We start from the raw sequence: 144179 nt of genomic DNA, 5'->3' as shown, positions 1-144179 counted from the left end.
GCTGATGAGAGCTAAATAGCTTGAAATAGATCTATACTAGTCTCCCTTTATTTATTTATCAGCATAAATATAACATATATATATTAGATTTTAATCTAATCTGGCCTAATAATGGCTAAAATGTCTGCCTAATATGTAATATAGCCCAGGTTCAAATCCTACATACATACATACATACATACATACATACATACATACTTACATACTTACATACATACTTACATACATACTTACATACATATATATGGAATTATAAATACTATCAACATAAAATGGAGCTTGCTCAGAAGCTGAAATACACCAAGTAAATGAGATGAAGAGTGGGAAGTAGAGGTAAGAGAAGAAGAGAGGGATAGGACAGAGGCGGGGGAAGAGGAGGAGAGAAAGGAGGAGTGGAAGGTGGAGAGAGGAGGAGGAGAGAGGAAGGAGAAGTAAGAGAAGAGAAGGATGACGGGGAAGAAAGGAGGTAGGGAGGGGGAGGAGAGAGGGAGGAGAAAGTGATGGATAAAGTACAAATAGGGTGTATGGAGAGCAGAAGAGCCAATAAATGGTTTCTGGGAGTTGATGGTAATATGAATTGATGTAAACATTTAATAATACAATATGATGTTGGCTATGTAATAGTATACATGTGATTATATGTTATGAAAATGAAAAAAAAAATAAAAACTTTATAAAAAAAAGATAACCCTCGAAGTCCCAGCACTTACATCTCTAGAAATGGACAGGTTGTTCTATCACTGTGATGGCAAACCTATGGCATGGGTGGCATAGGTGCCATGCAAAGCCCTCTCTGTGGGCACGCCAGCCATCACCCCAGCCCAGCTCTACCACACATGCACAAGCGTCTCCCGCCAGCCAGCTCATCTTTGGGTCTCTGCTGTTCATGCACGGGGGATGGGGTGCATGCCTGGGACACAAATGTGCATGCACGGGGGTGCTCACATTGCATTTTGGGGGCTTTCCCATGCACCATACCCCCACCGAATTTTGGCTTCAAGGTCGGTGCAGGCGGCTTTCCAAAACGGGGCATGGGGGATCACACGCACATGCGCTGGGGAGGGCATGGATGAGAGCAGGGCACAGGTTTTTTTCACATGCACATTGCATTATGGGTGCGGGCAGGTGTGTGTGTGTGTGCTGTCGCGCGTGCAAGGGCATGCTTTCGGCACACAATGATAAAAAGGTTAGCCATTACTGTTGTATAATCCTAGAGCAACATAAAAGTATATTATTCCTTCTTATCCAGAGAATCAGCACTATTGTATTTTGGTGTGACATATCAGAGTGATGTGCAAGACAGTGGAGCACGTGAAATCAACAGGTCCCTCTTCTCTCTTACTTGTCTCTTTCTCCAATCACCAGCTATTAAAGTGACGGTAACACTTCAAACAATTCTGCAATTTCAAGCAGAGTAAGGATTGGTATCTCAATGTGCCTGTTTTCCTTTTATTTGCTTTGCCTTTAATATGGTTTCAGTTGCCTCTTCATTTAGACTCAAAAACATTTGCTTTCTTTGAGCTGAATGCACTCTGGTAGTCCTTGATTTACAAGAGTAATTGAGTCTGGAATTATGGTCATAAGTGGTGCCGATCCTTAAACGGGTCATCACATAAACAACTTGATTTTACTTTTTTTTTTTGTTAAGGTACAGGTAAAGGTTCCCCTCGCACATACGTGCTAGTTATTCCCAACTCTAGGGGGAGGTGCTCATCTCCGTTTCAAAGCCCAAGAGCCAGCACTGTCCGAAGACGTCTCCGTGGTCATGTGGCCAGCATGACTAAACGCTAAGGGTGCATGGAATGCTGTTACCTTCCCACCAAGGTGGTCCCTATTTTTCTACTTGCCTTTTTACATGCTTTTGAACTGCTAGGTTGGCAGAAGCTGGGACAAGTAAAGGGAGCTCATTCTGTTACGTGGTGCTAGGGATTCGAACCGCTGAACTGCCGACCTTCTGATCGACAAACTCAGCATCTTAGCCACTGAGCCACCACTCACTAAGCCATTTAGAGCCTTTAAAATTAATATAGACACTTTGAATTGTGTAGGAAGGAGAATTTTGTATGACAGCATCTGGAGGTCCCCAGATTGAGAAAGGCTGGGTTATATGTTTACATAAACTTGCTCACGGATGGGAATCCAAATATCCCTTTGAATACAGCCATTGGTTTGCTATTTGTGATACAGTCCTTCACCGAAGCAGTTCCTTCCATATTGACTCCCACAAAAAGATAACAGGTGACTGAAATAGCAAATAATATGTTGCTCATCAAAAATATTTTCTTTCTCCTTAAATGCATGTCAGGATATGTTTTGTTCCTGGTTTGTACAGCCAAGATGGGCCTAGATGTTGTATTCTGCTCTAGTATTTAGCAGTTGACCCTTTAAATAAATATTCCTTCCACATACCAAAGGGATAAGCACATAATATCATATTGAATTAAAGTCTCTTATTATCTCTTCTCCACCCTTCTTAGTTATTTGAATCACTAGCTTAACAATAAAAATAATCACACAGGTTCAGAATTTCTCTTGAGAAAAATGAGCCATCCTCTGATGGTTTTTTTCTTTCTCTATCGCTCACTCTCTCGCAGATAGGGGAAAAGATTGTCCAGAACAAGCATAAAGAATAAACCATTTTTTTCTAAATATACAAGTTCATAAAGAAGGTCCCAAGATCAATATCCAGTAGATAGGCACCAAAATACCATGCTAATTGGTATTTTGTGGAATGATTAGCGTAGTAGAGAGTGGTAGTGTCAGACCTGCCCCAGTCTGATCCCTTAGGAAAGAAAAACCCTCTACTCCATTTGGTTGAAGTGAAAGGCACTTTTACTAAGAGTCAGTCAAGTGAGGCGGAAACTGAGTTCCTATGCAAAAAGACAAACACTATTCCCTTCAGTCCCATTCCTCTCCCCATGACCAGTCCAAACCCAGCCAATGCAATGTTGGATGTTATAGGAACTCAGGTGTTTCGGCTAGTAAATTTTCCACATCCAGGGCCTTGAAGATGCCTTGGTACGAACTGGTCTATTAGGAATATAATCTAATGGTTGATTGATTGATTGATTGATTTGGCTTGTATGCCGCCCTATTCCCGGAAGACTCAGGGTGGCTAACAATAAGAAGGGGAGGGGGTACAAAAATAAAAATAGAAAACAACAATTTAAAATACAACAACAGTCGTAACCTCAGATGGGGCTGGATAATTCAACAGCCCCAGGCCTGCCGGAACAGCCAGGTCTTAGTTGCTTTGCGGAAGGCTGGAAGGGTGGTAAGGGTCCGGATCTGAACAGGGAGATCGTTCCAGAGGGCCGGAGCAGCCACAGAGAAGGCCCTCCCCCGGGGAGTCGCCAGCCGACATTGGCCGGCAGATGGAATTCGGAGGAGGCCCAGTCTGTGGGATCTAATAGGTCTTTGGGAAGTGACTGGCAGGAGGCGGTCTCTCAAGTAACCAGGTCCGAACCAGGTTGGGTTGGCAATATATAAATCATATAGCAATGCTGTACCTGTTTCTTTAAATCATACTGTAAAATGTGATTGGTTGCTGTTTTCCTCAATCGGCCATAAGAAGGAGCCAGAATGACAGTTAGCTCTCTGTTTTGTTAGATGCTGGGCTGATCTGATCTGAGTGTTTTGGAAGCTGGCTGTTAGAAAGTGCCATGAGCTATTGTAAGTTTTGCAACTGCTAGCGAACTTTGAGTACCAGACTGTTTGTATGATTATGGACTATGTTATTTGGATTATCCCTTAACTGAAAGACGTTGATGACTGACTGTCTTATCCGTGTATGACTTGGACTGTTTGATGGATTCTGATACATCTATTTCCACAAAAGTAAAAGCCTATTTAAACTGCAGTGTCTCTGTATGCTGGTTTGTGTGTTCTCCAACACAACTCTCACAAGGCTTCTCTGAACGCACTCGCTCTCCCAACAGGGAGCTTACCTAACATGGTCCCAAGGAGATTCGCTTTTCTTCAGCTGCCATCCCTCTCCCCAGATTCCCACCAAAGGATACATAAAGGTTTATGGCTGCCCATTGGATTTCCCCCCTGCTTCTGTTGGAAGAAATGTCCTTCTGGGCTTAGCGCCAAGTGGGGAAAAAGACACTGGAAATATGGAGGCTGCTTGGAAAGGTGGTTTTTAATGGTGGACAGGATCACATGGCTTGAGCTCCTGAACAGAAAAGGGGGAATCACATGCTTCCAGATGTTGGGTGAAGAAGAAAAGAGAGAAGAAAGGGCTTGTTAGGTTTTTTTATACCCTCTGTTCGGCCCCACCTCTCTGCTTCCTGTTTCCTGTGTAAGAAATGTATTCTGATTGGTTGTCAGACTCCCATGGGGCCATGCAGGGGCAACTCTCTAGGCTGTGTTTTGAGTCCAGGTTTGGTTGAGCATTGCTTCTTCCCAGGTGTCCTGTGGTGAGATGGGTAAAGGGCTAATACTATCATGCCTTAATCCCATCACCCTGGAGCTGAAGGGGAGGGAACTTCGTTATGTAGAATAGACTGACCCAGGCTTTTTTAATGGCCCATTGAGAAAGGTGGGGGATATTAAGAGCGAGTCAGCTTCTTGCCTAAAAACATGTTTCTCCATTTCTGATCCAGGGAAATATAATATTCTGCCTTTCCCAGGATATTTCATTTTTCTACAAGAGGGGTGGGTTTTAACTTCCTACACTCCCCCCGTCTTTTGATGGCAGGATGCCAGCGCAGCACCAAGCCAAAGATGGTGGATCTGACAGTAGCTTGGATGGACAAGCAAACGTTATTCATCTAATGCCAATCCATATTATGACTTCGTTGGCTTAGGACAGGGCTGGGCTGCTGGGGGTTCACGGGGGTTCAGGAGAACCTCTAGCTAAGACTCTGTGCAGTTTGGAGAACCCCCAAATCCCACTCCTGGCTAGCCCTGCCCACTCCATGCCCTCCCAGGAGTTCCCACATGGGCCATATTGGATGCAGGTAAGCATAGGGGATGCACGGAGGCTTGGAGAGGGTGGAAAACGGGCCTACTGGAAGTTTGGGAAGGCTGGAAATGGGCCCGTTTCAGGCCTCCAGAGCCTGGGAAGGTCGTTTTCGCACGGAGTCCTCCGGGATGGGGCGGCATACAAATCTATTAAAATTGACAAATTGACAAATTTTCGCCCTTCCGGATGCTCGAGGAAATCCTTACAAGCCTGGGGAGGGCGAAAATGCCCCCCCCCTTTCGCCATGTTGCAGGAGGCTGCTCAGTGGGTGGGGCCCATTATGGCCCCACCCACTGAGCAACTGCATAGAAAACCCCTTGCTAAAATTTTGGAAGCCCCTCCCTGGTTAAGGCATAATATCTGAAGCCAATGTGTTGTAGCTAGCTTATGATGGTAAGCAAATTATGGCTTACTATGAATCCAAAGAATGATTTCATAGCAAAACAAATGACATTATAATAAAGTTCCTGCGTACATCATCCTGATTAATATCAGGGTCTCTCTCTCTCTCTCTCTCTCTCTCTCTCTCTCTCTCTCTCTCTCTCTCTCTCTCTCCCTCCCTCCCTCCCTCCCTCCCTCCCTCCCTCTCTCTCTCTCTCTCTCTCTCTCTCACATAATATCAGCATTTTAAAATTTCCATTTCAATTGTATCCAGTTCTTGGAGACTGCCTGAGCAAGTCCCTGCAGTTTCCTTGGCAAGTTTTTTCAGAAGTGATTTGCCATTGCCTCCTTCCTAGGGCCAAGTGAAAGTGACTGGCCCAGGTCACCCAATTGGCTGTTTGCGTAACGTGGGATTAGACTTCCAGATCAGCTTGTTTCTTGCCTGGTGCCTTAATTATCATGTAAAACTGCTCTAATAGGAGCATTAAAAGTTAGCAATTATACAAATATCCCTAAACCCATAAAATTGGATTTATCAAATCCGTAAATCTTGATGAATATATATTTTTTCTTTTTTCCTTTTTCTTTTTTCCCTTTTATGTACACTTGAGAGCATATGCATCACAGACAAATTCCTTGTGTGTCCTATCACACTTGGCCAATAAATAATTCTATTCTATTCTATTCTATTCTATTCTATTCTATTCTATTCTAAATGGATCAAAGTCAATGGGGAAAAATTGCACTGAACTCCATAACTGAACATGTCAACCTTTAGTGGATGGATTACTTGGTACTAATGCTGAGTCACGGGGACTAAAAGTGCTTGGAAATAAATTCCTAATGGGGAATCTATGGGTCTGTTTATTTTGTTTAGCCTTTTTGGCTAGATGTAGGAGTGTAGCTTTTGTGTTTTGTTACTCCCCTGTTCCCATGGAAATAAATACCTAACTAGGTTTGGGACGTGTAGAATATAAATAACAGATAACATGTTTTTGTTTTTTTGGTTTTAAGTACAGAAGCATTCAGTAACTGTTTCCACAGAAAATGCATATGGCATGATGAATCAGATGATGAAAGATTCAAAGGAAATGACCAGCATTTCCAAGCCTAAAATGGTAGTGTCATTTGTTTAACACGTCTGCCTAAAATGGTGGTACCATTTGTTTAACACCTTAGGCTAGGAGATATTTCAAGGAAATTAACTGATGTGGCATGTACATGCAAACCTTCTTTACTCTTCCTCTGATGGAAGAGTGAAAAAAAATAATGAAAAATTGGGCCCACTATTGACATTTTAAAATGGAACTTGTTAGAATTTGGATCTAGGACTGAATCTATGGTGAAAAAGATCCATAAAACAGGTTGAAAAATTGAAGCTAGAGGGGATAAAAGGTACTTCATGAATTAGTATTACACAGCAGAGGATCATCTCAAATTATCTGCAATATTAGGAGCGAAGTTAGAATGCTGGGCTGATGATTGGCAAACTTGCGTTCAAGGCCCATTGCTGCTATAGAGTGAGGCGAGCTCCTGTTAAATGCTCCAGCTCCTGTCAACCCAGCAGTTTGAAAGAAGGTGACTGCAAGTAGATAAATGGGTGCAACTTAGGTAGGCAACATCACGGGGCATGAAAGAAGCACCCATGTGGGCATCCCCGGGCAACAGTGATGTCACCAGCAAATACTTTCCCCACAGTTGTATTAGTATCTGCAATACTTTGTACCTGCTATCAACTTTATAGGTAAAGGTTCCCCTCGCACATATGTGCTAGTCATTCCCGACTCTAGGGGGCAGTGCTCATCTCCGTTTCAAAGCTGAAGAGCCAGCGCTATCCGAAGACGTCTCCGTGGTCATGTGGCCGGCATGACTAAATGCTAGATGTGCAGAGAACGCTGTTAACCTTCCCACCAAAGGTGGTCCCTATTTTTCTACTTGCATTTTTACATGCTTTAGAACTGCTAGATTGTCAGAAGCTGGGATAAGTAACAGGAGCTCACTCCATTATACAGTGCTAGGGATTTGAACCGTCAAACTGCCGACCTTTCTGATTGACATGCTCAGCATCTTAGCCACTCAGCCACCACAACTTTATAGATGTATCTAAAACTTTGGTGTTTATACCATAATAGGGTTGCATTCTTCTGGAATCAGACAACATCCCCTGTTCAGCAGTTGAGCTGAACTTCCTTTCCAGCTCTGTACTTAGCTATTATGAAGCTGGTTTATTTTTTGAGATAGTACAGTTCAAAATGTGTGGGTCATTACTCCATTGGTGGAAACTCTTGCTGTTTGTTGCCTTCTGTCTCTGGGCTTAGAAGATCTTTCAAGGGGAAAAGCAGCACGATGGTCTGACAGCTTTTTCAGCTTCTCATTCCAATTGCAATTTTGGGAATTTTTATAGTGAACCAAATTCATTATGAAGTAAGGAGATAGACGGGTGTGTGGTGTGTGTGTGTGTGTGTGTGTGTGTGTGTGCGCGCGCGCAAATAATTTATTTTGTTTCCCTTTAGTAGTATGGAGTGGAGATAAAAATGTTGTGGTGGTTGTTGAAAGACCAATGGCAATTTAGAACTGGACAGTAATTTTTCCTCACTTTTTCTCCTGTTCTCTAGAGTTAACAGCCATGAACACAGTTCCAGATCTTCTTGTTTTGATGAATTGAAATTTGCTGTTTTATCTGGTTTTAAATGTCTTGGAAACTGTGCAAAGTAATTTTGAATTGGGCAGCTGTAAAAAATGGAAGAAATAAATAAACAAAATTGTAAAGCAAAAACAGAAGTGAAAAAATATTTGCCCAATATCAGAAATTCTCCTATGACTTTTTCCGACAGAACTAAATCCTAATTACAACTGGAAAGCCAGGGCATTGATTGATTAATTATTATTAAGTGAATTTATGACCACCCAACTCACACATGGGAGACTGTATTCAAATTTCAAAAATCCACACTATGATTAAAAAATCAATTTTAAAAAATCTCACCCCACCTCCCATGGCAGCACAACAGAAATCAGTTTCTTGATCAGCTCCATCTCCGTTGGTAGTCCCCAGGCCTGCTGACAAAACCATGTTTTTAGGTCCTTTTGGAAATACCACAGGGTGGGAGCCAACCATTCCTCAGGGGGAGTGATGTTCCATTAAGAAGGGGCCACCACCAATAAGGCCTGTTCATGCTCCCGACAAGATGACAAACTCTAATCAATGGGACAATTATCAATTTATTGTCTCTTAATTAGGAACCACCAGATAATACATCATCATCATCTTTTAATGATCTCATATTCCCTTGTGGAGTCTGGGCAATGGTGCTGAATGTTTTCTGGCCAGATGCCCTTCCTGTTGCCAATGCGGAGTTATATTCAGCAGATATATTCTCATCGTGCCTAGAGAGAGAAATAACTGCCTCTACCTAGGATCAAACTCACAGGCTCTACATTGTGAAGTGAGAGCTAAGCCACTACAGGACTCAACTATCAGATAATATACGGAATCGATTAATTCATATTGGTAGGCATGGAAGATAACACTGGAAGCTTTCATGGGTATGTTTACAGATAAACCTCAATGAAGCAGTGGGAAGCACTGGCTGCCCTGACGGTGCTGGGAAAGAGGCTTAAGCAAGAAGATGGTTTTGCTAAGGAAAAGGCAAACAAATCATGGCTTCTTCATAAATATTATTAGGTTGATAATTTAAACCAGTGGCTCCCAGCCTTTTGGGTACCAGAGACTGTTGAGAGAGGTTTTTCTGTGGACTGGAGGGGATGTGGTTTCACACGCTGCCCGCATCCCATCTTCACCTGTTTTCATGGCCTGATTACTGGCATGGCGCAGCCAAGTGCTGGTTCGAACCCTTGGGTTAGGCTTCCATGAGAATCCCAGTTAAGATTGCAGCTTCCTATGATTAGTGCTAAAATCAAAGCATCCCTTCAATTTGAAAGGAAAAGAGGATTTAATCTTTCCGTCCAGGTTCTTAATTCTGCACATTGTGTCTCCATTGGGAAAAGCCAAAAGCCAAGTTGTTGTTGTTCTTAGTTGTGAGGTTTTGTCTGACCCATCGCGACTCCATGAACAATGTTCCTCCAGGCCTTCCTGTCCTCTACCACTCTCTGGAGTCCATTTAAGCGCACACCGACTGCTTCCGTGACTCCAGCCACCTTATTCTCTGTTGTCCCAATCTTCTTTTGCCCTCAATCTTTCCCAGCATTAGGCTCTTCTCCAGTGAGTTCTTCCTTCTCATTAGTTGGCCAAAGTATTTGAGTTTCATCTTCAGGATCTGGCCTTCTAAAGACCAGTCAGGGTTGATCTCCTCCAGGACTGGCCGGGTTGATCGCCTTGCAGTCCAAGGGACTCGCAGGAGTCTTCTCCAGCACCATAGTTCAAAGACCTCAATTCTTTAATTTCTTGGCTGTAGTCCCCATCTGTGGTGATCCTGGAGCCCAGGAAAATAAAATTGGTAACTACCTCCATTTCTTCCCCATCTATTTGCCAGGAACTGAGAGGGCTGGATGCCATGATCTTAGTTTTCTTAATGTTGAGTTTCAAGCCAACTTTTGCACTCTCTTCCTTCACCCGCATCAAGAGGCTGTTTAGTTCCTCTTCACTTTCTGCCATTAGAGTGGTATCATCTCCATATCTGAGGTTGTTGATATTTCTCCCGGCAATGTTAATTCCAGCTTGCATGCGCAGAAGCAAAAAATGATATGGTGGCAGAGAACCGGTTTGGGGGGCGTGGCAGGCCTGGGTTGCTGCCGGTTCCAGTGACCCAGGCCGCCAAACCACCAACGTTTCGGCCAACCCGGACTGACTCAGTAGGAACCCACTGCTGGTTCTGACCAACAAGGCTTCAATTTATGCACAAGTGGATTAAATGAGACCATTATATATCGTATAAAACTAATACAATAGGATTTCTGAAGCCTCCTATTATCCATTTCTAGGCTGAGTATAAACAACGAGAGAGGAATTTTAAACAACGCTGTTCTAAATTAGGACGTATGAAACAGAGAAGATTTAAGACTAAATTCTGGCATAACACAGGGTTAGATTTAAGGATGTTGTGCTTCTATTATTTCTAATATCTTTTTATGGACCAGAAGAGTTCCAGCCATTCCACAAGGATATGACTTCGCACCAGCTGCCATGATAAATAGCTCACGCAAAGGAAAACAGTCTTTCGATTTCAAAAAATGAAAAGAAAAGCACGTCCCTTAGCCGATTGTTGATACAACTTGACTGTCTTGTCAGTCAATCATAAATTAGAAATTCTGATATTGTGTCTGGGGAATACAAAATTATTCAATTGCAAGGGGCCTAGGCAGTGGTGGGTTCTGGCAGAGACTACTGCTGGTTCGCTCAGCGGTGTGCCACGTATGTGCGCGCTTGGCGCATTGCACACATGTACGCAGCACAACTAAAATTGCTCTGCGCATGTGCAGAAGCAAAAAACAAGATGGCATTGCCTAGGGCGCCACTGGGAGAACCGGTTTGGGGGCGTAGCAGGCATGGGTCACCCGCCAAGCAACTACCGGTTCAGCCGAACTGGGCCGAACCGGTTGTAACCCACCACTGGACCTAGGAGGTCTTCTAATCCAAACCGCTTCCCTCCCTCCCCTCCCTCCCCTTCCCTCTCCTTCCTTTCCCTCCCCTTCTCTCCCCTCCTTTCCCCTCCCTCTGCTCTGCTCCCCTTCTCCTTCTCCAGTAGACCTGATTTGCAGTTGTACCTGCTAAATTCCTAAATGTAAGGCAGGCAAATTCAACAAAGGACTAGGCCTCAGGCTCTTCAGTGAAAATATTTTAATGTTCTGGCGAGCCACGCATAGCTAGAAACTATTTTAAAGGAAAGATGTTCCAATCCAAACATAGATTATATACCGTATATAAAACACGATAACGTCTGTGGGCCTCTCCCAGTGACCTCTCCCTATTGATTCAAGGGATATTTCATACATCATATGAGTCGGCAGAAGCTAATCCTTAAGGGCTGTTTTAACAAAAATCGCTTTATATCAGTATGGTGTTCTTTTTGCTTAGTCACACAAACTTGTGGATCTGTGAACACATCACAGCCTACACCAGAGGTGGGTTCCTATCGGTTCGCACCAGTTTGGTAGAACCGGTTCGTCAAATCTACAGAACTGGTTAGAAGAGGTTCCACCAGTGGACCCGGAAAGCAGGCCACACCTACAGAAGAGGTTGCAGAAATTTTTGAAACCCACCACTGGCCTACACACAGTTGTATTTTGGACTAATTATACATCTCATTTCAATACAGATAGTCCTCGACTTTCAACAGTTCATTTAGTGACCGTTCAAAATTACGACGGCACTGAAAAAAGTAATGTAGGACTGCTTTCAACACTTAACGACCGTTGCAGCATCTCCGGGGTCAGGGGATCAAAATTCAGATGCTTGGCAACTGGCTCATGTTTATGGTCAGAGTGTCCCTGGGTCATGTGATCCCCTTTTGGCAAGCAAAGTCAATGGGGAAACTGGATTCACTTACCAACGGGGTTACTAATTTAACTGCTGCAGGGATCCACTTAGCAACTGTGGCATGAAAGGTCGTAAAATGGGGCAAAATTCACTTAGCAACTGTCTCACTTTAGCAACAGAAAATTTGGGCTAGTGGTCTTAAGATGAGGACTACCTTTTCATAGTGGCATATGGTGGTTTCCACTAAATCCATCATCCCTCACAATGCTCTGCATTATCATAAATGAATCCTTTTGATCCATCTTCTCATTCTATTTATTTGTAGCTTCCAAAAAAGACTAGCCGGTTAGGGTTCTGAGTAGGTCTTCCCCCTCCTTCCTTCCTTCCTTCCTTCCTTCCTTCCTTCCTTCCTTCCTTCCTTCCTTCCTTCCTTCCTTCCTTCCTTCTCCTTCTCCTTCTCCTTCTCCTTCTCCTTCTCTTCTCCTCCTTCTTTTTTGTGCAAAATTTGATGATGCTATAGGCAGCACATCAAAAGAAATACTAAAGAGATACTGTGTAGAAAATATCTTAAATATCTTAAATCTTTGGAACAGTCAATATTTTTTCAGGTCCTAGTAATAGGAAATATTTTAATTCTTTGACTTTCCTGGATGGTTCCTTCAAAACATTCCACCTTCCTCCCATCTGTTGCCAGTTACCTATGGTGCTAATTGTAACCAAGCTCAGCTAATAAGAAGGTTGTATATTCATCAGCATTCAAGGCCAGGGGCTGAGAAGCTGGATTCAAATCAGCACCTATCTAAAGTACACTAGGTTCAATCCCCCCACTTTCTGAAAACAGCTTTTGGATCTATTACTGGGTGGGATGTTTCAGAACTTGGCAGCCCAAGAGTCCAAGTGTTGTCCCAAGGTAATCCTTATTCTACAGGACATCAAGCCAAACTTTATGATTGGTTCCATAAAAAGATAACCCAAGCATGGATCTGGCTCCAGATGTTATCAGGATAGAGATGATGAGATTCCATCCATGAGATGATATACGAAGAGTGATCTGGAAATCTGATAACCCTTAGCATTCTATTTTTTATATTCAGTATTATTCCTTTGAACTCAAAACTGAATGCATAATGACTTTTGGGGGGGCGCGGGGCAGGTATTGACTAGTTCCAGACCTGTTAAATTTCAGCAAGATTAGCAGTTCATGGAGCACTATGAAATGTGGCTTGCCAAAATCCAGATTGCCACTCATTGGCAGGAAAGAGATACCGAAGTCTCTAACTCTTATCATCTGGCAATCATCTGGATTGGGTAGTCCTGATTCCATGCAATTTTAATCCAAGCAGGGAACTGCGCGAGCGATCGTGGGTGCACCTCGGTTCACCCATGTAACACCTATCCTCCGCGAGCTGCACTGGCTGCCTATTGGTCTCTGGATACGCTTCAAGGCGCTAGTCGTCACTTATAAAGCCCTTCATGGTATTGGACCTGGGTACTTGAGAGACCGCCTGCTGCCAATCACCTCCACTAGACCGATTAGATCCCACAGATTAGGCCTCCTCCGAATTCCATCCGCCGGCCAGTGTCGACTGGCGACTACCCGGAGGAGAGCCTTCTCTGTGGCTGCTCCGACCCTCTGGAACGAACTCCCCGTGGAGATTCGAACCCCCACCACCCTCCAGGCCTTCCGCAAAGCCCTTAAAACCTGGCTGTTCCGACAGGCCTGGGGCTAAAGAACTGTTGCCCCCGTCTCGAATGGTATGACTGTTGTGTGTTTTTAAATTATGCATTGTTATGTTTTGTTTTATTTTTTGTCTGTACCCCTCTTCCCTGATTTGAATTGTGAGCCGCCCTGAGTCCCCTTCAGGGGAAAAGGGCGGCATACAAATATAATCAATCAATCAATCAACCTCTGGCTTGCCAGCATAAATGTGACAAAGAGAAGGAGGTCAAACAGGAGGGTCATGCTTTGGGTGTCATCAAGTTAAAAACTGTCAGGTTATTGGGCTTCTATTGGTGACCCCATTCCTACTGATTCAAGGAATATTTCATACATATTATGAGTCTCTAGAAGCTAATCCTTATAGCTGTTAAAATAAAGGTTGCTTTAGAACATAGAATAATAGGGTTGTAAGGGAGCTTCGAGCTCAACCTCTGCCCATGGCAGGAGAGTCTCTACCTGGGATGGTGAACCGATGGGACGCATGCCACAGGTGGCACACGGAGCCATTTGTCAGGGCTAACTGACTTTAGCCTTTTTTTTTTTGAGGCCATTTTTCACTCTTCCCAGGCCCCAGAGGCTTTATAGGAGCCTGAAGATGGCGAAAACAGCCTCACCTGCCCCCTGGGAGGCCCTCTGGAGGCTTCAGGAGGTTCCCTGAAGTCTCTGGAGCACAAAAAAAAAATGGCCTTATGGGCAAACCGGAAGTTCGGGAGCGGACTTCCAGTTTGCTCGTAGGGCCGGTTTAAGCCCTCCGGAGCCTTCAGAGAAGCCTCTTGAAGGTCTCTGAAGGCTCCGGAGGACTAAAAACAGCCCTACGGACCAACCGGAAGTGCTTGTAGGGTCATTTTTCGCCCTCTGGACCCTTCAGAGAAGCCTCCGGAAGGCCCCTGAAGGCTTCGGAGAGCTTAAACTGGCCCTATGAGCAAACCAGATTTTGAAGATTGAAGGCGGACAGAAGACGCAAGAGCCAGGACTTCCAAGACAGCAAAGGTTTATTCGAAAAGAGCGAACAGATGACAGCGATTCAAAGGAGCAGAATCCGCGCCAAGGTATTTATATGCGGTTTGTAAAACAGGGAACCAATAGGGAGCTGAGTACTGTCCAGCAACTGCTGACGCAGTACCCCGGCCAATCAGAATGCGTTAGCTGGCTAGCAACAGGCTATGCTGCGTCCCAGCCAATCAGGGCGCAGCATAGGCTGTTGCTGGCCCTTTAGAAGTTTTATTAATACTCTACACCAGAAGTCCATTCCTGAAGTTCCAGTTTGCCCATAGGGCTGGTTTTTTGCACTTCGGAGGGCCTCAGGGGGGTGGGGGAGGCTGTTTTCGCCCTCCCCAGGCTCCTCGCGAAAAAAGCATGCAAAAAATGGGGGGGGGTGTTCGCAACTGTCATTCATGCATGCACACTGGAGGGTGCACATTGCATTATGGTTGTGGCACACCTGCGCACGACCCCTCTGAGTTCCCCTCACTTTTGGCACGCGAGCCAAACAGGTTCGCCATCGCTGGTCTATACCATTTTGGACTTTATTTGGGCTTGATAGGGTGGATACACATGATCGGAGGAAGAATAACAGAATAAGAGTTGCAAGGCACCGTAGAGTCCAATCCTCCAGCCCAATCCCCTGCCCAAGAAGGAGCCCCTGTACCATTTCAGACAAATGACTGTCCAATCTCTTCTTAAAAACCTCCAGTGATGGAGCATTCACAACTTCTGGAGGCAAGTTCATTCCATTGGTTAATTGTTCTCACTGTCAGGAATTTTCTCCTTAGTTCTAGGTTGCTTCTCTCCTTGGTTAGTTTCTTCTCCTGTCTTCAGATGCTTTGAAGAATAGATTGACCCTCTTTTCTTTGTGGCTGCCCCTTTAGATCAGCATGGTGTCTGTCCTGTACCCTAGTCTACCTAACAGATCTGACATTAACCATGACTTCTTGCATAAATCACTTATAAATTTTACATATGAAGAGCATTATAGGCAGAGGTGGATTGCTACCAGTTCGCACTGGTTTGGGCAAACTGATAGCGATATTTTGACCTGGGTCGCCTGAACCGGCAGCAACCCAGGCTGGCCATGCCCCTGAATTGGTTCCCCAGTATCTGCTGCCATTGCCGGCATGGTTTTTATTACTTTTTAATTGTCCTTGTGCATGCGCAGAACAATTTGCATTGAACTGTGCATGCTCGAGCAATGTGCGGCTGGCACACGCGCTACCGAAGCAAGCATGCAGCAACATCGGCAGCAACCCACCCCTGATTATAGGTGATAACCTGTGCCTTCAATTGTACCCAGAAGCCAAATGAATTGTACCTTTTCTGCCCCAGGACCTATCTATCCTTTGGAAAATCCCACTCTTCAAAATCAGACTGGCCTAACCTTGTTGTCGTATCAGGCTGTTTGTCAGAGCGTTTGTAGTGTGACTACTATTAGGAGACAAACCAGGAGCAAAACACAGCACACAGAGACTTAGACAATTGACAGTGGTTTATATACAAGACAGTGGTGGGTTTCAAATTTTTTTAGAACCTCTTCTGTAGGTGTGGCCTGCTTTGTGGGAGTGGCTTCCTGGCTATGTGACGGGGTGGAAGTGGCTTCCCGGCCATGTGACCAGGTTGGAGTGGCTTGCCAGCCTTGTGACCGAGTGGGTGTGGCTTGCCAGCCATGTGACTGGGTGGACGTGGCCAACTTGTAAAATGTGGTGAAACTCACTTAACAACGCTCTTGCTTAGCAATCAAAATGTTGGCTCAGAAACTCTGGCATTTGAAGCACACAAGTCTTAAAGCTGTCAGGTTACTAGACCCTTGCACCCCTAACCCTGTAGAAAGAAAAACCTCAGGGGTGTTCAAACTTGACCGCTTTAAGACTTGTGGACTTCAACTCCCAGAATTCCTCCTCTCGCTCTTCATCTTGATGATGTGTGGACGGGCGGATGGGCGGGAGCTGGAACTGGTTCTAAACGGCACTGTAGATTGTGGAACCTCTTCTATAGTTTCTGGCGTGCCACAGCCCGCTACCGGTTCATGGACCAGGAGTTGGGGATCCCTGCCTTAGAGATCTCGTGGTCCAACCTCCTGCTCAAGCAGGAGACCCTGTGCCAATTGTTGGAAGAAATATTCATCTAGTTCAGTTCCAAGCTGGGAGAAAGACCTTGGAAACATGGAGGCTGATTGGAAAGATGGTTTAATGATGAAGCAAAAGCACATGGGTGATGCTGGGCAGCTGACCACATGGAGTTGAGAGTGAAGGGCAGAGGAACAGGGGGAGCAATGTACAATGCGCGCATGCACAGAGCTGCCAGGGCTTTGAACTTCAGCTTCCTGTTCCTGTGCAAGAACATGTATTCTATTGACTGTTGTAGGGGTCATAGCTGGCTCTGTAGGTTGTCTGAGCCAAACTTGGTTGAAGCTTGGTCTGCTGATACAATGAAGGGGCTTGTTGGGCAATTCCTTTTGTAGCTGAGGTCTAATCCTACCTTTGCTCAGACCTTGCTGCAGGCAGGAATGGATTACCAAATCTGCATTTCTAAAGCTGCCCCAGCTCAGTATCTGGTTGGGGGGCAGTGGTGGTGGTGGGGCAGAGAGCTGAGGTTCTGAGTTTCTGTCTCCCTTAGATTTTTATTTCTCTTTTAGAAATATTTTAGCCTGCCTTTTTAAAACATTTCTCAAAATATTTCATTCCTTAGAGGGGTGGGTAGCTTCCAGAGGTGGGTTCCTACCAGTTCGCACCTATTTGGTAGAACCAGTTCATCAAATCTACCGAACCGGTAAGAAGAGGTTCCACCAGTGGACCCGGAAAGCAGGCCACACCTACAGAAGAGGTTCCAAAATTTTATGAAACCCACCACTGGTAGCTTCCCACACATTCTAGACCAGTGATGGCTAACCTTTTGTGACATCATGTGTCAAAAGCAGGGGAAGCACGGGGTGTGTGTGTCATGCGTGGACATGCCCACACCCATAAGTCTATGCCGTGTGAGCCCCGTACATGCACACACAACCCCCCCTTGTTGCATGTACATGCAAACCCTGCCCTTTCTAGGGCGAAAATGGCCTCCTCAGCCCCCGGAGGTCCTCCAGAGGCTTCAGAAGCCTTCCTTATAGCCTCTGGAGGGTGAAAAACGGCTGAAAATGAAGACTGAAGTCAGTTAGCCAGCACTTGCATGTGTGCTGGAACTGACAGGGCAATGCCTCGCATGCCCTAACAAATGGCTCTATGTGCCATCGGTTCGCCATCCTGGTTCTATGGACAAATTGGACAAATGGCTGTCCCAATTTCTTCTTAAAAACCTCCACAATTTCCAGAGGCAGGCCATTCACTGATTTAGTTGTCTCACTCTCAGGACATTTCCTCCTTAATTCAAAGATCAATTCAAAGTACTCTCCAGCTCTGTAAAAGGTTCACCTCTTTGCCCCAATGTGCTATAAAAAGCAAAATAAAGACACTTCAAGTCTAGCCTGACTCGGGGTTGTGGACTCCACACCACTTTCTTGGCAGCTGTATGGCTATGGTACGTTACTGCTGTCTTCTACTTTTTAAAAAATGACTTTTCTAGTCTAGCCAAAGCCCTGGACGCTAAACAGAACTGACTCTATTTGACTTCTGAGATCAGCCACGGATGGCACACATGCTGGTTTCTCCCCACTCCCAGTTCTCTACTACATGGAATAAGGATGTCAAGTAATGTTACAGCGCCATCTATTGGTGGAGAGAGCAGGTTCTGGGCCTCACAACAATCTTTGCAGATGGTTGTGGTTCTCACAAACCTCTGTATCAATAGAGGAGAATATTTGTAGTTCAGGGTTGAAACGAAGGCTCAACCTTGGTGCTCTCTGAGCTTGGTGGGTTTTTTTGCAGACGTTTTATTATCCAAACTGGTTGACTGTCAACTCGCAATGCATCCCTGGCCTGTTTTCGAGTTGTCATAGGAAAGGGGGGATGGGAAACTGATGAAATAGCATGGCAGCCAAAGACAGATGCACATTCCAGACTCAAGGCTGTATCCCAGGGATACTTACAGTGGCCGGAGGGGAGTGATCTCTACAACCTGTGAAATTTCCCCATTGTCAAATGAGATTGATGACACATACTGGGAGGAGGGGGGGAATAGGGTCATGATTGGGGCCATAAATTATGTGGGGTCAGAGCTGGCTTTACTTGGGAACAGACAGACATGAAGCTCCTAACAAACAATTGGATTTCTTTTGAAGCTTGGCTCGAGGCTCATGATTTAATTAGGGCATCCGTCGGAACCCTGACATTGACATCATCAATGCACTGATATTACTTTGTATGGGTAATATAACATCTGCAGGAATGTTATAATCAAACTTGAGAGAACACCACTACACCACTGAGAGACCGCCTGCTGCCAATTACCTCCCAAAGACCCATTAGATCGCACAGGGTCGGCCTCCTCCGGGTCCCGTCTACCAGCCAATGCCATTTGGCTATGACCCGAGGGAGGGCCTTCTCTGTTGCAAACTCCCCGCGGAGATTCGGACCCTCGCCTCTCTCCCGGCCTTCCGAAAAGCCGTTAAAACCTGGCTGTGTCGGCAGGCCTGGGGTTGATGAGCTCCCTTCCCCTCTCGACAGGTATGGTTGTTGGTTATTTTTAAATACTTGTCTTGTTTCTGTATGTTCCCTTCCCCGTTTGAGTTGTTCGCCGCCCTGAGTCCCTGCAGGGAATAGGGCGGCATATAAATAAAACAAAACTTCAAACTACTCTGTATCCCAGTTTGCCCCATGTTAGAATATAATGAACAGCTCATTGTATGTGATTCTATCCACTTTCCTATTAAAACTTAGAGCTGGGAAATGAACTTTCAGGCCATCTGGTCAACTTTTCAGTTGTTCTTTTAGGTGCACCAATGCCCAACCCCTTTCTCTCTTTTTCGTTGCGATATATTCTCTTGTACATAAAATGTTAATTGGAAGCTGCATCTGACATAGAATGTGCTAGTATGAAGGTATAGGAGCAGTTTGGTGCACTCATTTATCATGGCTACTTGTGAGTTGAAGTCCGTAAGTCTTAAAAGTTGCCAAGTTTGAAGACCTCTTGAGCTATACAAACGAGCACCTATTTAATCAGATGACTGGAGCAGGGGGTTGTTGGTATCTTGTCTTATTCTACTGCACCAAAAGGAATTGGAAGTCCTTTCTTTCTTTTGCACCTCTTTTATATCCTCTCCCCTTCCCTTTTCTTTCTATTATTTTCTTTTGTATTTTTGCATGTTATATTATGAACCAATTTTTTAAAAAAGGAAACCATCACCCATTCTCCTTCTGTGTGCATGCTTTGCCTTTGTGACCTGTTTCCTCGATTCTGGATTGTGCTGTGTTTGTGTTTAGACTTTGGATTTGTTCGTGGATTTTGGACTTCTTACCTTGGACTTCGTGGGCTTTTGCTTTTGGATTTGGTAACCTTGTGCAACGAGCGAGCAATGTTGGAGTCAATAGGACTTTGCAATGGGTGCAAGTAGAGACCTAGGGATGTGGTGGCTGACGCTGAACCTGTTGATCAGAAAGGTGGGCAGTTCAGCGGTTCGAATCCCTAGTGCCACGTAATGGAGTGAGCTCTCATTACTTGTCCCAGCTTCTGCCAACCTAGCAGTTCAAAAACTTGTAAAAAATGCAAGGAGAAAAGGTGGGAAGGTAACCGTGTTCCAGGAGCCTTCGGCATTTAATCATGCCGGCAACATGACCATGCAGACATCTTCAGACAGCGCTGGCTCTTCGACTTAGAAACGGAGATGAGCACCGCTCCTACAGCCGGAAACAACTAGCATGCAGGTGCGAGAGAACCTTTATCTTTACTTCAGAGACCTAGGTGATTAACATTAAGGGCTTTGAGTATCACTAAATCCTTAAAATCCTTGTGTGTGTGTGTGTGTGTGGTGCACGTGGACTGAAACAGGGCATTATTTGCTGTTCTATGTCTTTCTGAGCTACTCTGGATGTTAGGTGCTTGATCAATTTGAGGGATAAATTCCAATAAAAGTATAAAGGGAGTATAAAACAGCTGAGCTCAGATTTACGAGATTTTGAACTATTGCACACCTCCTTTGTTGTGATAACAACAATGGCAGTAGTAAGGCCTGCTGATGTTGTGGTCTGCTGGCAGCAGAGTCGGACAGTGAGGAGGTTGGGGAGGAACATGGGCCAATCCTGGAGTCTGGGGAAGGCTCAGACGAGGGCTCTGTATCGGAGCCAGAGAGGGGGCCAGGGCCATCTGGGACTTATGTGCTGCCTCCGGAGCCTCCAGAGTCGGACATCAGCGAGGCAGAGGAACAGGGGGAGCAATGTACAATGCGCGCATGCACAGAGCTGCCAGAAGGCAAGAACAGTTAAGACAAAAGGGGTAACTCGGGAGTAAGGCTTGGAAATGATTGGCCCCTCCCATAAGACATAAAGGAGGACCAAAGGCATGTGAGCCTTTTCAGGAAGCAACTTCGTTTGTTCTGGTCAGTTTAAATTCTGAAGCTCCGTTTTGACTCTGTGCTCCATGTGGCCTTGCAAAGCTAATTGGCAATTAGGTCTTTGGCAGCGTTTCAAGGAAGATAAAGGTGGGTGCTTATCAGCCTTATCCCAAAGGACTGTGACAGACTTCTCTCGGACTCTTTACAAACTATTTGAGACTCATTATGGGCTGTGAATGAACAAAATTCACAGCAGTTGAAATAAAAAGAGGGTTTTGGGAACTAAGCGTGTGCTTTTTACTGTCTCAGGAAGCCTAGGTCAGAACAGCTGAAGTGTTGTATGGCAAAAAATGCCCATCCAGCAGTTCTAACCTGTTTCTAACGAAACATGTTTTATTTTGCTTTGCAGACACAGTGCTCTTTTGACATTGGACATGAATTACACAATAGCTACAACTGTTAAATATATTCCCCTTTTAATAGCAGTCATATATTTGCAATAGGAAAAACAGCACATTAAAACCACTTTGTGACTTGAATTTGGACCAATCTTCCACAACCAGACTGCAAGCAACATGCACCCTATTAAATAATCTGATCTACCACTAAGTGCCCTTTCTCTGGTTCAAGTTTGATTTCTACCCCTGATAGCAACTTACAGTAACATCACACAAAACACGGGATATGGGAGGTATCAAGCAATAATCAAATTGTATGATCTTTTCCCCAGAACCTGAATTGTGAAAAACGAAACAGAGCATACAACTTCAAATACAAAATTGTGAAAGCTCTGAGGTTCAGAGGAAGCCAAGAAATGTCCAGAAGAATTAAGCGTAAACATTTTCATAAGCAGGAACAAATGCATTGGAGATATTCTAAAATATTAGTCGTTTTGCTAAAATAAAAAACAAGAAGCCTTTGGCTTCTACCTCTAAAGCTGATAAATAAATGAGTTTATATGATAAATTAGAAAATATGAGTTTAGAGTAAAAGACGAAGGGAGGGAGGAAGGAAAGGAAGGAAGGAGCAAGAGGGATGGAAGGAGTGGGGAAGGAAGGAAGGGTGGGAGGAGAGAGAGAAGGAAGACTCTTTAGCTTTCCAGATATAAAAATGGACTGCAGATTCTTAATATTTGTACAAGCAAAACTTCTATCAGGGAACTACACATAGGGTGGGTAGTCCATCTATTTTTTTTAAAATCTGCCCCACTAGCAAATTTTTAAATAAAAACTGCTATTGAAGAAAACATGTTTCCCTTGAATATAGGCACATAAACTTCAAACACATGATCACATTATTTCTCAGGTTTACACCACCAATGGAAAATGGATTATGACATTAGTTTGTCATTTCGCTCATGGGCATGATCCTGGATTTTTTTTTTTAAAGCCACAGCAATCTTTTATGAAAACATCTTTTTCTAGCAAAGGTACCACTAGATTCTGGTTAGGCAGAGCCTAAACATATGAAATATTTTCTCCTGCTACAAATTATTCTTTCAACATAGAGGCACAATGCAATATTTGTAAAAGGTTCCACTTCTGTCGATAGTTTAGGATCCACGCATGACCTGGCTTGTATGAGTATCAGAATAAAACTTGCAGGAGTATTAATCTATTGTGCAAAGCTAGTAAGATTTAACTTATCCAAACCATGAGAACTTTATCCAAATAGGAATTCTATTTAGGATTACCAGAAGTCTGGTAATCTCTCAATTCACAAGACTGCAATTCTTAAAAGATAAACATGTGCTAGGGCCAAAATTATAGGAAAGAATGGAAAACCCAAGAGAAACATCCTAGTTTATTTGCCTGAATTAGGAATTTTAGGAATTAAAAATAAATTGTGTGCATGTTTTCTTGTTTAAGAATAAAGAGTGAATATATTCCTTACACTTAAAAAATAATACTATTATAGTCCGGCCTAAGACTCAAAGGTTGCAATCTGATACTAGTGAATGGTTCTGAGAACTCAACTCACCATCTTTTGGGTCTAGGAAGGGACAATTAAATCCCGAAATTTGGCAGCCCATGTCAATCCTGGTGAAATTAAGACAGCTGGGCGTGGTGGACCGTAAAGCAGGTTTTAGCCAAAAGTACAGCAATATAAAGTACAGCCTGGGTTCAAGTCCCAAGTGCCACGCAATGGGGTGAGCTCCTGTTACTTGCTCCAGCTCCTTCAAAAGCATGCAAATGCAAGTAGATAAATAGTGGGAAAGTAAGAGAGTGCGCCTTTGGCGTATAGCCATGCTAGCTGCATGACCATGGAAATTGTCTTCGGGCAATGCTGGCTCCCTTGTCCAAGAAATGGAGATGAGCATCATGCCCTAGAGTTGGTCACAACTAACAGGGAAACCTTTACCTTTTACTGCAATATTAATCATGCCTAACGTTGTCTTTCTTGATCGCATGTATTCGATATATTGCACATTTGCTAAGAGCTTTTATTTCTCCTATAACCATCAAAGCACCAACATTCAATTGTCTGCTAAAGGTAATATTATAATACTGTGGGATGAGGGGGAGGCGGGTTGTAAGTGAATAGACACAATGTTCTTGGGAAGATCAACTTAGCAACTGAAAACATTGGCTGAGTGGAAATCGTCAGCACAATATTTTTCATGCACAGTTGACATATTTAAAACATTGCAACAGAGAAAAGAAGCTGGGGGGGAAAAGGAAGGAGAAAAATGTAGGATGAGTGGATGATATTTTAGGCATCTATTTAAACTCTCAATCAGAGGTGGTATTCAGCAGGTTCTGACCAGTTCTGGAGAACTGGTAGCGGAAATTTTCAGTAGTTCGGAGAACTAGCAAATACCACCTCTGTCTGGCTCTGTCCCCATCTATTCACTGCCTTGGCTGGGCCTTCTTCTGTTGCCCTGCACAGAACGGGGCTGGAAAGCAGATTAGTGGGGTGGGGGGAATGGGGATTTTATAGTATCCTTGCCCTGGAGTGGGGTGAAAATGTGGATTTGGAAATGGGGAAGGATACTTCAACTGCCACACCCACCAAGCCACACCCACAGAACCGGCAGTAAAAACAATTGAATCCCACCACTGCTCTTAATGCTTTTTGGTAGAGTGTTATTTCCGTGACCCGACAAAAGCGCGAATGTCATAAGTGCGCCGACAACACCGTGGTGCTAAAACCGTGATGTCAAGTGTGCCGACAACAGCGCGCCGACAACAGCGCGCCGACAGAAGCGCGATTTAATTTAAGGTTAGGTTTAGGGTTACGTTACAGCGCGCTTTTGTCGGCACGCTTTTGTCGGCGTGCTTTAGGGCTAATTAGTCGCTCATTCGTCGCGCGGTTTTGTCACCGCGCTTTAGACACCACGGTTTAGTCAGGCGCGCTTCTGTTGTGCGCGCATTTGTGGTGGAACCGTTATTTCAGAAGCACGGTGTGGGAAGAAAACAAAAGATTCCATCTGAAAACGAGGATGAAAGTTGTTGCTGTTTTAACAGAAATTTCTACCTTATTCTCACTGAAGAAAGAATATAAATATATATACACTATTGCTATGTCTGCCTCTTGTCAAGCTAGGAATTTTGTTGCATCCCAAACTGATAATAATCCCTTCTTTTCCTAAGACTTGGGTTCTTAATACTACGTCCACTTTTGGGAGACAAGGGAAATGGTGCTGCTGAACCGAGATAGCAGCTGCGATACAATCTCAACATAAACACCGATTTCTCCCACCACCACCACCCCTGAGAGTGTATATATACATATGGCATGAGTTGAGTATGTTCATCTCAGTGCTTTAGAAAACGACAGATGTCTTCCAAAACATTCTTTTGAACGCCACTCCTCTCGGATGGACAAGTTGGACTCTGTTTGAGATTTGAGCAGGTGTCAAAATCAGCTAGGATGTAGCGGAGCTGGTGGCCTCTTTCTGATGCTATAATTTCCATCTTCTTAAAGCCAGGGTGGTGCTGCACCCGTAGCACACCGTTGTTACAAAGGAAAAAATCTGGAGAGGGAAGAGGAGGCACGGGAGAAGAAATAAAAAGGAAAACGTGTGTCAAAGTTTGGCAGTTGCACTGGTCTTTAAGGTTTGTTTCCTAGATTGTTACTTTCACACAATAAACATTGCCCGTTGCACTTCTTGAAACATTCAGCGTTTCATTAACTTAATGTCTGCATTTGGCTTATTTCATAGGGGAGGGAGCACGCACACACATGAGTGAGGAATGATCTTTTGTTGTATGGTGGGAAAAAAACCCCAATACTGGGTATTTCTATGGGGATTCTCAGTCATCCAGGTCCCAAAGGTGCTTTTCCAAGAGGCAGCTGGCCTTTCTATTTTTTCTTTGAAGACTTTCGCTTCTCATCCAACAAGCTTTTTCAGCTCCATAGACATTGAGTTGTAAGTAGTTTTGGGGGTGGTCTTACACGTAAAAAGGTAAAGGTTCCCCTCGCATATATGTGCTAGTCATTCCCGACTCTAGAGGGCGATGCTCATCTCTGTTTCAAAGCCAAAGAGCTAGTGCTGTCCAAAGACGTCTCCGTGGTCATGTGGCTGGCATGACTAAACACTGAAGGCGCATGGAACGCTGTTACCTTCCCACCAAAGGTGGTTCTTATTTTTCTACTTGCATTCTTACATGCTTTCGAACTGCTAGGTTGGGACAAGTAATGCGAGCATTATGTGGCATTAGGGATTTGAACTGCCGACCTTTCTGATCAACAGCTCAGCATCTTAGCCACTGAGCCACCGTGTCCCTACAGGTAGTCCTGACTTAAGGACAGGTCTTGTCTTCAAAGTTACGATAGATGACTCCCAAATCTACCTACAACTCATTGTCTATGGAGTAGAAGAAGCTTCTTGGATGAGAAGCGAAATGTCTTCAAAAACAAAATCAGAAAGTCCAGTTGCCTCTTGAAAATGCACCTTTGGGGGAATACTGGGTTGGGGACGCTGATGACCATGAATACTTAAAAGAGAATGCAGTGCAGTGGTTGGAGCAGAAATTCTCAACCTTTAAGGTGCTAAGGAAGAGAAGGTGAAGAACAGGCTGTAGAGGCACTTTTGCAAAATGGCAGCCTAGAGGAGAAGGCCTACTCCATGGCAGATAGAGAGCTCACCACCTAGGCTCACACTGATGAGCCTTCTTTCTCTTTGGTAGTGCTGCTGTCACCTGCTGAGCTCCCCAAAGGTGGCAATAAGCAGAGTGGAGGAAGGGAGGAAGGGAGCGGAAGTGGAGGAAGGGAGCGGAGTCCAGATTGGGACGCAGAGTTTCGGTGCTGCCTGGGAAGAAGGATTAAAACAGCCCCAACCTCCTCATAGCTGGAGAGCCTGTCTCTCAAAAGGGAACTGAAAGGAAGTGTGGGTGTATCAAAAAGGTGGGCCGAGGTGGCGCAGTGGTTAAATGCAGCACTGCAGGCTACTTCAGCTGACTGCAGTTCTGCAGTTCGGCTGTTCAAATCTCACCGGCTCAAGGTTGACTCGGTCTTCCATCCTTCCGAGGTGGGTAAAATGAGGACCCGGATTGTTGTTGGGGGCAATATGCTGACTCTGTAAACCACTTAGAGAGGGCTGAAAGCCCTATGAAGCGGTATATAAGTCTAACTGCTATTGCTATTGCTATAAGGGAGTCAGGAAGGCAGTAGAGATGCCTCCAACCCAAAGAGAAGCAGTCTCCAGCAAGGAAGAGAAAACTGCAAGTCTTGGAGCTGCAAGACAGGCTGAGAAGCACAGCTGAGAACAGGGGAAGAAAAAAGGTTGACCACAGTCTGCAAGCCCGCTGCATGTAGCAGCTCAGATGCCGAACTCCAGAAACCAGTTCCAGAAAGAGGCCTGTTAGTGCTGGCACAGAGAGAAGTCTATTTGCCAGCCTACAGAGTGGTGATGGTGAACCTTTTCCGCCTTGGGTTCTGTTCCCAAACTTCTGGTTTGTTCGTTGGGCCGTTTTTCGCCCCCTGGAGACTTCAGGGAAGCCTGCTGAAGCCTCCGGCGAGTGAACAACAGCCCAAAATCAGCTGGCCAGTGCGCTCATGCGCGCTGGAGTTGACAGGGCAATGCCTCACGTGCCATAGGTTCGCCATCACGGTTATTGATGAGACAAAAGGGTTTTCATGTGCAGATAGACTGCGATGGGCTACAGGAGCAGAAGTCCCATCAAATGAGGGGTGGGCTGCTGGGGTTCGGGAGAACCTGCAGCTAAGATTCTTTGCAGTTTGGAGAATCCCCAAATCCCACTTCTGACTGGCCCCTCCCACCTCACCATGCCCCTCCCAGGAGTAACCACGTAGCCCGTTTCAGATGCAGATCAGTGCAAGGCATGCACGGAGACTCAGGGAGGGCACAAAATAGGCCTACTGGAAGTTCAGGCCCGTTTCTGGCCTCCAGAGGGCCTCCGGAGCTTGGGGAGGTCATTTTTGCCCTCCCGGAGGCTCGAAGACAGCCACTGGAGCCCAGGGAGGGCAAAAACACCCCCCCAGCCATGATGCAGGAGGCCAACTAGGCCACGCCCACCATGGCCATGCCCACCCAGCAGCCAAGCAGAGAACCCGTTGCTAAAATGTTTGAAGCCCACCCCTGCATCAAATGACTATTGTAATTCAGGCAGTCATTAAATGATTGGTCAGTGCAGTGGCCTAGAAGTGGAACTCTGGCCTCACAATCAGGAGGCTGTGAGTTCGATCCTAGGTAGAGGCAGATATTCCTGTCTCTGGGTACAATGAGAATATATCTGCTGAACCAATCTCCATATTGGCGTCAGGAAGGGCATCTCGCCAGTAAACTCTCTGCCAACTCCATTCAGTTGCCCAGACTCCATCCCGTTAAAAGAAGATGACAATTAAATGAATGGTCATCATTTGAGGACTAACTGTAGTTAGATTTGGCTGATCCCAGAACATCCCTGAGTGATACTCACCGCAGCTGCTATGCTTAAATTATATTCATGGCTATCTAGAAGTGCTCCATGGGTGACGTTGGGGGCGAAATTGGTCGTCTTAAGGGGGTGACTGTGCAAAGAGGTGGTTGCAGTTTGCAGTAAGAAGGTCCCAAAGTAGAAGACAAAGACGGCAGCGTGGTAAAGGAAATCCTGGGGGGTGGGTGGGGGGAAACAAAAATGCAAAAGTAAAAATTGAGAAGACCGAACGTTTGCAGGAATCAAAGGATTGGCTGTGCAAGATAGATTACGTCCCACGCCATCCCATTATTCTTATCTGTATAAAAGGGTTTTGAAATATTTCTAGCAGGATTACTAGATTCTGTAATAGCTTTGTTCCCTATGCCATCCATCTGGTAAACTCGCAAGATTAGTTTTTCTCACCATGTACATATATACAGCTGAACTAGACAATGTCATTTCTCTGTGCCATATAATAGATGTGGGTATATGCATAATTTTCTGTCTGTCTGTTGGTCTGTCTGTCTTCTATCTATCTATTTATCTATTTATCTATCTATCTATCATCTATCTATCTATCTATCTATCTATCTATCTATCTATCTATCTATCTATCTTTCTATCTATCTTTCTATCTATCTATCTTTCTATCTATCTATCTAATCATCTATCTAATCATCTATCTAATCATCTATCTATCTATCTATCTATCTATCTATCTATCTATCTATCATCTATCTATCATATATCATCTATCTATCATCTATCTGTCTATCATCTATCTATCATCTATCATCTATCAATCTATCTATCATCTATCTATCTATCTATCTATCATCTATCTATCTATCTATCTATCATCTATCTATCTATCTATCTATCTATCTATCTATCTATCTATCTATCTATCATCTATATATCATATATCATCTATCTATCATCTATCTCTATCTATCATCTATCTATCTATCTATCTATCTATCTATCTATCTATCTATCTATCTATCTATCTATCATATCTATCATATCTCTCTATCTATCTCTCTATCTATCTCTTTATCTATCATCTATCATCTATCTATCATCTATGTCTGTCTGTCTGTCTGCCTATCATCCATCTATCTATCCATCTATCCATCTATCCATCCATCCAATCTATCATCCATCCATCCATCCATCCATCCATCCATCCATCCATCCATCCATCCATCCATCCATCCATCTATCCTAGTCATATTTTATGCAGTTTAGCTGGAGGTGCTGACCAGTGGTGGGTCGCTGCGGGTACGGGCCTGTATGGCCGTGAGAAGCTGAGAGCGTACTGGTACAGTGGCTTGTTTTGCCCACCCGCCCTCTATAGGCTGTTTTTATGGCAAAAGGCACACTGTGCATGCGTGCGCCCTGGGTGTTGCAGAGGCGGTGGATTGCGCATGCGCACAGTGGACATCAGGCACATGCATGGACAGACCGCAATCAGCATACCAGTAGCAATTGTAAGAGCAACCCACCACAGGTGCTGACCCTTTGAGAGCTGTACGCAGCAACATTTCATTTTAATCTATGCAGATTAGTGCACATTCAAAGGGACAATAAAGTTATTCTAAGTCTAATCAACGGGACCCAGAGTGTGCCATTCGTGTCTGCTCTTACGGGATGGACAGAAGTCCATCAAGTATCGTACTTTTCGGAGTATAAGACGCACCAGAGTATAAGACGCACCAAGGTTTTGAAGAGGTAAATAAAAAAACAGTTTTTGCACTCTGCAAACCTCCCAAAAATGGCCCCTTTCCACCACCCCCCAAGTATGAATAGCCTTTAGGGGGCTTGCAGAGTGCTCCTGTGGAGGGGGGGGGGGAAACCAAGCAAAAAATGGGCCCGTTTTTTGTTAAAGAAAGGGCATGGATAGCCTTTAGGAGGCTTATAGAGTGCTGCTGGGGGTTGGGGGTGGTGGTAAAATTGAGCAAAAAACGGGCCATTCCCAGTCCCCAGGAGTTCTCTGAAAGCTTCCTAGAGGCTCTGCATGGCCATTTTGGTGAAGGGGGCAGGGTTTTGGGCGGCCAAAAATGCTGTATTCAGTGTATAAGATGCACCCAGATTTTCAGCCTCTTTTTTGAGGGAAAAAGGTACGTCTTATACTCCAAAAAATACGGTGGCTAGAATTAAAACAAGGACTCCAGCTTCTGTTAAAGATAGAATGAAGGACTGTGGAGATTCTCAAGGTCATGATTGCCCCAAATGCGCTTTGCAAAAGGCAAAGGTTTTTTCCCCTTGGAAAACGTTCCGCTTCTCATTCCAAGTAGCTTCTTCAATTCTTTTTGAGAAGAAACTTCTTAGATGAGAAGAGAACATTTTTGAGGGTGGAAAAAAATCCCATATACCTGTATACATCCGAACTACACTGTGTTGTTTCTCTGTGTCATATAATAGATGTGGGGTGTATGTATAATTTTGCATTAATTAATTATGCCATGTTTATGTAGTGTTTATTGGAGGTGGTGACCTTTTGAGAGCTGTATGCAATGAAATTTCATTTCAATGTATGCCGATTAGTGTACATTCAAAGTGACAATAAAGTTATTCTAAGTCTAAGTCAGAATTAATTGGCAGAATGTTTGTTTGTTTGTTTTTGGCCTCAGGGCTGGGATTACAACACGATACCCAGGCGTCTGTCATTCCTCTGGTCCTGCCACTGTGCAACTATTAACCAGGAACGATCCCGTGTTGCATTGGAGGCCAAAGGTGGGCAGAAGGGGACACATATTTTTTACTGAAAGGAATGCATGATGTAATATAGTGGTCATCAAGGAGAGAAGCAACTTGGAATTAAGGAGAAACTTCCAAATAAGGAGGACAACTAACTACTCGAACTGCTTTGCCTTCAGAAGTTGTGAGTGCTTCACCACTGGAGGTTTTTAAGAAGAGACAGTCACTTGTCTTAAATGGTATAGGCAGTGGTGGGCTTCTGCCGGTTTGGACTGGTTCAGGGGAACCGGTAATTGTGACCTGCGGATGGACCCACCCGGGGAACCAGTAATTGTGACCTGCGGATGGACCCACCCGGGCACAATCCCGTCCTATATGGCTGTGTTTTTGATGCTGCATACATGTGCGGAAGGCACACAGGCTTTCACATTTCCGGTGCTGAGTGAACCGGTTGCCATCACGGGTTTAGGGTCTCCTGCTTGAGCAGGGGGCTAGACTAGAAGACCTCCAAGGTCCCTTCCAGCTCTTATTTTATTCAGAATATGAGAGAAAATTATATCAGGAACAAATGCGTGCCAAATTTAGGGATTTTCAGGTGGGTTTGAAACAAAAAAACCAAAGCCAAAGTTGAGACGCTCATGACACAGCAGACCTGACCAGGGTTATTTTAAGTTTCAACGTTCACTTTAATACCGAGCAATGGAACTTTCCTTGTTTACTGTGCAAACAAAGGCAGAATCAAAGTTAACTCGTCTCGTGAGCTTGCAGCTTTCCAGAACAAAGGTGCCCTTGCAATCCTTCCACTCAATCCCAAAAAGAATAAACAGAAGAAAGCCAAAATCCACAACAAAGACATCAAGAGCACACACAAGTAAATCACCATGAACTTCCATCTTTCTAAGTTCATAAGCGTGCATAAACATTTTTTAAAAAATAACACAGTAGTAAGCCACAATTGCAATAATTGACTTGCTCATCCTGTGGATTTATAGCATGGGTAATTCTTTTGGATACTCAGCAATTCCTCAAGTAGCTCCTTAGAATTGCCATTCTTAAAAGCAGTCTCGGCTTCCTTCAGTACTTACTGGGGTCTCCTGTATACTCACACAAACGGTAATACAAGAAAACTTTCACTTTAGATAAAATGTACATGCAGAACATGCACAAACAAGCCATTCTCTCATTAACCATCTAGAGCAGTGTTTTTCAACCTTTTTTGTGCAAAGGCACACTTTTTTCATGAAAAAAATCACGAGGCACACCACCATTAGAAAATGTTAAAAAAATTTAACATTAGGTTGTAATTCCCCCACATTAGGTGCAGTATAGTTCCCCCACAGACATACAGCCTTCAGCCATACAGTGTATTACTGAAGGCTGTATGCCTGTGTACTGCCCCACTTCGGTGCTCGGAACACCGAAGGAGACGCGCCGCTGGTAACACTTACCAAGTTGACAGCACGCGTTCTCCTCGCTGCTCCGGTCCTCCGCGATTGTTGCTATGGGCGCACGCATGGGACGTCAGTGACGTCCCTGCGTGCGCTACCTCCCGGCGGTCCCCACGTTTTTAAAGTAAACGCGGGGCCACAGGGACTTAATAGAGGCATCCCTGTGTCCCGAAAGCAACTTTCGGGACACAGAGATGTCCCGAGGCAAAAACACCCAGCGGGTGTTTTTCCCACGGCACACCTTACACTATGTCACGGCACACTAGTGTGCTGCGGCACAGTGGTTGAAAAACACTGATCTAGATCAGTGATGGCTAACCTTTTTGCCATCTCGTGCTGAAAGCAAGCACATGCCTCACCTCCCGCGCTCCCGTTTTGGGCAGCAGGCCTCCATGAAGTCTCCTGGGGCCAAAAACGGGAATGCCACCCTGCCCCGCACTACCTCCTGTCCTCCATGCATGCATGCGCGACCCTCCCGCCCCCTGCAAATGCATGTGCTTCTCCCACATTCACCCCACCCCGCACGCATGCGCGGCAGAGACCCATTTCCTGCTTTCTAGCTAATCTAAATCGAGAGGCACAGCTGATTGTCGGAAATGCCATGGATTCTCCCCCCCCCCACTCTTCTACTTACCTTTGCAGGCGTGCTCAGTAGCAGGCTCCGCCCACCCGCCCGGATGTCGTTTTTGACACTCTGCGCATGCGTGTGCAGAGGTGGAACATGCAAGCGAAACAAGCACATGTACACACTCACATTTGGGAACCGGCAGCGAAAGTAAGTTGATTTCACCCCTGGTTGTAAGTTGAGGACTACCAAGATGCCGGAGCAAAATAAATCACTCTGTAGTTTTTGTGATAAGCATAAATTCATTCCTGGAAATGTCTCTTGACTTGTTCCCAGTTTTTTTTTTTTTTTTAACTCGCAGCCTTTTTTTTTTTTTTTTTGCATGCTTACCAAACGGTTCCAGTCGATGGCAATTCTCTCTCGGTAGCTGAAGAGAAAGACCGAAAGGAAGACGACGGAGGTGAAACAGGCCGTCACAGATACAAACATCACCCAGCCTTGTAGCAGAGGCAAAGGAACTTTTGTAGCGGCTACTAGTATCCACACAAGTGCTCCAAAAAGCTGTAAGATACAAACAGATAAAAGAAAAGTGTAAGGAAGGACACACGCACATAGGCCTATGACTCTATTCCTTTTCGCGACAGAATTATGCAGTGTATAGGGAAAAAATACTAAGCAAAAAAAAAAAAAAGTCAAAAGAGGGGGAAACAGGAATTGACTACATATAGCAGTGATGGCCAACTTTTTCCGGGCTGAATGCCCAAAGTGCCCACACAAATGCGCATGTGTGTGGCCAACCCCCCAACATGCAATGCGTGCAGGGGCACCTGTCTCACCCCCGTGCAGGGCCCCACAGTCCCCTGACCCCCGTACATGCACACATGCCCCCCTTCACATGCCACGCCCCCAACGCATGTGCAGCAGAGACCCGAAGACCAGCTGGTCAGCAAGAGGCATGTGTGCATGTACGGCGGAGTGGAACTAGGGCGACGGCCCACATGCCCACAGAGAGGGCACTGCGCGCCACCTCTGGCACACGTGTCATATGTTCACCATTGTGGACATATAGTATAGTTTAATACACCGACACAATTGATTATACCTCTGCCTGTCTGCAGCATTTTCTTGATTTCATCGTGTGCATATATCTCTTCATACATTTCTTTTTCATTCTTTAAATTTCTCATCTCTGTTTTTCAGGGACTTATCAATTTTGCCCAGCCATGACTTTTTCCCCTGTCATCTTCCTCTCAACCCATTCATATTGAAGCACTTAAAAAAAAATTAAGGCTAAAATACATAGACTCTAATAAGTTCTGTGCGCACCCTCTTAAATACAGCACTGTTCAGATTATGTTAAGTATGGAGTTACTTAATGAACCAATTCAGCTCCACAAAAAGCTGAATTCTGTTCTACTGCAATTACCATTAGGAGACTTGGCTGTAAACTTTGCCTTATAGCTTCTATTTATTGTTGATTTGCTTTTCTTGTACAAGCCCCTTTTATTTATTTTTTTACTGCATTGTATTTTTCTTCGGTCTATGATTATAAATTAGAGGACTTCCCTAATTTTCCAACTGAGCCAGGACTCTGTATTATCAAGGTTAATGATGATGATGATGATGATGATGATGATGATAATAATAATAATAATCTAAAATTGAATGGTGGAAATACAATCAAGGCCATAAATACCTGGGCAATACCAGTTATAAGATACACAGCTGGTATAGTTAACTGGACACAAGCTGATTTGGACATTTTGGACCGAAAAACCAGAAAACTAATGACAATGCACTACAGTTTACATCCACGTGGTGATATTGATAGATTATACCTGCCCCAAAAATCAGATGGCAGAGGAAGAGCCAAGGTGGCGCAGTGGTTAAATGCAGCACTGCAGGCTACTGCTAGATCAGCAGTTCAGTGGTTCAAATCTCACCGGCTCAGGGTTGACTCAGCCTTCCATCCTTCCGAGGTGGGTAAAATGAGGACCCAGATTGTTGGGGGCAATATGCTGACTCTCTGTAAACCGCTTAGAGAGGCCTGAAAGGCCTATGAAGCGGTATATAAGTCCACTGCTATTGCTATTATTACAAGTGAAGCAAACAGTTGAAGAAGAAAAACATGCACTGGCTGATTATTTAAAAGAAAGTCAAGAACATCTATTAATCGAAGTAAAGAACAAAAATCTACTGAAGGCCCAACAGACGAAACAAGAATACAGAAAAGATGTGATAAAATCAAGAATGGAGAGTTGGCAGAACAAAGCACTGCATGGCCAATTTCTGGAAAAAATAAAAGATAAAGTGGACAGTGAACAAACTTGGTTATGGTTAACAACAGGTACATTAAAGAAAGAAACAGAGTCACTAATCCTGGCTGCGCAAGAACAAGCTATCCGCACAAATGCCATTAAGGCCAAAATCGAAAAATCCACTGATGATGCCAAATGCAGACTTTGCAAAGAAGCTGATGAAACTGTTGATCACATACTCAGCTGCTGTAAAAAAATCGCACAGACTGATTATAAATTGCGGCACAATTCAGTAGCGCAAATGATCCATTGGAATTTGTGCAAAAATTTTAATATTAAAACAGCAACAAACTGGTGGGAACATCAGCCTGAGAAAGTCACCGAAAATCAGATGGTCAAGATCTTGTGGGATTTCCGTATACAAACGGACAAAATACTGGCGCATAATACATCAGATATCACACTGGTTGAGAAAAACAAGGTTACAATCATAGATATTGCAATACCAGGTGATAGCAGGGTCGCCGAGAAGGAACATGAAAAAATCGCAAAATACCAGGACTTAAAAATTGAAATTCAACGACTATGGCACAAACCAGCAGTGGTAATTCCAGTGGTAAATGGCACACTGGGTGCTAATCCAAAAGCACTGGAATTACATTTAAAACAGTTAAAAATTGACAAAATCACCATCAGTCAAATGCAAAAAGCTGCACTGCTTGGATCTGCACGCATATTACGAAAATACATTACGACGTCCTAGGCCCCTGAGTGGGGTCCGACTAATAACCAATGCCAAATCCGGCGAAACAACTGGCCGCTGTGATACAATTGTATAATAATAATATTGCAAGTGAAGCAAACAGTTGAAGAAGAAAAACATGCACTGGCTGATTATTTAAAAGAAAGTCAAGAACATCTATTAATTGAAGTAAAGAACAAAAAACTACTGAAGGCCCATCAGATGAAACAAGAATATAGAAAACATGTGATAAAATCAAGAATGGAGAGTTGGCAGAACAAAGCACTGCATGGCCAATTTCTGGAAAAAATAAAAGATAAAGTGGACAGTGAACAAACTTGGTTATGGTTAACAACAGGTACATTCAATTCAGTCAAATGCAAAACGCCGCACTGCTTGGATCTGCATGCATATTACAAAAATACGTTACGACGTCCTAGGCCCCTGGGTGGGGCCCGACTAGTAACCAATGCCAAATCCGGCGAAACAACTGGCCGCTGTGATACAATTGTGTAATAATAATAATAATAATAATAATAATAATAATAATAATAATAACAACTCCGCCGTTGCCGGTCCCAAGCCCGGATGAGAAAGGAGGAAGGTTGGGATCAGGTTGGCATCTGGTCCCGTAAAAAAAAAACCCCGCCAACCCATACAATATGGTGAAAAAAACAAATAAGAATTCCATACCGCATCGGTCGTCGCGCGGGTTAACAAGGGCCGCGGCGGATGTTGGGGTCCCTGGACATCCGTCGACAAGTGGGCTACAAGTGGACCAGCCAACAAAACGACAAAAATATAGTGCAGATGAAAACCGTGCCATAATGGCCTGTTACTACAACTCAGAGCCAGAAAAAAGAGGCTATTTAAAGCGAATGTATGAATTATGGAAACAACAATATCCAGATTCAAATGTTAGTGAACAACGACTAGCAGATCAAAGGCGATTTATTATACGGAATAAAGTGTTTAGTGAAGTTGAACATGAGGAAATTCAGGCAAATTGCAAAACCCAAAAAACAATATCACAAGCGGAAATAACTGATATTCAAGACACAACTAAAGACATTATAGTAGAACTCCCAGAAGAAGCTCTTGGGGAGGAAATAACACCACCACCAATAGAAGCAGTTATCACTGAACCAAATGATGAACTAACTCAAAAACAAAAAGAATTGAAGGATAAGATCATGGAGCATTTTCTGCTTAATGAGGAAAGGCAACGTTTACCATCACTAAAAACTGTGCCTAAGAAAATTTTGGCCCCTATCATGAAAATGGTTAATGCAGTGTTTTCAACAATTGAACCGGGATCCATCTTGGAAACAAACCAGTTAATGTACAGCGCAGCTGTAATAGTCACTAATGAACTAGGCATTAAAATTAAAGTACCTAGTCATACAACAGAAAAAGCATCAAAGCCAAAGTGGAAAATCCGTTTAGAACAAAAAATCAAAAAATTAAGGGCAGATGCTAGTAACTTAAAGAACATGCATGAGCAACGGCTTAAAAACAACAAAATCATAGATCGGCTAATCAGGAGATATAGATTGGATACAAGAAACATCAATGAAGCTGTAGAGATTGTAAAACAGCAGATAACAGCAACAGCTGGAAAAATTGAAAGATATGAGGCACGAATCATCCAATATAAACAAAATCAGCAATTTCGATCAGACCAACGGCGTTTTTATCAAAGTCTTAATGTAAATGGTGACACCAAAAGTGAAAAACCAGAAAAACAGGCCACAGTTGAATTCTGGAAAGAATTGTGGGAAAATGCAAAGGACTACAACAAGGAAGCAAAGTGGATACATGACTTTGAGAAAAGCATTGGCAACAAACAAATGCAAGTATTAGAAATAACAACTGAGATGGTCAAAAATCGAGTTAAAAAGGTAAAGAATTGGACATCACCTGGAAAGGACCAATTACATGGTTTCTGGCTCAAATATCTGACCAGTTTACATGCAATATTGGCCAGGCAACTGAATGAAATTTTACAAAAGGGCCAAATTGATGAATGGTTGACAACTGGAAAAACATACTTGATTCAGAAAGATGCAACTAAAGGAACAACACCTGAAAACTACAGACCAATAACATGCTTGCCAACAACCTTCAAATTACTCACAGGGATTATTGCAGATAACATGATGGATTATTTGGAAACAAACAACATCTTGCCAGTAGAGCAAAAAGGCAACAAAAGAAGGAGCAGGGGCACAAAAGATCAGCTTCTAATTGATAAAATGATATTAGAAAATTGTAAGAACAGAAAAACGAACTTGAATATGGTCTGGATTGATTACAAAAAGGCATTTGACTCACTGCCACATAGTTGGATCATAAAATGCTTAGAAACAACTGGCATTAGCAAAAATATTACATCCTTTACTGAAAAGGCGATGAAACAATGGAGAACTGAGTTGGCAGTAGGGAATGAGATCTATGGAATGGTTAATATCAAGCGAGGAATTTTCCAGGGTGATTCACTTTCACCTCTTCTCTTCATCATCGCAATGATCCCACTATCAGTAATCTTAAAAAAAATGAAATTAGGCTACCAAACAGCCAAAGAAGCTGAAAAAATTTCACATTTACTATATATGGATGATTTGAAACTCTATGGAAAGTCAGAAATAGAAATCCAATCATTGACAAATACAGTCCGAGTATTCAGCACCGATATTTCAATGCAGTTTGGCATGGAAAAATGCGCCACTGTATCCATAAAAAGGGGCAAAATCACTGCATGTGAGGGAATTGAAATGCCCAATGGCCAATTAATTAAATGCAAAGAAAATGAAGCCTACAAATACTTAGGCATTCTGCAGTTGGATAACATCAAGCATGGAGAAGTAAAAACTATTGTCAGGCGAGAGTACACCAACAGAGTTAGGAAAATTTTAAAATCTAAATTGAATGGTGGAAATACAATCAAGGCCATAAATACCTGGGCAATACCAGTTATAAGATACACAGCTGGTATAGTTAACTGGACACAAGCTGATTTGGACCTTTTGGACCGAAAAAACCAGGAAACTAATGACAATGCACTACAGTTTACATCCACGTGGTGATACTGATAGACTATATCTGCCCCGAAAATCAGGTGGCAGAGGATTATTACAAGTGAAGCAAACAGTTGAAGAAGAAAAACATGGACTGGCTGATTATTTAAAAGAAAGTCAAGAACATCTATTAATCGAAGTAAAGAACAAAAATCTACTGAAGGCCCAACAGACGAAACAAGAATACAGAAAAGATGTGATAAAATCAAGAATGGAGAGTTGGCAGAACAAAGCACTGCATGGCCAATTTCTGGAAAAAATAAAAGATAAAGTGGACAGTGAACAAACTTGGTTATGGTTAACAACAGGTACATTAAAGAAAGAAACAGAGTCACTAATCCTGGCTGCGCAAGAACAAGCTATCCGCACAAATGCCATTAAGGCCAAAATCGAAAAATCCTCTGATGATGCCAAATGCAGACTTTGCAAAGAAGCTGATGAAACTGTTGATCACATACTCAGCTGCTGTAAAAAAATCACGCAGACTGATTATAAATTGCGGCACAATTCAGTAGCACAAATGATCCATTGGAATTTGTGCAAAAATTATAATATTAAAACAGCAACAAACTGGTGGGAACATCAGCCTGAAAAAGTCACCGAAAATCAGATGGTCAAGATCTTGTGGGATTTCCGTATACAAACCGACAAAATACTGGCGCATAATACACCAGACATCACACTGGTTGAGAAAAATAAGGTCACAATCATAGACATTGCAATACCAGGTGATAGCAGGGTCGCCGAGAAGGAACATGAAAAAATCGCAAGATACCAGGACTTAAAAATCGAAATTCAACGACTATGGCACAAACCAGCAGTGATAATTCCAGTGGTAATTGGCACACTGGGTGCTATTCCAAAAGCACTGGAATTACATTTAAAACAGTTAAAAATTGACAAAATCACCATCAGTCAAATGCAAAAAGCCGCACTGCTTGGATCTGCACGCATATTACGAAAATACGTTACGACGTCCTAGGCCCCTGGGTGGGGCCCGGCCAGTAACCAATGCCAAATCCGGCGAAACAACTGGCCGCTGTGATACAATTGTATAATAATAATAATAATGATGATGATGTATTAAATTGATATGCTACCCAATTCCCAACAAGACATGGCTGTCTCATATAATAAAAATATGGTGTCTCTCCTGCAGGAGTGCTCCTGATTTCTGAATGCTTAAATAGGATTTACAGTATTTACCAGCCTTATAAAAACAAAGCAAAAAAATTCTGGAAATTTAGAATGTTATCACTTGCCAGAATGCCTTCAGAAATGTGCCCTGTTTTCAGAGTGTTCAGCTTCATCTGGTAATGTTATAGGGCAGGGGTGTAAAACTCAAGGCCCGTGGGCCAGATCCAGCCTGGGGTGGGTGCTTAAATTTGGCTCACAGAGCCAGCCTGGAAATAGCGAAGGACTGACCCATGGTGCCTTTGGCAGCCAAAACAGGGCACAGTAGGGCTGCGCGCCAGGGGTGGGTTCCGGCTTCTGTTACTGCCGGTTTGCTCAGGGACGCGCTTCATGCGCATGTGCTTCATGCGCACATGCACAGTAGTAAAAATGCTTATGCGCAGAAGCAAAAAAAGAGATGATGGTGCCTTTAGTCTGGCGATAGAACTGGTTTGGGGCATGACCGGCTGAGTTGCTACCTACTCAGCCGAACCGGTCCAAACCGGTAGGATTCTGCTGCGCGTGATCCTCTGTCTCTCGTTTTTAGCCTGGGCAGCCTCCTGCAGCACCATTTTATAGCAAGAGCAATAGCAGTTAGACTTATATACCGCTTCATAGGGCTTTCAGCCCTCTCTAAGCGGTTTACAGAGTCAGCATATTGCCCCCAACAACAATCCGGGTCCTCATTTTACCCACCTCGGAAGGATGGAAGGCTGAGTCAACCCTGAGCCGGTGAGATTTGAACAGCCGAACTGCAGAACTGCAGTCAGCTGAAGTAGCCTGCAGTGCTGCATTTAACCACTGCGCCACCTCGGCTCTCATTTTGCTCTGCAGGGTTCTGCAGGAAGCATCCGTCCTGTCTCCCCTGCCCCGACCGGCCTGCTGAGAACTACAATGCTGATTCGGCCCTTGAAGACATCCAGTCTGACACCCCTGGTATAGCGTCTCCTGCTTGAGCGAGGGGTTGGACTAGATGACCTCCAAGTTCCCTTCCAACTCTATTATTATATGCTGTTCAATGTTGAAAAAATCTGTAGCCAACAGAGCCAATCATTATATTGACTAGGAATTATGGGCGTTGAAGTTCAACCCATCAGGAGGACACTAGAGCAGGGGTGTCCAAACTTGGGAACTTTAAGACTTGTGGACTTCAACTCCCAGAATTCCCCACCCATGCTGCTGGGGAATTCTGGGAGTTGAAGTCTACAAGTCTTAAAGTTCCCAAGTTTGGACACCCCTGCACTAGAGTGTTCTGACAGAAATAAATCAGCTCTAAATCATTGGGTTGTGGCTGGTCAGTCCTTTTAATATAACACAAATGCTCCTAGTGAGCAGAATACAGATCGTCCTCATTTAGTGACCTCAATTGGGATCAGAACTGTCATGAAGTGAAGCAGTTGCTACATCAACCCACAACTGTGCTTATCATTTTATTTTAGTTTTTCTTTGCTCTACAGACATGTGAAGGTCACAAATACAAGGATTGGTTGGTTGCAATCACTGTTGTAATAATGAACAATTATTATTTTCTGAGGCAGTCACTAAACAAGGACTACTTATATGTCTTTTGGAAAATATATGCAACTCACACACACCCCAAAACACACACACACACCCGCAACAAACCAAACACTACTCAGAAAGTATTTATATGCAGATAAATCTCCAGGACTTGTGTATCTTTAAATTGCCAAGTAATTCTGTGGTAAATCTTTTCCTGTCACTTGCTTAGGAAATCAACGGAATTTCTTTCTTCCCCTTAAACAAGGGGTTAAAACACTTGAATTTAAAAAAAAAAAAAAACGGCATTGCTACTAAGCAAAAGAGATGATTTTTATACTGGTTCTTCTCTACCCTGTTATAGAGAAATTAAATCTGATATACTTTTATCATTTTATCCCCATGGGAGAATGTCCACCTTTGCTTTAAGCTGCAATGTGATATGCACTTATCTGGGAATAAGATTCCACTGGACATAATGGGACTATTTTAGTCCTATTTTAGACTTTCACAGGAATGTACTATAATTTCTTAGACTATTCAGGTTTTTGAAAAACAGTTGATACTCTTGTGGCCCACCAGCAGCAGAGCTGGTAGCAGATTCGGACAGTGAGGAGGTTGGGGAGGAACATGGGCCAATCCGACAGTCTGGGGAAGACTCGGGACTGGTACTCTGCGTCGGAGGCACAGAGGGGGCCAGAGCCGTATGCCAGTTATCAGCTGCCTTCAGAGTCAGACATTAGTGAGGCAGAGGAACAGCTGGAGCCTGTTCCTAGTGTGCGCATGCGCAGAGTTGCCAGATGAAGAGAACAGCTAAAGAACAGGGAAAAAGGCCCATTTTTTGGACTTCCAGTACTTCTGGGATGCCCATTTTTCACCCTCCCTGGGCTCCCGAGGCTTTTCTCGAGTGAAAGAAAAGGCCATTTTTGCCCTCCCAGAGGCTTGAGAAAAGCCTCTGGACCCCGGGAATGGTGAAAACGTCCTCTCCCCCATCGTGGTGCAGGAGGCTGAATAGGTCACGCGGGGGCACATTGTATTGTGGGTGTGGGCATGCGTGCGTGATGGTGTGCGCACACATGATTTCTGCACACGAGGAGAAAAGGGTTAGCCATCACTGCGCTAGCTTAAAGGTTTATTTTAGCGAAATAAGCGTGTTCGGCGGCTAAGGAGTTTAAATTAGACACCTATTCCAAATCACCTTCTAGTCAACGGAGTGTCTTCCTGCGTGGCAGGACAAAACCGCGCTCGACTAAGCCGCGCCCGATTAAACTGCGTCGCTGACGTCATCAACAGGGCGACAACAGCGAGCACGGAGAAAGAAGGGCGCTTTAAATAGCGCTTTGAAAGCAAGCCGATTCAACTTAAGGTAAGGGTTAGGTTTAGGTTTAGGTTTAGGTTAAGGGTTAGAGTTAGGTTTAGGTTTAGGTTAAGGGTTAGGTTAAGGGTTAGGTTAAGGGTTAGGGTTAGGTTAAGGGTTAGGTTTAGGGTTAGGTTTAGGTTTAGGGTTAGGTTAAGGATTAGGTTTAGGTTAAGGGTTAGGATTAGATTTAGGGTTAGGTTAAGGGTTAGGTTTAAGGTTAGGTTAAGGGTTAGGTTTAGGATTAGGTTTAGGGGGGTTAGGTTTAGGTTTAGGGGTTAATTTTAGGTTTAGGGTTTACAGCGTGCTTCTGTCTCCGCGCTGTTGTCGCCCTGTTGATGACATCAGCTACGCGGTTTCATCGAGCGCGGTTTAGTCGAACGTGGTTTTGTGGTGGAACCGTCTTCCTGATGTTGTTTGCCTGCTTATGGGGACGGTCTTTTTGATAGGAAAGCAAAAAAGATTTTATGGGATTAGAAATCGCGTTCCAGCACCGATATCATACGAATGGATCCAGCTTCAATCCCTGACATCTGCACATAATAGATCTAACAGTGACCTCTTGACCAGAGGTCTGAAGGCAATGATTGAAAGTAATCAAGCTCATCTCTCTTAGTGCATATAATAGAGAAATACGGAAATAATTTGGAGGGCTACATCAAAATAGAAGAGTGTTGCTGTTATTGTTTTTTTTCCCCAGCTATGCCTCTGGGTCCATGTAATGATTCATATTCCTGTTGCCAAGACAACATAAGTATGATGCCAGTTCCAACGCCAATTACTACTGCAAGCCAATAGTTAGTTAGTTTCAGTCGATTCAGCCACGGGGACGTGTCCTTCGCATCGCCCAGCTAAGGCAGTACAGTTTTGTTAGAGCACGTTGCCTGGCACTATGGCGATGCTGCCAAATCACATGCATAACATCCCAACACTATGGAGCCATTCACTAAAAACTAGCGCAGGCTTTTGAAACAAACAAGCAAGCAAAAAAAAAGAAAAAAAGAAAAAAAAGGGCTCTGCTGCCAATCACAACAGCTCTCAACTCCCTTTCTGGATAAAAAAAAAGCTTGCAAGGAGGCCGTAAGTATATTTGGCTAAACCTATTTACAATCTCCCATAGACATGGGAAACCCGATTATGCAAGACTGTGTTCCCACGGGCGGCTTTCAACTTGTTGAATGGAATGGGACAGCCACAGAGATATGTGGAATTGTCTGAACAATCTGAATACCTGCATTATTTTCTCTGTTTAATGCTTGAAGAGGACTTTGGGGGTCCCTGATTTATTGCAATAGTTAATTTTAAATATGTTTGAGGGAAAGACGCAGGAGCCATGGAATCAGAGAGTAAGATGTTTATTTCGAGATGACTGCGATTCAAAAACGTCCCTGCAACTGTCAGGGTATTTATACTCGAGCCCAAAGCAACTGTCAAATGACCAGCCAATCAGAGAGCTGGTAACAGGGAACATTTGCATATATAACACTCCTTCCCCCCAGTTATTTGCATACTCAACACTCCTCTAACATTTGCATATATAACAGTTAGACTTATATACCGCTTCATAGGGCTTTCACCCCTCTCTAAGCAGTTTACAGAGTCAGCATATTGCCCCCAACAACAATCCAGGTCCTCATTTCACCCACCTCGGAAGGATGGAAGGCTGAGTCAACCTTGAGCCGGTGAGATTTGAACAGCCGAACTGCAGTCAGCTGAAATAGCCTGCAGTGCTGCATTTAACCACTGCACCACCTCGGCTTTTTATTGGGCTTATGGAGGAACTGTAGTTGGAAGGATCAACACAGAGGGGACTGTAACAGATTTAACTGAATAAATGAGTTGGAAGGGACCCTGGAGGTCTTCTAGTCCAACCCCCTGCTCAAGCAGGAGACCCTATACCCGTGATGGTGAACCTTTGGCACCTGTGCCACAGGTGGCATGCAGAGCCATTTGTTAGGGCACGCAAGGCGTTGCCCTGTCAGCTCCAGCGCACACGCGCGTGCTGGTCAACTGACTTCAACCTTCATTTTCGGCCGTTTTTTGCTCTCCGGAGGCTTCCCTGAAGCCTCCAGAGGGCAAAAAACAACCCAACGTGCAAGCTGGAAGTACAGGAACGGACTTCCAGTTTGTGTATTGGGCTGTTTCTCGCCCTCCAGAGGGAGAAAAACGGTCCTACAGGCATCCTGGAAGTTCAGGAACAGACTTCCGGGTTGCCCATAGGGCTGTTTTTCGCCCTCGGGAGGCTTCAAGGAAGCCTCCTGAAGGCCTCCGGGGGAGGTCGTTTTCACCCTCCCCAGGCTCCTAGAAAGCCTCTGGAGCCTGGGGAGGATGAAAAATGGGTCCATCACACTCAAAAAGCGGGGGTCGTGCGCACATGCACAGTGTGTTTGTGTCATGCATGCATAAGGGAGGGTCGCACATATAGAATTAGGGGTGCGGGCACACCCGCGTATGACTCCTCTGTGTTCCCCTTGCTTTTGGCACGTGATGGCAAAAAGGTTAGCCCCCACTGCCCGATACCATTTCTGACAAGTGGTTGTCTAGTCTCTTCTTAAAAATCTCCAGTGATGGAGCACCCACAACTTCTGGAGGCAAGCTGTTCCACTGGTTAATTTTTCTCACTGTCAGGAAATTTCTCCTTTGTTCTAGATTGGATCTCTTCTTGATTTTTTTCCATCCATTGTTTCCTGCCTTCAGGGGCTTTGGAAAAAAAGACTGACCCCCCTCCGCCTCTTCTTTATAGGACCCCCCTCAAATATTGGAACACTGCTAGCATGTCAACGTGGTCCTTCTTTTCACTACGCTAGCCATATCCAATGAAGTAGAATGAATAAATATAGTAAAGGTACATATGCGGTAGTCGTTCCCAACTCTAGGGGGCGGTACTCATCTCTGTTTCAAAGCCTAAGAGCCAGCGCTGTCAAAGGTGGTTCTTATTTTTCTACTGGCATTTTTACATGCTTTCGAACTGCTGGGTTGGCAGAATCTGGGACAAGTAACGGGAGCTCACTTGGTTACGCAGCGCTAGGGATTCGAACTGCCAAACTGCCAACCTTTCTGATTGACAAGCTCAGCGTCTTAGCCACTGAGCCACTGCGTCCCAAGACTAAATATAGAAGCTCCAAAGGAATCACTCTGATGTGGATATGGGGGTAGCAGATACCTATGTTCAACTGCAGTCCCACTATACATGTGTGTTAGGATACTCACATGTCTCCTACTTGGTGGGATGTAGGCAAGGTAGATGTTATGTAGAGTCTAGATTAGAAACTGGAGCTTGCATAGAATACACTGAGCATGCTTTACACACACAATAAAAGGATGGTTGTTGCATTATTGGCATCCTGGCCAAAATATGCATAAACTGAGCAGTACATTCCTAAATGTGCTGGCACATGTAATAAACTCCAAGAAAATGTCAACGCAATTCTCCAGACCAATTTATATCTAGCATAATGAAGGTGGAGTATCTTTTTCATGTTTCTTCCTTTTCAAGGACTAAGGTTTTTTTCTTTCTTTCCTAATCTGCCCACTCCTTCCTGTAATAGTCTGACTCCCAGGATCTATTAAGACACAGATCCCCATGTATGACTACTGCAGGAACACATACCCTGTATGAAATAAATACAGAATGTGAGATTTAACCGCCAGAAGAATAAGAGGAAAATAATGAAAGAGGATGTGGCAGCTGCTTAGAACAGGGTGAACAGAATTTCATAATTTCTCACCCTAATGAGAAGTACAAAAGAGTATATTTGTTGGGATGACGATGATGTGAAAGGAGTTGTAGAGGAGATAGAAATGCAGCGAAGAAAATAATTACTGCAGAATAAGAGGTTGAGAATATATAGAACCATTTTGACAGAAATGAAATACTTTGGAAGTGGGTGAAGAAGGCTAAGGAAGGAACATTGATGTTTAAGATAAAATTGATGAAAAGTTTGGAAGTGATATAGGCGTACGTGAGTTTTATAAGGACATATTTAGAGATTTGTATAAAATGATAGGGGGGACATGGTGGTTCAGTGGCTAAGACGCTGAGCTTGTCGATCAGAAAGGTTAGAATCCCTAGTGCCACGTAACAGAGTGAGCTCCCATTACTTGTCCCAGCTTCTACCAACCTAGCAGTTTGAAAGCACGTAAAAACGCAAGTAGAAAACTAAGGACCACCTTTGGTGGGAAGGTAACAGTGTTCTGTGCACCTTCGGTGTTTAGTCATGCCGGCCACTTGACCATGGAGAACGTCTTGGTAAGTGCTGGCTTTTTGGCTTTGAAATGGAGATGAGCACTGCCCCCTAGAGTCAGGAACAACTAGCACATATATGTGAGGGGAACCTTTACTGTTACCTTTTATAAACCAACAATCTATGCAAGTGGGGATTGAAACACCTGCTACTAATATTAGAGCTCAAGAATAAAAAGATGAAGCCATTAATGCGGCAGCAATGTTGCGAATCATATAAAGTTTTGTGCAAATATGAAGTTAAAGACTGGTTGCCAAAAGTGTGAGAACAAATGAAGTCGCATACAAGGAAAAGTGTCCATGAATTTTCATTCTAAGCCCCTCTTCTTCAGAACTTCAGCAAACGGAATGGGTCTTTCAACTTCTCGATTAAAAAAAGATCAATGTTTCTTAACCTTGGCAATTTTCAGATGTGAGGATATGAACTCCCAGAATTTCCCTGCCAGGATGGTTAGAATCCCCATAAATTGCTAAGGTTGAGAAACCTTTTCCTATGCCAAAATAGGGTTAGCCTTATTCAAACAAGGGCAGAGGTACAACCTCTTTAAGAGTTTTAAAGAAATGATGATTTTAGTAAGTATAAATGTCCCATTGGTTGAATTTCATTCTTTCAAAGAACGATTAAAGAGGCAGGAGCCATGTTGTATTGCTACTGGGTATTCAATCTGGAATTGAAGAAGTCCTGTCCAGTGTCCATTCAGATAGTCTCTTGTCTTACATGACCATAGAAACATACTTTTTTGCCCTCCTAACTGTAATTTGGTCATATTTACTGTCCTGCAAACTGAAGAAGGAAATTGACTTTATGATTCCTGGGAGAATCACTGCATTGATTCTGAAACATTTATAGATACCACCAACAAAATTTATCCCTAAAGGTAAAGGTTCCCCACACACATATGTGCTAGTCGTTTTCCAACTCGGGGGGGTTGGGGGTTGCTCATCTCTGTTTCAAAACCAAAGGGCCAGCACTGTCCAAAGATGTCTCCATAGTCATGTGGCCAGCATGGCTAAATGGCGAGGGTACACAGAACGCTGTTACCTTCCCACCAAAGGTGGCACCGCGTCCCTCTAAACTTTATTTCTAAAATTTTAATAACATTTTTATTTCCTACTGTATTTAAAAAGAATAATTCCCGGAAGAATTACATATCACACAGATGTTGTCACTGGACAGGTAAATGTATGTAAGCTGCCCAGAGTCACCACTAGATGAGATATGGGCGGCACATAAATTAAAGAGAGAGAAAGAGAGAGAGGGAGAGAGAGGGAGAGGTTACTTAATTTCATGTTTTCATGCCAATTCACAGTCTTTGTGCCCAAGAAATTAAAACATTGTAGCATCCCAATCACCATATGAATTATATGGATATTGTAAAAATAACCGAACAAAGGACTGGGATCATAAACCCCAGTAAACCCTGTTTTTGCTTCAGTGGGATATGTGAATCTAGCTATTTTAATTTTTACCATAATCAAATCACATCTAATCTGTTAAAAAATATAAATTCAACCACCCAAAGCCATACTAAGCGTGGCTTCTCGAATTTTTCCCAAACCTTTTATGAGAAGTGGCCACAGTTATTGTATCTTCTTAAGAGAGAGTTGCTGTATCTTCTACATAACAAGGCAATATGTCACGCCTCTGTGTGTGTTCCTGCTCTCTTACAGCGTTCCTACTGTATGGGCATGTATGGGTGTGCTGGGAAGCATAAATCAGATTATATATGCACAGTTCTGAGTCATACGAACCAGGAAGATAGTGGGAGGGAGGCTTAGAATGGAGAAGTCAACAGGATTAGTAGCTTTTGACTTCTCTGTGGCACTGCTTGCCTCTAGAATAGCAATGGCAATAGCAATAGCACTTAGAATTATATACCGCTTTACAGCCCTCTTTAAGCCGTTTGCAGAGTCAGCCTCTTGCCCCCAACCATCTGGGTCCTCATTTACTCCCCCTCGGAAGGATGGAAGGCTGAGTCAACCTTGAGCCTGGTGAGATTTGATCTGCCAAACTGCTGGCAGCCGTCGATCAGCAGAAGCAGCCTGCAGTACAGCACTCTAACCACTGCGCCACTGCGGGATGACATCCTCCTCCCCCAAGATCCAGGCAACTATACCTGATGATGCTTTGGAAGCCACCGAAGAGCCAATTATGCTCTTAAATGCTATTGGATATACTTCCTTCTGTTTCACAAGTACTCCTCAACTTGCCATTGGGACCAGATTTTTCATTGCTAAACGAGACGTTGTTAAATGAATACGCCAAATTTTATGATTTTTTTTTGCCATGGTTGTTAAGTGAATCACCGGTTTAATCAGCAGTTGTTCATTGAACTAGGTAGCTGTTAAGCGAATCTGGTTTCCACCGTTGATTTTAGCTGGCTAGACTGGAACAAACTGTATATATTGTGATTGGACAGAAGGATAGACAATGTATTAAGTAGGCTAATTGTTAATGGTTGAGACTAGCTGTATATAATGTGAATGTATGGTCACTTCGACTTTGCGGTACTGCATTGCTTTAAATGTCAAAATAATAAAAATATATTTTTTAAAAAAGCTGGCTAGGAAGAAGCCAAATGGCAATCAGGTGTTAGATTAGACACTGCAACCATCGTAAGGTTACCAAGCACCCAACTTTTGACCATGTGTCTATGGGGATGCTATGATTGTCGTAAGTGTGAGGATTGATTGTAAGTCTCCTTTTTCAGGCCACTAGGGTTTTTTTGGGGGGGGGGGCTGTCTTTGTACTTAAAAAAAAAGAATAATTGTAAGCTGTCCAGAGCATTGGGAACTAAGCAACCTATAAACTTAAGATGTGCATTTTTTTAAAAAACCCAATAAAAGTAAAAATGACCAACTATTCCTTCCACCAGGGAAAAATATCTGATTTCTTTTCGCTATAGCCTCATTTTTAAAGTTTTTTCCCCTGTCACCTCAAATTCAGTCCAATTCTGTTCTATTTTAGAGAGTTATTCTGCTGACAGGTAGACAAAACCTGTACCTACCATCTCACCGGCTCAGGGTTGACTCAGCCTTCCATCCTTCCAAGGTGGGTAAAATGAGGACCCGGATTGTTGTTGGGGGCAATATGCTGACTCTGTAAACTGTTTAGAGAGGGCTGAAAGCCCTATGAAGCGGTATATAAGTCTAACTGCTATTGCTATTGCTATTACCTAATTTATTTCCACATTTATTAGATTGGACAAATAAAAGAACAAAAAAAAACCTGTTTTAAGTAGCTGCTTGTTATCCCTCTCTTTACATTAATCCCCTTCCACAATGGCCAAGTAAATTGATTTGTCCTGCAATAAAGTAGCATATTTTGATAGCAAACAGACACAAAATGATAGCAGCAATATATGCTATCTATTTTGTTAAGAGCTGGCATCGTACAAATACCTTTTACTTAGTTACTAATTCATTTTTCAGCTTTGCACAATCCTCTTTATTATAAGCTAATTAAATAGGGTGGATTTCTCCATCCAACTAAGTCATTAAACATCTAACTACAGTAATCAAAACTAATCAAGCTTAGCATATCCTTTGAATATAAATGCTAGTTTAATTCAGGTAGGTGATAGGTAGTCTTCGACTTACGACCACAATGGAGCCCAAAACTTTAATTGCTAAGCAGTATTTTTCAGAGTATACGATGCACCTTTCCCCCCCCCCCCCCAAAAAAAGAGGGTGAAAATCTGGGTGCGTCTTATACACCAAATCCAGCATTTTTGGCCGCCCAAAACTCTGCCCCTTCACAAAAATGGACATGCAGAGGCTTTGGGAGGCCTGCAAAGTGTTGCTGGGGGCTGGGAAGGGTAAAAACGAGCAAAAAACAGGCCGTTGTTTGCTCGTTTTTGCCCCCCCCGCAGCCCCCAGGAGCATTCTACAAGCCTCCTAAAAGCTACGCATGCCCTGTTTTTGCAAAAAACGGGTTATTTTTTGCTCGTTTTTGCCTCCCCTGCCCCCAGGAGCATTTTGCAGGTCTCTCAGTCTCTCTGAATGTCCCATTTTTCACAAAAAATGAGGTGTGCAGAGGATTTGGGAGGTCTGCAGAGTGCAAAACCTTTTTAAAAAAATTACCTCTTCAAAATCTTGGTGCGCCTTATACTCCGGTGCGTCTTATACTCTGAAAAATACGGTAAGTGAGTTTTGCCCCAGTTTAGGACCTTGCTTGCCACAGTTAAGTGACTCACTTCAGTTGTTAAGTGAGTCACATGGTTGTTAAGTGAATCTGGTTTCCCCACTGACGTCGCTTGTCAGAAAATGGCAAAAGATGAACACACCATCCTAGGACACTGCAACCATCCTAAATACATGCCAATTGCCAAATATCCAAATTTGGATCATGTGACCATGGGGATGCTGCAACGGTGTTAAGTGTGAAAAAAAGGTCATAAGTCGCTTTTTTTCAGCACCATTGTTAACTTTGAACAGACATTAAACAAACGGTTTTAAGTCAAGGACTCCCTGTACTGCAATATCCTTTCAATGGGGCTTGAACACCATTCTATACCACTCAATGAAGCCCTAGTAAGACCACACCTAGATTACTGCATCCAGTTTTGGTCACCACACTATAAAAAAAGATGTTGAGACTCTAGAAAAAGTGAAAAGAAGAGCAACAAAGACAATTAGGGGACTGGAGGCTAAAACATATGATGAACAGTTGATGGAACTGGGCCTGACTAGTCTAGTGAAGAGAAGGACCAGGGAAGACATGATAGCCGTGTTCTAATATTTGAGGGGCCTGCCACAGAGAGGAGGGGAATCAAGCTATTTTCCAAAGCACCTGAAGGCCAAAGAGGGAATAATGGATGGAAACTGGCCAAGGAGAGATTCCACCTAGAAATAAGGATGACAGTGAGAACAATCAACCAGTGGAACAGAAGTTGCCTTCGGAAGTTGTGGGAACTTCATCACATGAGACTTTCAAGAAGAGATTGGACTGCCATTTGTCAGAAATGGTGTAGGGTCTCCTGGTTAAGCAGGGGGTTGGACTAGATGACCTATAAGGTCCCTTCCAACTCTGTTAATCTGTTAAAACCATTTGGAAGCTATAGCTGGTCCAGACTGTGGCAGCACAGGCAATGAAGAACAAAACATGACATCCTCACGTGGTCATCACTAATTTGTGACCTGCACTGATCACCTATTGGCTTTCAGGATGCAATTCAAAATGCTGGAGTATCTTGCATACAGACTCACTGGTTTTGAGATGGGCTGGCATACAAATTGAATGAATAAATAAATGAACGACTAAAAAGCTGCCTGTGGAATTAGACCTGATTATTTGAAGGAGTGCCTATCTCAAATAGTTTATGTAAGGCTTGGCACATCTCTTTAATTAAACAGAACTTTTATTTTATCAGGACCTAGGAAATAGGTCTTTTGATATAATATCAGCCTCTGGAACAGTATTTTCTCAGAGATTCATATAGCTCCCACCCTGAGGGATATTCTAAAGATCCATGAAAATCTAGCTGGTTTCCCCTAATGTTCAGCCTCTGTTAGGGTGGTGTTTTTTTTGTAAGCTGTGTATTTTCTTTTCAGATATACATGATTTCCTCTCTTTATTTTATTGTTCTTGCTTTTTAAAGGGCACAATGCCCAGAGTCACTTGCAGCCAGGTGGCCTCTAAATGTAATATAATAAAATAATAATAGTTTAATGGGTCATGTGACTCCAGCGGCTGAACAAATTGCAAATCCAAATGTGTCTTGTTTGGCTTTGGTCCAGAATGCTGTATATAGCCAGCTTGATTTATGATTTATTCCATAAAATAGCATCTGGAAGGCCAGGGGACACAACTTTCTGGGACAGTAGCAGGGTTGTGCTAGAGAAAATTTGCCAAAATCTCACGGGGAATTTATCAAAGTTCCTTGCTAATAAAAAAAAAATCCAACAATTACACAATATTTAACATTATGACCATGCAGAGTGATGAGGCAATGTGGAGAAAAGCACCAAGGAACTGCTCCCAGCCGTTTAGTCATGCCTTCAGGGATAGAGTGACTTAGAAGATGTTTTAAGAGTTGTTTCAAAGTTTTATCTTATATAAGCAATGATAAGTAGAACAATGTTTGAGTAGGACCTGTGAGATGTTAGCTTTCTGCACTGCTATCCAGCTGCATTAATTGCTCTTACTTTCCTCCACTAACTTGGTTCCAGGAAAGAGCAAGTGAGAGAAACGGGATCTCATTGTTTTTCAGAGCACCTGTTAAATGCAGGAAAGAACCAAGGTGGTTCAAACAGATACAGGTTTATTGCATGCTAAAACTCTATACAAGAATCTGAACTAGTAACGGTCCAAGTAAATTGGCGGTAGAGAAGAGTCAATCTCTTATGGCCAAAAAAGGTCTCGAGATTGATGATGTGTTTGATCCCTCTTTCCAGGTCAGTCTACTCATCTCCTTGTTCTTATTAGTTGCGAAGTCATGTCCCACCTATCGCGACCCCAATGTTCCTCCAGGCCTTCCTGTCTTCTACCATCCTCTGGAGTCCATTTAAGCTCACGCCGACTGCTTCAGTGACTCCATCCAGCCACCTCATTCTCTGCCGTCCCTGTCTTCTTTTGCCCTCAATCGTTCCCAGCATTAGGCTCTTCTCCAGTGAGTCCTTCCTTCTCATTAGGTGGCCCAAGTATTTGAGTTTCATCTTCAGGATCTGGCCTTCTAAAGAGCAGTCAGGGTTGATCTCCTCCAGGACTGACTGGTTTGATTGCCTTGCAGTCCAAGGGACTCATAGGAGTCTTCTCCAGCACCATAGTTCAAAGGCCTCCATTCTTTGGTCTCAAACCTTTCTTTGGTCCAACCTTCACAGCCATACCTTGCAACTGGGAAAACCACAGCCTTGACTACACACACTTTTGTTGGCAGGGTGATGTCTCTGCTTTTTAGTAGATGCTGTCTAGATTTGCCATAGCTTTCCTCCCTAGGAGCAAGCGTCTTTTAATTTCTTGGCTTCAGTCCCCATCTCTGGTGATCTTGGAACCCAGGAAAATAAAATCTGTTGCTACCTCCATTTCTTCCCCATTTATTTGCCAGGAATTGAGATGGCCAGATGCCATGATCTTAGTTTTCTTAATGTTGAGTTTCAAGCCAATTTTTGCACTCTCCTTCTTCACCCGCATCAAGAGGCTCATCTCCTACATCACCAAATTAAAAAAAAAACTTCTGATGCTTTGTCTTCCCTACTGATCGTCTGTGACTGGAGAGTCCCTTGTCAACATATTGGCAAAAAACTCGGGTTGGGAGTCTCTGCGATATTCAGGTGGCTGTAGAAGGCTATCCAATGATGCTGTGATGTCATGGAAAGAGATGGGACAACCTATTGTAGGGTTTTTCTGGAGAGCTTTAAGAGCAGGAGACAAGCTTCTTTTAATCACCTGAAGACATCTTTTTCAATTTCATGACAAATGTTTTGATTACTCCCATCCCCCCCCCAAAAAAATAATTAGTACTCTTTTGGGGAGGACTAATTTTGAATTTTTTGGGAGGAGAAATTTGGCCTCTCTGTTGTTGAACTGATGCAACACTATGTCCAGATGCTGGAGGCTGTATGTAGACCATGTTGATCTTCCCTGTACTAAATCATGATTAAACCAATCATGGTATCATATAATAGGTAAGCTAGGCATTATGAAGTTCCTTTATTATCACCTGTCAGTGAAAACAAAGTCAGAAGAAGGTGAAGCCAATTCCTAAAATGAGCTGGTGATGGGACTTTTCTCTCTGATAATTGGGCTGCTAAGGGGCATTCAGGTGACTCTTCGAACTTCTCTGTTACCTATCCTTGGCACACCCTGATCCTGCAAAGAATAGCAGGAAGAATGACATTCAGATAAGAGCTGGCAGGCAGGAAGTGTTTGGGGGAGTAATGACAGTGTGCAGTTTCAACAACATAGGTGTGCTCGAGAAAGGTGTAAGAGAAATACAGAGATTAGAATATAGAAAAACGTTGCCAGCTTGGTTGCTAGAAAGGATCTTTTGGTTTATTGGCAATATGAGAGATGAAAATCCAGCAATTAGAATAGAATAAAATAAGAGAGTTAGAAGGTACCTTGGAGGTCTTCTAGTCCAGCCCCCTGCTTAAGCAGCAAACCCTGTACCATTCCAGACAAATGATTGTTCAAACTCTTAAAAACTTCCAGTGTTGGAACATTCACAACTTCTGGAGGCAAATTGATCCACTGATAAATTGTTCTAATTGTCAGGAAATTTCTCCTTAGTTTTACGTTGGTTCCTTGATCAAGTTTCCAACCATTGCTTCTTGTTCTACCCTTAGGTGCTTTGGAGAATAGCTTGACTCCCTCTTCTTTGTGGAAACACCTGAGATATCAGAACACTGCTATCAGGTCTCCACTAGTCCTTCTTTTCATAAGACCAGGCATACCCAGTTCCTGCAACCGTTCTTCATATGTTTCAGGCTTCCAGTCCCCTAATCATCTTTGTTGCTCTTCTCTGCACTCTTTCTAGATGTTCTTTCTTTTAATGCTGTCCTCTCTCTGATAAGGAAATAACACAGGCTGAGACTTGCCTGCATCATAAAAGTATTACAGGAATTTTAGGAAACTTATTAGAGAGACGTGATGACAAATCCTGCCTCTGAACTGACTTTTAGTGGCATGTAATCAGTTGTCATCACCACACCATCTTTTGTGCTGTTTGGAAACAAAAAAGAAGAAACAAAAGGGTGTGGTGATGTAGAAAAAAAAGCTGAACAAGAAGTACAACTGAAGAGGAGATGCTCTGTGGGTATTTTGTCCCATCTTGACTTCCAGAGGTAAGTTTCCTCAGGTACAAAGGCAGGAAGAGATCTCTACTTGAGATTCTAGAAAGCTAGTTACATAAAACTGGACTAAACTACCTGATCTCTTTATTTGCCCAAATTAAAAGACAATGGGAATTTTAACAGATGTGACAGATTAACAGAGTTGGAAAGGACCTTGTAGGTCATGGAGTCCAACCCTCGCCCAAGAGATTTATAATTAAATAAGACAGTAGGAAGCTTTTGACTCAGTAGATAAGGGAGAACCAAAGTCGAAGGTCTAATGCACAAATGAATAAAAAAAAGGATACACCACTAAAACCGATCCCCACAACAATCCAAATTCTAAAAATGAATTCATTTCTTACGTTCACCTAACATGCCACGATCAAATCAATAAGCTTAACCCCATATTTGCTTAAGATAACCTCTAGAGGTGGAGCTCTCGCCTCACAATCAGGAGGTTGTGAGTTTGATTCTAGGTAAAGGCAGATGTAGGGCCTCCTGCTTGGGCAGGGGGCTGGACTAGATGACCCACTAGGTCCCTTCCAACTCCGTTAATCTGTAAATATTATGCTACGCTAGAGGTGGAGCCCCTCCCTGTTTTATTTTAGCTTATCCTTTTAGGCAGTTATAAGAGCTGCATCTGCAAGCTACTCTGCTTTGAGAGATACAACAGCCCATGAGAAAAAATATATATGGAATATTCTACTGTATATTGAATATTCTACTGTAAAGGCCTCGGGGGGAAAAATACGCAACGTAAATAGGATCGGAGAAAAGCTGGAGTCTGAGGATGATGTCGCCAGAAGTTGGGACTAAGGGACAGGCGGCTGTTTTCCCTTTCCTGAGCGTCCGACAGCTGTATGCAAGGTGCGGAATCCAACAGGTGTATCCGCTTCCCTGCATGGCCTTGCAAGACCGATCTGTGCGTAGTCAGGGTCCCCCCCCCCCCAAACGCCCTTCGCGGAAGTCAACTTTTCTTGATCTGCCCAGCTACCTACCCGATCGAGTCCTCCTATCAGTCGATCGCTTTGATTTTCTTTTAAAGGGGACACGGCCGAAAACGAAGCAAAACAAGCAAGGGCGCTGCTAGAGCCAAGGGAAGGGAAAGAGAGGGCCCCTCCCTCCCACGACCTCGCAGAAAGGGATGGCCGAGAAGAACCTGTCCCACCTGTTGCCCCTCCGCCGCCCACGGTTCCTTCTCCCCCTCTTTCCCTCCTCCTCCTCCTCCTCTTCCCGCCCCTCGGCACTCACGATCTCCAGGCAGATGAAGGCCCCCGAGTAAGTGCGCAGGATTTCCAAGCCGGAGGGCAGATTCACGCGTGGCGGGGGGTAATAGGCAGTGGCGTTGGGCGGCGGAGGCATGGAGCCCCCGCCTCGAGCGGGGATCATGGTGCGGAGGGATCCGAGCGACCGGCCGTGGCTGGAGCCCCTGACGTGGCCTCGCCAGGTATGGCAAGAGTTACGCCAGGCGGAGGAAGCCGGAGCTGCAGGTGGCGGCAGGGCGGGAAAAGGGGGAAAGGCAGCCGCGTTGGTCCGGCGCCGCCCGCTGCCCGCCCCTTTCCCGGCTATGGCGGGGGCGGCTTTTGCGCCCACCTTCCCCGTTCCGGACCGCCGACCTTCTTTGCAGTTTCTCACCGGAGCTGTTGTTAAGCACAACCACAACGGGGGGGGGGGGCTTTAGAAGCACAAAATAGTGCCTCGAGTGACGTGGCCCGCCGCCCGTCACGGGGTAACCCTTAGTCCAGACTCCGACGCCAAATTCCTGCCTCCCCGCCCCTCCGCGGACGGGAGAAGGTTATCTCGGGTTAATATTACCGTCAGTCGTAGGGAAGGGGACTCTCGGCCTATTCGCCCGACGCCTTCGCCCGCGTTTACCTGAGCGGAGCCTGCTTGGGCAAAACCCGCACGATTGAACCCCAGGTAAAGGGTTTTTGTACGTGTGTGTGAGACTGCGCGTTGCCCAAAGCTGGTTTGGGTTTTTTTTTAAGGAGCAACTCGGGATGATGTGAACCTGGACTTACTTACTTATTACTTATTTCATCAAGCATGAATTAGATAACAGATATAAGAATAAACATGGTTATGAATACATGAAATGGATACGAATGCAAGGGAATATTAGGACAGGGACGGTTGCGCTTATGCATGCCACAAACTGGGCACCTAAGCCAGCTGGGTTGGCACAGCGTGGACTTGTTTAATTCAGAGTGTTGAGGGAATAGACACTGTTGTTAGTTGCGAAGTCGTGTCCCACCCATGTACCCCATGGACAGTGTTCCTCCAGGCCTTCCTGTCCTCTACCATCCTCTGGAGTCCATTTAAACCGAGGTGGCGCAGTGGTTAGAGTGCAGCACTGCAGGCTACTTCAGCTGACTGCAGTTCTGCAGTTCGGCTGTTCAAATCTCACCGGCTCAGGGTTGACTCAGCCTTCCATCCTTCCGAGGTGGGTAAAATGAGGACCCGGATTGTTGTTGGGGGCGATATGCTGACTCTGTAAACCGCTTAGAGAGGGCTGAAAGCCCTATGAAGCGGTATATAAGTCTAACTGCTAACTGCTATTAAACTCAGGCCTACTGCTTCAGTCCAGCCACCTCATTCTCTGCCGTCCCCTTCTTCTTTTGCCCTCCATCTTTCCCAGCATTGGGCTCTTCTCCAGTGAATCCTTCCTTCTCATTAGGTGGCCAAAGTATTTGAGTTTCATCTTCAGGATCTGGCCTTCTAAAGAGCAGTCAGGGTTGATGATCTCTAGGACTGACCGGTTTGATTGCCTTGCAGTCCAAGGGACTCGTAGGAGTTTTCTCCAGCACCATAGTTCAAAGGCCTCAACTCTTTGGTGCTCAGCCTTCCTTATGGTCCAACTTTCCCAGCCATACATTTCAACTGGGAAAACCATTGCCTTGACTACACACACTAGAATATGCACTATCCTAGTAGAAAAATCATTATTTCCCCCCACACCTTCACTTTTCGAAAGAAGTAAGGGAGGGAATGCTTCTGGGGTTACGGTTTTGGCAAACTGCATCCTGTTTCTTACTCAGCTAGTGAGCCTCCCATCTGCAAACTTTGTTGCTCTTAAAAAGATGGGGGCAACCTTGTGTCTGAATAGTGGGAGACCAGCAGGTGATTTGCAGGATTCTCTGGAGGATCACCTGGTGGTCTCCCACTATTCAGATTGTCAGGATTGTTTGGGATGCTACATATCTTCTTTGCGACCTGTTTTCCTGGTTACCTTCTGGGAGGAGGCTTTGTGGTTATCTGAAGCAGAACATCCAGATTCAGTCACAGTTTTGTTCCATATACAGAATTTCATTTTTAGAAGGATTATATATATTTGGAAGGATGTATATATGTGTGCAAAGGGACGCGGTGGCTCAGTGGCTAAGACGCTGAGCTTGTCGATCAGAAAGATTGGCAGTTTGGCTGTTCGAATTCCTAGTGCCGTGTAACTGAGTGAGCTCCCGTTACTTGTCCCAGCTTCTGCCAACCTAGCAGTTCGAAAGCAATAGCAATAGCAATAGCAATAGCAGACTTATATACCTCTTCATAGGGCTTTCAGTCCTCTCTAAGCAGTTTACAGAGTCAGCATATCGCCCTCACACTCTGGGTCCTCATTTCACCCATCTCGGAAGGATGGAAGGCTGAGTCAACCTTGAGCCGGTGAGATTTGAACCCCCAAACTGCAGCTAACAATCAGCTGAAGTGGCCTGCAGTACTGCACTCTAACCACTGCACCACCTCAGCATGTAAAAATGCAAGTAGAAAAATAGGAACCACCTTTGCTAGGAAGGTAACAGCGTTCCATGCGCATTTGGTATTTTAAACCTTACTATTGAAGGCAGGAACAGACTATTTCCATTTCATGTCATGAAAAATTGGCTCTGGAATCAACAGCAAATAAGCTCAATTCGAGGGAGACCTTACTTTAAAAGCCCTATTTTTAAGTGTGACAGAAGGCTTCAACTCCAGCAACTAAAATAGCAATAGCATTTAGCAATAGCATTTAGATTTATATACCGCTTCATAGTGCTTTTACAGCCCTCTCTAAGCGGTTTACAGAGTCAGCATAATTGCCCCCAACAATTTGGGTCCTCATTTTACCCACTTCCGAAGGATGGAAGGCTGAGTCAACCTTGAGCCTGGTGAGATTTGAACTGCCAAATTGCAGTCAGCTGGCAGTCAACAGAAGTAGCCTGCAGTACTGCATTCTAATCACTGTGCCATCGTGGCTCATATTAGGCTTATATAGAGCTTTACAGCACTCTCTAGGCGGTTTACAATGTAGAAGCATTATTTGCATGTTGCCCCTAATAATCTGGGCCAGATTGGACAAAAGAAAAAAGAAAAACAAAAAATTGATTGTGTTCATGTGACTTTGTTAACCTAGATTCTGAATTAACTCATTTTCTGGGATTATAGAACCTATTGAATTTACCAAAACATCACAATACATGAAATCAGTGGGAAAAAAAATGTTAGGCCTTGACATAACCTGATTTGTGATGTTGTATAAACACAATTGTTTAGAGGATTGTTGATGGCTTACAATTGCCTTTAAATAACGTCTTTGACAGTCAATGGTGCAACCCAATTTCCTGAGTTTGCAACACATATGGAAACGTAAATAATAGACAATGGTTTTGAGCACACGCTAAGCTCACATGGACTTGGCTAATTTGTTTTTGTTTTCTGCTTTATTTATTTAGATAAATCACACTTAATAAACCGAGATTAAGGAAAAGATAGATATGGACAGAGCAATCAACCATACTTCTAAGTAAACGTAACTGACTAAACTTGTTGAGATTGTGATGGGCAAGAGCTTAATTATTAGCCATTTCCAATAACTACCCGAGACTGCAAATGATACTTGCATATTGCCTGTACTTTCATAATAAAAATTCATCTCTGTTTCCACATGGTATTATCGGGCACTCCCAGAATTATATCAATTTAGATGCAAGATAAATCATCCTATTTTCTTGCAGCTGGATCAGAATGAATGTCACATTTACTTCCATTCTTATAACCAGTTGGCAATTCACACTATGCTTCTCCACAGTATATCCATTTATTTCAGCAGGTTCTGGAGAACCGGTAGCAGAAATTTTGAATAGTTCATAGAACCGGCAAACACTGCCTCTGGCTGGCCCCAGAGTGGGGTGGGAATGGAGATTTTGCAGTATCCTTCCCCTGCCACGCCTACCAAGCCATACCCACAGAACCGGTAGTAAAAAAAGTTTGAATTTCACCACTGCATTTACTGTATATAAATGGAGAAAAAATTGCTTCTTTTTGTAATCCAGATGTTATTGAATAAAAAATGTTTTTTTTTTTAAACAAATACTTGATATTGTAAATCCCAATGCAAATAACAGGTTGGAAGAAACAGTATTTGGAAAAGATATCTTAGTTCATGCTGCATATTCTCAGTCTCTGAGTAGATTGAAATAATCTTGAAATATTGCTCAATAACAGGTTTAAGATCTGTATTGCAAGTTCAGGATTGGTCTGAATCTCAGAATATATCGCTTTGTAGTGTGTATAAGGGCTCAATTGTACAGCAACCCTGAGGCAAGTTAGAAATCAGAAAAGCATGAAAATTGAATAGCTCCTTGCATCATTTTGTATAATACTGCTGGTCAAAACTATTCCAAATTACTCTCACTCCAATTAAGTGGTTGCAAAAATCCTACTTAAAACTTCTTTCTTCTTCAAGCCAATCAATGAAGCAACATTTTAATGTACCTGTTTCATTAATTCAACATATACATTACAGGTAATCCTTGACTTAACAATCATTCTACAGCAGGGGTGTCAAACTCAAGGGCCACGGGCCAGATCTGCCCCATAGGGTGCTTAGATCTGGCCCACAGGACCACCCTAGAACCGGCCTGCAGTGCCTTTGCCAGTGAAAATGGAGCTTGGGAGGGCTGCACGCTACCCTCCTGAGCTCCGTTTTCACTGGCAGAGGGTTGCAGGAGGCCGAAGCAGCTGAAAACGGAGCTCGGGAGCCCGTTTTCACTGGCAGAGGGCTTGGCCCACCATAGGCACCCCCCCCGATTTGAGTGACGTCAAGCTGACCATGCCCACTGTGGCCACACACACCCTGCCCCCCCCCCCCAAGGTCAAACATAACCTTGATGCGGTCCTCAATGTGGTCCACAATTTCTTGAAGTTATGATGATGCTAAGGAAAGTGATTTACAACTGTAAATCAAACATACGATTATTCCGGCATTCCCTCGATCACATGATCACAAGCCAAGCTTTTGGAATCAGCTCATATTTACAGTGATTGCAACATCTGGTGGTCATGTGACTGCCCTTTGTAACTTCCCAGCCAGTTTCTGACAAAATCAATAGGGAAGGGGGAAGGTGGTGGCAATGTACAGTTCCATAATGTTTCACTTAATGAATCAACCACTTAAGAACCATGGCAAAAGTCATAAAATTGGGTGTAATGCCTCAGTTAACAATTGCCTTACTTAATTGTTATTTTTTTCTGTTTCAGTTATGGTCATAAGTCAAGGACTATCTACTGTGTGTCCCCCAAATAAGACCAGATCTTACATTAATTTTTGCTCCAAAAATGCATTAGGGCTTATTTTCTGGCTAGGTCTTATTTGGGGGGGGGAATACGATATTAAATGCGTCCATCTGTCTGGTAATCTTAACTGGGGTTTATTTTTGTGTTGGGGGTTATATTTAAATTATACTAGGACAAACTTGGAGATTTTCAGCTTGGCTATAGGGTTAAATCTTAAACCTATTATTAGCAATAGGATATCTATTTCCAGACCCTATTTAGAATTCTTTATGTGATTTCAAGGGCCTCCTATAAGACCTATTTTTAATTTTTTTATGCACACCCTTGTAGGTGTGACTATAATGAACATCTGTGCCTATGCCTCACGTTGCAAGATTCTTTTAAAAAAATTACTCATCGTGTTCCTGTGGCCCTAGCAGCACCACTCGTTCAGGTTCAACTACATAGTTGCATAGTAATCTATAATCACGAAATAAGTCCTTGATTATCCCAATGATCCAGATGGCTCAACACAGCTCTGATCCTGGCCTAGGAGAGGAACGGCTTTGAAATAGCAGCTCTGGGGTCTAGTGTAGGAGAAGATTTGCGGTCTTAGCAAGGAAATATTCAGCTTTCAAAAAATAAAAAAAGGCAAGAAGAAACTATGGCTGGAAGAATGAAGCATCCATGAGTAAGGCTGTCTGAGAAAAAAAAAATTGGCTTGGTTTGCTAATTACTGCCAAGAGAAATATGAGCCGATGCCAGATGGCTTGAAAAAGGACTCAATAAGGAGGTACTCTAACGAACTCAAGGCCTAAGATAAAAAGCTCTCTGTATCCTTGAGTTGACAGAAAGCTATATTGGCATTAAATCTACTGCCCCACCTCCCCCATCCTTAGTTCAGGCCATCTCCAGGTATTAGTTGGTGAAGCCTAGCAGGTTTTATCCCTCTTGAGAATGTCCTTCGACGGTTTTAGGCCAAGAGTGAAAATGCTAATTGAATGCCAGTACAATTAAGTAGGGCTGAGGAGAGGGGTGCAGCTGGTACATTGTTCTGGGGCCCATAAAGCTCAAAGGGGCCCCATGAAAGGGACATTTTTTTAAAAAATGTTTACAAAACCAATTTTTTAAAAAAGAAAAACAATATGGGCTATATACTTCATACTCCATACCAGTGATGGCTAACCTTTTTCCTGTTGGATGCCAAAAATGCGTAATAGCAAGCGTGTGTGCCGGCACCCCTAATGCAAAGTGCACCCTTACTTGCACATGCGTGCACAACCCACCCCCCACATGCTCCTCCCCCACCCATGCCGCACTACTCGCCTCCAAGCTGAGCTTGGTATTTCCTCCGGGGAGGCCGAGGAAAGTCTCCAGAGCCTGGGGAGGGCGAAAAACGGGTCCAACAGGCCAACAGGAAGTTAGGAAATGATCTGTTTCCAGCTTCCGGAGGGCCTCAGGAAGTTCCGGTTGGCCCACTGGGCCTGTTTTTTGCCCTCCCCAGGCTCCGGAGGCTTTCCTGAAGCCTGGGGAGGGTGAAAACAGTCTGCCCCAGCTCTCCGGAAAGCTGAAAATCAGCAGACTGGCACACGCATGCGCACTGGAGCTGATGGCTCTTTGTGCCACCTGATATGGCTCTTTGTGCCACCAGATATGGCTCTTTGTGCCACCTGTGGCACATGTGTCATAGGTTTGCCATCATGGCTCTATACTTCGTGTGTATAGCAAAACCGCCTTGCAGCCTTGTTTGATATAACCGTTATTAATATGAAACTCAGTGAAGAGTAATTTATGTAATTTATTGAATTTTAATTTCATTACTTATTTAGTTAAGTTTGCAAGTTTTATTTCATTTCATGTATGAGTGTATTTTCATGTCGGTTTATGAATGGCTATGAAATGTCATCTCAAAAATCTGCATTTTAAAAACGCAAGAAAAAACATAAAAGTGATGAAATTAATAAAAAGGGGCGACAAATGCCTTTTCAATTTGGCATTAAATGCAAAACAAGTGAAACTAACCCAAATGTCCTCTTTTTAATATATTTGCAAGTATGTTTGAATGGAATGAATAAATGTACAATTATGACATTATTGATTTATGTGTCCATGTGTACCAGGGGTGGTATTCACTTACCTTCCCTACTGGTTTGCAAATGTGAGCACGCATGCATGCACTCAGCCTTCCGTGCATGCACTTTGGCTAAAAAAAGTGCCTACATGGAATGCCATAGAGCCGGTATGGCGAACCTATGGCACGCATGCCACAGGTGGCACGCGGAGCCATTTGTCAGGGCACGCAAGGCATTGCCCTGTCAGCTGGGCAGAGTTCAGGTTTTTTTTAAGCCATTTTTCGCCCTCCCCAGGCTCCAGAGGCTTTATAGGAGTGTGGGGAGGGCAAAAACAGCCTCCCCCTCCCGGAGGCCCTCCAGAGCCTTCAGGGGCCTTCCGGAGGCTTCCCTGAAGGCTCCAGAGGAGGAAAAATGACCCAACGGACAAAGTGGAAGTCACTTCCAGTTTGCTCGTAGGGCTGTTTTTAGTCCTCTGGAACCTTTAGGAAGGCTTCGGGAGGCTAAAACCAGCCCTATGAGCAAACCGGAAGTCCATTCTCAAACTTACAGTTTGCCCGAATGGCTGGTTTTTTGCGCTCCGGAGGCTTCAGGGAAGCTCCTGAAGCCTCTGGAGGGCCTCCGGGGGAGGGGGGGAGGCTGTTTTCGCCCTCCCCAGGCTCCTATAAAGCCTCTGGAGCCTGGGGAGGGAGAAAAAAGCATGCCAAAAATGGGTCACGCCTGTCATGTGTGTATGCGTGCTGGGGAGGGTCACACATTGCATTATGGGTGCGGCACACCCACTCACGACCCCCCTGCGCCCCCCCTGCTTATAGCACACGAGCCAAAAAAAGGTTCGCCATCGCTGTCATAGAGCCTGGATGGGTGGGCGGGACCACCCACGATTTCCTCTATACGGTTTGGGCGAGCTAGTCCGAGCTGGCAGGATATCACCTCTGATGCATAGGTGAAGGGGTCCATATTAGTCTTGTGCCAGCATTTAATAATCCTCCCTGCGGTCATGTAATTGATGACTTAAGCCTACCACACTCATGAGCTTGGAATGTGATTAAGTTAACATCAAAGGGATATGTCAGTGAGGTGAGGGTGGGAGGCAGAGAGGGAGGGAGGGAGGGAGGGAGAGAGAGAGAGAATGAGAGAGAGAGAGAGAGAGAGAGAGAGAGGTGAATGAAACCCGAGAGAGGTGTTTCCAGGGTGTGGGATTATACTATGATTGCGTAAATAGGAAAGGCTGTCAGTCTTGATCTGAAGATATCAATACAAGCAATGTGTGTTGGTAGTAGGGTGTGTGTTATTCATTCATTTGTTCAGCACATATGTCAGTCAGCATGACTCTGAGCAGTGTAAACTTCAGCATTTTGTAAACAGGTTAAAAATCATAAAGCCAAAATACTCCAATTAGAGAAGAAAAGTCAACAATTCTGAAAACTGATGAGGAAGGGGCTTTCCACCCCAAGCCACATTTGGAGAATCCCAATTTCAACAGCTTCCTACTGGAAGAGTTGAGTGGGAGACCTAACTACAATTAGAAATTAGTAGGTTGGGCTCTGATTTGCAGGGTTTATATGAATAAGAACAAAATTCTAGTTCTGTGCCAGTTTACATCCATGGGATTTTTATCACTTCATTTGGATGCTTGAATAGACCAGGCAAAAAGAAAAGAAATCCAACCTCCTTACCGTTATTCAGCAATGTGAAAGTGGATAGTACAACAGATTTGGCTTTCCAGAGAAAAATGACTTCCTAAGATCCCTTATTTTATAAAAATATTGGTTCGAGAGTCAGTTTGGTTAATGTTTAAGGCACTGGAAACCAGGGGACTGTGAGTTCTAGTTTTACCTTAGGCATGAAAGCCAGCTGGGTGATTTTGGGCCAGTCATATTTTCTCACTACACAATGTCAGATTTGGGTGACAAGCTGATCAGTCAATTCCAGTTGCAACCAATGGATCAACAGTCAGTTGATTCCTAGAAGGAGGAGGAGGAGGAAGAAAAGAAAGGAGAGGAGAGAAGAAAAGAGAAAAAAACAAAACATCTGGAGCATTATTGGAGCATCTCCCAACTTGATACCTAAGGGGCCCCACAGCTGTTTGTTGCTATTATTATTGAAATATGTGGGAGATCATTGAATTTTACATTGGTGTTTCTGTTGAAGATCTTCTGAGATATTAGAACAGGGATACTAACGTTTGTGAGTTTTCAAGCAAAAACACAGATCTAGGTCATTAAGGACATTTGGTCTCTTAAGTATCTGAGATCAGGAGCCATGGAGTTAGATCAGGGGTGTCAAACTCAAGGCTCATGGGCTGGATCCAGGCTGATTAGGTTAGGCCTGCGAGGCTGCCCTGGAAACAGTGAAGGACCGGTCCGCAGTGCCTCCGCCAGTGCAAACGGAGCTCGGGAGGGCTGTGTGTGTCCCTCTCGAGCTCTGTTTTCACTGGCAGAGGGTTGCAGGAGGCAGTCTCAGCCAAAAACGGAGCTCAGGAGCCCATTTTCACTTGGCAGAATGCTCGGACCACCACAGGTGCTCCCGACACAAGTGATGTTGAGCTGCCCCCCCCCCCAGGTCAAGCACAGCCCAGTGGTGGGTTTCAAAAAATTTTGGAACCTCTTCTGTAGGTGTGGCCTGCTTTCCAGATCCACTGGTAGAACCTCTTCTAACCGGTTCGGTAGATTTGACGAACCGGTTCTACTGAACTGGTGTGAACTGGTAGGAACTCACCTCTGGCACAGCCCTAATACAGCCCTCAATGAAATTGAGTTTGACACCCCTGCGTTAGACCATCCCATCTTGAATCCCAAAACCAAGCACTCTGTAATCTCCTTTTCCTATTTTAATCCCATTATTTATTTATTTGTCAATTTTATATACCTGCCCAATCTCACAGACCAGTGACTCTCAGCGTACAGCAAAGCTAAAAAAAACCCCGGTTAAATTAATAAATAGTAAAACAATATTGTTATAAACATATTAAAAACTATAAGATAAAGTTGAAAATAAATATTTAGGCAAGAAGATTAATCATAGGAGAATCATCAATAATCCCTCTGGGTCCTCAGCTTAATGGCACAACCAAGTTCTGAGGCACCTTTAGGTTATAAAACCTCTCTGAGGTAGCTTGGGTAATACTTTAGAAACACACTTTCTTATGATCAGTTGTTACGTGCTGCAGAGTCTGTTTCTTGTCTTTTGATTTGCGGTTGTGTAATTTCACTGTTGTGCCACAGGTACACATGGAAAGGAGGGTCATGTAAGGATGAAGTTTAATGGCTGCTTAGTCAATCTTAGCATTTTTCTCCCTCCCACTCATCCCCCCCCCCTCATCCCTGACAGCCAACTAATTAAAAATAAAATATATATGCAATGAGTAGACATCACCATTAGAATTACAGAAACTCCTGAGGAACCAACTAACTTTTTATCTTATTTGTGTACTGCATATTTAACCCTACACAAAATATGCATAGAGTAGATCAGGAATGTTCGTTCTTGCTAGCTCAGGGTGTAATTTTTAGCTGCTTAAACAAACAGAACATTTGATTTTCTTGGTTTCTATCCAAGGAGGAGTTCCATCCTGTGATAATGGTGTGCTATCACAGCCTGTGATGTTGCACAGAAATCATCTGCTATTATATCTTACCAGCGAGTTATGCCAGATCTGGTGTCTGTAAACCTCTGATGAAAAATTAACTTACTAATGTTGCTTTCATATTTGAATCTTGAACGGAAATAAAAACTGAGGTTCAGCTAGCAGAATGACCAACGTTGGCTCCATATATTGTGGCACTCGTAATCAAATTTCTCCAGCATAGTTCTCCTTGTTTAGTTATATGCATATTACGCCCAGTTTGTCTTCAAGAGGTATATCCTGGGTCTCCCAAAACCCAGTTCTTTCTCCACATAACAATACTGTGCGGGAGATTGGTCAATATAAGGGGCCTACACGCATCCATTGAACTACATGGCAGAATGGCAATTTAAATCTAGCCCTCTCCAATATTGTTTTGGACAGTGTCTCAGACTTGACAAAAAAAAGTATCCCTTGGCCTTTGGCACAACCTCCCAGAACGCACAATCAACAGCTTAAATAGATTTTTAAAAACTGGTTATTCAACCACATCTGGAGCTATAGCCACACAATATGATTATAGCAGAATAACAGAGTTGGGAGGGACCTTGGAAGTCATCTAGTCTAACTCCCCAATCAAGCAGGAAACCTATATCATTTTAGACAAATGGCTGTCCTATTTCTTCTTCAAAACCTCCAGTGATGGTGCACCCACCACTTCTGGAGGCAAGTCATTCCACTGATTGTTCTTACTGTCAGGAAGTTTCTCTTTAGTTCTAGGTTGCTTCTCTCCTTGGTTAGTTTCTATCCATTGCTTCTTGTTCTGCCTTGAGGTGCTTTGGAGAATAGGTTGACCCCCCCTCCTTCTTCTTTGTGGCAACCCTTTAGATATCGGAAGACTCTTATCATGTCACCCCCATCATGTCCTTCTTTTCATTAAACATTCGTTATAGTGGTGGGCTTTCTTCCATGTGTCTTTTGAATCAGTGTTCACTCTTGATGACTTCCTAGACAGAGCCCTGTAATTTTCTTGGCAAATTTCAGAAGTGGTTTTGCCACCTTTTTAGAGCTGAGAATTGCAGTAGTTCTTGCTTAACAACAAGTCATTTAGCGACTATTCAAAGTTATAACAGACTTCCGAATAAAGTAATTCCAGAGTTCCGACAACTGTACTCCTTTCATCACATGATTGCAGTTTGCATGCTTGGGAACCGGCTCACATTTATGGCTGTTTGCAGAATCCTATGCAGGGGTGGCCTTCAAAAATTACAGCAACGGGTTCTCTGCTTCGTTGCTGGGTGGGCATGGCCTAGTCGGCTCCTGCACCACGGCCCGGGGGGGGGGTGTTTTTCACCCTCGCCAGGCTCCAGAGGCTTTCCTTGAGTCTCTGGGAAGGCAAAAACTGCTTCCCCCAGACTCCCGAGACCCTCTGGAGGCCAGAATCTCTGGTAGGCCTGTTTCCACCCTCCCCGAGCCTCCGTGTGGGCCCTGCACTTATAAATGGGCCATGTTGAGACTCCTGGGAGGGGCGGGGCGGGGCGGGGTGGACAAGGTGGGCAGGGCCAGCCAGGAGTGGAATTTGGGGGTTCCCCGAACCATGCAGAATCTTTGCTAGAGGATCGCCCAAACCCGTGCGAAGCCCCAGTAGCCCATCTCTGATCCTATGGCCATATGAACATGATTTTTCGCATTTCTTTTCTAGTTTCCAACAAAAATCACCATTGAAAGCAACAGATTCATTTAACGACTGTGGCATTTGCTTAACTTCTGCTGCAAAAAAAGATAGTAAAATCAGGCCTGGACACCAGGTGAATTGCTTAATGACCACTAGGACTTAAAAGGCTCCAATACGGTGGTTAAGTTGATAGTTACCTGTATTGGGCCAAGATCGCTAAACCGGTTTTGTGTGCCTAAGTTGGACTAGAACTCTTGGCTTCCCAATGTTCCAGCGTGATGCCTTAACCTGGCTTTGCATGGTGGTGGGCAGAATTTTCAAGCATTTAAGTCTGGGACGTTCTGCTTTGAGTTGGGAGCACTCCATAACATAGAGCTACTGCAGATTTTCTGGGAGTGATCGAAACTGCTCTGTCCCTCCTGGGCGTGCTCTAAACTTGAAATATGTTCTCTGTAGCCCAGACTGTTGTTTCCAATCCCCATCAATTTCAGAATGGTTGAGAGAGTGTCCAATATTTTCGGTAAAGTAAAGCAATCCGTTCCAGATTTTAGACTCATTTGTATTCCTACATTTACACAGAGCAAGGCAGAGATGGCTAATCTTTTTGTCGCCATGTGCCGATAGCATGCATGCGTGCCCACCCCCATAATGCAATGTGCATGTGATACACACACTCCACCCCCTGCACATGTGTGCATGACCCCCCCCCCCCACTCTCCCCCATGGCCACCCTCACATGCACGCACAACCCCCACGCATGTGTGCACGGCTCCCACATGTGCCTTGTCCCCCGTGCATGCATGGCAGAGACCTGAAAATCAGCTGGCTGGTGGAAGGCACACGTACATGTGTGGTGGAGCTGTGCTGGGGCGATGGCTCGCTTGCCTGCAGAGAGGGCTCTGCGTGCCCCTTATGGCCTGCTGCCATAGGTTTGCCATCACGGGTATAGGGACTTGGAGGCCTCCTAATTCAATCATCAACTTGATCAGGGGACCCTATACCATTCCGGACAAATTGTTTTTTCTTCTTGAAAACTCTAGAACATGGACCCCCAAACTTTTGGACCTCAGGGACCACTAAATTCATAATTTTAAATCCTGCGGACTACTAATATAATCTGTTTATTGACTGGCTGGGTGGGTGTGGCTAGGTGGTCATGTGACTGGGTGGGCATGGTCAACTCAATGTCACTCATGTTGAGGGGCACCTTGCCAGCCTCTACTTGCCCCTCCTGCCAGCTACTCCTCACCTCCCCACCTGGACTCCTTAGAGTCCAGGTGGGGGAAACAGTTGTTGGAGCTAAGCAGCCACCACAAGGAAGAGTTGGCAAAACACCTGGCTCAGTTCAAATTGGATCTGACTGAGAAGGAGGCTCAGCAGAAACGCCTCATTGAGGACTATGAGCGTAGGCTTTCCAAGCAGAGGGAAGACCGGCGGGAGTGCAAGGCCAGGTACCTGTGCCTGGAGGCTCAGCAAGCTGAGATGATCAGCCAGATCCAGGCCATGATGCAGTCCCATTGGAATAAGGCCCTTGGTTCTTCACCACCAGCAGCGCTTCTCTCCCGCTTTTGCCCAGCGTCCCACACCAGGAGGCTGAAGCAGGCCCCAAGTCGGAATTTCTGTCCCCCTCCGACCCACACAAAAAGACCCTGAAGGGGAAGACTCCCAGCAGCAACACAAACGTTCATTGCATGTATCTGGCCCAGGGGCCGTAGTTTGAGGACCCCCTGATTTAGTGCAATATAAAAAGTGCCAATAATTTTTCTGCAGACCACCAAAATTTTCTCACGGGCCATCGGTGGTCCATGGACCACTAGTTGGTGACCACTACTATAGAACAGGGACGTCAAATTCAATTTCATTGAGGCTGCATCAAGGTTGTGTTTGACCTCGGGAGGGCTGGGGTGGGGGCGTGGCCAGGGTGGGCATGGCCAGTTCGACATCACTTGTGTCAGGAGTGTCTGTGGTGGGCCGAGCCCTCTGCCAGTGAAAAGGAAGCTTCATTTTCTGCTCTAGAAGAACCTAAGATTTCTGGAAGCAAACCATTCCACTGTAATTATTCTCAGAGTCAGGAAACTTTTTTTTAGTTCTAGGTTTACTTCTCTCCTTGATTATTTTTCATCCATTGCTTCTTTTGCTGACTTCAGGTGCTTTGGAGAATAGGTTAACCACCTCTTCTTTGTCGATACCCTTAGATATTGGAAGACTGCTATTCATTCCTAGTCCTTCTCTTTATTTACGATACAGAAAATGAGTTCAGACTATCAGCTTCTCTGCTCTTCCTCTGATATAAATGGGATTAACAATCCAAAACATTTGATCAAGGATCCTTTAAAGAAAGCAAGCAGGTTTGATTTTTTTTGCAATTCCTTTGTCAAAGTGTAAGCCAGTTTATCTGCATTCTTCTGGATTGCTTGTTTCCTTCTTGTGGAGGAGTAAAAGTCATGCATCACCTAGAAGGAGTTGAAACTTGTCATCTTAAAATCAATTCCTCTTTTTAAAAAACTAAGTACATGAAACCAGAAGTAATGCTGTAGGCTTACAACTGAATTCTATTATTCTAGTGGGATTTGGGTCAAAATATGTAGATCCTGTAAATTGAAAATGTAGAATTTGTTACCCCTTGAAATATTCAACATCTTATTAAAGAAATGACTTGTTAACACGATAATTTTTTTATCGTGGAAAAAATATGGAAAAAAGAACCGTACTTAGACTTAGACTTAAACTTAGAATAACTTTACTGTTACTTTGAATGCACACTAATCAACATATATTAAAATGAAATTTTGTTGCATGCAGCTCTCAAAGGGTTACCACCTCCAATATACACTACGTAAACAAAACAAAATAAACAAATAAACAAATATGCATATACCTACATATATCTAGTTCGGATGTATACATCCACATAGTGAGAAAAACGAATCTTGTGAGTTTACCAAACGGATGGCATAGGGAACAAAGCTGTTACGGAATCTTGCTGTAGATACTATGAAACCTCCTCTCACAGGGGAGCAACAGAAACAGACCATGAAGTGGGCATTTGGAGTCTCTAACAATGCCTTGAGCTCTAAGCACACAGTGCTTATAAGCAGTATCCTGAATAACAGGAAGAGAGCTTCCTATAATCTTCTCGGCTGTCCTTACCACTCTCTGTATGGGCTTTCTATCTAAGGCACTGCTGCCCCCAAACCAAACAGTGATGCTAAGTTTGTTAAAATGCTCTCAGTCGTGCCTTTGTAAAAAAGTGGCCAGGACAGAAGGAGACAGATGTGCTCTCCTCATCCGACGCAGGAAATGCAGACGCTGGTTTGCATCCTTCATTCTTTTTAAATATACTTTTATAGTAATAAATGCAATCCGAAACGTTCTCAGAATCCAATAGAAGAGAACTGACCAGGCACTGATGTTGTCACCTAGTCGGATAATAAAATGTCTGCAAACCAATTTGGAAGCTAGCTTTTAATTATCCCATCAGCTTCAGCTGGGTTTTAAAATCTAGACTGGGCCCATTGTTGTGTGGTTGTAGCCTTGGGGAATTGGGCTTGAAATTAACCCTAAGCTTCCCTGCTGAATCATTACCAAGCATGGGCAGTGCCTTTAAAGACATAGACCATATCCTGCAAGACTTCATAAGATTTCTCCTTCCTGCTATGTTATTCATAAGATTTCTCCGCTTCCTGCTATGTTATTCTCTGCTCAACAGGACTATACTTGTTATGATGAACTCCACCCTTTTTAATGAGTAAAACGTTGGCTTCGGAGCTGTGTGGTGAAACTTTCAAGCTGGATAAATAGTTTGGGGCTCTCTGAAAGTGGAGCAGAACCAAAACCTGAATGAAAGAGACATACTTGCACTCAATGCGGGGGGGGGGGGGAATGCCCACCATTTTCAATGCTATGCTTGTACATGTGGATATAATCTTTTGCCATGGTTCATCTCTTTTTCAGATAAGTGAACTATAGGTAACATCAAGCTATGGAACCACTCAATGCTAATGCAAGTTTTAACCTGAGCAATCATTGAATGTTCTTCAAAATATTTGAGTATATTGTACTCTAGAGAATGAGCAAGAAAGGGAAGGCAAGAGAGGGGTGTGTAGGTATATGGGTGTTTTCTAATTCTTCCCCACTGTAATACTATTGTGTAATCTATTCAGTTATATGTGGCATCTGCAGGGTTAAATCCAAGATCTACAATCAAGTCTCTTCAGATGGCCAAAAAAGTAAATTTATTTACAGGAAGACTGACAAGGAAACTCAGCAACTTAGAACAGTACGTTTCCTGCATAAAAATAAATAAATACAAGGTATGCAGAGGTGGTATTCAGCAGGTTCTGACCAGTTCTAGTGAAATGGTAGGTGAAATTTTGAGTAGTTCAGAGAACTGGTAAATACCACCTCTGGCTGGTGCCACCTCCATCTATTCTCTGCCTCCCGAGTCTCAGCTGATCGGGAGGAAATGGGGATTTTACAGTATCCTTTCCCTGCCACACCCCCAAGCCATGCCATGCCCACCAAGCCATGACACACTCATCAAGCTGCACCCACAGAACTTGTAGTAAATTTTTTTTGAATCCCACTACTGTATACAAGGTATGTGCAGGTAGTCCTCAACTTACAACTGGTTGCTTAGCGGTGTTTAAAGTTACAACAAACTCCAAAACAGGAACTTGCAGGTTAGATTTGTAGTTTTGATGCCCCACAAACTCGTGACATGATCACCCCTTGGGTGCTCGGCAACAGCTTGCATTTATGACCATTTGCAACATCCCAAAGTCACGTGAACATGATTATGTTGGGGTGTTTTTTTTTTGCCAGAAATGGGCTTAAACCTAGCTTCCTTCATTGACTTTGCTTGTCGAAAGGCAGCTGGGAAAGTTACAGATGGTGGTCACATGACCCCAGGACAGTGCAACTGTGATATGTCAGTTACTAAGATCATGCAACCATGAGGATGCTGCCATGTCACTTTTTCCAGTGGTGGTGTACATTTGTACCGTCACTAAATGAATGGTTGCTAGTTATGGACTACCTGTATGCTACTCCTTGGAGTATGTGAGATGATAGTGTCTGACTTGGGGGATTTATGATAGGCTCTTTCTTCATCTTCCTAATGAATACAGACTGTATCTTCCTTATGGCTTATGAATTACATATTTTCTGGAGTATAAGATGCACCTCCCCCCCCAAAAAAGAGGGTGAAAATCTGGGGCCGTCTTATACACAGAATAAGTATTTTTGGCCTACCAAAAAAACCCTTTTTTCTTCATGCCCCTCCTTTTTTTTTTGCAAAAAGCGGCCTGTTTTTGTGAAAAACAGGTTATTTTCTGCTTGTTTTTGCCCCCACAGCCCCCATTTTTGTTTTTGCAAAAAATGAGGCGTGCAGAGGGTTTTGGAGCCCTGCAGAGTGCAAAAACTTTTTAAAAAATTTACCTCTTCAAAATCATGGTGCATCTTATAATCGAGTGCCTCTTATAGTCTGGAAAATATGGCATAAGGCAAGTTCAGACACTGACTTGAGTTCATGGAGTGGCTTCTTCTGCTGATTCTGGCCTTTGCCCTCCTCAAATTGGTCATGTGACAAGCCCTCTCCCAGTTAGCTACTCAGGCACTGTGGTTAGGATGATGGGAAGTCCCTGATTGCCTATCAAGGGCTTGCTTTCAGTGTATCAGAACTGTCTAACCTGTTTAAGGTTCCAAACTCATACACACTCAGTTGCTAGGTGAAAATAGCAATTTACTCAAGGCTGAATAGATCACTGACAAGGAAAGGAATGTAAATAGAGTATTTTGGAGCAAAATGCCTCCCTGAGTGGTTTCACTTTCAATAGAAGCACAGAGAAGAATACTATACTGTAGTCAAAATTCAGTCCAAAGTTCAGAGAGCCAAGTCAGGTTTGTCAGAGTTTGTCAATCCAAGGTCAGAGTTTTACAAGAATGACCTACCCGAGCAGGAAATCAGACAGGGCTGCTTCTTAAATCACGTTATAGCAAGTTGTCTTTAATCAAGAGTTACTTCCTTGTTTGCAAAGGAGCCTCATTCAGTGACTTTGCTCTGCTCTCTGCTCCACTCCCCAAGTTCAAGGGCTTTAAGACTGTCTGTTATCATCTGATTGCTCCAGGTGTTTGAATGTTGCCTGTGTTTGATGAGTCTCAGGTGGTTTCCGGCTTGGCATCTCCTGAACTGGCATTTCACAGGTTCAGTTGGAGCACTTTTCCAAGTGAAAACTGAAAGTGTCCTGGGTCATGACCAGTGGTGGGTTCCGGATCCCATTTCAACTGGTACAGTGCAACGGGGCCTGGCATCCCTCACATGCAAGTACGTAGCATACGTGCACAGTGTGTGCATGCGTTCTTACCTCCTGTGATGCCTCTGCAACACCTCCACAACTCCTCCAAAATGCTCCAACTGCTCGGCGGAGCATTGTGCAGGCGCCGTACGCTCTGTGCGCGGAAGCGCTGAAGACCTCAAATACAGGTAAGGAGCTCGGGCGGGTGGGCCCTCCAGAACACCGTACCAGAACGGTACCTGGTCTTCCTGGCAGGCACTGGTACGCCCGTACCGGGGGGGGGGGGGACCCGCCTACAACCCGCCACTGGTCACGACACTATATGGTTTTGCTTATTTGGGGTTTTTTGTAATCCATTCAGAGTTATGGTGTTTGAATATACATTTTTGAAATAAAATAAGCAACTCAATAAAGTGTTCCAGGGTAGTTTCCAAAAATCCAGAAATTCATTGTTGCCCTGATGTGCTTCCTTTGAATAATAGCACCATTATGCAAATATAATGCCCTCTGTCCTGACTTCATTACATAAATAATATAAATCGGCACAGTCTTTTCATATTTAGTGGATAGTTAGAATAGCGAACCGTCCCTTTTGATTTTTTTAAAAAATTATAGTTTCCTATGCAACTTTTTCTATGCTTTTAAAATAGAGCCCCCCCCCCCCAATGGGATTTTAAAGGAGAAATTTTTTGACAGTGAGAACAATCAACCAATAGAACAGAAGTTGCCTTTGGAAGTTGTGGGAGTTTCATCACTGGAGGCTTTCAAGAAGAGACTGGACTGCCTTTGGTCAGAAATGGTGTAGGATCTCCTGCTTGGGCGGTGGGATTGGACTAGATGACCTACAAGATCCCTTCCAACTCTGTTATTCTATATTCTAAGATAAATAAGAATGTTGGGAAAAGAGATTCTTTTTTTTAAAAAAAAAATATCTGCTTTGTGGGCAGGTGTGTGAGCAGAAATTCACAGATGCTAGAGGATGTATTTTATTTATTTATTTATTTATTTATTTATTTATTTATTTATTTATTTATTTATTTGTCTTGTATGCCGCCCACTCCCGGAGGACTCCGGGCGGCTCACAAAAGACAAGGGAAAGGGGGAAACGAGACAAAGACAACATATTAAAAACAAAACCAACATTCACAATTTCCATGGAGGTAGATGCTTCTCAGCTCCCCCCAGCCTGCTGGAACAGCCAGGACTTGGTGGCTTTGCGGAAGGCCGGGAGGGTAGTAAGGGTCCGGATCTCAACAGGGAGCTTGTTCCAGAGGGCCGGAGCTGCGACAGAGAAGGCTCTCCCCCGGGGAGTCGCCAGCCAACATTGGCTGGCAGATGGAATCCGGAGGAGACCTAACCTGTGCGATCTAATTGGTCTGAGAGAGGTAATCGGCAGGAGGCGGTCTCTCAGGTACCCAGGTCCGATGCCATTAGGGCTTTATAGGTAGTGACCAGCACCTTGAAGCGGATTCTGAGACTAATAGGTAGCCAGTGCAGCTCCCGGAGGATAGGTGTAATGTGGGTGTACCTTGGTGCACCCACAATCGCTCGCGCGGCTGCATTCTGGACTAATTGGAGTCTTCGAACACTCTTCAAGGGCAGCCCCATGTAGAGTGCATTACAATAATCCAGTCTTGAGGTCACAAGGGCGTGAGTGACTGTCTGAAGGGCCTCCCGATCCAGGTAGGGTCACAATTGGTGCACCAGGCGAACCTGGTCAAAGGTCAGTGTTTGGTACAGATGAACCTATTTTGGTCTTTAAGTAATCAGTGCTGGATTTTTAGTATTACTAATTATCAAGAGGTACTTTGGCATAGAATCATGTGATTTGGAGAGGGTTGCTTATGTTGGGAGTCCCCAACATAGGGGGTCCCCTGCGGGTCTCGGGCTGTAGCTTGTTGGGAGCCTGACTTCAGGAAAGCAGTATTCAACTGAACAAATCTCCATTTGCACAAACAGTGGGTTAGGGTTAGGGTCCACAGAAAGGTTCGGGACCACTGGCCTATGTCATCAGGACCAACTCCTTGTTACAGTGCAGAAATCCGAATCAAAGCACTCCAGGAAGAGGATGGCTTAGCCTCTTGAACGCATTCAAGGAAAGACAATGCATCATTTCTTGGGGGAGTGGGTTCCATTGTCGGAATGGTGTTAGAGGCAGTCCTCTTTTAGTTACTTTGTTAAGCAGAGTAGCTGCTAAGTGAAACCACCACTGTGCTTATGATCTTTCGCTTCGCTTCGCTGTCCTGCAAAGGTCATAAATGCAAGAATTGGTGGCAAAGATACTTTTTCATCGCTGTTGTAACTTCCCAAAGGAGCTTTTTCAAGGTGCAACTGGGCTTCCTTTATTTTTTCCTTGAAGGTGTTTCACTTCTCTTCCAAGAAGCTTTTGAATGAGAAGTGAAATGTCTTCAAGGAAAAACAAAGGAAGTCCAGTTGCCTCTTGAAAAAATACCTTTGGGACAACCATGACTTGAATGACTGATAATCTCCGTAGACAATCTAAATTATCCCTAAACAAGGACAACCTGTAACTGCTATCCTAGCACCGTGATGGTGAACCTATGGTACGTGTGCCACTGGTGCAGTGGTGGGATTCAGCCAGTTCGCACCTATTCGGGAGAACCGGTTGGTAACTTTCTAAGTACTTCAGAGAACCGGTTGTTGGAAGAAATCTCCTTTTGTTTTTTTCCACTTTACAGGGCTAATCCTGTAAGGAAGGCAGGAAGGAAACATTCTGGTGTTGTTTCTAGCCTAATCTTTATTGCCCTGCTTACAGAAACTGCCTCTCTGATTAACCCTTATTACATTGTAACAGCTAAGGCAAAGCGTCCATCGACCTGAGTGATCTTGAGTTGGCCACGCCCACCCAGTCACATGACCACCAAGCTCCACCTACCCAGATGGTCATTAGGGTAGAGAACCGGTTGTTAAATTATTTGAATCCCACCACTGCACTGGTGGCACACAGCACCCTCTATGTGGGCACGCGAGCACCAGTTCAGCTTCGCTGCTTATGTATGTGCTCCTCCTGCCAGCCAGATGGTCTTCGGGTCTCTGCTGTGTATGCATATGGGGGGGAGCGCATGTGGGAGGGCACGCGTGCCTGCGCAGGTGGTGGCCGCATGTGGGGAGTGCATGCATGTGCTGGGGTGAGGGCATGGGGCGCATGCCTGCGTGGGGGGCAGAAGCAGGAGCACACACATATTGCATTTTGGGCATTCAGGCGTGCATGCACGCTTCAGGCACTCGGTCCAGAAAATCTTAGCCATACCTGTCCTAGAGGATTAGAATCACAGGGCAATTTGATAAAATCCAAGTCTCCTTATTGTAGGAATCTAAATTAAAGCCTCTCTTTCAAATGGCTGGCAGGCCTCTGGTTGAAATATGCCTAACAAACGTCATATGCATGAATTGCCTAGTTTTGCTTCCTGACAACTTGCTGAAATGCAGTAGTCCTTATAATATTGTAATTGTGTTTTATAATTACAGAGCCAGCGTGTTCTGTCACACTGGTGATCGAAATAGGATGGCTGTGCTTGATTGCAAACCAAAGACTTCTGAGAAGCGAGGAAATTGCTCTTTGTGCTAGATTAAAGCAGACATGCTTCAGAAAAGAGGAAGACCAAATCCTTTTTTATGAAAAATAGGCACCGTAAAATCTCCACTTGGGTCCGCAGCTTTGGAGATGCGCAAGGCTTTGTCTTGGCACTTTGTGCTACATCATGAAGTATAAAATTGACAAGAATTTCTACCTGACAAAGGATTCTTTTCATCATGCAGAATGATAAGATAGGAAACCCAATTTTGAATGTATTTACTTTAATCTCAAAGGATACACATACCATATAATGTTGATTTATGATGCAGAGTAGAGAAGATGTAAACTACAGTATGGTTAATATATATTGTATGTATTTGTGTGGCGTATGTATGTGCGAGAGAGCATGCATTAATCCATGTGTGCATAGAGAGAGCAAGCAAACGTATATATAGAATAGAATAGAATTCTTTACTGGCCAAGTGTGATTGGATGCACAAATTTGTCTGGTGCATATGCTCTCAGTCTACAAAAAAAAAAAAAAGATACATTCGTCGTGAATCATAAGGTACAGCACTTAATGATAGTCATAGAGTACAAATAAGCAATCAAATCATACTAGGAAACAATATAAATCATAATGATACAAGCAACAAAGTTACTTTGTTACAAAGTAACCAGAGATGCCCTGGCTCTGCAGGTACTGTAGAGTTTGCTAAGGGCATCGTGACCCTGCGAGTTGCACGAGCGGGGAGCGGTAAAGTCGTTTGCGCAACCCCCCCTCTCCAGCCATGCAGAGCCCCATTTACTCGCCTAGATGCATTCTGAAGGTGCCGAGCTGCGGGAGGCAGAGGGCGGTGAACAGGCGCTCGCGTTGCTTGGTGCCTTCTGGGTAGCGCTAGGTCGGTCAGCGGCGTTGTGCCCGGCTGGAAAGGGGGGTTGCTGGGTGGCTGCTCATGAGTGTGTTCACCTCATGGCTGATGTGTTGCTGCTGTGACAGCGCAACACAGCCATTCGACCCTGAGACTGTGCCCGGCTCTTTGGGAGCCCGGTCGCAAGGAAGCAGCAGTCCGGCAACCCAAAAACAATAAGCCCTCCCCTTTTAATAAGCCCAAGGCCATATTTCCTGGGTCAAAAAAATATAAAACCCTGTCGTATTTTCAGGGGAACACGGTACCTAGTTGGGTAATGAAACATCTGCAAGCAAACCACCAAGCTCATAAGGCACCAAGGATCCCACGGTTCAACCCTGAGCTATGGATATTCTCTTTCATTGCGAACCAGATTCTTTCCAAAGGACCGTCATCCTTAATGTGGTGTCCTCCCTATACCTTGAACTCCACTCCTCATCTTTCTACACTTGTGTGGGGTCAGGATCAGAGGTTGGCTGCTACGGGTTCGACCAGGTTGGGGAGAACCTATCGCTAACATTATGGCTGGTTCAGAGAACCTTCAAATCCCACCCTCGGCTGGCCCCGCCCACACTGCCCTGCCCACCCTAGAATTCAATTCAATTTATTAGATTTATAGGCCGCCCAATCCCAGAAGTCTCCATGCAGCCTGTTTTGGATGCGAGGTAAGTGCAGGGCCTACATGAAGGCTCGAGAGGGGAAAAAACAGGCCTCCCAAAAGTTCCAGAAGGCCGGAAACAGGCGTGTTTCCAGCCTTCGGAGAGCCTCCGGAGCCCAGGGGAAACAGTTTTCTCCCTCCCAGAGGCCAGAGGCCTGGGGAAGACAAAAATGCACTCCCCCCTCTTCTGTGGTGCAGGAGGCCGACTAGGCCATGCCCACCCTTGCCACGCCCACCCAGCAACTGGGCAGAGAACCCGCTGCTGAAATTTTTGAAGCCCAGCCCTGTTCAGGATGATGAGAATTGAAGTCCAAGTAGCCTGAGCGACCTCAGGCTGGGAGAGATCGTCCTAAACCCGGTAGCTGACAGAGAACGATTCTACAGTGCACTTTAGGTGTCTTCTTCAGCCTATGTCCTCCTCTTTGGGAATTCACAGACGAAATACATGGTGAGGTGGCATTCCGTATCATTCCATTTCCCAGTGCTGAGCATCTCCACACAGTCCTCATTCTCTTCAGAGTCCTGGGGCGCTCCTTCCTTCCAATTGCTGTAGCTTTGCAATGGTGTACGGTCTGCGTACATGAACTGGCCTTCCTTCTCTATGTCATTCAGGCCTATAAAGACTCGGAAGAAGCCACTCTGGGAGACGTAATCTGAAATCACCGTGTTAGCGGCTTCATCCTTCGGCATCGCTAAGATTCCTTCTCGAATCCTGCAGTGAGCGAGGGCTTCCCTGTAGTTCTTCTCTTCCTGAACAATGTAGTAGTATTTCTCTTCTGTTTCTCTGATGCCTGCTAACACTTTTAGAAAGAGAAATAAAAAGTTAAATAAAACCCCGCGTTTTTTTTTTTAAAACAATAGCCATTTCAGGTTGCCTAAGTCTATAAACACAGATGTCTATATATAAAACACAAAACACGGAAGACCCCTGGTGGTGCAGTGGTTACACTGCAGTACAGGTAATCCTCAACTTATGACCACAATTGAGGCAAAAGTTATGTTGCTAAGGAAGAAATTTGATAAGTGAGTTTTGGTCCATGTTATGACTTTTCATGTCACATTTGTTAAGTGAATCATTGCAGTTGTTAAGTTAGTAACGTGATGGTTAAGTGAATCTGCCTTCCCCATTGAATTTACTTTGGGAGCAGTGATGGTGAACCTTTTTCGCGTCGGGTGCCAAAAGCACGCCTCGCGTGCCCACCCCCATAATTCAGTGTCCCCCATGTGCTGTGCACCTGTGCATGCACGTATGATCCTCCCCGCTGCCCATGATGCCCTCCGGAGGCTGGAAATGGCCCATTTTCTGACTTCTGGTGGGCCTGGTAGGTCCGTTTTTCGCCTCCCCCAAGCTCCAGAGGTTTTCTAGGAGCCTGGGGAGGGTGAAAAATGGCCCAACATACAAACTGGAAGTTCATGAACAGACTTCCGAGTTGCCTGTTGGGCCGTTTTTTTCTCCCTCCAGAGCAGTGGTTCTCAACCTTCCCAATGCCGCGACCCTTTAATACAGTTCCTCATGTTGTGGTGACCCCCAAACATAAAATTGTTTTATGTTTTCCGTAGTTTTTCAAAAATATGTGTTTTCCAATGGTCTCAGGCGACCCCTGTGCCCACCGTTTGAGAACCACTGCTCCAGAGGCTTCAGAAGCCTTGCATATTGGCTGTTTTTTTGTCAGGGAAGCCTGGGGAGGGTGAAAAACAGCCGGAAATCAGCTGGTCAGGGCACACATGCGCGCTGGAGCTGACAGGGCAATGTCTGGCATCTGTGGCACACATGCCATAGGTTCGCCTTCGTGGCCCTAGAGTATTGCATGAGTCAGTTACCAAGACTGATCATGTGACCATGGGAACGCTGCAATGGTCACGAGTGTGGAAAACGGCCATAAGTCACCTTTTTTTTCAGTGCTGTTGTAACTTCCAACAGTCACTAAGTGAAGTGTTGTAAGTTGACGACCACCTGTACTGCAGTTTAACTCTGCCCACAGCCTGGAGTTCGATCCTGATGGGGCTCAAGATTGACTCAGCCTTCCATCCTTCTGAGGTTGGTAAAATGAGGATCCAGATTGTTGCGGGCAAGAAGCAAATAATGTGTTTATATTGCAAACCGCCCAAAGGGTGCTGTAAAGCTTTATGGGAGCGGTATGTAATCTTAAATGCTAGGGCGATGGCTAAGCACAACTTGGATACAGGAAATATGTTTTTTTTAATATATTTTTTTATTTTTAATTTAAAACAAGCACAACATCCTTCTTTACACGCTGTAGAAAGTGTATCAGTTGGTTACAAAAAGACTTCCATGCATCTCTTCCACAATCAACAAACATAATTCATATTAACTCAAGCATTTTAACTCAAATATTTATACATGTCACCATCATCATATCTCCATTTTCATTTGACTATAATTGTTTAAGTGTCCTTCATCATAAAATATACCAAGATTTAATACATTACCACAGACTGGCCTTTCAATTACTATTTCTAAAATCCTCCACTAACAATAAATCCTTATGTCCTGTTCTAGCTAAATATCCATAATATTTAATAACAAAGTTTTCTAATCCTCCTTTCCAAATCACTGTTTAAAATTTACATCCAGTGTCCTTATGTTGTACCCATATCTATATATACTTTGTTATTCTTATCCCTCCTTTATTTGACTATATCCTGTATCATAACATTTCCCCTCTAATAATCAAAACTTTAACTGTATCTAACTTGGTTCTTTTTTTTAATTAACCTTTATATATAATCCAAAGGGATTTCTAATCTTCAGGAAAGATGTTTTTGAGTTTGTAGCACATCTCCGGCTTATGCACCCTGATAATCTACTTTAGTAATTCTGCCCCCAAACTCTGCCATTTCTATAGTTAGAAGTCCACCCACATCCCTTTGCTATCGGCTCATGTCAAAATTGTTATCAGAAAGAAGGAAACAGTATGCCACCCCAAATTGGCAGTTTCCCCCTGAATTTTAATGGCACAGTCTTTGAGGGAGTTGGGCACAAAAAAATCCCTCACACAAAATTGGTACACACAAAATTTGTACAACTTCCAGGGGTCCCACGTGAACCCCCAATTTAAGAGAAACCAACAAAAGCTAAGGATGTGAAACCTACCATTCTTTACGAAGGTAATGGAATTTTTGAGTCGGGCCACGTTGATGTCCAGTTGTCCGACAACTTTGCGATATTTCCCACAATCACAGACACCACCTAACTCAGTATAAATATCGAAACATTAGTTATTAAGATGAATAATGTGATGCTGTGAGATTTGTGTCAGAAGTAATTTTAATCCTATCTATTTCCTCTTCTGTCTTAATAATATGTTAACTGTAGTTATTTATTATGTTTAGGAGTGGTGGGGTGGCCTAGAGGGGGAGCTCTCGCCTCACAATCAGGAGGTTGTGAGATCAATCCTAGGAGGAGGCAGATATTTCTCTCTCTGGGCACAATGAGAATATATCCACTGAACAAAACCCCGCATTGGCAACAAGAAAGGCATCTGGGCCAGTAAACACTCTGCTAGCTTCATTCAGTTGCTCAGACTCTACCCCGCAAGGGATTATAGAGTCGTTAAACGATGATGAGGATTTATTATATTTACGTATCTCAGTTTCTCACAAATAATTCAAAATATACAGATATTTTTTTGTCCTCAAAATAAACAAAGCCTTAAGTTGAGTTGATGATGTCGGAGGAATTGTCTTGGCCTTGCAGATAGTTTTAGTTTAGTGATTGCCTTGAATAGCAACTGCTTGAACTTACAACAGTGATGAAAAAACCCCCACAAATTTGCAACACCAGTCCTTGTATTTATGACCTTCACAGGTACGGAAAACAAACAAAAGCTGATGTCAACTCCTAAAGTTGCCATGGTGAGGAAAGTGGGGGGAGTGCATTCCATGCATACTAGAGGCAGAGCGGATCTCAGATTACCACAGCAGACCTGGGAGGGGTGCACCTCATTGGGGAATGTGATTTATGACACATAAGGCTCGGATCTGACTGCAAAAAGGTCTTGCCAAAATAAATGCTCCTAATAGATGACTAATTTTCTTTTGAAATTTGGCTCGAGACTCAAGAATCAATTAGGGCATATTTTTTGGAAACCTGGCAGCTGAAGTAAGATCATAAGCACAATTACGATTTCACTTAGTGAGCTCTTTGCTTAATGACCGATTTGCCAGTCCCAGTTGTGATCACTAAATTAGACTTTCTGTATTGTGGAAATGTTTGCCATTATCTTCTGCTGGGGCTTCTTTTGAGTTCCAGAACTAACCTATTACAAAACCCAGAGGCAATTCTGTTGCTGCTTGTATTTTGCAAAGTAGAAGAGGCCAAAAGAAGTTGAATTTGATCCTATGTTGAAGTAAGAGGGGATATTTGAAATTCTTGCTGTTCATTTCTAGGTAATCTCTCTTGCAAATGAACCACATCATTTATATATGCACTAAGTATTTTGTATATATATATATATTTTAAAATCTGCTTTTTAAAAATAAAAATCTGGTAGATTTATGGGAGTTAACAATATCATAAAAAGTAGAGTTGAATGTTTGAATGTTTATTCAATTTGTATGCTGCCCTATTCATGAGGGACTCGGGGCGGCTAACAAGCAGAGGGGAAGGGGGAATACAAACAAGAAAACAAAAAGAGAGACAAATTAAAACAAAGCAACAGTCGCAACAATTCCAGTGGGGCTGGAAATTCATCAGCCCCAGGCCTGCCGGAACAACCAGGTCTTAGAGGCTTTGCGGAAAGCCGGAAGAGTGGTGAGGGTCTGGATCTCAACGGGGAGATCGTTCCAGAGGGCCGGAGCAGCCACAGAGAAGGCCCTCCCCCAGGGAGTTGCCAGTCAACACTGGCTAGCCGATGGAATTCGGAGGAGGCCTAATCTGTGGGATCTAATTGGTCGTAGGGAGGTAATTGGCAGGAGGTGGTCTCTCAAGTACCCAGGTCCAATACCATGCAGGGCTTTAAAAGTAACGACTAGCACCTTGAAGCGTGTCTGGAGCCCAATAGGCAGCCAGTGCAGCTCGCGGAGGATAGGTGTAATGTGGGTGTACCGAGGTGCACCCACGATCGCTCGCGCAGCTGCATTCTGGACAAGCTGAAGTCTCCGAATACTCTTCAAGGGCAGCCCCACGTAGAACGCGTTACAGTAGTCCAGTTGAAGTCCCCACAACTTTAGATGCCTGAGGTTGGGAAAGACTGCATCAAATCCTAAACTTACTAAACCAGCTGGCTTTGCATCCCTTGGGAAGACACAAAAACCAAGCCAAAGTTAAAATTAACCAGCCGTATCTTGTTCTATGAACACACATTCTGTTTTTTAACTGACCTCATTAAGTACGTTGAGTGACTACAGTGATTAGGTGCAACATTAAAAACGTTTTGAATCTACATTTTTCATAAAGATTTAATTAAATGAAAATGGCTGAGGGCACAGGGCTGGTTCACTGTGGCATTTTAATTGGTGCAGGCCTAATAATTCTGACTGAAGTGGACTGTGCCATTTCAAAGGGCAGGAAAGACTTTATTCCTTCCCTTCAAACAATCCCTTGGCAAACAATATTTGACTCAGAGATCCAGACTGAGTTCTTGGCTACCTCTTAATGGGGCTGTTTTAAAAATAGCAATCCTACTTCTAGCTTAAGAAAACACTGTTTATTAAGAATGTTTTCAGAAAATTGGCTTTTCATAGGTAGCTCTTAACCTAGGACCAGTAATATTTGTAGAGTAAGTCACCTATGTGACCGACCCTATTTTACAAGGTTTTTTTTGCAGCGGTCGTTAAGTGAAACAATGGTTTGCTACGGGGTGTTTTTTCTGAAAATCAGACGTAAATGCCAATTTTAAGCAAAAACATCATAAAGTGCAGTCATGTGACTTCTGGGAGATTGGATCTTCATAACCCAGTTGTAAATACTCTTGGGGTAGCCTATTGTAACTTCAAAGAGTCACTAAGTCAACAATCATAAATAGAGTACTATCAGGGGTGGGCTGCCCCATTGCTGGATGGGTGTGGCCAGGGTGGGCGTGGCCTACTTAACCTCCTGCACCATGGCGGGGGTGTTTTTTGTCCTCCGCAGACTCCGGAGGTTCTCCTCGAGGCTCTGGGAGGGCGAAAACTACTTCCTCAGGGTTCCAAAGGCTGGAAAGAGGCCTGTTTCTAGACTTCCGGAACCTCTAGACCTCCAGTAGGCCCATCCACCACCCTCCCCCAAGCCTCTGCGTGGGCCCTGCACTTACCTGGCATGATGAATGGTCTACATGGAGACTCTTGGGAGGGGCGGGGCCAGCCAGGGGTGACATTTGGGGGTTTGCCAAACTGGGCAGAATCCTAGCTAGAGGATCACCCTAACCTGTGCGATCCCACAGCAGCCCACCCCCTGAGGACTATATGTAGTTTCCAGGCACTTCTAACTGCCTGTCTAACGACTCTAATCAGAATTAGCGCAGGGAATTAAATCTGACAGAGGAAAACTGTTTCTGACCCCACATTTGGGGGAGGTCTTCTGGGGGTTGGATAGGAAATGAAACAAGGAGGGGCTGATTTTTTGGGGTAAAGGAACAGCCTCCAGGAGAGATCAGATAAGTCTCCTTTTCCCAACCTAATCCCAAACAGTTTTAGTCACCACTTTACAAAAAAGATGTTGAGACTTTGGGGGAAAAAAATTGCAAAGAAGAGCAATTAAGATGATTGAAGGCCTGGAGACTAAAACACATGAACAGCAGTTGCTGGATTTGGGTTTGGCTAGTCTAGGGTTAAGTAAGTCTAGCAGGGACGTGATAGTGGCATTCCAGTATTTGAGAGGCTCCCGCAAAAAGAAGGGGGTCAATTTATTTTCCAAAGCACCAGAAGGCAAGACAAGAAACAACGGATGGAGAGAAGCAGCCTGGAATTGAGGAGAAACTTCCTGACGGTGAAGATCAACCAGTGGAACAGAAGTTGCCTTCAGACGTCGTGGGTGGCTTCATCATTGGAGGTTTTTAAGACGAGACTGGACAGTCACTTGTTTGAAATAGTGCAGGATTCCCTGCTTGAGCAGGGGGCTGGACTAGAAGACCTCCAAGCTCCCTTCCAGCTCTATTCTGATTCTGACTCCTTGATATTTCAGAAGCTTATAACGACAGTGAACTTCCAGAGATTTTTCATCATGCCCACTTCATCGTTTTTTTTTCTTATTTCCATTGATTTTCATTCTCAGTTTAGCCTACAGCCCCTTGGATGTCTGAGCTATCTTGTCAGGTCTGATTCTGTTTAATTTATCTGAGATCAGTCAGATTTGGCTGCTACTGCCATCTGCTGTGATGGTGATGGGACATGCTAGGATAATGAAACACTCCTCCTCTTCCTTGCCTTCTGGACCAACGTGCTAAGGTACACAGTGGCTACAATTTGATTGCCTCTGGAAGACAACAAAGGCATCAGGAATGCAAAAGAAGAACAAACAATTGTGTACCTGCTTTGCCCTTCCCTCCAATGATTCCAGATTCCCCCTTGACTCCTTTGTCACCTAAATGAAGAAGAAAATACATTGCCTTCAACTGGAAAGTTACAGCCACATTCGCAAAACAGGTCTTGAGAAATGGATAGAGCGCATAAGTGGGATGGACAAGGTAAATAGTTCAATTTTACATACGTCAGATTAAGTTCTACAGAATACAGGTAGTCCTTGACTTACAACGGTTTGTTTAGTGACGTCACAAATTACAAGAGCATGGAAAATGGTGCTGTTGGCTGTTTGTCGCGCAACTGTTGCAGTATCCCCATGGTCACACGATCAAGGTTCGGGTGCTTTGGAATTTGCAGGAATTTATGACAGTTGCACTGTCCTCGGGTTACTTTATTTTTCGGACTATAAGATGCACCGGTGTATAAGACGCACCAAGATTTTGAAGAGGTAAGTAAGAAAAAAAAAGTTTTTGCCTTCCCTCAGCCCCCAGTAGCCCTCTGCAGGCTTCAGCAGGGCTGGGGCAAGGCAAAAATGCCCCTGTTTCTGCCCCCAGCCCTGCTGAAGCCTGCAGGGGGCTGCTGGGGGCTGAGGGAAGGCAAAAAAGCCTTCATTTTTTTGCAAAAAATGGCTAGTTTTTCACAAAAATGGAGTGCGGGGGCCGGGCTTCGGGAGGCCAAAAATGGCTGTATTCAGTGAATAAGACACACCAACATTTCCACACTCTTTTATGGGGCGGGGGGAAGTGCATCTTATACTCCAAAAAATATGGTATGTGATCACCTTGTGCAACCTTCCATAGGAAGTTAAAACCCACCCCTCTGCTAGAAAAATGAAGTATCCTAGGAAATATTGAAAAAGCGGAATATTACATTTCCCTGGATGTGTAAAGGAAGAAACATGTTTTAAAGACAAAGTAACTCCCTGCAGCTTCCTGCCCCCACCCCCTTTGTCAACGAGCCATTAAAGCCTGAGCTAGTCCACTTTACATAATAAAGGTAGTATTAGCTTTTCACAGAAACTCACCACATGGCATCTGAGAACTCAAAGAAACCTGGATTCAAAACACAGCCTAGAAAGTTGCCCCTGCATGGCCCCATGGGAGTCTGACAACCAACCAGAATACATTTCTTACACAGGAACAAGAAACAGAGAGGTGGGACTGAACAGGTTATAAAAAACCCTGCAAGTCCCTCCCTCGGCCCTTCTCTTTTTCTCCACCAACATTGAAGCATGTGATCACCTTTTCTGTTCAGGACTCAAGCCACGTGGTCCTGCCCACCATTAAACCATCTTTCCAAGCAGCCTCCATGTCTCCAGTGTCTTTTTCCCCACTTGGGAGCCGAACCCAGAAGGACATTTCTTTCATCAACTGGCACCCCACAGATGGGACTCCAAGCTAGCCTAACCAATGGATATGGCCCAGGTAAGCCTCCCATGCCGGCACAGACCTCATTGAGTCTGTGGGTGGACTTTATCTTGGCCTTAGCCATTTGTATCTCGGTTTTAAAGGGGTTTTGAGTTTGAGCTCAAAGGCTGCCTTGAAAGAAGATGAGTACCTCTAAATTTTAATTCTCTAAAATTTAATTTTAAAGCATGGCAAAGCGTGGGAAATGTGTGTACGCCTGCATGTGTGTGAGTGATGATGAAATCTTTCTCCCAATCATAGCTGGATCTTGGTTCCTCTGTGTGTTTTACCGAGAGAGCCTGGAAAGTGTTAGGGTCGGGCCAGAGCACAGAACCTTCTGTTAGGGAAAGGAGTGTGTGTGTGAAAATGGATGGAAAAGTGAATGAAAATTTTATTGTTGTTGTTGCTTTTGTCCTGTGAAAGGAAAAAAGCAAAGGCCCATTGTGCGTAAAGAGAGGGGGTGTTGTTACTCACCGCAGAGGGGCAGAGGTCCTTCACCTTTTTAGATCAGGAAAACCTTAGCAGAATTCCCTACGAGGAAAGGGGCCGAATACTTCGTTGAGGGACTTGAAGTCCTTCCCAGAATTTTTTTCTTCTGAAAACTTATGGTGGGTCACCCGGCTAGGCCAAAGTGAATCCTACATGTAAAGGGTCATGGGAAGTGTTAGCTCATGGGTGACATCACTTCTGGCAAACAAAGTTAATGGGGAAGCCAGATTCATTTAACAACTGTGGCAAGAAAGTTTATAAAATGGGGAAAAACTCACTTAACAAACTTAGCAAAAGAAATTTTTGGCTCAATTTTGCTCATAGGTCAAGGACATCCTGTACACTGAATTAAGTTCCTACTGCATACAATTGAATCTATTTTGGTCTACTGTAGACTTCCCAAGGCAGACTCTGAAAGCTTTTGGTTTCTGATAGTAAACTTCAGAGTTTAATAGATGATCCATTAAAAGTTTAAAGATTCAGCGGCTGGATGTGCCTGGTACCTTTTGTTTCTTCAGGAAATTGCAGCAGAACCTGAGACGGACAATAGCTGAAGAGAGTGAATGATATAATAAGTGAATATACCTAATGCAGGTAGGTTATGCATTTCACTTTTGGAATGTGGAATTTTTTTTTTTTGCAGGTTTGGGAGGCACTTAAGGATATTATTGTATGAATAAACGGGAATTCTGAAGGTGGAAGATTTTTTAAAAAATGGGATTGCAGTATATAGGAGGTGCAATACACAGGAGGTTTAACTTTCCTTCCCTCGCTGCATTTTATGACAATCCATCCCTAGTTGCTATTAGCCCCTGGCAGGACAAAAAGCTCAGTGGAACTTCTGTTTTGAAAGGAAAAGAGATAATTTTCAATAGAACAATTGGAAAGGAAAGAAAGCAATCTTCTGTATTTCTATTTTACAGTGTAAAATAGTACATATGTTTATAATTCTGCATTCACTACCATATTCAGCGTTAAGGGAATAATCAGCCAGTGGGAGGAAGGATTATATATGTGATGGCTGCCACCTCCATCTCCATCTGCATGTTTTCTGTAACAAACTCAGTCTTTCCATTCTTATTTTTGCCCCCCCCCCCCCCAATCTGCTTTGCATTTTACATATCTTCCACACTTGGTGAAGAATCTGAAGCTGAAAAGAGGTAGGGCATTTAAACAAACAAAAACCTGAAATTTGCTTCCAAAGCAACCATGACATTTTCGCAAGGACGAAACATCAAATTTTGGAATGACTTTTACAATTCCTGGATGTAAATATTCCTGGAAAACTGTGAGGACATCTCAAACATGTAGTGCATTTCCAACAATATTTCTAAGGTAGAAGAGTTCTGCAAGGAACAGTTGGAAAATATACAACTGAGTAAAAAAAAAGCACATATTTGGATACAAAGAAAAGGGAAACGGTTGTTGCCAAATTAGATAATGCCCCTGGAACATTTTTATTCTAGAAACATCTGAGAATTGCATAGAAATGTGTATGTTGTTCATGAATGTGTATGTGAACTTGATAATGTCCGCCTACCTCATAACATGAATTTCCAAATGCCTATTAGCCAAGCTCCCAACAGAGCTACATTATGACTAGTCAACTCCAAAATTCCTGCTTCCATAAGGAAATCCCATATCCACACTTTGGTTCCCTTCAAAATAAAGTTGGCCATGTAGCTTTCAGAAAGTGTAGTTGATAGGGTCCAACTTTCACAGCCATGCATTGAAACTTTGGCCACCTAATGAGAAGGAAGGACTCACTGGAGAAAAGCCTAAATGCTGGGAAAGATGGAGGGCAAAAGAAGAAAGGGACGACAGAGGATGAGGTGGCTGGATGGAGTCTCTGAAGCAGTAGGCGTGAGCTTAAATGGACTCCAGAGGATGGTAGAAGACAGGAAGGCCTGGAGGAACATTGTCCATGGGGTTGCGATGAGTCAGACATGACTTAACAACTAACAACAACAACAACAGTTGATAAAGATGAACCGAAGGGGATAGCTGTTCAAGAGGGATGCAAAAACATGGCTAGATTGAGAATTTGTATTAATCTTACTGGAAGGGACGGGGATTGAATCCATGACCTTTTCCATTTGCACCCCAAAAAGGCTGCCTTCAAAATAAAGTTGAACCTGGAGCTTCCAGGATGTGTGGTTGATAGGGATGTACTGAAGGGGATGTAGGAATTTGGATAGATTGACTGAGACTTTTATTAATCTTACTGGAAAGGATGGGGTTTGAATCTATGACCTTCTGCATTTGCACCCTAATGAGTTACAATTGTCCCAGCACAGACTAAGAGGGTCCTATCCTTGATTGGGAACTGAGGAGACTGCAACTCAATGATGGTCTTTCCTTCATTGATGCCCGCTGACCATTCTTCTGCTTTTTACATTTTTCAGCGTTTTGGTGAAATGAACTCAAGTGTGTCAAATGCTTGTTTTCAAAGAAGCCCTTTAGTTATTTTTTTCCTCCTCCTTCCATGTACTTTGCTCTTGCGTTTCAGTGTGCAGACTCTAAATTATAATGAACTCAGCCGAGAACATTATTGAAGAAAATTGAAATGGGTGGTTATGAAGAGCTTTTCCAAAAACATAGACAATAACCAAAAACAGTCCGAATGGGTTCATGTTGGTAGCCGTGGAACGGGAAGCATAAGTTAACACAGTACTTGTGTTTTGAAAATAAAAGCCTTCAGTTTCATTTGGAAACATAAATAGCAGGTGTTTATTTTTAATTTTATACTGAGGTTTACCCTCCAGGGAAGATATGTGATCAGTTAATACTTACCCTTTCTGCCAATTGGTCCGATTTTGCCTATCATTCCTTGTTCACCAATATCTCCAATTGTTCCTTTGTCTCCTGAATCAGAAATATAATAAATAGGAGTTTAGAATAGAATAGAATAACAGAGTTGGAAGGGACCTTGGAGGTCTTCCAACCCCCAGGTCAAGGCAGGAGCTTACACCGTCCCAGTCCAGTTTGTTTTTGAACACCTTCGGCAATGGAGCACTCACAACTCCAGGGGGCAAGTTATTCCAATTGTTCTCACTGTCCGAAAAGTCCTCCTTAGTTCGAGGGTGGATTTTTCTTTAACAAGCTTCAACCCATTACTTCTTGTCCTGCCCTCTGGTGCTTCGGGGAATAAGTCAGTCCCCTCTTCTCTGTGATAGCCTCTCTAGTACTGGAAGACAGTTATCATGTCTCGCCTAATCCTTCTCTTTGATAGGCTAGACATACCTAGCTCCCCAACTGTTCATCATATGTTTTATGATACATCTAGAGGATTAGGATAGTACCAGGGGTGGGATTCAGCTGGTTCGGACCGGTTCAGGCGAACTGGATGCTAATTTTACATCTGGTTCGCCAAACCGGTAGTTGCAATGTGGCTGGTCCTGCCTACCTGCTTCACCCCTCCCAGGAGTCTCCACACGGCCTGTTTTGGATGCTGTTTTAAGTGCAGGCCTGCATGGAGACTCTGGGAGGGCAAAAAACGAACCTCCTGGAAGTTCTGAAAGTCCGGAAATGGGCTGGTTTTGGGCCTCCAGAGCCCGGGGGAAGAAGGAATGCCTCCAGAATCCCACCTCTAGATAGCACCTTTTGTAAGTACCCAATTTTTTTTTTAAAAAAATTGTCACATACTCTTTGCTACTCCACTTAAAAGGTGTTACATATGCTTTTCTTGTCCATTCCAACAGAGTGGAGCCCCTTTTGAAGAGAGTTTGACTTTGATTTGCCTACATGAATGTATCATGCTGAGCTGTCAGGTAACAGATGGCTGCCTCTCCCTTTCTTTGCAGTCTTGTAGGAAAAAAACAACAACATGACATTTCCAAGCTTATCTGCATCACTCAAAACTCCCTGCTGCGATGCTTGTAGGAGTTATGTTTTGGTCTGAAAAATATTCTTAAATGATGACTAAGGAAAAAAAAAATGCCATTAGATGTCTGTGCAACTCCCTCAGTGTTTTTCTCATACACTGATGGGTAAGATATGCATGTCAACAGAGTAATTAAGAGCCTATAAAAAAACTCACCTGGATTAAACCCTATATAGGCCATCATTCTCGGTCACACAGTGACAATTAGATACACCTGGGACAGTGGTGGGATTCACTTATCTTCGCTACCAGTTCGCAAATGTGAGCGCGCTAGCTTCTGCATGCACAGAAGGTCGCGGATTACATCGGGGCGGGTGAGTGGAGCCTCCAGCTGCCGCCGCTACTGGTTCACCCGAACTGATAAGAACTGGCAGAATACCACTACTGATCTGGGAAGCTCACAAGTTAGAATTCAAATTAAGAGTCCCCTTCCATTTTGTTTCCCAGCAACCAGTATTTTGAGTAAACTGTTGATGATTCGGAAGGTAACAAATAGGGCAGTACAATACTTTGGATTTGATAGCAATAGCAATAGCAGTTAGACTTATATACCGCTTCATAGGGCTTTCAGCCCTCTCTAAGCGGTTTACAGAGTCAGCATATCGCCCCCACAGTCTGGGTCCTCATTTCACCCACCTCGGAAGGATGGAAGGCTGAGTCAACCTTGAGCCGGTGAGATTAGAACCGCTGAACTGCAGATAACAGTCAGCTGAAGTGGCCTGCAGTACTGCACCCTAACCACTGTGCCACCTCAGCTCTTCCTCTGCATTCTGGGAAAAGATACAGTTACTTACAAAAGTAGCAGGGAGGACTGATTTCGTTCTTGTATAAGCCTTACTAGCCACCTGAGGATACATTGTGGACAGCCCCACAACCTGTTAGGTGTCAAGGTCCTCTTCGAACACGATGGATGAACATAATCAGCAATAGCAATAGAACTTAGACTTATATACCACTTCACAGTGCTTTATGGCCCTCTCTAAGGGGTTTTACAGAGTCAGCCTATTGCCCCCAACAATCTGGGTCCTCATTTTGTGAGGATGGAAGGCTGAGTCAATCTTCAGCCTGATGAGATTCGAACTGCCAAATTGCAGTTAATCAGCAGTCAGCAGAAGTAGCCTGCAGTAATGGACTCTAACCACTGCGCTACCAGGGCTCTTAATAACCGGATCATCTCTCCCCAATTGCTTCTATTCTACCCAGGTGCAAAAGACCAGATCCATAAATGAAGGTCCAATTCAGTGGTAGGTTGCAGGCGGTACGCCCCAGTACGGGCTTACCGAAGCCTGCCTGGAGCACTGGGTACCGTTCCGGTACAATGCTCTAGAGGGCTCACACGCCTGCCTGAGCTCCTTACTTGTCCTTTAAAGCCTTTGATGCTTCCACACATGGGCATGGCACTTACAACGCCTGCGTGATGCTCTGCCAAGCAGCTGGAGTGTCGCTGAGGCTTGCGGATGACGCCGGGCCCGTTCCAACCGTACCAGTTGGAACAGGATCCGGAACCCACCACTGGTCCAATTAAACTGATTTATTGCTGTTTAGAATCTATGCTTATGCGTAGAATCTTTCCAACTAACAGTGGGCACCTGTGTAGAGTTTGATAAGGATCAACAGATTCAAGGGAGGATGGACTTAGTCTGCTTGTGGCTACGTAGGGATTCTAGGCTGATCTCACTTTTGACTCCACCCTAGTGTCTGCTACTCCTGCTACATTCCGTTCCACTTGGTCTGACAAGAGGACCATGCTGTGGATGCCATCAGCTAAAGAGGGTCATCTAGTGGGACCAGGGGTGTGTTCCAGCTGCTGCTACTACAGGTTTGCTCAGAGATGAGCTGCATGCACATGCTTGATGTGTGCTATGCACTCATGCACAGTACTAAAAATGCTTCTGCACATGCGCAGAAGCAAAAAACAAGATGGAGGCGCTTATGGCGCTGCTGATAGAATAGGTTCAGGGGCGTGGCAGGCCAAGTAACTACCTACTCAGCTGAACCGGTTTGAACTGGTAGGAACCCACCTCTGGGTGGGACCCATGAGGACCATCTTGTGGAACCTGAGATTAGGTTAGCCCAGATCTTGCTGGCCTTTCAGAAGCCCCTGAAAAACCTGGTTTTCTGCCCAGGTCTGAACTCATGAAATTGTAATAAGACTCTGTCTCTTGGCTTTGTTGATGGTTATTTTACGATGCTCAGCTGCTATGGGGTTTTATTTTATATTACGTGTTTTATTTGTTTTTATCTATTTTATTACAAACCACCAGAGTCATATTTGGGAGGTAGATGGCTGTGTCAGTCAATCAATCAAACAATTTCTGAAACATTGCTAAGCCTCCAGAGATTAGAGCACGCAGCCACCAACATCCACTGAAGGTTACACATTTTTTTTAAAAAAATACATTTTCTTTAGAATCTTCCTTTTAAAAAGTTCCCTTTCTCCTGTGATTAAGAAGCAAGATAAGCTTGTCAGAGGATAAAAACAGTATGCTTAACCAGATTAGGTGAAGGCCTAATGGCTGCATTGTTATTACCTACTAAACTTGGATAAACCTGATTTTTTTCAGAGCTTACTGCAGTGGTGGGTTCTATTATTTTTACTACCAGTTCTGTGGGCGTGGCTAGGTGGGGGAGCATGTGGCTGAGTGGGCATAGCCAACTTGATGCCATTTACGCACACTCAGTCACATGATCTCCTCCACCAATCCACGCCCACCGAAACGGGACTCCGACGAAGGGAAGGGGAAGGTGAAGAAAGGGGGGGAAAAGTCCCAAAAATAGACCGCCGGAGAATTTAGGGTGTGGAAAAGCTATAAGTTTCCTAGAAGGAATTAAAGCATTCAACTTTGCAGGCGTGCGGGGTGGGGTGGAGCGTGGGAAATCACAGAGTCCAGATTGCATGCACGCGCTTGTGCCCTGTAGTCGTGGGTGGTGCCCCCCACCCCACCTTGGGTTCCTCTTTTTGCGTTCCGTTCTTGTTGCCTTCGGGTGGAGCAGAGGAACTGCTCGGCTTCATAAAATTCCTGCAATGGGTAAATTGAGCGGTGGCAACTGGAGGCGCCCATCCAAGCAGGGCCCAGGCGGGCTGTGGAGTGGAGAGCCAGGATGCTGCGCAGGGCCTGCTTCCCTCTACCCGAAGGCATGAAAATGAAATGCAAAAGGAGGAACACAGGGTGGGGTGAGGGCACCATGGGTGACTGCAGGGCACAAGCGCACACGTGCAATCTGAGCTCTGCGATTTCTCATGGCTCCTGCAGCACCTGGGCGTGTTTTTGAGGGGTGCAGATGGTTCCTCCTCCCCCCATTGTCCTGAGCCAGGATCAGGTGAACTTACCTCCCTCCCTCCCGCCCTGCTTGCACAGTCCAGTGCCTCTGCCTGTATTTTTTCCTATCTCCCACCCTTTCCTTCCGTTATTCTCTTTCCCCGCCACTCGTCTGCCGAATTTATAAACACAGGTGTGGCTTCCGGGCTGCAAAGTTGAATGCTTTGATTCCTTCTAGGAAACATGGCTTTTCCTGGCTCTGCGCTACCCCGCCACCCTCTCCAACATGCGGGACCCCATCCCTGCCCCAACCCCCATCCCTGGCGGCTTCAGGAGATGCTGGCTGATGGGGAGGGGGGGACTAGGTTAGCGCTAATGCTTACCTGTGTGTAGACAGGAGGAGGCAGTTCTGTAGATGCACGTGGCAATGGCGAGGCAGGGCAAGCATCAGAGAGGGCTGGTTTGGGGGTGTGGCCAGCCACCCAGCGGTCACTACCGATTCACTTGAACCGGTTGGAACTGGGAGCAACCTATTTCTGGCTTACTGCCCTGTCCCAATCCAGCCCATTTGGGCCGATTTAGAACCAGGTTAAGCCTGCAACCGGTATGTAACTCTGAAGTAGTAAGGGGCTGTTCCTATGCTTTTAACTGTAAAGAAAGTATTGTAAATTGTTTTACCTTTGGATCCTGTGGGGCCAAGTTTCCCAGTTTTTCCCATTTCTCCTTGGTCTCCTTTGTCACCATCATCTCCTTCAATCAGAAACAACAAAAAAGAAGGGGAGATATAACAACAAAGTTTAGGAAATGCTGATCTGATTTTATTTTTGAAGATGTGATGTCTGTCGGCTCAACTCCTATTTTTTGATATGCCGGGTCCTTCATAATACCTAAATTACAGAATAACAGAGTCGGAAGGGACCTTGGAGGTGTTCTAGTCCAACCCACTGCTGAAGGAGGAAACCCTATACCCATGATGGTGATGTGGGCATGCGAGCTGTTGCCCCAGTTTAGCTTTGCTGCGCATGCGCGTGCACCTCACACTAGCCAGCTGGTCTGTGGGTCTCTTCTGCACATGCGCAGGAGGCGGGGTGCATGCGGAAGGCTGTGTGAGCAAGTGTGGGTGACGGGGTGCATGGACCAGCCCATACTCACATTGCATTTTTTGGGGGGTTGGGCACGCATGCATGCATTTGTGCGCGCGCTTTGGATACTCAGAAGAGGTTAACCATCATTGCCCTATACCATTTCAGAAAAAAAACCTGGGAATGAAACTGTTTACTTATGTTGTAATAACTTACTATTTTTTGTCTTTTTTATTTTTTTTGTTATGATATAGAGTACTACTTATATGATATATAAAGGACAATAATGTTTTTTTAATGTATAAGAGTGGGATGATTGGAATACTTTGGTATAATTGTATGTAGTGGCCATTTCACATTAGAAAGAAGTTTGTATATTAAACAGATTAATGATGATGTAAGGAATAACTGATATATACATGAATTGAAATACTTAACTACTATATGGACAAATAATTAATAATGGGAAACCATTCTTGGAAGTCTGGACGATTGGAGACATTATGGTCAATTGAAACTATGAATGCTTTATTATAAAACAATGGGAATTCTTTGTCCCAATCTTCGCTTTTTCTCTTTAGAGATAGGTGATACTATAATAGTTCAAAGACTTATTGTTATTTGATAGATAATTATGAATTTAAGGAAATAAGGATTGTTACAAATGAAATAATATTAATGGTAATCTGCATGTATAATGCTCAATGACAGCAAAACATTTAGCTATGTTTAATGTAAACCAATGATGTTAATCCTAAATTTAAGAATTGATGCACAAAAACTTGTAACCAAACGACATGCTTGATGAAATGGAAGAAAGTTGTTCTTTTTCCCCTCTCTTGCTTTGTTTTGTATGTGTTGTTTTGTTTAAAAAGAATAAAAATATATTTTTTAAAAAAGAAAATACCTAGTCAAGCACCCATATATTCATCACCACTCTCATATTTAGGATACTAAATTTATGTGTAATGTTGAGTGTGTCCTCTCAGAATAGCGGGGAAAAGTGGTCAAAACATCAATTTGCCAGAAGAGGAAATGTTCCATGTCCCTACTCAATGCCAAACTCAATCTATCTGTAGCCCAGATACAGTTCTCTAAATACAAACATCCATTATACTAAAGTGGCAGTTTTCCAAGGCTTCCAGATTTGTAGACTCCAACTCCCAGAATTCTCCAGCTGGCATGGCCTTTGCTAAGAATTCTGGGAGTTGAGCTCCACATATCTGAAATTCGTTCAACCTTGGAAATGCTGCATTAGCGATATACGCCAGCTGTCTTCGAAAGCAAACACAGACACACCTTTGAAGAATTTATCATTAAGATCAAGAGGAACAGGGAGTGTGTCCATGGTTGGTATCCATGGGAACAAAAATGACTGTACTGATACTGTAATAGACTGCTGATGTAAAGCAATGCTTGGCGTATGTGCACATGTGAATTAATATCATTCTGTACATTCTTCCTCCACAGATTTGATGTTTAGCTATTTAACTGAGGTTGTTTTTGTTGATTTGCCTTCCCTCTCTTTCATAAAGTCAATGACTTTCAATAACTTGAGTCCCCTTCGGGGGAAAAGGGCGGCATATAAATAAAATCAACAACAAAATCAACAACTTGAAAGAAACGTCAGGCTTTAAAAAGCTAAGTTGATGGCCGTAGATGGAAAGTCTCGTACTGAACATGAAATTTGCCTATCTTTTTGTAATTCCTGTTGTTGAGATCTTCTCTGGAATAAGAATGAACTAGGGAAGATGGTTCTTATGATGGCCCTTAAAATAAGGTAGGAAGGCAGCAGGTGTTTTGGCCCACAGCAAATTCCGAAAGTGAGGAGGTTGGGGAGGAACATGGGCCAGTCCTGGAATCTGGGGAAGCCTCTGATGAGGGCTTTGTGTCAGAGGCAGAGATGGGGCCAGGGCCATCGGACAGTTATCAGCTGCCTTTGAAGTCAGACATCAGTGAGGCAGGCGAATAGCTGGAGCCTCTTCCCAATGTGCGCAGGCGCAGAGTTGCCAGACAAAGGGAACAGCTAAGGAACAAGAGTCAACTTGGGAGTAAGGCCACAGGTGGATGGTGAATGGCCCCTCCCATAAGGAATAAAAGAGGAGCAAAAAGGCGAGGTATTTGCAGGAGACAATTAGCTCATTCCTGCATTCTTGCCAAATATTTCAGCATCTGAAAGATATCGGCCTGGCCACTCTCCAAGCCTGATAAAAGTTGGTAATTGTGAACTATCTTGAAAGACTGTGGACCGGGATTTTGCTGGCGAGGAATTCACTGTAAATTAAATAAAAGGGGTTTATCATGACGAGGAGTCGGCTTCATGCTGCTGGGGAAGCTTCGGTCAGAACAGGTAGGTAGTGTTGGAAGAAATATCTATCTGGTTCAGTTCCGAGCCGGGAGAAAGGCACTGGAGACAAACTGGAGGCTGTAGGCTGATTGGAAAGATGGTTTCATGATGAGTTTGAGTTTATTATATTTCTATGCCGCCCTATTCCCCGAAGGGACTCAGGGCGGCTCACAACCAAGTCAGGGGGGAGGGGGTACAAATAAGAAAAAAGAACGCGAACAAAACAATACCACAATTTAAAACACTCAACAACCATACCATTCCGGGGGGGGGGGGACGACAAAAACTCATTAGCCCCAGGCCTGTCGGAACAGCCAGGTTTTAAGGGCTTTGCGGAAGGCCTGGAGGGTGGTGAGGGTCCGAATCTCCACCGGGAGCTCGTTCCAAAGGGCCGGAGCAGCCACAGAGAAGGCCCTCCTCCGGGTGGTCTGGAGGCTGGAGGCTGATTGGAAAGATGGTTTCATGATGAAGCAGAACTACAGGGGTTTGTGATTCTGGGTAGCTGACCACATGGAGTTGAGAGTTGGTGGCTTTTATATCTTCTCTTGGGCTTTAAATTTGAGCTTCCTGTTCCTGTGCAAGAACATGTCTTCTATTGGCTGTTGTTAGACTCCCGGGGGGCCATGTAGGGGTTATATGGGAGCCATAGCTGGCTCTATAGGCAAAGTACAAATCCTAGGTGGCTGTCTGAGCTAAGTTTGATTGAAGTTTGGAGGAGGATGCAATGTCCTTAGGAGATTATGCAATGTAGTGAGCTCTGCTGCTAAATGATAGTGGGTCAATCCTATTATGTCCTGGAGGCTCATGTCTTAATCCCATCATCCTGAGCTGAAGGTTTTGTAGATAGGATGGCACAAAATATCTGCCGAGGGGAGGGAACAGGGGCTCTGAGTTTCTGTCTCCCTTAATATTTTTTATTTCTCTTTTAGGGGAAATATTTTACCCTGCCTTTTAAAAATATTCCTCAAAATATTTCATTCTTCTGGGAAGAATGAACAATAGGTATGTGAGATACATATATTGGAGAGCCGACCTGTAAGGATTTTTGTGCCACAACAGAGTCCTTCATACAGAACAGTATCTTGCGGTGGGGATTCCCATCACATAATAATAAGCCGGAATGTTGTTCGTTTGCTTTTGGCTTGGTGATATTTGCCTCCCAGCCTTTTTGGTACGTAAACCAGTGGTGGGTTCCTACCGGTTCGGACCAATAGTGGTTTGGTGGCCTTGGTTGCTGGAACTGGCAGCGACCCAGGCCTGCCACGCCCCTAAACTGGTTCTCTGGGTGGCGTCATAAGTGCCGCCATCTTGTTTTTTGCTTCTGTGCATGCGCAGAATGTTAAAAGCTGCGATGGACAGAGGAGGCGTGGAGCGGCTGAGGTTTCAGTTTCAGTTTGAGTTTATTGGTATTTGTATGCCGCCCACTCCCAGGGAACTCTGGGCGGCTTACAGACAAAGGGAATTAAAAATAAAAAATAGAAATATAATCATTTTAAAAATACACAACATACATACAGTTAAGATGGGGCTGGATGGTGATCAACAGCCCCAGGCCTGCCGGAACAGCCAGGTCTTAGTGGCTTTACGGAAGGCCGGAAGAGTAGTGAGGGTCCGGATCTCTACGGGGAGATCATTCCATAGGGCCGGGGCAGCAACAGAGAAGGCCCTCCCCCGGGGGGGTTGCCAGCCGACATTGACCCGCCGATGGTACCCGGAGGAGGCCCAATCTGTGTGATCTAATCGGTCTTTGGGAGCTGAATGGCAGGAGGCGGTCTCTCAGGTAGCCAGGTCCTAAACCATGTAGGGCTTTAAAAATGACGACTAGCACCTTGAAGCGTGTCCGGAGACCAAGGTAATTAGAAGGTAATTAGAACAGCTTTATTGCTAACAGACAAGAATCAACATCAACTATATACAGATGGAACCTTGCCCTGCCTGACAGCTATTTATACTAGAGATGTCAGGCAGGGCAACCAATGAGATTGCAGGAAACAGTCCACGCTCAGCCAGCCACGCCCCAGCCAATCAGGCGCGGCTCAGCTGTTGCTGGCTGCCAGTCGTAAGTTGAGGACTTGCAGCCGGTCGTAAGTTGAGGACTTAAGACTGGTTGCAAGTCGAGAACACAACACAGAACAATTTTTATTCACCTGCGCATGCGCACGCAGTGCACATCAAGCGCACATGTGCAGCACACCCATGAGGGAACTGGCAGTAGTGACTGCCAGAACCGACCCCTGACATAAACCCAGTTTTAGGGCTCATCAGGATGTAAAATCTGATGGTTATGGCTTTTTTGGCAAACTAGGCCTAAACCACACCTGTTCTGGGATCCAACATAGGACAAGCCCCTTTGAAGGAAGCTGGATGAAAGTCCATTTCCTTAAATATTCAGCTGCTAAATAAGAAACATCATAAGGAAAGATACCAAGATTTGCAATTTGTTGCCCCCTTGTGGTGCTTTGTGTTGTGATGTTTAATTTTTAAAAAAAATGTTGTTTTTTTGGACAGGCTTGGCATTCCTCAGCAAATTTATGATGTGGATATCACTATTATCCTTTTTTTACAATAATGAATAATGCAATTCAATTCCGATTTGATCAGATTTATATCCTACTGAGTTCAACAGATCTCTAGCTGAACAGTAATTGGTTTTTTATTGGGTGTAATGATAGCCTTTCTCCTTAAAGGTACGGTGAAATCTGATGTCAGTTACACCTAACACAGGAAGGTAAGTTTGATAACTCCACCTTGGACTGATTTTGAATGGTAGATACCCTGTTTCCCTGAAAATAAGACCTCCCCGGATAATAAACCCAATTTGACTCCCCCTCTTCTTTGTGGCATTTTTCATCTCTCAACTTTCCCACTTTTCCTCTTTTTCTTGCATCTATTCACGCTCCTTTAAATATAATTTGCAATTCAGTCTTCATTCATTCTCTTTGTGCAACCAACCCATTTAAGTGTCCCTTTTGCGAATATTCCATCTACGTTACTTCAGCCCTCATTCATTCTTAACCATATTTTGGGTTGCTTCACCAAATTTAGAAGCAATCCATTCCTAATTCCACTTCTCACTTCCTTGTAAGAAAATGGGGCAGAAGCCTGATCTTATTCACAACCATTTTATTGTGCATGTTTTGGGTATATACTGTATGTCTGTCTCATGCCTCTCGATGGACCACATATTACCCACTTGCCTTTCACTCGCATTTGCACATCTTAGAATTTCTCCATCTGTTTTCCATCAATAGGAAACATTCTACTACAGTATATAAATTCATCCACTTTAATTTTTTGTCATTTTTGTATAATATTTGAATGCTTGCTTTGAATGCTTGCTAAGTAACTGTTTGTAAACCTGCTTGTCCTTTACTTCCTGCTCTCATCTGATCTCTCTCTCTCTCTCTCTCTCTCCCTTTCTCCCTCCCCCCCTCTCTCTGTGTCTCTCTCTCTCCCTCCCTCCCTCCCTCTCTCTCTCACCCCGTCTGTCTGTCTGTCTCTCTCTGTCTCTCTCCCTCCCTCTCTCTCTGTCTCTCTCTCTGTCTCTCTCTGTCTCTTTCTCTCTGTCTCTCTCTGTCTCTCTCCATCTCTCCATCTCTCTCTCTCTGACTCTCTCTCTCCCTCCCTCTCTCTGTCTCTCTCTCTGTCTCTCTGTTTCTCTCTGTCTGTCTCTGTCTCTCTGTCCCTGTCCCTGTCTCTGTCTCTCTGTCCCTGTCTCTCTCTCTCTCCCTCCCTCTCTCTCTCTGACTCTCTCTCTCCCTCCCCCTCTCTCTGTCTCTCTCTCTGTGTCTCTCTGTCTGTCTCTCTCCATCCCTCCATCTCTCTCTCTCTGACTCTCCCTCCCTCTCTCTCTCTGTCTCTCTCTCTGTCTCTCTGTTTCTCTATGTCTGTCTGTCTCTGTCTGTCTCTCTGTCCCTGTCTCTGTCTCTGTCTCTCTGTCTCTGTCTCTCTCTGTCTCTGTCTCTCTCTGTCTCTGTCTCTCTCTGTCTCTCTCTTTCTGTGTCTGTCTGTCTGTCTGTCTCTCTGTCCCTGTCCCTGTCTCTGTCTCTCTCTGTCTCTCTCTCTCTCTCTCTGTGTCTCTCTCTGTCTCTCTCTCATTTGTCAGGAGCACAACCATGTGGAGTGCTGGACAGCTGGATTCTAACCACAATGACCTGACAGGACATTACTCTGGGCCACCATTGAAAGTTTAAATGGCAGTTATGTTACTCAGAGCAGTAAACTGGGTTTTGTTTGTTTTTGTAAAGCATGCCTCCGGCCTAACATCAACCATTGGCCTGGACAATTGCCTAGGCTGCTGAGTGCTGACCTAGGCCACAGACATGGGCTGACCGAAAATCAAGTTTCCAAAAAGTTTTTTTTTAAAATTTTTATTTCAGTTTCTAGTCTTCATGGAAGACATGCTTGAATGTTTGGGAAGCCTCCCCATCCCAGAAGAATGAAATATTTCAGGAAATATTGAAAAAGGCAGAATATTGTATTTTCCTAAAGGAGAAATAGAGAAACGTGCTTTTGGGGACAGAAAGCAGCTCCCAAGTCTTTCCTAATAGCCCCCAGCAGATATTTTGGACCCATGGAGAAAGATTGGGCCAGCCTATCTATAACACAAAAGATCTCCACCTCCAGAATGATGAGATTAAGACATGATCCCTCAGGTGGGATTCAAATTTCTTTTACTACTGGTTCTGTGGGTGTGGCTTGGTGAGCATGGCATGGCTTGGTGGGTGTGGCTTGGTGGGCGTGGCAGGGGAAGGTTCCTGCAAAATCCCCATTCCCTCCCGATCAGCTGGGACTCGGGAGGCAGGGAATAGATGGGGCAGGGCCAGTCAGAGGTGGTATTTACCAGTTCTCTGAAATACTCAAAATTTCCGCTACTGGTTTTCCAGAACTGGTCAGAACCAGCTGAATACCACCTCTGCTCAGGACATAATAGGATTAACCCTCTAGCAGCAGAGCTCACCACATTGCACAATCTCCTGGGGACATTGCATCACCCTCCAGGCTTCAACCAAACTTAGCTCAGACAACCTACAGAGCCAGCTATGACCCCTACAACAGCCAATAAACTACATGTTCTTGCCCAGGAACAGGAAGTTCAAGTGCAAAGCCAAGAGAAGGTATAAAAGCCCCTCACTCTCAACTCCATGTGGTCAGCTACCCAAATTCACAGATGCTTGGCAGTTCTGCTTCATCAATAAATGGACCCTCTTTCCAATCAGCCTCCAGCCTCCATTTTGTCTCCAGTGCCTTTCTCCCAGCTTGGAACTGAACCAGATGGATATTTCGTCCAACAAAAGTGTACCGAGAAGGAGATCTTAACAATTAAAGAAGTTCTTGATTAGTATAGTATAGTCTGGGACAGAACCACACACAACTTCTTGTTGCTCTTCGATGCTAGATGTAATGCAGTTCATTTTGCCACATGTGAGTTGATAGAAATATAAAAAACACAAGTTACCTAATTTGTTTCTCTGTCTGCGGGATTAAAGTTCAGAAGCGAAAGAGCTCTGGCTTTTAGGATTTTTAATTTCTTTAAAGCATGGCCATCACACAGCCTGGTCAAGAAGGGGGAGATGGAGAAGACAACAGGAAAGCAGTCCTGCCAGGTTTGAGGATGTGGTGTTGAAGCCCTTCCATTTCTAGCAAGGAATTTGGAATGTGGCAGTATCATTTTTCAGAAGAGAATTTCTGCAGCTATGATTATTAGATGGGTAGTGAAAGCAGCAGTGACCACAAGAAACAGGATTTCGAGGTGCCGACTGATGTCAAGGAGTTTATAATTGACATTTGTCAGAATAATGAAAGAGAAACCCTCCAAACACACCACACTGGTATGGTGTACTCCCATTTCATCCCTTCCAAAATGCCTCCGCTTACTTCACTTAAAACTCCATTCCAATCCCTTTGAAGTTCCTATTAAATTTCATTGCACGTTGCCATTCCTCCTCCTTCCCCCCCTCCCAACACACCAAAATATTCCCATCATTTTTGATGTGGAGGCCCAATCGTGCAATTACATCAATAGATCTTCCCAATTGGACGTCCCTATATCCTTGGGGCAGTGGAGCAAGGGCATTGAAAATTACAGTCTGAATATTTGTTGGAGTCACATAACTCAGTGTGTTGGGTTATTGTAGCAAAGACAAAATCTCTTTGGATATTATAGTTAGGGGGAAAAGGAGTGTGGCACCTGGTTTTATGGGAAAACATGTTGCTTCCCATCAAATCAATTGGGAAATAATTAAGTTTCTATTCAAGACATAAAGAACCGACTTTATGAGTAAGTCTAGTTTAAGGAAAAGAAGGAATAGAGTTGACATGATAGCAGTATTCCGATATCTCAGGGGCTGCCACAAAGAAGAGGGGGCCAACCTATTCTCTAAAGCAGTGGTCCCCAACCCCCGGTCCGCGGACCGGTGCCGGGCCGTGGAGTACCTGGCACCGGGCCGCGCAGCGGCCGGGGGCCATGCAACGGCCGACTCTTCACTCATGCAGCGCCGTCGCCGGAGGGGGGGAGCTGCGCGGAAGCACAGGAGCAAGTGAGGCGAGGAGGAAGAATCCCCCACTACTACACCACCCCCTCCCCCTCCCCGAGTCAGCCGTCCCCTCAGTGAACGCCTCCGCCTCTTTCTCCTTTCTCGCCTCAGTCGGCTCGCCTGGAAGCGAGGCGAGGAGGGGGCGGACCATGCGCTGGAAGCGGAGCCCTTGGAGGCCGCTCTCTTCTTTTTCCCGCCCAGCCTTAGCTTGTGAGAAGGAACGGCGGGAGAGGTAGAGAGAGAGAGAGAGAGAGAGAGAGAACGTCGGGCAGCCGAGGGCGGGGGGGGGGTCTTTTGAGGGGAGATGGGGGGTGCGCGATCAGGCCGCCGCTGCCGCTATTGCAGCGCACGGTGGAAAAGCGGCGGTCTTGCCCACCCCTTCCCTGCCTCCCGCCCGCTCCAGTTGCCGCAGCCAGGGGTGGGGGCTCGGTGCCTGAAGTCTCTTGCCTCTCTTCCAAAATTTCGCCAACGGGCATCGGTGAAGCGCGCTCTTTCTCTTCCTCACAAAACACATTTCCTTTCCCCCCACGCGTAGTTATTGGTGATATGGACTCTTGGAGGCTGCGCTCCCGGGTCGTGTTTCCTTTTTGCAGCCCATGAGAATGCCTGGTTCTGAGCCTCAAAAAACGAGAGTTCTCTTAAGGCTGCAAAAAAGGAATATACTTTGGTCCTTGAAGCGCTTTTCCTGTTATTTGGACATTATATATATACGTACGTACATACGTACGGTATGTATATATGCATGTATGTATGTATGTATGTGTATATATATATATATATATGTATGTATATATATATATATGTCTGTAGTCCATAATATAGTGATGATTTAAAAAAAATTAGTTGAGCACATGGAATCTTTTTTCTTTTAGTATATTTTGGAGGTGGGGGCCCACTTTGTTATTTAAGATAGTATCTCCTTTTATATATGGTAGTGAAGATACCTAATACTCCCACCCCCTATTTCCCCCACGACAACCTTGTGAGGTGGGGGGGCTTAGATAGAGTGAATGAGCTTAATACTGTATTCTTTTTACATTGCTATCCTCTGGCTTATTTAATTTTGCCCTTGCTCTTTTTATCTTTGACCTTGATTAATTCAGCTGTTTATTCCTTAAAATCTACATACAAAATGGAAGGTGGGATATGATTCAGGTGTTGAATTGGGAAGGTGGATTTAAAAAGTATGTTTGTATTCCCCCATTTTCGCCCCCCCACCCCTGCGCGCGCTCAGCGGGCCACGGTAAAATTATCAAAGGCTGACTGGTCCGCGGCGATAAAAAGGTTGGGGACCACTGCTCTAAAGCACCTGAGGGCAGGACAAGAAGCAATGGGCGGAAACTAATCAAGGAGAGTAGCAACCTAGAACTAAGGAGAAATTTCCTGACAGTTAGAACAATTAACCAGTGGAACAACTTGCTTCCAGAAGTTGTGAATTCTCCAACACTAGAAGTTTTTAAGAAGAGATTGGACAACCATTTGTCTGAAATGGTATAGGGCAGGGCTGTCCAAACTTGGGAACTTTAAGACTTGTGGACTTCAACTCCCAGAATTTCCCAGCCAGCATGGCCAGGGAATTCTGGGAGTTGAAGTCCACAAGTCTTAAAGTTCCCAAGTTTGGACACCCCGGGTTTGCTGCCTGAGCAAAGGTTGGACTAGAAGAACTCCAGGGTCTCTTCCAACTCTCCTGTTGTGTTCTGTTGTGTTCTGTTCTGTTCTCTCCTATGCTATGCTATGCTATGCTATGCTATGCTATGCTATGCTATCCTATCCTATCCTATCCTATCCTATCCTATCCTATCCTATCCTATCTGTTAGATATCCCCCCTATAAATAGAGGTTTCCACCAAGGCCCTCTGTTCCAGCGGGAACAGAGGGCAATTCTCATTGGTCAAGAGGTCTGACAGATCCCTTTAAAAGGGGATGCTGTCCGACCCGTTTTCAGCCGGATGCTTAGTTGACTTGCAATAAAGAGCTGTTGTTACTGAAGCCTTTGTATGCCTCCTTTACCCGATCTAACACTATCCTAACTCAGATCAAAGGAAAGTACTGGAAAAAAAATGCAATTTATGATTTGCCTCAAGTCTAGGTGACTGGGATTTGCTGATGTATTCACCAGGAGCTGAACCTGATTTGATGGCTGCCAATCAAATGTAGGTTAGCCTTCTCTACTGTGTTCCCCCATAGCTACCTTGTCTGTGAAAGTTGGACCTTGAAAAAGCAAGGCAAAATCAACTCATTTGAGCTGTGGTGCTGGAGAAGGCTCCTGTGTATTTATTGGATAGACCTCTGAGTATCCACCTTGCAAAAGAAACATGACAGGAAAAAGCTGATATATGTCCTTTCTGTTCTATTATGAGGAACTGTTTTTGCTTTTAAAAATCTTCAGAAGGAAAACAAGGATCATTGCATATTGAATATTGGAATGGAATACTGCAGTCCTGCAAACTAGATTTTAATATCACATGCGCTTGAATTAGATCATTCCTAAAAGCAGCAACATATTTTCCAGGTTAGTGTGACAACCTGAACAAAGCTGAACTTTTAATTGACAGTGGAGAACACATTTTCACATATGCTTTTTCAATTTACTTCCATCATTTAAAGTCTTAGAAGTTCTTATTCATAGCCACCAGGGGGCAGCCTCAAACCCTCTATTTGAGCCTTTACTACCGTAATGTTTTATCATTCAAGATCAACCACAGGGATACGATTCTGTATACTAGGAGAGGACTCCCAAATTTTACTTGAGAGAGAGAGATTTTACTTTTATTTTTATTGCATTTTCTGCTATAAGAAACTTTGCTATAAGTCAGCATGGATTGTGGAGATAATCAGCTCGCCCATGCCACAGGATTTTAGTCCTCAACTCTCAAAGATAGAAGTTTTTAGTTAAATAAACTTTTACTAGAATCGATGAATTATGTGCTGTGTTTAAATGTCAATGCTGGATTTTTAATCTGTTCATTTAGCTAACTTGATATTTTGCGGAACAGTTTAGGGACAAATCCTCACTTCAAGCAGTTTATAATTATAATGATAAAACTTGCTCTGCTTGGAATCTTTGGGTGCAAATTCCATCAATTACAATCAGGTTGTAACAATAAGAGTGTGACTAATATTGCCACTGAGATTGTCCATTGATCAGAGAGATGCTGCAGGTAGTCCTCGAGTTACAACTATAATCTCAGCCTGACAATTATGGTCATAAGTTGTGATAGCCATAAAGCAATTTTACAACTGTTTTACTGGAGTTTGTTAAACAAATGTGAAGGTCATAAAGCTGAAGTTCATAAGTGAATGCTATGTTGTTAAGCAAACCTCTTGTTTGCTATGGGATACTTTTGTTGTTGTAAACCAGTGGTAGTCAACCTGGTCCCTACCGCCCACTAGTGGGCATTCCAGCTTTCATGGTGGGCGGTTAGGGGTTTGCTGTAACTCTGCTTTATAAACTTTATAAAGTAAAGTTACTTCCCTACTTTATAAATCACCATTACTGTGGAACCAGTTGGCGGTTAGAAAAATGTACTACTAAGAGAGATGTGGAAATGGGCGGTAGGTATAAAAAGGTTGACTGCCCCTGTTGTAAACCAATAGTAAATACAGGTTTCCAGAAAAACTGTCATAAGTTGCGGTCATACTTTATACATATCATGGATGCAAAGTTGGGCAACATTCCGAATAGTCTGAACGCCTCAATCTTAAACACGTGAACAGCATGGATTTGTGCCTGTGCTAAGATGTGTGGGAGATAGATAGATAGATAGATAGATAGATAGATAGATAGATAGATAGATAGATAGATAGATAGATAGGCAGGCGGGCAGATAGATGATAGATGGATAGAATAGGTAGGTAGGTAGGTAGGTAGGTAGGTAGGTAGGTAGGTAGGTAGGTAGGTAGGTGGGTGGGTGGGTGGGTGGGTGGGCGGGCGGGCGGGCAGGCAGGCAGGCAGGCAGGCAAGCAGATATATAAATTCATAGGCCTATTGCTATTCCTACAGTAATCAAGACAAATAATCTTTGCAAGATAAAAGTTACATAGAACAGGACCTTCCAAAATCCACCCACATAGCATTTAATTCAAAGCAAAATCGTTCCAGAATTGTTAAATGTGAATTTATCAATCAGAAATTCTAAGTAAAATGCTAGGGCTAATGGCTGTCCTTCATTGAAATTAAAACATTTGCACACTTGTTTTCTTTGCCAAAAAAAAACACCCTCAGGAAATGTTACAGGCCCATTGGGTGATGACGACAGCCAGCTCTATAAAAAATATTTGGGTCCTTAAATGCATCGATTAATAGCAGGAATTTATGTGACTGACGTTTGAAATATTCATTAATTCGTGCCCTAATTCCTCAGTCGAAAATTCCAATTTTCCTCTAACCAGCTTAGGCTGGTTCATTCTGTGTCTGTAGATGTGCTGGGCGGCTCCACAAATAACCCTTTTCATGCTTTTGCACTAAAAATAAGGTTGAAAGCTTACATGATAAGCGAGTCAGCAAACATTATCACCGCAGGAAGCAGTTGGAAAGCTGGCAACCTTATTTTCCATTTCTTATGGCATAAGAGCTTGCAGAGGGAGAGGAGGAGGAGGAGGAGGAGGAGGAGGAGAAGAAGGAGAGAGAAGAATCACAGAAAAGACACTTGTGTTTTTACCTCAAAAATCTTTCTAGTGCCTCACCTTTTGGTCCAGGTAAAATGGTGTGGGTGGAACAGATCTCTGTTGTCTGTCGGCTGCCATCTTCTAAGCCAAATATTTGAACGCCAAAAAACACAAGAAACAGCACGAAGAAAGTTTCATGTTTCCACCATAGCTTCTCCATGTCGTCCACCGCTGAGCTCCACAGGAAATGCCCTTCGTTGTTTCACTCTCAATAATGGCTAAAATAAGATTTTCCCATATTACTCTGGAGAGCAAGATAAATTGAAAATTCCCTTTGATTGCAGCTTTAGGAAGGCACTGAAAGAGGCCTATTAGGGTGTGCGTTGATGTGGGTTTGAAAAGCCAGGAGTCGTGAGTGGAGATCTAGCGGTTGTCCAGCAGATTTATGTAGCACTGACAGTTGTTTATTAAACTTTATCAGTTGGCTGTGAAATATTTAAGAGCAAGCAAGCTGCAAGATTGTTCTTGAATGTCTAAGCCTCCCTCTCTTCTGTCTCTGCCTGCTGTCCAAAGGACCAATTTCTTCTCTGTGTTTGTTGAGCAAGTACACTACCAAAAGCATGAATTTTAAATAAAGATTGGTCCTCAACTTGCAACAGTTCATTTAGTGACTGTTCAAAGTTACAACTGCACTGAAAAATGTGACTTATGACCAGGGGTGGTATTTACTTACCTTCCCTACCGGTTCGGCAAATGTGAGCATGCACCCACCTCCGCGAATGTGCTAAGCGTTCCGTGCGTGAGTTTTTTGCTTAAAAAAAGGGCCTAAATGGGATGCCGTAGAGTTGGGACAGGTGGGTGTGGCTACCAGTTCTGGCGAACCAGTCTGAACCGGCTGAATCCCACCCCTTCTTATGACCATTTTCACAGTTACAATTTTTGTAGCATCCCCGCATCTTCACATGATCAGAATTCAGATGCTTGGCAACTGGTTCATATTTACGACCGTTGTTGGATCCCAAGGTCATGGGATCTCTTTTTTGCCAAGCCAAGTCAATGGGGAAGGCAGATTCATTTAACAATCGGGCTACTGACTTATCAACTCCGGAGATTCACTTAACAACTGTGGCAAGTAAATAGGGCAAAACTCACTTAACACATTTGTTAATTGTGATCGTAAGTTGCTGTATATTAATGACTAAGATAATGAAAGTTACTTCCAAGTAAACCTGTTTTGGGATTCACTATTAAGACATTGGCCATGGACAGTTTGCATTGGAAAGAAGATTATAGCAAGAAAACATCCAGTCCTTGACTTACCACTATTCAGTTCAAAGTTACGACTGCGTTGGGAAAAAAGTGATTTATGATTTGTCCTGGCACTTATGACTGTTGCAGCATCCCTAAAGTCATGTGATCAAAAATTTTCCACTTGGCAAAGGTTATTTATGAGGATTACAACATCCTGGGGATCCACGAATGTCATTTGTGGCTTCCAACAAGCAAAGTCAATGGGGGAAGCCAGATTCGTTTAATGACTGCATGATTCACTTAAGAATTGCAGCAAGTCACTTAACGATAGTGATAAAAATGGCACAAAATCAGGCACCGCTCACTTAACAATCATCTTGCTTAGCACTGGAAATTCTGGAGCCAATTGTGTGGTTGTAAGTCTAAAACTACCAGTATGAGCTTCAGTGGCGCAGTGGTTAGAGTGCAGTACTGCAGGCTACTTCTGCTGACTGCCGGCTGCCTGCAATTTGGCAGTTCAAATCTCACCAGGCTCAAGGTTGACTCAGCCTTCATCCTTCAGAGGTGGGTAAAATGAGGACCCATATTGTTGGGCCCAATAGGCTGACTCTGAAAATTGCTTAGAGAGGGCTGTAAAGCGGTACATAAGTCTAATTGCTATGGGAATCCTAGAGATTCTCCCCTTACCCCAAACCCTGCTCTCATACTTCATGGTGAAAGGGAGGTTTCCGTCCAGGATGAGCACAAGCTGCTAGGTACCTATACAAATTGTATATGCTCCCACCAGAGTTGCCAAAAGTTTGAAGGGCATCTTGGTTGCCCACCTATATTGATATAGTCATATTATTACATAGTGGAGGCAAAAGATCACTTTAGTGACAACAGCAAATGCGTCATTTAGCATGAGCCACAGTGGTGCAGTGGTTAGAGTGCAGTACTGCAGGCTATTTCTGCTGACTGCCGGCTTGCCTGCAATTTGGCAGTTCATATCTCACCAGGCTCAAGGTTGACTCAGCCTTCCATCCTTCCGAGGTGGGTAAAATGAGGACCCCATTTTTGGGGGGCAATATGCTGACTTCGTAAACCGCTTAGAGAGGGCTGTAAAGTGGTATATAAGTCTAAGTGCCATTGCTATTGTGCATAAAAAAGCAATAGTAAATCACTCCTGTATTGTATAGAAGTACATCTACTCACTCAAAACCACACACACACACACACACACACACACACACACGGACAAAAATTATGAAATGATTGATGATTCCGGGAGAAAATCTACCTGTGGCTGCTAAGGGTTGTCACCGACTTGATGCACATCATCAATCAGGCAGGAGGGGGAATATTAATTTAGCCTGCATTTTCTCTGCAACCGTATGTATTTCTTCCTTTTTGAACCCGCATCATAATTCAAAGCTTTATTATTTGAAATTCTCCCTTTTTTTAAATAGTGAAATTAGCCACATAAAAATATAGGAGGGAAAGACTGTAGAAACATGCACTGTATCACGTTTGCTAAAACAGCAGGCTTGTCACAAGCAAAAATTGCAACGACAGTACAATAAATACAACACTGTGTGATGCACGTTGGCATCTGCATCAAAATGCACCGACGTTGGCACAAATGAGAAACTTGAACAAAATTGAAAAATGGACGAAACTAAAAAAAAATGATTAATTTGTCCTTTCTTAGTATATGTCTGGTAGCTTGTCACCCCCTCACTTCCCAGGTATGCCCCTAAGGACCTCAACTGTAGGGTAATGTTTTTTTAATAGGGAATATTGGATGACTTCAGATAGCTGGGACTATTTTCAAATTGCAAGGGAAAGCTGTAAACAGGAGGGTGCTTCTAGTGTCAGCTGGTGGGAATTCATGCCCCTCAAATCCAGAGAGAAAGTTAGCGAAGCCTTAACAGAATAACAGAATTGGAAGCAACCTTAGAGGTCTTCTAGTCCAACCCCCTGCTCAAGCAGGAGATCCTATATCCAAGATGGCGAACCTATGGCACATGTGCCACAGGTGGCAGGTGGAGCCATTTGTCTGGGCATGCGAGGCGTTGCCCTGTCAGTTCCAAAACACATGCGTGCGCTGACCAGCTGACTTTGGCCTTCTTTTAAGGCCATTTTTTTGCCCTCCGGAGGCTTCAGGTGCTTCCCTGAAGCCTCCGGAGCACTAAAAACGAGGCTTAGGGGCAAACTGGAAGTTCAGGAACGTACTTCTGGTTTGCTCATAGGGCTGTTTTTAGCCCTCCAGAGCGTTCTGGAGCCTTCAGAAGGCTTCTCTGAAGGCTCCGGAGGGCAAAAAAATGACCCTATACAAGGAAACCAGAAGTCGGTTCCCAAACTTCCGATTTGCCCATAGGGCCAGTTTTTTGCGCTCCAGAGGCTTCAGGGAAGCTGCTGAAGCCTCCGGAGGGCCTCCAGGGGGGTTGAGGGAGGTTGTTTTCGCCCTCCCCAGGCTCCTATAAAGCCTCTGGAGCCTGGGGAGGGTGAAAAAAACCACCAAAAATAGAGGGGGAGCGCTGGTCGTGTGCGCATGCACATGGGTCGTGCGCATAGCATTATGGCACGCCTGCACACTATCCCCCTGTACTCCCCCCCCGCTTATGGCACGTGAGCCACAAAAAGTTCGCCATCACTATCCTATACTATTTAAGACAAGTTCAATCTTTTCTTAAAATTCTGCAGTGACTTAAGCCATATTATCTGCATTATATCTGAGATGAAGCTCAGAGCCACTCTTTCATTACTGGATGCTTTTAAGAAGAGTCTAGACAGTCCCTTATCTGAAATGGTATAAGGTCTTCTGCTTCAGCAGGGGGCTGGACTAGAAGACCTCCAAGGTCCCTTTCAGCTTCTATTCCTATTCCTATTCCATTCTACTCTACTCATCAATTCTGACACGAGAGTCCTAGAAAGTTGTCATGTAGGTACACAACTCAAAGCATGTCACAGTTTTTGTGCAGAGTATAATGAAAAAATGTAGAACAACCAGCTCAACTCAAGGTCTACTTAGTACCGTATCAACAAACAGTAGGCGACAATGTGTTGTTATCAGAGTGCAAGAACATAAATTTGCATTCTTTATGTTAGTGTAAATACGTCCCCCTTGAATTTCCAAAATGTGTCTTTGCTTTGCCAGAAGACAGGAAATGAGAGGAGAGCTGTTAACTTCTGGCTTAAAATAAATCTTAACTTCCCTGACCCGATAAAACTCAGAAGGCAAGAGCTACCCTGGGAAAGTATTTCCTGCTTAATTTTTTTTAGTAAACATTCATGAATTCCTTCTGGAGTGCATGTTGTCTTAAGAAAATGGAACATTGAGTTTCCTGTCATAGCTGTTTTCAAATGGTTCATTTAATCAGGGAAAGATTAGGAGCCAATGCCAATGGCACTTTGGATAGATTGTGTCCGGATGAATTTATAGAGGCAGAGAAGTGAATGGTGGAGATTGTGCTGGGAATAAATAATGAAGAGAGACCCTGATGATGATTACTATTATTTATATATCTACTAGCCGATAACCCTATCAGCGTTGCCTGGGTATTTATTTATAGGGGGAAAATGTCTGGACCAAACTTAATTTCTAATGTTGGATTTTCCCCCTTATCAGAGGGAGCCCCCCCTGTGGAGGACTGTGAAGCCGTTACCATGGCAACTCCACTGTGCTGTACAGTAGAAGCCATTACAGAAGGATGGCACAACAAGCTGTACCTTAACAGAACACACACCCTAAGGGGTGTTAGGGATGTCTTACCTCCAGAGAGTAAGTTATCTGTGTACCAAGTTTGGTTGAAATTATTCAAGGCGTTCCAGAATTATGCTGGAACGAACGAACGAACACACACACACACACACACACACACACACACACACACACACACTTATGACTGGGGAAGCCAGCCAGTCAGCCTTCTCCAACTTGGGAGGTTTTTTGATATGGGATGATCTTGGTTGCTTTTTAAGACCAGGATGTGTTAATGGTTTAATTGCTTTTTATATACTTGTGACAGAGCCACGAATGTCTCAGGGGTTAAGAAGCCGAACTTGTCCACTGGAGAAGCTGACAGGCCAGATTCGAGACCTGAGTGATGCCTGGATGAGCTCCCATTACAGGTGGTCCTCGACTTACGACCACAATTGAGCCCAAAACCTCTGATGCCAAGTGAAACCTTTGTTCAGTGAATTTTGCCCCATTTTGCGACCTCCCTTCTCACAGTTGTTAAATGAATCCCTGCCGTTGTTAAGTTAGTAATTAACATGGTTGTTAAGTGAATCTGGCTCCCCCGTTGACTTTGCTTGTCAGAAGGGCACAAAAGGTGATCGCATTGTTAGGAATATAATTCTAACGGTTGGATTGGCAATATATAAACCATGTAACAATGCTGTACCTGTTTCTTTAAACCATACTGTAAAATGTGATTGGTTGCTGTTTAAAACAGGATGCAATATTGCAAGTGTGGTCTTGCCAAGGCATTAAAAGTGGTATCAACACCTTGCATAATCTTGATTCTATCCCTCTGTTAATGTAGCCTAGGATTGTATTGGCTTTTTTGGCTGCCACCACACACTACTGGCTCACATTTAAGTGATTGTCCACTAAGACTCCAACTTCCCTCTTGCAGTTGCAACCACAATTTGTGGAAGCAAAGCTACAGTAGTTCAGTTTGTCTTAACGGTGCTGATCCAAATATTTTACCCCATTTATTTCTTTTGCTTCTATTTTATTAGCTTGGAAAAGATTTGCAGCATGGCATCGTCTCTGATCACGCTTGCCGGCCACACTTAAAGGCTGGTCACCTCATCCTAGGCAGCAAAGAAAGAGAAGGAAGGACGCAGCACTATGCTAACAGCCGGGAAAGACACATGATTGACATGCTGGCACAGAGGAACGGGGTTAAATGAGAACACGTCTGCAGGAGAGCAACGGGGTGGGGTGGGGAGGTGAGTGAAAAACACACATTGTGATGTCAACAAACTCTGCTCCTCGTGGTGCTGGAATTGCAGCATCACTTGCAAGTAAGCAAAAGGCAGGATTTCAGATGGATTTCACTCTGACCAAACTATGGCTTGCTGCAGACATCCAAGAGGGGAGAATGACCCAATGGTAATGACGCATACAGTTAGCCCCAAAAGAGTTTGTTCTCTCGTTCAACTAACCCCGACTTTCTGTAACTATGAAGCAACATAGCTGAGTGATTCATAGGGTAATTGCAAGCTTTAAGGGCAGGATCTTTCGCCCGAAGGTAGTTTCTGCTGAGTTGGAGACTGTACATGGGGACACTGAATTGTGAGCAAGCTTGTATATTCAATAGACACAAATATTTTCCCCATATTGGATGTCCATGTATATCCCCTAAACCCCTAACAGGGTTATATCATTATAACTTTGAGCCACAGCAATGGTTCTCAACCTTTACTTCGCCATGGAGCCGCTTTAAATATATTTTGTGGCCATTGTCTGTAGCCACGGACTCCCAAGACTTAAGATTTAAGTCATAATATTTCTTCAAGCCTTCACGGACCCCCCCCCCTGTGATGACATCATGTCCCCCCCCAAGGGTCTGGGGACCATAGATTGAGAACCATTGAGCGAGGCTACAAATGTACAGAGTGTTTCTCTACCAGCCCTGTGAATTTGAGTGCAAGAGGTTGTCAGAATATTCATCAACTGGAATAGGACATGGTAATAAGGTTAGCCAATCAGTGGTGGGTTTCCATTTTTTTCCCCTACCGGTTCGCTCGTGCCCGATGCTTCTGTACACACGCAGAAGTATCTGGGCGGGTGGGCAGAGCCTTCCATCACCACCACTACCGGTTTGCCCGATCCGAGCTGAACCGGCAGAAACCCACCTCTGCAGCCAATGTATAGGCATGGCAACCGAGACAGCCAATGGGAACTATTTGGTGACTGAGAGCCATGCCAGGCAGCTCAGAGCCTGGGCGTGGCTTACCTATGTAACTCTGAGTCTGTGCAAGAGAACTAATCTAATCTGCTCTCTGAATTGGAAACTGGAAACCAATTTCTCCTCTGCCTGTGTTTTGCTTGTAACTCTCTATCATGTTGGAAGAATCTGTTGGTATTGTACATTTATTCATCTGTTATTATGTATATAAAGAAGCTAAATGAATCCTGCTGTATCAGTTATCTGTGTGTGCTTTCTGAACGTGATTTCTGCAACAAACTCTGACAGAGGCATGTTCTGAGCCTTGTCCATGAAGGAGTGTCATTGGGCAGAGTCTAAGAAGAGAACCTTTCTGCCATAGCTCTGTACTCTGGAACATCATTCTCATTACTTGTTCTGATGCTGCTGGCCTTTCACAAGACATTGAAAACTTGATTTTGCCATCAAGCTTGGATTCCTGATGGTACGGATGAGCTTGTTTGTCATGTGTGCCTCCCTCAATAACCAAGAAAGAAAACTCCCAACTCCATGGTTTGTGGAATTAAAGGTTCTTTTACTGGTTATGAAAAGAGAGCAGCAAAAGTAAAGCAAGATCTGAGCCAAAAAGGCACAAGCATGTACATATCAAATGTTTACCCAGCACCCTCCCCCCCAATCCCCCCAACCCAATGACCAATCTGCAACTCCCAAAGGTGTCATGTGGGGTGCATCTTCATTCAGTTGGTATGCAGAGACGGTTGACCTTGACCAAGTCCAAACACAGGCCATCAGCATGCGCAGAAGATGGTGAGAACCAAACTCCCTCCTGATAACTCCCTCCAGCACCATAAGTTTCCCATCCCAAATACCCCAAGCTCCCTCCCTCTCCGTTTCTATGGCAGCTGATAGCAAGCAAGCGAAGTAGAGGCTGACACTGTTTCTTGACCTTGGATCAGAGGTGAGTTCCTGCCAGTTCGCACCTATTCGGTAGAACCGGTTCATCAAATCTACCAAACTGGTTAGAAGAGGTTCCACCAGTGGACCCGGAAAGCAGGCCACACCTACAGAAGAGGTTCCAAATTTTTTTGAAACCCACCACTGGTGTGTGTGTGTGTGTGTGTGTAATGTCCTGCAGTTATATTAATAATGATCTAGTAATATTTCCTTATACATTTTAGGGACCTTTCCTTACATAATTGGTGTTTTCTTTCATACTTTTGGATTTCTAATTTCTGTTTCTGTTAGTTGGCAATTGCTAAAACCAATCCCATATGAAAAAGTATTCAAAGCCTTCTTGATTTTAATTGTCAATTTATTTATTCCTGCACATTGTAATATTTATTCATTTACATATCTCTGTTTTTCCACACAATTCCAGCAGCTGCTAACATGTGTAAAATTAAATATATATTATACTCCCTTTCAAATAGCCAACAAAATATTTCTGGTTTTAATTCCATATCTTGCTTTACGATTGCTTCTAAGTACTAATTCATAATTTCATATCCAATCATATGGGTGGCAAGCCACTCCCATCTGGTCACATGGGTGGCAAGCCACTCCCACAAAGGAGGCCATGCCCACAGAGTAGGTTCCAATAATTTTTGAAACCCACCACTGCCTTGGCTGTGTTGCCTGCTATATTATTCTATGTTATTTTGGGTGGTGTTTTTTTTTTTTACAAATCTCTTGGGTTTTTTAAACTATATTTTTATTCAGTTTTGAAACTTAGAGGATCAGAGTCACACAGTCCTCGGTATGCAACTATTCATTTACCGATCATTCAAATTTAGAATGGCACTTAAAAAAAGTGACTTATAACCGGTCGTCCCCCTAATGACCATTGCAGCATCCTCATGGTCATGTGATCAAGATTTGGGTATTTGGTTACCAGCATGTATTTATGATGGCTGCAGAGGTCTGGACTCATCACCTTTTGCAACCTCTTGGAAAAGCACCTTTGGGACAATCATGACCTGGATGACTGAGACTCTCCATAGACATCACTGGAAAAAAATGGCTTATTTGTCACACTTACGACCATTGCTGCATTCCCATGATCACATGGTCAAAATTAGGATGTGTGGCAACTGGCATCTATTCATTACAGTTTCAGTGTCCTTGGGTCATCTGATCGCCTTCGACAGGGGTGGGTTGCTACCTGTTGGCACCGGTTCGGGTGAACTGATAGTGAAAATTGCAATTGGGTCGCTGAACCAGTAGGACAGCAGGTTGGCCACACCCACAAACCGGTTCCGTTGCCGGCATGGTTTTTACTTCGCTTTTAATTTCTCAGCAACTGCGCATAGGCGCATAGCAAAACGGCAGTATGCAGTGAACCGGCAGTAACACTGGGAGAAACCCACCCCTGTTCTATGATCTTCTGACAAGCAAAATCAAAAGGGAAGTCAGATTCCGCTTTCAACCATGTTGCTAACTCAAGTGACTCACCTAACATCGTGCCAAGAAAGGTCCTACGATGTTGTAAACTGGGGCAATATTCACTTAACAATTGCCTTGCTTAGCAACAGAAATGTTGGGCTCAATTGTGGTCATAAATCAAGGACTACCTATAGTCTGGCAGAGTTAAGACTCCCAGCTTCTGGGAGGTAACAGTTCCTTTTGAACAAATAAACCAGTGGTGGGATTTAATTATTTTTTTTACTATTGGTTCTGGGAGCGTGGCTTTGTGGGTGTGGCTTTGTGGGCATGGCAGGGGAAGGATACTGCAAAATCCCCATTCCCTCCCCACTCCACTAACCTGCTTTCCACCTGTTCAGGGCAAAAAAAGAAGATCAGCTGGAAGGCTTGGAGACAGCAAGGTTTTGAAGAGGCAAATTTAAAAAACAAGTTTTTGCACTCGGCAAACCTCCCTAAAACGGCTTGTTTTTCTCAAAAACAGGCCTGGTTTTTTTTTTAAAAAGGGGGAGCATGAATAGCCTTTAGGAGCTTGTAGAGTGCTGGGGGGGGGGGAGAATGAGCAAAAAACAGCCCATTTTTTGCAAAAATGGCCCCAGTTTTTGTAAAAAAAAAGGGCATGGATAGCCTTTAGGAGGCTTATAAAGTGCTCCTGGGGGCTGTGGGGGGGGGAATTGAGCAAAAAATGGCCCATTGTTTGCTCATTTTTGCCCTCCCCAGCCCCAGGAGTATTCTGAAATCCTCCTATAGGCTCTGCACAACCATTTTGGTGAAGGGGGTGGTGTTTCGGGAGCAAAAAATGCTGTATTCAGTGTATAAGACGCACCCAGATTTTCAGCCTCTTTTTTGAGGGAAAAGGTCTTATACTCTGAAGGAGTCTTATACTCTGAAAAATACAGTACATTTTGGGGTTTGGATTTTTTCCTCAGTTGTCCCAAAGCAATGCCCACATACGTCAGCTCAATGTAAAACCTCCATGTTAGCATGCTAAACCAATTTCTGTCGAGTGCTGATATTCACCCAACATGGACTTTGATTGTTACCTCACATCAACAGGAACCAACTACTGTTGCTCTCTTGCGTTCTTCATAAATAACCACAGCAGAAGAATGTTTTCAGCCCCCAGAAGAATTTCTTAGACATGTTTATGTGTTCCCCTCCAAGGAGTATTCACTGCAACCACTATGAGTAACAACCCACAGAGTCTTTCTCAGCATGTGTGGGCAATGGGATACCTACCACAGCATAACACAACACAACACAGCACATGGCTGACAGGCATTCTTGGGATCATTAATGCAGACTTAATTAGTAGTGACTGGTTCCTTGGGAACAGGTTGCTTTTATCCTCTGTGGTAGCATTTTAAGGTGCATATAAACACACACATACACACAGATCACTGTTAATAAATCACTGTTAATTAATCACAATATTTTGGCTCCCATATTTTGTTGACTCTTAACTTCTTGCTTTGAGACGATCAAACCATGGCAAGAAAATTCGTAAAATGGGGCAAAGATTCTCCTCACACAGCGACAGAAATTTTGGGCTTAATTGTGGTCGTAAGTTGAGGACCAACTGTATCTACTTTGGTGTTTGCAAGAGATCAAGGAGGCTAGTGGTAAAACATGTGTTGTATTAAGTTGCCATCATCACAGTTTGTGAATGAGGAGGGTACAAAATTGATTGATCACTCATTGGGGAATGAATGAGGAGGCAACCACACAATCCACAACTGAAAGGAATTGAAAGCTACCCATTCCTGTTTATTTTTCCCAACAATTATTTGCCTATTGTAAGGGGGCACAATGGCCCAGTGTTTAAAGACGCTGAGTTTGTCAGCTGGAAAGTTGGCAGCCTGGGTTTGAGACCCGAGCACTGCATGATGGGGCGAGTTCCCATTACCTGCCTCAGCTCCTGTCCACCGAGCAGTTCGAAAGCATGCAAATCACTGGTGGGTTGCTAACTAGTTTACTACTAGTTTGATCATAATTGTGATCGCAACGCTTCTGTACATGCCCAGGAGCGTCCAGGCAGGTGGGCGGAGCCTCCCGCTGCTGCCACTACTGGTTCGGCTGAACCAGGCTGAACCGGCAGCAATCCACCTATAATGCAAATGCGAGTAGAATAGGAACCACTTTGGTGGGGAGGTAACAGCGTGCCGTGCACCTCAGTGTATAGGCGGGCTGGCCACAGGAACACAAAAATGTGTTCAGACAAAGTTGGCTCCATCAGCTACCAATTGGAGATGAACACTGCCCTGGGAATATCTGGACAGAGAAAACCTTTACCTTTAAGCTAAATTTAACTGGGGTTGTAGTGAGGAAGGGGAAATATTAGAATGATGGGCAAATTCCTCACTTGACCAAAGGAGAAAAGCAGAACAGCCTCCTGCCATGTCAGATTGGTGGATTAACTTCAGAAAGTTTGAACATGAAGGTAAGGACTTAACATCAATAAAATCTCTCTCAATGAACAATGAAAAAAACAAAACTTTGGATTGTGCAGAGATAGACAAATTAACACTGAAATTAAAAGATAAAGAAGAGTCGGAATATTATGAAATTTGGAACAATTGGTACAAATGGCTGCAAAACAAGAATAAAATTAATCAAGCCAAAAAACAATATATATAAATATATGTAGAACTGTGTAAAAAGTATGTAAATATAGAAGCGAAATATTATATACATGTACAGCTATGATGACATAACAATGTTGATGTAATGACTGTAAGGTGGTGTAGAAGGGAAAAAAATAAAAAAATCTGCTAAAAAAAATGAACAATGAAGATACGTTAGTGAACCACAAAAAGCATTTGTGTGTGTGTGAGTGTGTGTGTGTGTATTTGTGTGGAAATGCTTTCAGATGCAGCATCCCGAAATTACTGATGAGGCAATATCCAAGAAGCTGTAAAGGTAAAGGTTCCCCTCGCACATATGTGCTAGTCGTTCCTGACTCTAGGGAGAGGTACTCATCTCTGTTTCAAAGCCAAAGAGCCAGCGCTGTCTGAAGACGTCTCCATGGTTCTGTGGCTGTCATCACTAAACGGCGAAGGCACACGGAACGCTGTTATCTTCCCACGAAAATGGTTCCTATTTTTCCACTTGCATTTTTACATGCTTTTGAACTGCTAGGTTGGCAGAAGCTGGGACAAGAAACAGGAGCTCAATCCATTATGTGGCACTAGGGATTCGGAACCACTGAACTGCCAACCTTTCTGATCAACAAGCTGAGCATCTTCGCCACTGAGCCACCGTGTCACTGTGGAAGAAGCTGAATAGAAAGTATATCAAAAAATGATCACCCCTCCCTCAGTCACACAATGACATCTTGATATGTTTTCTAAGAAGCTGTATAGAAAGCATATTAAGATGTCGTTGTGTGACTGAGTGGGGGAAAAAAACAGCTACCCTGTGGTACAACAAAGAAGACTTACTTGTAAACTGCTTTGTGCTTGACCAATGAAAGGATTAAAAAGCACTCATAATACAAATAGTAATCACGTGAGCAGCTAAACTCTAAACTATTCCCACCAGGAAGCACTGAAAATGTGATAATGTGGCTTCAGCCAGATTGTCATGGTTTATGGCTGCTGTGTCTGGGCAATTAAAAGCCAGCTGATCCTTGCACGACAGCAAAGAATGAAAATTTTTATTATATACAGATATTTTTGCAACTAGACGTGACAGCCCTCACAGTGCTAATCCTACTTTTCTCAAGATAGCATATTCCAGATTTCTCCAAACAGTTCCCATCATCCCCATCTATCAGGGCTAGTCAGAGTGATGGGAATCAGCACTTCTACAATTTGGAAGGCTCTGGATAAGGTTGTAAACAAGCTATTAAAAAATGGCCCAAACATATATAAAATAGTTCCCAGACTACGCACCATCACTTGTTTCCTTAAAATCCACGGTATTGACAGTAACAACACCAAGAATGAACCTGTGCTCTAGACAGACACTGGAGTTAGTCACCTGTATGAATCACTGAGCAAAGAAATCAATGTTGAGAGCACACGGCCCTTGAGGCGTGACCGAGGATCGTAGGCCGTTGGGGTAAACTTTCGCTGCTGCTTCAAAACAAGCCATCAAGCTAAAGGTAACCACGGAGATGGCTGCAGCTCAGCCAAATTATAGTCTTTTAATTGGAGCACAACATAGAACAGAGTGAGTCAACCTCCTGTAACTTTTTAGCAACTTCCACGTGTTGTGGTATTTACTCATGTCTGTTTTCTAAACGGTGGAGTTCTTCAACAGATTTAAAGATACAAACATCGAGTTCTTTGGCGCAAGCAAAGTTTTACTCACACTCGGTCATTATTCGTTGTAGTAAGATATGTGCACCATCCACTCCACCATGGTTACTATAGGTGAAGAAAATAAAACTATAATCTGAGTTCGGGGCCTGTAACAAGCCAGGAATATTTTTACTAGGACTTTATTGAAGGGATAGGCAACTTTTTATGCATTTTGGGAGCATAATTAGCAATAGCAATAGCACTTAGACTTATATACTGCTTCATAGTGCTTTTAAGCCCTCTCTAAAAGGTTTTACAGAGTCAGCATATTTTCCTCAACAATCTGGGCCCTTATTTTACCCATCTCGGAAGCATGGAAGGATGGGTCAACCTTGAGCCGGTGAGATTTGAACTGTTGAACTACAGCTAGCAGTCAGCTGAAGTCACCTGCAGCACTGCACTCTAACCACCACACCATCTTCTAATTAAGGATTCTAGGGACTTCTTGGTTCTGCAGCAATATCATTGGAGGGGATCAGGGTGGGCATATTTTTCCTTTCAGGGAGCAGATATTTTGAGTAGTGATTAATGTTTGTTTTGCTAAAAATATAAAAGGACAAGTTTCCAAAAATTAATGCCGCTAAATTGTTATAAAATCTCCAGCAGGACTGGAAACGGGGTTGTAGAGAGTCAGCTCCCACCCATCCTCCTAGAAAATGAAATAGTTTGGGGGATATTAAAAAGCCAGGCTAGAACATCTCCCCTAAAGGAGAAATGAAAAAAATAATCTTGAGGGAGGCAGAAAACAGCCCCAGTTTCCCTGCCCCAAGCAGAAATTGATTTAAAAATGCAGAATTGGTAATCCATTCAGAAAGACTGGGCCAGACAGAAACTCCAGATAAGCAATTAGGTTGGCAAGTTTAACTCAGAGAAACACCCCTGCATTTCCCTTTCTGCCTAGAGAGCCAGTCATGACCAGACATGGGTCATGAGTTTCACATAATTTTACCACCGGTTTGCCCAGCACTGAAATTGTGAGCACATGTGCGTGGTCTTCCGCATATGTGCTTTGCTCACGCATGCAGCTTGCATGCATGCGTACAGTTTAGAAAATGTAGTTAAAAAGGACGACATAGAGCCGGGCAGGTGCCACTACTGATTCACCTGAACCAGTCCGAACAGTCTGAATACCACCACTGGTCATGACCACATAGGAATCTGACAACAGCCATTAGAATATTAAAGGACATGTTCTTGAACAGGAACAGGAAGCTCAAATACAAAGCTCAACAAAGGTATAAATCCCACCCACTCTCAACTCCATTTTGTCAGCTGTCCCAGAACTCCACGCTGTGCGTATATTGGTTCTGTTAGCAATAAACAGAATCTTACTTTCCAATCAGCCTCCATTTTATTCCTGGCTTGGAACTGGATCTGGATTCTTCTTCCAACAATGTTAATGGGGACTCCAGTTTGGAGTCTCTGCACTGCAGTAAGTGGCACAGGTTGGGACTCCCTCAGAACCCTTGAAGGCTTCTCTTATGGTTCCCAAATAAATGTAGTCAGCATGGCAAGAATAACGTCAGGCAAGAGCAGCCAGAGCCACTGGTGAAGAGTCTCAACAGAAGTTTTATTGCTAGTCAACTGTGTTACGAGAATCTCACCAGACTGACTGCATTCCCTTGGGAACAGCAAGATAAGCCTTTAAGGATTCTGGGAGAGCTCTGGCTTGTGCCACTTACTGCAGTGCAAAGATTCTAATCACAGGCCTCTCTTGACACCTCCTTCCAGTCTAGTTGGAGATTCTACCACAGAGATAGGCACCATAGAGACAGACTTCCTATGGCTTGTAGGCAGGGGTGGGATTCAGCTGGTTCGCACTGGTTCGCCGAACTAGTTGTTGCAAGGACTGGCTGGCCCCACCCACCCTGCATCTCCCCTCCCAGGAGTCTCCCTGTGGCCTATTCATCATACCAAGTAAGTCCAGGGCCTGTATGGAGGCTCTGGGAGGGCGAAAAATGGACCTCCTGGAAGTCTAGAAATGGGCCCGTTTTAACCCTTCTGGAGGCTTGGGAAAAACCTCTGGAGCCTATGGAGGGTGAAAAAATGGGCATACCAGAAGTACTGGAAGTCCACAAATTGGCCTGTTTTTGGCCTCTGAAGGGCCTCTGGAGCCTCGAGGAGGCCGTTTTTGCCCTCCTGGAAGCTCAAGGAAAACCTCTGGAGCCTCGGGAGGGCAAAAACACCCCCATCATCCCCACCGTGGTGCAGGAGGCCAAGTAGGCCACTCCCACCATGGCCACTCCAACCCAGCAACCAGGCAGAGAACCGGTTGCTCACATTTTTCAATCCCACCCCTGCTTGTAGGTTGCGTGGTGCCCACTGCTGCCTTATCAGACTGCTGTGTTCTGACAGTGTTATAATTTATTTTGTTTTAGTATTATTATTTTCTGCCTCGAGATATGAAATTGAGATTTGCATTCTCTTATGAAAAGTGAATGCAAATTGAATAATCGTCAGAGCAACGATTATGATGGTTCATGTTACAAATATTTAAGCAGAGCTTCTAAAAATATACAAAGAAAGATTAACCAGTTATTATTCAAAGGAACCCACAGTGAATATTATGAAAAGAGCAATCTAGTTATGTTGGTGAAATAAGATCTTGAGTTTAACAAACCTACAATATTCACATAAACTATATTTGTGTATTCCTTTCAGACTTTCCCCCCTAGTCCCATGCCACAAATATTTTTCTCATGAGTTCTTACATAAAAACACTTCCCTTTTTTTAAAAAAAAATACATGCATCTTAAACCCAGCAAATTTGGAAGATGTTTGATCATGAACTTCAATGGAATAACTTTTACATGTCAAATATAGAAAGTATCTCCGTGGGCTTCCAGGGAGTGGCCTGTCGCCGTCGGCAGCTTAACAGAGCTGCCCCCAGAGTTCAGGTTCGTTATCTACTCAATATCAAGAAGATAACTCTTTTTTCAGACAAGAAAAAAGCAGTGAGGAATCTCAGCTGATAAGAATCTTCTTTGAAGTTCACAGTTTGTTTCTTTGTGGGCTGTGGACGGAGGGGGAGGATCAAACCAAAGCTGAGTCATTCAACTCCGACCTGAACTTCGCAGCTGTTATTTACAGCACAAGACAGGAACCCCTCCCCCTTAGGACAATCTTTAGAAAACAGACTATTAAAAATCAATACGAGCAAAGACCAAACTTGTGAACTTTAAAACCTTTCTCTATCTGAAATACCAGCTTCAATGTTATAAAAACCTCTTTTGTTTAATTGTCTTCAAAATGGCGTTTACAGCTTCTGCATTTGTTATCTCCGGCTTCCTGCTACAGAATCAAAGAAACAACCTCTTATAATTTAATTAGAGCTACTCCCTTAAAGCTTTCAAAGACTCTTTGTTGTTGATACAGAGACATTCCAAACATTCCAAACGGACTTTCTCTTTTGAAATCCTCCGTAAAACCCTTTGTAAAAAAAGAAGAAGAAAAAAAAGGTGGGGGAGGAATTTCTTTTTCTCCACATAGCACAGTGGATTAGCAATTTAGAATAAATAATTAAAACCAAAATATAATGGCATCCAAATCAACCTCTGTGAAATTACCTCCGAAAACGTCTCCCATACCTGGCACAAAGTTGCAGCCCCCACCATCTATGCCCCCTAGTGGAGACGTACTAACAAAAGAATTTTTTCTGGAAATGTTCAAAGAATCCAGAGAACAGAACTTAGAAATGTTTAAAGAATTCAGAGAACAGAATCTAGAAATGCTTAAAGATTTCAAAGATGAAATAAGGAATGAGATGGAAGTTCTATATGACAAATTTGATACTAGGGTCACTAAAATGAATGATAATATGATGGGAATTGTAAATGTGATAACAGAATATATTTCTGGAATGGAAGATAATTTAGAAATTCTCAATGAAGCTAAAACTAACCTGATATCCAAAACTGAAGTGGTGGAACAAAAAATTGATAATGCTGAAAAACAAATTATTATGATACAGTATAAGCAGATGGAGCTTGCATTAAGAGTGAGGGGGCTGCGTGAAGAAAAGCAGGAGAACTTAAAGCAAATGTTTTCTGAAGCTTTTGACCGTCTGGTGGGAAAACCGGGATCCAATTTTGATTGGCAGATTGACAAGACTTTTCGTGTTAACTCATGGGCGGCAAAACAAAGGCAACTTCCCCGAGATGTGGTAATATACTTTGTTACAAGAGAATCTAGAAATATGATATTACAAGAGTCTTATAATACTAAGCTTCAAATTGGTGGACAGGACCTGATTGTTTTGAAAGAAATACCACCTCAGATGCTAAGAGCCAGAAGAGATTATGCTTTTCTGGTGGAAGAGCTCAGAAAGCGTCAGATACAGTACAGATGGGATGCCCCATTCGGTATTATAGTTACAATGGACAAACAAAGATATCGTCTCAGTTCTGTATGGAAAGCTCGTGATTTCTATCATAAGATTCTGAAGATGGGATACCCTGAACCTTCGGGATATGGTGAAAAACCACGAGACGAACAAGATAAACAGCAAACCACACAACCATCAGATAAAATGTATCATCTCCCTCTCCCGGAAGGGCAAGGAGTCAAGGAAAAAAGATCCAATCGTAAGACCACCAGACAAACGGATAAACAAGCTACTATGCAACAATCTCAACAATCGTTGGCCACTGATCAAGGAGCTACTGCAACAAGCTCAGAAGCTGTGGGAGGAGCCAAACCAAAGGTGAGACAGGCCTTGCGGGAGGCTCTAAAAAAGCTTCAGGCAACCAAAAATGACAACTAAGATTTTGACATGGAATGTTAACGGACTGAACTCTCCACAGAAAAGAAAGAAAATATTTCATTATCTCAAACAGTTTAAGAATGACATAATTTGTTTGCAAGAAACTCATATCAAATCAACCGATCAAAAATATTTGTTTAACCCCAAACTGGGCCAACATTTTGCGACCTCAGCCATGGAAAAGAAAAATGGCATAGTAGTATACTTAAGAAAAGACATTAAAGCTGAGCTAATTGAAGCAGATCCCTTTGGAAGATATATTGCATTAGATTTAATCTTAGAAGGGAAAAAGACGTTACTTTTGGGAATTTATGCTCCTAATCAACAACAAGATGGATTTTATAGAAATCTCCATGCTAAATTAGTACAGTGGGACTTTGAGTCTTGTATATTATTGGGTGACTGGAATGGCGTGATCGACACCAAAAGAGATAAGAAGACAGCTCGCCCGAACACCAAATTTCGAGCTAAGTTACCCAAACCATTTTTTGACATGCTGGACGACTTTGAATTGCGAGACGCTTGGCGCGAGAGGCATGCAGAAGAATATGACTTTACCTTTTTTTCCAACAGACATCAATCTCTTTCAAGGATTGATTTTATACTAATTACAAATGATTTACTTTGTAGGGTGAAGAAGACAAAGATTATGGCGAGAGTTCTTTCAGATCATAATCCAGTCTGGATGGAATTGGGAAGGGTAGCCCAGGCAAGAAGGTCCTGGAGGTTGAATGAAAACTTATTTAGATATGAAAAGTATGTTAATGATTGTAAAAAATTGCTATCGGAATATTTTGTTCTCAATATGAATAAGGGTACATCTTTGGAATATGTATGGGATGCAAGCAAAGCGTATATGAGAGGAGTATTAATAAATATAAACAAAATACATAGACACAAACAAGGGCAAAAACGAAAAGAATTGGAAGAGGAAATTAAAGGGAAAGAGTCAGAATTAACATTGAATCCAGGAGATACAAAGATTAGGGAAACAATTGCTATATTAAAATCTCAGTTTGATATGCTGATCTCTGACCAGGTAGCCACCAGTTTATTATATGCTAAACATAATACTTTCTGCAATGCAAATAAACCCGGTAGGTGGTTGGCTTATCAGATTAGAAAAAAAAGGAAAGCTCGAAATGTATCCAAATTGTGTTACAGAGGGAAGGAAGTGTTTCAACAGGAAGAGATTCAAAAGGTATTTCGGGAATTTTTTACAGAGTTGTATAAAGGGGATAAAATTAAGGACGGAGATATAGACAAATACCTAGATAAAGAGAAAATCCCCCTAGTTAGAGAAGAACATAGGCATAAGCTGAATCAACCTATAACCTCTGGGGAAATTTTGCAGGCAATTAAACAATTAAAGTTAGGGAAAGCACCAGGCACAGATGGTTTAACAGCTGTTTATTATAAAAATTTACAGTTAGAAATGGTAGAACCCCTCAGAGAACTATTCAATAAAATTCAATCGGGAGGGAAAGTGCCCCCTTCGTGGAAGACTGCGTTCATATCGTTGATACCCAAAGAAGACCAAGACCTTACCCAACCAAAAAATTATAGACCTATTTCATTACTCAATGTAGATTATAAAATTTTTACTAAAATATTAGCAAATAGGCTAATGGGGGTAATTCAACAACTGATACATACCGATCAAACTGGTTTTATACAGGGCAGACAGATGAAGAACAACGTTAGATTAATTATTAACGCTTTAGAATACCTGGGAAAGAACAATCAAATCCCGGCCGCATTCATATTTTTGGATGCGGAGAAAGCCTTTGATCGAGTTAATTGGCAATTCCTGCTGAAGACATTGCAAAAAATGCAGATAGGAGATGGCTTTTTACGGTCAATTGGTGCAATATATCAGCAGCAAACAGCCCAGATCATTGTCAATGGAAGTCTGACAGACTCCTTTCAAATTGAAAAAGGTACAAGACAGGGCTGTCCTCTGTCCCCATTATTGTTTATTATAACTTTGGAAATACTGTTGAATAAGATACGGGGCTTGGGCGGTCTAAAAGGGATTAAAATTAGACAGCAAGAATATAGAGTCCGTGCATTTGCGGATGATCTGGTTATAATATTGGAACAACCGCAGGAATCTAGTAGGGTATTATTGAATACGATCAATCAATATGGTCAAGTCTCGGGATTTAAAATAAATCTAGGAAAAACCAAAATATTAGCTATAAATATGACTATCAAACAGAAGGAAGAACTGGGGGCGATGCTAAGATGTGAGGTAGTTAAAAAAGTTAAATATCTTGGAGTTAATATTTTAATCTCAAATGGGAAATTATATAAGCATAATTATGAACCACTTTGGCATAGTATACAGTTGGAGTTGAAAAGGTGGGAAAAACTGCATTTGTCCTGCTGGGTAGAATAGCGGCAGTAAAAATGAACATTTTACCAAAATTTTTATTTCTTTTTCAAATGTTACCAATACTTAAAAGAGATGCGAATCTTTTAGAATGGCAGAAGGGTATCAACAAATTTGTATGGGCAGGAAAGAAGCCGAGGGTAAAGATGAAAATAATGCAAGATGCACGTGAAAGAGGAGGATTGAAATCACCTAACTTAAAATTATACTACGACGCAGTGGCATTATCTGCAATTAGTGACTGGATTCATCTAACTAATGACAGAATTTTGAATATCGAGGGATATGACTTGTTATATGGTTGGCATGCTTACCTGTTATTTAACAAAAAAATGGATAAGAAATTTAAAAATCACATCTTAAGAAATGCTTTATTGTGGGTTTGGAAAAAATATCAACATAAATTAAATGATAAAGTGCCCATGTGGGCAATTCCTAGACATGCAATTGAAAATATGAATGTAGAACAAAAACACGATAGAACCACCTATAGACAACTTCTTATCTCAGAAAGAGGGGTGATGCAACTAAAATCTTTAGAGGTACTTAAAGAAGAGAAGGTAGTTCAAACGTGGTTTCAGTATGGTCAACTACAGGCTAGGTGGAAAACAGATCAAAAAATTGGCTTTGTAAAAGTTGAGGATAATTTGTTTAAACAAATAAGAGATCAAAGCTCAATGCATATAAAGAGGATATATAATGTACTAATACAGATGGATTCGGAAACGGAACTGATTAAGGATTGTATGATAAAATGGGCTCAGAATATCGAGGAACCAATAATACTTGAAACATGGGAAAGAATCTGGGTAAGAAATGTGAAATTTACACAAGCACAAAACTTGAGAGAAAATTTTTATAAGATGTTTTATAGATGGCACCTAGATCCTAAAAAGCTTGCCTCTATGTATCCAAATGTTCAACCTAAATGTTGGAGATGTGGTTCTTGTGATGCTACATATTTTCATATATGGTGGGCATGTCGTAATGTCAAGGCATTTTGGATAAAAATATGGTGGATCCTGCAAAACATCTTTAAAAGAAGGATAAAATTTACCCCCCAGTTGTTTTTACTGGGTATATGTATTGACTTTACAGCAGCAGAGACTAATTTGGTTCTGTATTTAATAACGGCAGCAAGACTCTTGGTGGCGCAGTATTGGAAGAAGAAAGATTTACCTACAATTCAAGAATGGACTTTGAAAGTTATGAACTTAGCCGAAATGGCCAAAATCTCAGCATATCTCAAAGAACATTCAAACGAGAGATATAAACGAGACTGGAAAAAATGGATTGATTACATAAAAAGTAAATATGGGACTAAGAAACTCCAGATAGCTTATGCTTAGTATCAGTAACAATTTAAATTGTTTAAAATTTGGGTAACAGTAAGAAGCTGAGTTCAATGTAGAGATATTTCAGACTGTGATTGTCCAAAAGTTATACCACGTATGGTCTTTGGGAAGTCGGGGGGAGGGAAGGGAGGTGGGGATTTAGGGGGAGGGGGGAGGGGGGAGGGGGGAAATACAATATGTGTTAAATGCCATGATTGTATTTGTATACTGTGGCTTTTCAATGTTAGTGCGAAAATAGAACAAACCGAATATACTGGAAGGTAATAGATACCGAAGGAAAGAGTCGAGTGAAAGAAGAAGGAGGGTGGAGAGGGTGAGAGAGAGGAGGAGGAGAAGGGAGGGAGGGAATGGATTAGAGGGAGTGATAGGATTAGGGTTAGAAAGAAGGGGAGGGGAAGTAGGCGTAGAGGGGTGTGTGAGAAGGAAGAATGAAAGTTGGAGGGGGTTGAAAGAGGGTGTATGGCGGGCCAAGGTGGTATACTGGGTTTGTATTGTAAAGGGCATTTTCTATATAAGTGAGGGCCGTGTTTATTATTCAATGTTATATGCCCTGATTAAGCACAGTGAATATGTGATTGTATAGAATGAAAACATAATAAAAAATATATTAAAAAAAAAAAAAAAGAAAGTATCTCCGTGCAGAAGCTGAGAAAGAGACCTAATCTTATATGAAATCTGGACAAGGTTGGTGTAGACAATTCCAATTTGGCTGAGCATAAGAGAGATGACAGACTGGTGAAATTCAGCCTTTATTTCATTTAAATTGCCGATTTCAAAGTGCGGTGATTCAATTCAAGCCACTTCAACATTCAGTATCCAATTAAAACGCAATATATTTTTTGCTCCTCCATGTTTTTAAAAGCAAAAACGAAGAGAAATCCCCAGCAACCAACCTATAGAGAAGAAACGCCTGGTCTATAGGCATAATAAAGATTTGATTTAATTCAATTTGATTCAACCAAAAGAGGAAGAGTCCTCACTTCAGATTAAAAACCAAAAACTTCCAAAAAATTGTTAAAAAGTGCTTGGCCATTTTCTTGGAGGCAATTGTGAGGGCTCAGGTAAAACCAGGGGTGGACTGCTGGGGGTTTGCAGGGGTTCAGGAGAACCTCTAGTTAAGATTCTGTACAGTTCGGAGAATCCCCAAATCCCACTCCTGGCTGGCCCCTCCCCTTCCAGGAGTACCCACATGGCCCATTTTGGAGGCAGGTAAGTGCAGGGTGCATGCGGAGGCTAGGGGAGGGTGGAAAATTAGCCTATTGGAAATTTGGGAAGACCGGAAATGGGCCTCCAGAGCCTAGGGAGGCCGTATTTGCCCAACCGGAGGCTCGAGGAAAGCCTCCGGAGCCTGGGGAGGGCAAAAACACCCCCCCGCAAGATACAGAAGGCCGACTAGGCCACATCCACCATGGCCACACCCACCCAGCAACTGGGCAGACAAATCCTTGCTAAAATTTTTGAAGCCTCCCTCTAGGTCAGTGTTTCTCAACCCTGGCAACTTGAAGATGCCTGGACTTCAACCAGACATCTTCAAGTTGCCAAGGTTGAGAAACACTGCTCTAGGTAAAACCCTTAAGTTTCTTTGATATGAATAAGAGACCCATCTCAGGTAATCCTTAACTTGCAACCATTCATTTAGGGTACAAATAAGCAATCAGGAAACAATATCAGTATAAATTGTAAGGATGCAAGCAACACAGTTACAGTTATACAGTCATAAGTGGGAGGAGATAGGTGATAGGAACGATGAGAAGACTAATAGTAATAATAATGCAGCCTTAGTGAATAGTTTGACAGTGTTGAGGGAATTATTTGTTTAGCAGAGTGATGGCGTTTGGAAAAAAATGTCCTTGTGTCTAGTTGTCTTGGTGCGCAGCGATGGTTGTGAGATGACTAAAATCTCTTTTGTTTTGAAGGACAGTCTTCTGCAATTAGGAAGTTCATTCCTTGAAATATTGTAAGTTAATAAGGAATCTTAATCAAATAATTTTGGTTATTTTCCAGGGCCCTTGGAGAGATTATGTCAAATAGCCCAGTCTTAATACTCTTTTCATTTGCCAAGTCAATTCTTGGCCACCTGACATAATATATATCAAAGTTTTTCATGCAAACGATTCTAGGATGCAATGCAGTCAGAATAATTTAATAACTGCTCTTCTATCATGTTACAATTTTCCCACAAGAAAAATCCCTTTGGGGAAGGCATCTCATCATGGCAGTTTTGGAGCGGTTTAGCTTTTTGTGGTAGCACGTCAGTTCGTCAAGTTTTCCACACTCACTTTAAAACACAACTTAGCTTGGGATCGGTCGTCAATGTTGCAAGCCAGAAGTGTGTGTGTGTGTGTGTGGGGGGGGTTTGGATGCCATTGGGGGTGGTGGCATTGTGATACCTAGCAGTTGAGGTGGCAGGTATGCATAAGCTTTGGACAATGCTAATCCTGCCTTGGGCATGGGTGTGTAATCAGTAGCATTAGAAATTTGAGTGATACATACAAGATATTTTAAGGATGTAGGGTAGGGGTGTCAAACTCAAGGCCTGGGGCCTGAATCCAGCCCGTGGAGTGCTTATATCTGGTTTGCAGGCCCACCCTGGAAACAGCAAAGGACCAGCCAGTGATCCCTCTGCCAGTGAAAACAGAGCTTGGGAGAGCCACACATGGCCCTCTCAAAGCTGCATTTTTGCTGGCACAGGAGGCCATCACAGCTGAAAAAGGAGCTCGGGAATCTGTTTTCACTGGCGGAGCACTTGGGCCACCACAGGCACCCCCGACACAAATGACATTGAGCTGGCCACACCCAGCCTGGTCACGCCCACCTCAGCCGCCTGAGATCAAACGCAACCCTGATGCAGCCCTCAATGAAATCGAGTTTGACACCCCTGATCTAGAGACTTGATATTAAGATCTCCTAAAAAAGACTCACAATCAGTATGAATGTTGGCGATATGGCCATAAATATAGTTGGAACCCTCTGCTTCTGCTCAGAATTGCCTTGAATTGCAAGATGGACAGCATATAAATTGAATGAATGAATGAATGAAAATAGGAAGTCTATTTGAGCACAATTCATCCAGCAGAAAATAACCTCTAGAGGATAGTAAGCAATTAATGTTTCTGAGCCATTAATCAATCTATGACTAAGCCCAGCTAATCCTGTAATGAATATTATAACTAATCATAGTCGAATCCCCCCCCCCCATCATATGCACAGCATCAGAAGAACCGGTAGTGGCTGCGACGGGAAGCTCCACCCGCCCACCCAGACATAATCAGAGATGCTCTGCGTATGTGCAGAAGGTTCTGTGCATATGCAGAAGCATTGCGTTCAAGCAAAGCAAGCGTGTATGTGCGCACGCTCCCAGTTCCAAAATGGTAGCGAAGGTAGAGCATTGTGTGTTTACATCAGTTGCTATCTTCTTGATTTCTGTTTTAGGAAAATAGCTGCACTGGCTAATTTGCCTTTCCAGAGCAACTGCAAATGCCACAGAAAAGCCACTCTTAAAGTGCTTCATCGTAAAACCCTACATACAAAGCGATCTCTCGGTTTCTCTTCTAAAAGTCCCTCAAATGGTAATATCAAGAGAAAAAGAACTCACGTGATAGAAACAGCTTGTGAAATTTAAAATCCATATAGTGGGCCTGGTGGAACAGGTGAGAAAATTATCTCTCCGTGATCTCACAAGCTCATCAAGTATCTGAGGCTTTGAAAAAGCTGGAGCAGTGAAGGCTTTTGTTACAGAAAGGTCTGCACCCTGCAGGCAATGGAAAAGATTTATTTTTGTTTAGAATTATCTCTTTCTTTGCTTCAAGATAAAAGAAAATCGTTCTGCATACGAATTGTAGAAAGCAGCCTGAGTAACATCCAACTTCAATGTGTCCAAGAGTAAGCATTTTCTTTAAAAAAAAAAAGAAGTTGGAATTTCTCAGGTTTCCAATTAGAGATTATTTTGACTGCTTACTAGAGCACATAAATATTCAACTGCTTTCCTGTTGAATATCAGCTCTTAGAATATCCTACCCTCCTCACCAATAATGTTGTGGTTTGAACTGAAGCCACATGTACAGACTCAAACAGAACTACTCTTTACAATAAAGGTATTAAAATATTGATGAAACTCCACAGATGTTTCTATATCTCTGCTCTGCTTGGATTTTTGTAGTTCTGGTGGCCTTAGAGCAGGGGTGTCAAACTCAATTTCATTGAGGGCTGCATCAGGGTCATGTTTGACTTTGGGGGTGCATGGCCAGCTTGATGTCACTTGTGTCAAGGTTGCCTGTGGTGGCCCGAGTGCTGTGCCGCTGAAAACAGGCTCCTGAGCTCCACTTTTGGCTGCGACGACTTCCTGCAACCCTCTGCCAGTGAAAACAGAGCTCAGGAGCCCTTTTTCACCAGCAGAGGCCCCGTGGGCCAATCCTTCATTGTTTACAGGGTAGCCCCATGGGCCAGATCTAAGCACCCTGTGGGCTGGATCTGGCCCCTGGGCCTTGAGTTTGACACCCTTGCCACCCTTTTCCTTAGAGAAAGGAAGCCAAACAAACAATATGTTGAGCCACACATGATATATCAAAACAACTATTTTTGCCATTTCTTATCCTGACATATTGACATGTATGATATTCCATTGCAGAATGTGGAACACAAGTTTAAAATTCACCTTAGTGTGATTGATTATGTGTCACCAAGCCATGGTCAACTCCTAGTGACCACATTGATAAGATTTTCTCCATAATAATCTGTCCTTAATCTGTTCTTTCAGGTCTCCCAATGGTACATTTATCACTACTGTAACTGAATCCATCCATCTGGCTACCGGTCCTCCTAGTCTCTTTCTTTCTATCTTTCCTAGTATTATCGCCTTTTCCAGAGGTCTTTGGCAAACATGCTTGAAATAGGATAATTTGAGCCTGGTCATTTGTTTCTTGAGTGACAACGATGGGTTGATTTGTTTAATGATCCACTGAATTATTTTCTTGGCTTTCTTAGCTGTCCATGGTATTCTCATGAGTCTTCACCACCAAAGTTGATGTGTTTCAATACAGTACTCTTCCAGTACTGCTTTTTCAAAGTTCAACTTTCACTTCCATACACTGCCACAAGAAATACAATGGCTTGCACACGTACCAAGAAGGAAATACCTAGAAGGCCCCACACCCATTTGCACTACTCAAGTGACCCCGAGGAGACAGATAAAACTCCAAGTGGCCTCAACAACTCTCTACAAGAATGCAAATGCCCAGCTGTCTGCAAGAAATATAAATCCTTCCGTTCTCCACCATCCAGTCAGAGCTGAAGAAGCTTCTTGGATGAGAAGCAAAACATCTTCAGAGAATAACAAGTAAGTCCAATTGACTCCTGAAAAAGCACCTTTGGGACAACCATGACCTGGATGACTGAGAATCTCCATAGACAGATGGCTTGCACAATTCCATCTCATCAGCATATTGATCATTCAAAGCACCTAGAGTCCTAGTTTCAGGATCCAATCCAAGTCGATCACTGAGAGTAGAGGTTTGTTTTTGCAAGTTTTGTTCTTCCTAGCTTATTTGCTTTCATTCATGAGTCCTCACTCACATCTCTTCTGTTAACATTAATCTTTTCCTTTGGTTTAACTACATTTTAAAAAGTACTTTTCAAGTATTTCATTGCTGTTGGAACAAGAAAATGTCTGGATCTCTCAATCTTCCTTTTCCCTTCTTCCCTCCATTTCCCTTTCTTTTTCTTTCTTGGTCTTCCTTCCTTCCTTCCTTCCTTCCTTCCTTCCTTCCTTCCTTCCTTCCTTCCTTCCTTCCTCCTTCCTGCCTGCCTGCCTGCCTGCCTTCCTGCCTGCCTGCCTGCCTGCCTGCCTGCCTGCCTGCCTGCCAGAGTAATCACATCTAGAAAGCACACACAGGTAACTGATTCAGCAGGATTCATTAATTTCTTTATATACATAATATCACATAAGGCATATATACAATACCAAAAGCAGGTTTTCCAATGTGATAGTAAATACAAGCAAACACGGGCAGAGGAGAGAACAGTTTCAGTTTCAGTTCAGAGCAGCAGACTAGTTTAGAGCTCAGCACAGACTCAGAGCTACAAAGCTAAGCCACGCCCAGGCTTCTTGTTGTCTGAATCAGCAAACAGCCCCCATTGGTTGACCTTGTTACTAAGCCCTATTCCAGTTCATGAATATAACTACACTGACACTTTCTTTCTTTCTTCAGGGTTGATCTCTGGTGAATGTCTGGACAACTCCCTGCAGTTTTCTTTCAGGAGTGATCTGCCATTGCCTTCTTCCTAGGGCTAAGAGGGAGTGACTGGCCTGAAGTCACCTTCTGGTTTGTGCCTAGAACTCAGTCTCCTGGTTCCTAACCCAGTGCCTTAACCACTACACTAAATCAGCTCTCAATCCTAGGACAGAATTATTCTTTTAAAAGAACAGTTATGTCTGGCTCATCTTGGCTGATCTTGAAAGATCAGCTAAGATGGGGATCAGTGGTGAAATTCATTTTTTTTTACTACCAGTTCTGTGGCATGGCTTGGTGGCCATGGCAGGGGAAGGATACTGAAAAATCCCCATTCCCTCCCCATTCCTGGGGGAAGGATATTGCAAAATCTCCATTCCCACTCCAGCCAGAGGTGGTATTTGCTGGTTCTCCAAACTACTCAAAATTTCCGCTCCTGGTTCTCCAGAACCTGTCAGAACCTGCTGAATTTCAGCCCTCATGGGGAATCAAGAAATCTGTCTTGAAACATCTGCTTTTCCCTTTGTTTAGATTTGAATTGTAAGCAGAGGTGGATTCCTACCGGTTCGGACCGGTTTGGCCGAACTGATAGTAACTTTGCAGCAGCAACCCACCCGTGATTGTAAGATATCTCCTAGAGCAGAGAAGGTTCCTTTGAAGGACTTACTTAAGAAGGACAACGTAGGAGGTAAATTGCAAATAGATGCAGCATTAATTCCTGGGCTAACAGAGCGTGCTGAGATTTATAACATTCTTTCTTTCTTGTTATTTTTTAAAAAAATAAAAACATAATAACATAAAGGAGATGTTTAGTTTATTATTTCTACTTTTAAACATATTATTTTCAGCAACCCAAGTAGTGTTTGGATCTGATAAACATGACCCTCTAACACATACTGTCCTCCCACAACTGTCTTCCCTCTAAAATTATCCAGTGATTTGGGAATTAGTAGAAACCAAGGGGGAGAAACAGGAAATTATCCAAGGCTTTTTTCAGCAACTATATAGTAGGGAAGAAGTCTCTGAGGTCCAAATTAAGGAATTTTTAGATAACGCAAATCTACACAAGATCTCAAATGAAGCAAAAGGGGTACTGAACCAAAAGATAACATTAGAGGAACTAGAAAAGGCAGTTAAAAAAATGGGAAACAACAAAACCCCTGGCATGGATGGTTTGCCAGTTGAAATCTATAAATCTTTTTTGGAAATTCTAGGACAAGAGATGATAGCAATATTTAATGCTGTCTTGACGGATTCTATTGCACCGAAATCATGGGCCGAGGCTTATATAACCCTTTTGCCTAAAGTTGGAGCTGACCGTACCCAAATTAAAAACTATAGGCCCATTTCACTTTTGAATGTGGATTATAAAATCTTTGCAGCTATATTGGCAGATAGACTCAAATTTTTCCTTAACAAATTTATACACTCTGATCAGAATGGCTTCCTGCCGTCAAGGCATTTGAAAGACAATGTCAGAATTATTTTGGATGCCTTAGAATATTATGAAGCTCGGCCAGATAAACAAGTGGCCTTTATGTTTCTTGACGCACAAAAGGCTTTTGATCGGGTAAATTGGAATTTTATGTTGTCACAATTAGAAAACATGAAGTTTGGAGAAAGTTTTTTAAATGCAATTCGGGCAATTTATGTATGACAAACCGCGACAATATTGGTAAACGGAGAAGAGGCGGGTGACATTGTGATTGGTAAAGGCACAAGACAAGGATGCCCGCTATCCCCCCTACTGTTTATCCTCACATTAGAACCCCTTCTTAGAATAGTGAGAAGCGATACACAAATTAAAGGGTTACGAGTTAAAGCTCAGGAATTCAAAGTCCAGGCTTTCGCCGATGACCTTGTTTTTATCCTGGAGGACCCTATGGCGTCTGGGATACAACTTTTATGTAAAATAGAGGAGTACGGTAGGATAGCGGGGCTACGTATAAACAAAGAGAAGACAAAACTGTTAATTAAAAATATGACTCTGAACCAGAAAAGGGAAGTACAAAGCCTGTTAGGGATCAACATGGCCCACAAAGTACAATATTTGGGAATTTGGCTGACGGAGAGATGTTCCTCTATCAAGGTAGATAACTATATGAAATTGCTACAACAGGTATCCAAAGATATGACTAATTGGAGCAGCAAACAATTGTCTCTGATGGGCAGAATCACGACAGTCAAGACATATGTATTACCAAAATTTTTGTTTTTGTTTCAAACGGCACCAACTAAATTGGACAAAATTTTTTTTAAATCCTTGGAGACAATAGTGACACAGTTTATATGGCAAGGCAAGAAAGCACGAATCAAAGCCCAAACCTTACAAAAACGCAGAGAACTGGGAGGCTTCGGAGTACCCAACTGGGAAGCTTACTATAACGCAGCAATCATGACATGGGTGAAAGATTGGGTGATGTTGAATAGAAGGCGCCTATTGGCTATAGAGGGACATGACCTCCCCCAGGGATGGCATGCCTCCCTCTGGCAAGAAAGAGACACCCCCCATAGGTACTTCATGGGACATTATATTCGGAAGATTTTGATGGGGGTCTGGGAAAAAATGAGGAAAAAATACTATCTTAGGGTTCCGTGTTGGTTGGCACCATTAGAGGCCTTAACGCATCCGAGTTTATTTAACTGGACAAGAAACATAACATATAAAGATATCATGACAGAAGAGGGCAACATAAAAACAAAGATGGAATTAGAGCAACAGGGCAGGAATTTGGAATGGTGGGAATATTTACAGGTTAGAAACAGGTTTAAAAGTGATAAGGCACGTTTTGGGATCTACCCAAACCCTCAGGGGCTAGATAAGATCTTGTTTGGTGGAGACAAAAAAATGTTATCGAAGATCTACCAATTTTTGACCTGCCAAGATACTAATGAAGAGATGGACAAAAGCCTTCTAACAGTATGGGAGAGAAACCTAGGTTATGAAATTGAAATGGGCAAATGGCGGGATCTATGGAGTAAGACCATTAAACTTACAACTTCTACTGCATTCAAAGAAAACATATACAAGATGGTTTATAGGTGGCACTTCCCCCCAACGAGATTAGCTAAGATGTTTCCTGGGTTATCTCCATTGTGTTGGAAATGTGGAAGAAAGGATGGCACATTCTACCATATTTGGTGGTCCTGTACTGAGGCCACGAAATATTGGAAAAGGATTAAAAAATGGTTAAAAGAGGTTACCGGGGCAAACATTGAATGGAGACCTGAGAACCTGTTACTAAGCATCAAACCAGATAACATAAGCAGTTCAATATGGCATTTGAGCCTGCATATAATTGTGGCCGCAAGAATAACCTATGCACAACTTTGGAAATCCACCAGTATACCACCGGAAGATGCTTTAATTAAAAAGATCTACGAATGTGCAGAAATGGACAGAATGACGGGTTGGCTGAGGGACAAAGGAGAAACAGAACATTATTTTAGCTGGAACCTATGGTATATGTGGGCGACTAGGAGAACAGCAGGGACTTAAAATGGGGAAAGTTAACATAGGTACCGTAATAGATCCCTGAATCTTGCAATGAGAAGATGTGGCTTAGAGACCTAATAATGAGGAAAGAAAGAAAAACCAGGCTGTGAATGACTGTCACCGTGGGGGGGGGGGGGGGGGGGGGGGTTGTAT

At 43.6% G+C, this 144179-nt stretch overlaps 2 protein-coding genes and 1 long non-coding RNA gene across 4 annotated transcripts; 1 reads left to right on the top strand and 2 right to left on the bottom strand.

Moving 5' to 3' along the window:
- Window positions 1-24397: 24397 nt before the first annotated feature.
- On the bottom strand, window positions 24398-57118 carry MAL2 (mal, T cell differentiation protein 2). The gene is made up of 4 exons (XM_032222606.1): window positions 56876-57118; window positions 32890-33060; window positions 27805-27975; window positions 24398-24896 (listed from the first exon to the last, which is right to left on the bottom strand). The coding sequence occupies exons 1-4, from the start codon at window positions 57011-57013 to the stop codon at window positions 24825-24827; spliced, it is 552 nt and encodes a 183-aa protein (XP_032078497.1). The 5' UTR covers window positions 57014-57118; the 3' UTR covers window positions 24398-24824.
- A 156-nt stretch (window positions 57119-57274) lies between these two features.
- On the top strand, window positions 57275-119315 carry LOC116512240. Of its 2 annotated transcripts, XR_004255859.1 has the most exons (4): window positions 57275-57544; window positions 93922-93990; window positions 117198-117300; window positions 117916-119315. It is a non-coding gene; the product is annotated as an uncharacterized LOC116512240 (long non-coding RNA). The 2 variants fall into 2 exon arrangements; XR_004255858.1 differs by lacking the exon at window positions 117198-117300.
- Window positions 81103-112440, bottom strand: COLEC10 (collectin subfamily member 10). The gene is made up of 6 exons (XM_032222605.1): window positions 112015-112440; window positions 98042-98113; window positions 93014-93085; window positions 88333-88386; window positions 83980-84075; window positions 81103-81664 (listed from the first exon to the last, which is right to left on the bottom strand). Exons 1-6 carry the CDS (start codon window positions 112154-112156, stop codon window positions 81273-81275), a joined length of 828 nt encoding a protein of 275 aa, XP_032078496.1. The 5' UTR covers window positions 112157-112440; the 3' UTR covers window positions 81103-81272.
- Window positions 119316-144179: the final 24864 nt, after the last annotated feature.

The sequence above is a fragment of the Thamnophis elegans genome, chromosome 8 (genome assembly GCF_009769535.1).
Source record: "Thamnophis elegans isolate rThaEle1 chromosome 8, rThaEle1.pri, whole genome shotgun sequence".
Taxonomy (NCBI): Eukaryota; Metazoa; Chordata; class Lepidosauria; order Squamata; family Colubridae; genus Thamnophis; species Thamnophis elegans.
The sequence above is the reverse complement of the archived record's forward strand: the minus strand, read 5'-3'. Positions and strand labels throughout refer to the sequence as shown.

Bases quoted from the DNA above. Each gene is read 5' to 3' on its own strand.
- MAL2 (XM_032222606.1), bottom strand. From the start codon at position 57,013: ATGATCCCCGCTCGAGGCGGGGGCTCCATGCCTCCGCCGCCCAACGCC. The intron at 33,061-56,875 runs GTGAGTGCCGAG...TGTATCTTACAG, and splicing joins CCTTCATCTGCCTGGAGATC to CTTTTTGGAGCACTTGTGTG. The intron at 24,897-27,804 runs GTGAGTATCACT...TTCCCTCTCCAG, and splicing joins ATTTAAGCATAGCAGCTGCG to ATTTTTTCCTTTGTAACAAC.
- COLEC10 (XM_032222605.1), bottom strand. From the start codon at position 112,156: ATGGAGAAGCTATGGTGGAAACATGAAACTTTCTTCGTGCTGTTTCTT. The intron at 93,086-98,041 runs GTAAAACAATTT...TTTCTGATTCAG, and splicing joins TGGCCCCACAGGATCCAAAG to GAGACAAAGGAACAATTGGA. The intron at 81,665-83,979 runs GTAGGTTTCACA...TCTTTCTAAAAG, and splicing joins CATTACCTTCGTAAAGAATG to TGTTAGCAGGCATCAGAGAA.